The sequence below is a fragment of the Columba livia genome, chromosome 18 (genome assembly GCF_036013475.1).
Source record: "Columba livia isolate bColLiv1 breed racing homer chromosome 18, bColLiv1.pat.W.v2, whole genome shotgun sequence".
NCBI lineage: Eukaryota > Metazoa > Chordata > Aves > Columbiformes > Columbidae > Columba > Columba livia.
Window position 1 is genome coordinate 4,907,231 of NC_088619.1, and position 144,179 is coordinate 5,051,409.

Genomic DNA, 144,179 nt, shown 5'->3' on the forward strand with positions numbered 1-144,179 from the left:
TTATCTCTTCCCAACTAGAAAATCTGTATCAAACGTTATTTTCCTGCCACTGGACAGGCCAGTTCTGAAATATTCAACATCTTTCTTTTTTTCTGAGGTATGAGACTTGTATGTCAGCGACAGAGCCCATGCAGCTCTTCGAAGATCTGCAGGAGCCAGTCCTGCTGGGGCGAGAAACAGGAGCAGGTAACCAAAATCAAGCCAGAGTGCTCTTGGTCCCAATCCAGGCTGGATCCCTCTTTCCCGATATGGTCACTGTTCTGTTTGGAGAAAAGTCATTTATAATTTCATGATGTTAATCAAGTGCATGTTGATGGGAAAATAAGGCATTCTGGAGCACACAATGAGCTGGCCAGAGAGGTGACCAGCCAAGATCACCTCCTTTTTGGGAACAACCAGCACCGAGTACACTGAGATGTAGGACTTTGGTTTGGGGCTTCTGCACACTATCGTGTGCCCTCTTCCATACATAGGTATCTATAATGGGGTTTTTTTTGTCCTTATTGGTCTCTTGCAGGGCTCCAAGATGTTCCTCAGTCACAGGTCCATGTCCCTAGCCACTGCAGGGTCCCAGGAAGGGAGAGCCTATGTATTTTTATTTCACTTCTTCCATTCTAACACATCCTAGGTGCTGTCCCCTCTCTCCCTCTTCACCACACGTGTCCTTTGCTGTTGTGGGCTGGTGAAGTACAGCTATTGAGGAGCTGAGGGTTGGACTAATCAACCTTTGAAGGTCCCTTCCAACCCAAATTATTCCATAACTCTATGATGTATAAACCTTGGGCGTCTGTTCGCAGCCTCCTCTCCTCGGGCACCGCTGCAGCTCCATCACTGCACACATCCGCCGGACTCATATTAATGTCACAAGAGTGAGGTAAGAGCCGGGGAAAAGGGCCCATTTGGGATTTTGCCCTGAAAAACGCATGTGTTGGTATTGACCTGCAGAGGCACAGCTTGTGGGGAGGGTTCTGTGGGGTAGGACGGTTGGACCAGTCACCATCCAGGCTGCAAACAGCCAGTTGGTGGGGCTGAGAAAAGGAGTGGGTTTACTGCGGGTGGCATCACTGGGACCCAAACCAGGTCAGCCACGGGCACAAAAAGTGCCCAGGGCCTCATGCAATCCCCAAGTGCCACATACCACGCTCAGCTGTGGCTTTGTGACCCCACCAGCGCCCAGGGACACCCCAGGGACACCCCAGGGACATCGGTGCCTGTTGCAGCATTTCGGGGCCGACTTCTCCCACCAGGGCAGCACCGCTGTACAGATGTAAGAGGAGATCTTGTTTCTCTCAACCTGAAACCATTTCCTTTCCCCCACTGCTCTCCCTCCCCTCACCACCTAATTCCTCCCTGGGGTTTTAATATCTATTTCTCCAAGTGCCACGGGCCAAATTTACTGCTCACATAACTCCACCGACTTCAATGGAGAAGAGCGTTTAGGGTGCTCCAAGGAGGCGTAAGTAGGAGTGATGTGATGGAATCGAGTAAAGGAAAATATAGTCTGACTGTCAAGAAGAGTTTCCTACCAGCGAAATCTATAGACTGTGGAAGTTTCCCATGGGGACAAGCAGAAACCAAGTTGCTGAAGTCATTTTAAAACAGCACAAGAGAATAGGAAATCAGGCCGGTGACTGGCCGAAAGGAAAGGCGAGATGACATAATGCTACTTCTCCTTCTCTAGTTTCTGTGGCTGCGTTGCTTTGTCCATGGAATTATTTTCACACAACTGGGTTTCTCCTTTTTTTTTTGAGCAATGCGACAGCCCTTGCTGCTCCTGAAGAGGTTTGATTCCTCCACTAATTCTGTCCTGGATTACAGCAACAGTCACTGCAGCACCCATTAGTCCTCCTGTTATTCCTGCTGTTTGCAAACATTTTTTGGGGTCTTTTCAAGCTTCTTCCCTATTTACCTGAGTCTTGAGCTGCAGTTCTGTACTGATGGAGCTGTACAAGATGAGCCAGGCTAATTTGGGAAGGACGGCAGGGCCATGGCAGAGGTGTGCCAGGTACAGCAGCAGTCGGACACGGATCTGTAACCGCTTGGCACGCAGGAGAGAGCCCAGGGACGGAAATCTTCCTGTCTTCAGGGATTCTTCAGACAGATTCCCAGTAGATCACTGAGGGAAAAGTCATACAGGCAATTAGCACACGGTGAAATGCGGCTTTCCCTGGTGACTCTTGGATTTGATAACTACAACCCGCCTGTTTGGGGCTCGGTGTATTAAGCCAGGTCTGCACATGCCCAGCTACCGCCCGGTGGCTTTTGCAATCTCTTGCCCGTGGAACTTCCTGATGTATTTAGGAATGACCCAACATTCGCTCACTGTCTCAACATCGGCAACGTAAAGCTCTACTGCCAGCAGCCTCCTACCTCGCACAGTTCCCAGATAATTACAGATTAGAACCGGCTAATTTTTATTTTTGTAAAGCTGTCAGGGATCTATGTTTGTTATTATTGTCTCCTAGGTTGCCAGTTGCATAAATACATATGTAAAACCCCCTTTGATCTCTAAGTATAATGACACAGATTTATCAAATGTTTGCCTTTTTCTGTCTCTTTGAAAAGGCTGATTTATGGAGTGCAGTCCCTACCTCCCTTCCTCTCTTGAAATATGAAGTGTTTGTGAGCAGCCAAGGTAATATTTAATATCCTGCCAAGAATCCTTTGCACTTCCTAACAAATGAACTACAACCTAACCAAATGGCTCACATCTGTTTAGCCTCTTCTCCTTTTTAACTAAACAAATTAGCATTAGAATACCTGGGAGGCACACAAAGTCCCTTTCTAGATGACAGAACACAGACAATTATTAGCAAGGGGAGTAACTGTACTGAAAGGAGCCGGCATGGACCCAGCAGATGTTTTCACATCTCCTGGAGTGTCCATGAATGACCCGCAGCGCCGCGGACACGCTGCCACGGCCTTTAGAAGCGGGCGAGGACTCCATTCACAGTCCCTTCTGAATGAAATTAAAGGCAGCGGCCTTGGCCGGTTAAATGTTTCATTTAAACCGCTTCCAGATAAATTTGGGTGGTTTTTTACCCCCATAAAATAAAGAGCATCGCCCCACTCCTCCCCGTGCACACCAGTTCAGAGGTTGTGTCCTGCTCAGCAGGCACTGGCCAGCTCTGCTTTTATTTCTCTTTTCTCCAGTGGCTTCTCATCCCAAGAGCATCAAACTGCCCGGCCTCGCTGCCCTCTCTCTGTGAAATAAGGTAAAATGGGTTATTTGGGTTTTAAGAGAATCGCCGGGTGCAAATGAACATCCGCAAAGTATATTTTGCATTAATACTTCTACAAGTCTACACACAGGCAATTAAAAATTCACACCCCTCCAAGCACGTGGGGCCTTTCAAGCCCCCCAGTTGCCACTGGAGTCTCAAACACCTTTTAACCTGTGGGTGAGGAGCGGGTTTTGGGCTGAGGTGGGATGGGGTGGGGTGAGATGGGCTCTGTGAGCGCTTGATTAATTGGATTCGCCTCTGGAGGAGGGAGCCAAATGAAACCCACGTTTTATTAGGGCTAACACTTCGCTTTTGTTGTAAATGTTTTGAAAAAGAAAACGCTCTAAAGCCTCGCAGAGATACTGCTATTAATATATCATCCGAACAACAAGTGATTAAAACCAACAACAGCTACTACGAAAAAGTGGCTTTGTAGCCCTGGACCACAGCAGGGAAAATCATTATCAACACAGCAGCGGGGTGCAATTATAAATAAAAACAGCTCTGTAAAGGCTACAAAAGCAGCAATAATCAGCCCGGTCTGCAGTTTGGTAAGGGCTAGAGACATTTTTGGAAGGTGCTATTTATTACCAGAGACAGGGACATCACCGGATTGAGGGGTGCAACTTCAGGATAAGTCAACAGAGGGAGTTCAGTGCCACCGCGGCCGGGCGAGACTCAGCCTGCGCATTCCTGCGATCGCTGCGTGTCCGTCTGTCTGTCCAACCAGCCTGGCCTTCCTGCAGTCCCCACGATAAGTGAAGCACACGAAGGGCTGGCGGTGCTGGAGGAGGCTCCTTAGCTCCAAGATGCAGTCAGACTGTGTCTTTGGTGACGGCTCTAAGGACAGAGCCCAGCGAGGCTGAACCCTGCAGGTACTTTGCACAGTTGTGCTTCTTCCAGCGTGGTGGCTCCTCATCTGGCTCACAGGCAGCTCGTGGATGCCCCCATGGAGCCGTCCTTGCAGAAACCCAGCGAGCTGCTCCCAAACAGAGCCCGGGCTGCAGCGCAAACGCTGTTGCAGGTGCTGGGTGACTCATGGAGACCAGCCCAGAGAGCAGGAACAGAGGACAGACCCCTTCCCACCCCAACATGGAACCATTTGTCATCTATTGGCAAGTCCCAGAGGCAGTGCCCGGGCTGGCTGGGGTCCCTGGGGCTCCCATGGTGGGTGTGTGGACCCGTGCCCCAGGCGGTGCCATGAGCGAGGGGCACACGGACGAGCCACCACAACGGCCGCCGGTAGATGGTTCCACTGTGCTCTTCCCACCACTAATTTCTGAAGTGAGGAGGGTTCATCAGCATCAACCACAACATATCCCCTTGTTCCCATCAAAAACCAAGTGCACATGGCAAGCCAACAGTGTCAGGGGAGAAAAGATCTAAATAATATTCCTCTCTCTGCTGCTGGGCAACTACGTGGCCCCCGGCACCCCGCTTCCCCTCGGCGTGCCTCAGTTTCCCTTCTTGCTGGCCAGGAGCGGTCGGGCGCAGGACCGGCCGAGGGGCAGCGTGTGGGTCACTCAGCCCTTGGGCCGCTCTGCGCTGTGAGGATCGGCCCAAACCTCTGAGTTCCGCCGATAAACTCAGGCTGTTCCTCCCCCGGTTTGGACGCCGTCCAGCAGCTCCCCTGGAAGCACGACGGAAATGCCTTAATCACCTCGTTTGCATCTCCGTTTCAAGTTTAATTTGATACAGTGACTCCTCTCCCCAGCCTTTCTTGGCAGCACAAATCTTGATCTTCCTCATTGCTCAGAAAACAAAAGACGAGTTCCTCTGCCAGCCACCTGTCAGTGAATGAGCATCGATTGCTGAGCTCCCGTCCGCATCGGGCAGCCAGTTCCTGTTGGTCAGGACAAGAATTTCAGTGGCAGTGCCCGTCCTGCCCGCTGGGAGCTCTGACCCCCCGGCACCATGGTCTGGTGTCCCTTCCCACCCGCAGGGACATCCCCTTGGTGCTTTTTGGAGGAGGAAGATGGGCAAGATGTCCCAACTGGTCCCAGTTAGGGACGGTTTGGTCAGTCTGGGAGATCGGAGCCCGTCTGCTTCCAGGCGCTCGCGGCAATTCCACAAAGTGCGTGTGTCTGCTTGAGGAAAAGGTGGTCTGGGTACAGCTGCTGTTTAGATGCATGCATGCAACGTATAGCACACATTCCATGAAAAAAAAGTATCAAAGGAAAGCTGTCGGTACAATAGTGTTAAAAAGTGGTGCAGGGGACAGAAAGGATCTTTTCATGTGTCTTGGACAGCAAAATCAGGGGAAAAAAAACCTCAACCACCAAACCGCCACTGTCTTTGGGGCCTCAAGTGCTTCTGAGACGTGAAAACCTCCCACGGGTACCACACTCTGCCTCGCTCGACGGGCAGGACTGAAGCAGGGCTCCTAGAGAAATGGTAATGCAGTGTGAATTTAGAACAACCTTTCCAGCTCTAGCAGGGATGGCCAGGCATCCTCCTTTCTAAGCACCTCTTTTTAGTCCTCGTGCTCCCCTAAAGCACAAGGACCAGCAGCAGCTCCCCGGTGTGTGCCTGCTGGATTCAGAGCATCCCTGCGGAGCTGCGAGCAGGCGCTCAAACAAGCATTTGGGAACAGTGACCTTGCAGGGACTCCGGGAAACACGCGGTCCCTTCCCAGAACGGATAAATGCACCGACCTGAACCCGCGCGAACCCGCTGCCAAGTCATCAGTTCTCGCTGCAAGGCCCGGAGGTGCCAGAACTGGTTTTAGGAGCGGTAGGAAAAACGTCTCCACATTGTGGGAAAACAGCTTGTTTTGCCAGCCTTGTTCTGTGAAACAGTTGAACTGTGCCTTTTTGAAAGGCTGGAAACTAAACCCCAGCCCGAGGCGCTGACCCAGGCTGGAAAATCTTCAGCGCAAACAGTTAAAGTCTGGAAGCAGAAAAGCAGAGGTGACGGAAAGCGTACGAGGCAGAGCTGTTCCTGCCAGCTCTTCTGAGCACACGTACCTCTGGTGTTGGTCCCAATGGCTTTGGGACACTGCACACACGGTGCTTCGCAGACCTTTTCTTCGGGTCAGGGAGAATTTGATGGCTTTGGGTCTGACAACAGCCTTTTGGACATGGCAGTCCAGACCAAACCAAGCTCTAACAGAGCACAGTCACTCTTGCCTTCAAGAAATACTCCGTGTTCAGTCAACAGAAGGGTTTGGGAGGCACCTCCAAACTTGCTAAACTTTGTTTTGAAGCCCTAAAAGTCTGTAGTATTTTTATTTCAGAGACACTAAAAACCATCCACGGGTATCAGCTGGGAAGTCCCAGTTTGAGGGATCTGTCACAGGGGGGTCCTCACCGACATTTCTGACCTCGCAGCTCCGTTGTCATCTTTGACTCCAAATTAACACCACGCTGTTGGGGAGATGATGAACATTGGAACCGGCCTCTGCCTTGTCTTTGGCAGGACCAAGTGCTGGACACGCATGGCCAGGAGACAAGCCCTGCCCTGCAGGAATGACCATTTCTCCCCATTTCTTCTCCACGACTGGGAGAAGAAACAGCAGCACCAAGAGGCAGAGAACCGACCCGAGGCCACGCTGCCAGCACCATCCTGCATCCCCTGAGCTCTCGCCGGGGCCGGCTCTTTGCCTGGTTAATTCATACCACGACTAGAAATGCCATCGGGAACAGCCTGAAACGGAGCTTCTAGTATTACCACCTCCAGCAGAGCTGCCTGGTAGGAAAACAGTGCTGATATTTCTGTTTTCAAAAGCAGAGTGTTCTGCAGACAGCCTGTATTTCCAAGGGAAGGGGAATATCTAATCACCTCTGGAGAGCAACCAGGACAACATGCTTTCTATCTGTAATGATAATGATTTCTAATAGTATCACTCTGTTTCCATTCCTACTCTCGTGGGATTGTCAGAACTGAAAAGGACGTGTGTGTTTTGTGTAAGTCTTGAAATGCCATGGCCGGGCTGAGTGGGAAACGCTGCTGGAGCCAGGAGAGTGTGAATGTGTTACTCTGCTGGGGCAGATTATATCAGAGATTGATACAGGAAGTGAGAAAAAGAAACCAAACAGTGGGGGAAAAGAGAAGGGAAAGAGCTGTGTGAGCAGGGATTGGGTTTCCGCATTGATGCCGGAGCTGCCCGCCGTGCTGGGACGCTGGCCGTGCCGAGGTACCATGAGTGGGCTCACGTGGGACTTGGGGGCTCCTCGGCAACACAAGAGCTTGGGGTGATGAACAGCTCAGCTCCCCATGCTGTCCTGCGAGACAAGCCTTGGGCTGAGGTTAAGTGATTTGCTGAAGATCAGAGCAAAGACGACACATGAGGTGGAATCTAATAATCAGCCATTGCCCTCTTTACAGAGTGTGCAGAGTAACAGGAATGGGATCGATAAAAACATAGAATCAGAGAATGGTTTGGGTTGGAGGGACCTTCCCAGCTCCCCCAGTGCCCCCCCTGCCATGAGCAGGGACATCTTCACCAGCTCAGGTTGCTCAGAGCCCCGTCCAGCCTGGCCTGGGATGTCTCCAGGGATGGTTCATCCACCACCTCTCTGGCCAACCTGGGCCAGGCTCTCACCACCCTCAGGGCCAACAATTTCTTCTCACGTCCAGCCTGAATCTCCCTCCTTTAGTTTAAAACCATCACCACTTGTCCTATCACAACAGGCACTGCTAAAAAGTCTGTCCCCATCTTTCTTATCGGCCCCTTTTAAGCACTGAAAGGCTGCACTAAGGTCTCCCGGGGCTTCTCTTCTCCAGCTGAACCCCCCAGCTCTCTCAGCCTGTCCTCCCAGCAGAGCTGTTCCAGCCTCGGATCATTTCTGTGGCTTCTCTGGACCCGCTCCAACAAACATGAGCTGTTTAATTGTCCAACAAAGCATAATATCATCGTCTCTATTTTACAGATGGAGATCTGGAAAGAATGAAGGTCCCTTGAGCCTTAGGGCTACTGTCTCATCCACAAAACCACACAAAAGGTTTAAAGTCCAAATAGACTAAACCCAGGTTCATCCTCCTGAGTCACTAGCCCTGTTCCCTCATTGAGGTTCAGTACAAGCTTCTGGAGGTCCCACCTGGATGGGACCCCGTCAGCTACCAGCAGACCCAGCGGTAGGAGGGACACAGCACGTTGCTGCCATTTTTGTCACTACCACATATATAGCACATATTCTCCAGAGGGTCAGTTCATGGGGAGGTGTTGAATAACCAGGATATCGGGATTACAAACAACCTCTATTTAAATTCTCCAAATGGGACAAGGAAAAAAACCAACATCCCAATTCTATGCAGGAATCGCTGTTTCAGACTCAGGGGGCCGTGCAAAGCCTGGGTCACAGGGACCACAACCACCACTGGATGAGGGCAGACACCTCCGTATTGTTTTCATTTCCATAGTGGCACCAGAAATATTGAAAAGGACACCTGAGAGCACTGACTGGACTATCTGTTTGCAGCCAAGATTCCATTCTGGCAACGTTTGTATTATCAAAGCACACGCAACAGTTAAAATTCCTAAAGGCAGTCAAATGACAGTAGATGACTTCATCCACACCTGACACATGGCTGCTTTGTAGCAAAGCAGAGAACACCTTCTAGGTGAAAAAAGCTCTTTTTTTAAAAAACAAAATAAATATAAGGTATTTCTTACCTTTAAATCCCAGATCCACTCATTGTAAAACCATGCTCTGCCTCTAGGCCAGACGGACTGGGTGTGGAGATGCTGCTGCAACTCGGTGACCTGCATTTTGCAGACACTCAGTGATGATTATAAAGCTCCTGTCTAGCCCTAAACCCCGCGAATGTTACACATTTTGACCCAAGAAGTGAAGATGACTGCTCTTCAAAACACAACCACAGGCATGTCCTTGGGACCTTTAATCAAGCCGGACTTTGCCAGGACAGCAGCCCGTACTTGCAGGACATTCTGCAGCCTGGATCTATAATGACTTGGGAGAAAACCACAACTCTCCTGCTTCAGCACCATTTTCTGCCTGTGGGAGCAAAGCCCACGGTTTTTGTGAGCCCTCTGCCCTTTTCAGGTTCCTCTCCCAGCTAAAGGTTGACCAAATTCTTTGGTTTTGCACAAACCCTTTCCACTCCCATGTACCTTAGTTTCAGTGTGCTTTTTGCACAATAAACTGGTATTTCACAAGCTGTCCTTGCTCTTGCAGTGATCACGAAAAATATTGTTGCTATGAGAATTGCAACAAAACTATCAAATACCTTTGCAATTAACTGAACCGTACCAGAGTTTCAACTACAGGGGAATTGTTTAAAACAGATTTTGAGCATTCACCTCTTTTATTTTTTGTACAGTACGTACTTTATTGCAGAGAAGACTGGATGCATTTTTAAAACAAACTCAGGAGTTGCACAGTTTCCAGACGTTTCTACAAAGCGTTGCCCACAGTAACTCGAGCACAACGGAGACCGTCAGACAAACAGTAAGAGGGAACTCAATCCTATCATCTGCATCACTTGAGAGAGTCAGAAAATCTTGCACCCGATTATTTAAGAGCCATGTAAAACAGGTGGCTCTGCTCCTGCGAGCACCTCCGCCAGCAGTTAACCGTGTCACTCCTGATTTACGCCAGTGTAACCGAGACCAGAAGTCGGGCTTGTATCATGAAAGCGGGCAGTGCGGATTGTATGTCAGCGTGATACGCACGCGGTGGCAGATTTGTGACATTTCCTGAAGGGTTTTATTCGGGATCAGAGCAGTGTCTCCCATTTCAGGTGTTATTGGATCTTGGGATCGATGCACAACTGTGCTGCCCGGTCCCTCTCCACATGGGAAAGAAATCTCGGCGTGAGAATGCATCGAGTTGTAACAGGTATTAACTACCACACTAAACCACAGCACAGACTTAGTCTGCCGCGGGTGCTGCTGTGTCTGGATGTTGGGAAGGATCCAGCGGGTCACAGCCCCAGGTAGGCTGACGGTGACACAGCCCCACACTGGGACCCCGAGCACATTAAACTGTGGCTAGAAATGTTCTTCAGCGCATCAGCTGACAAAGACAATACATTTTCCTAGTGAGAACATCCACAATAATTGCTTTTGAGAGACACTGGCTGCATCAGCAACTTGAACATTATTATATTAGATACAAAACCTCAATTTTTTTCCTGAAAAATGTGTTTGCTTACCAGTTACATACCCCAAAAGTGAAGCCTTCCCTCTGAGCAACCACTGTGCAATATTAAATACAGTTCAAACTCCTGATGGAAGCCCAGAGCTCCCCCGAGGACACTGAGACTGAATGGGCTGGCACAAGACACACTAGCACAGAAAAGCCTTAAAACTACCAGACTCTGAGCCTGGTTCTCACCTCCTGCACCTTTTCAAAGCTTCACCAACATAAACAGTAATGGCATTTTTTACCAGCTGAAGATATGACACACAAGGGTCAAACTCTAATGATGTAAAACCCCCGAGGAGTCAGAAATTCCCCGTGATGGATGTTCAGCAGAACGGCTCAGAGTGTGTTCAAGGTATACGCAACAAAAGAGCTGTTCATCTGGACATCATTTAAATGCTGATGTGTAATGTGCTGAAAGACAGTTTGCTTTCCTCCTTTAGCATTGTGCCAGCTGTATGAAAGCTAAAAATCTACTGGGGTGAATGGGAAGCTTAGGAAAAGTAACCGATTGAAAAAAGCCTCAGAAACTGAAGATTTCTGTGTAATATCAGAGCGGGGATGGCATGGATCGGGCCAAGAGTTCACCCGACCCACCATGTGCCTCACAGCTTAATTGGGAAAGGATACTTGGGGAGCAGGGGTGATAAATCATTCATTTGTCGCTTCCTGACGGCTTCGCCAAGGCTGCCAGTGCTGGCGGTCAGTACGTGTGCGCTTGTGACTTGCTAAATGAAAACCTACCCACGAAGTGAGAGACCACGACTCAGGGAGGCTTTGGAAGGCCACCCCAAAGTGATGTGCTTCTGACACAGGCTAAATCCGTGATGAGTGAGCAAGCCTGAAGCCCGTGAATGCTTTAAACTCTCACGTCTAGTCCCTTGCAGAAGAAAATAGAAAATTATCGCATGAAGTGGTCGCTAGGCACAAATGATTCTTCTTCAAGCAGATCCTCACAGGTTTCCCCCTTGTAATTACTAAAATATACTACCTGATGCGTCACGAGGACAAGTAATTGACATTTAAGGCAATCCAATTTCCACAGCCCTCCCATGATTTCCACCAAGCAGATCACCTTTGTCTTCCTTCTCTAGGAACGACTTCTTGCAGGTGAACATGACGAGCAGCAGCATCGGCAAATGCCACAGGCTGCAGAAGAAAAGCTTCCTGGAGCTGCTGCGATCGGCATCCCTGTAGAACCGAAAGGCGAGGTAGGAGATGTACAGGTTAAGAGGGAGCGAAATGACGGGGAAAGTCCACGTGGTGACGTCGAGAACAGGAGCCGCCGTTGAGAGTCCGATTAAGGCCAAGCAGTGACGCAGAGCCACCCGCCGGCACAGCCCCGGGTGGGTGACGGACATCATGCAGTATCCTCCTCGCGAGTAATCTTCCCGCAGACCCCAGCTCAGGGCGTTGAAGTGGGGGAACTGCCAGGAATACAGGATTCCCCCCAACAGTAACGCACCTGCAGCGGGAGAGAGAGGAGGAAACAGGCATTAGGACATCGCAAGACGTGCTACGTAAAGAACTCTGCAGATCTGGGTTGGATTTGCAAAAGAGCAGCGCTATGAACCTGTCACACTGCACTGTGCAGAAGACAAGGCACGCTCGGTAAGATAAGGCATGTTCTGTAAGATAACACACAGTCTGTAAGATAAGGCCCTGCTCTGTTTTTAACAGCATTTACATGGGGTTGCTCATTGTGGTGCGTCTGGTTTTGGAGCACTTAATTTGAAAAGCATTTCAACAAGTCACTTCCTCCTAATGAATCATCACTAATTGGTTTCTGCCCCAATTCGGTCTCTACCTGAGGGAAGACAGATGAAAATGAAGCAATGTTGGGCAAGAGGCTGTTTTCCTGGGAGCCTCTGGCTCCCACTCCCGGGTTCCAGAAGCAGAGAGCTCTGCTCAGCGACAGCAGAAAAGCAAGATTATAGAATCATAGAATCACAGGATGGTTTGGGTTGAAGAGACATTCCCAGCTCCCCCAGTGCCCCCCGTGCCATGAGCAGGGACATCTTCACAGCTCAGGTTGCTCAGAGCCCCGTCCAGCCTGGCCTGGGATGTCTCCAGGGATGGGGCATTTCCAGGGATGGGGATCAGCTGCTTCTTCCTGAGAACTGGGACCGTACCAGTGCCCTGGTCGCCTGGAGCTTTGTGTTTGTGACAGAAGATGAGAACTTTTCATTCCTTCAAGCCAATCGAAGTAACTTCTAAGTGGCTTGATCAAGTAACTCTGTTCACACCCATTAGTTACTTTTACATTTCAAAAGGAGCTATGGAAGCAGCATATTTCTCACAGCTCTCCTGGGGACATGGCACAGGGCTTATTGAGCCAGAAGCAGCTTATGTGCTGATTTCAGAGAGCTTCGAGGAGGCCCCCATGCTAAACTCCCTTCACTAATTTTGTCTGAAGACCAAAAATCCCCCAAGGCTGTTGCACATGACGAGCATTCCTGGATTTTCCTTTTGTTTCCCCGGCTCCCAAACACTCCACTCTGGCATTAACACTTTCTTTGCATCTCCCTCTTTCCACGAGCTCATTCTCTATGGAAACTACCTCTCCACTGGAGCTGTGAGTCTATAATTTTCTTAAAGACTTGACAGAAACAGCAACACTCATCTGCACACAGGTTAATGTATTTAAATTCTTCTTCCCCAGTGACTGCTCGGGCTCTAACAAAAACAAGTCAGTGTCTCCTTTCATGGCTTCATGGTTCATGTCTTCTCTCCATCTGTTCTGGACGCACGTTCCTTGGGGCTGTGCGTATCTAGTTCTTGTCTGAAACAGCACCCCTTACACCTGCGTTGTCATGCAAATAATATTAATTTAAGGTTGCAAAAGAGCCTTTTTTCCCCCTGCCTTATCAACCAGTGAAGGAACAGCCCATCAGACTCAATGTGGGTTTCCAGTTGCTTATAAGATCTAGTACTGGTATAAAAGACCCATCTTTTTAAAATGAGCAACACTCCATTAGGTGAGTACATGCCTCTAAAAGTTGATTACATTAAGGAGACAGTTGAAAATGGTGCACCCCAAAATTACCATTAATTTCAGAAAATCGTGGCAACAAAAGTAATTTTGGCCTTAACAAAATAGCACTTGATTCAGTTCTGCTGAAACCTAAGGGAGTAGCTATACTGAAATAAATTGAAATAAAACTTAATCAAGGAGCAGTACTCTCTACACCAGCAGAAACAATGGGGAAAATGTTCTTGTAATAAGTCATTCTTTGGCTTTTTCAGCTCTTGTAAAACATATTACCGGAGGCAAGATCCAGAATGTGATAAAGCTGAGATAGCAATATTTTTCAAGGTTCACATCTGACGTGCTTTAGAGACATTAGCTTGTTGTTTTTCAGAACCTGGGGAAAGGTAAGCTACAATTATCCATCATCTCAGGAGGTGTAAGTAGCTGGGGCCGGGATCTACGGCAAAGTATGTCCCCGTGTTCCACGGACCCGTCGGCTTTTCACCCACCAAGTGCTGCGTCCCCATGTCCTGGCTGTAACACGGGCTTTACTTATTCAATTGCTCAAACGCTGCGTGGAGCCAAGCGCAAAACACACCCTAAACCTCAAACACACAAACCCCTTCAACAGCTCTCTAACTATCACACCATTAAAATAAAAAGTCATCTGGAGAAACTTTAAAACACAAACAGTCCAACTAAGCTACTTGAGGCTGGATTCCCATTTACAAAGCTCTGGTTTTTACATGCAAGCCTTTGGAATTTAATTACTTTGATTACATTACAACCATTGAGATAATTGATATTTTACAGAGAAGCTGAACAGTAAAACAATTTAATAGGCCATTATGAGGATTTGAACTGACCGGCTCTTTTTGTAGCTTCCCATGTGCCTTGGACATCCTGTAATTTGCTCTGCCCAGGCTGAGACTGTCGGGTTGTCAGAGATTTTTAGGTGTCCCATAAGTCTGATGACTTGCCAGGCACAGCACCCGGTACCGTACAATTCAGCATCAAACAAGCCCACAGTAGGAACCCTGTCGAGCCCAGAGCAGACATGGTAATACTCATTAATTACCAGATAACTATGTCATAATTAGGTCAGCAGTGTTTTTAAGCAATATTACAGCAAAACTACCTCTGGAGAATCACCTGGCTGAAAATAGTGCAGAGTCTACTCCGCTGCTTCTGCATTAAAAACTTAAGTGTATTTAAGCCATCAGGACCCAGGTCTCCAGTATTCTTTCAGTCTTGTGTGCAAAATAGGTATAAAATGTTTTCTTGTTGAGTTCCTACTGTTTAATCACTTTGCACTACCCTGTTTCCCTGAAAATAAGAGTCTTATATTAATTTTTGCTCCAAAAGATGCTTACTTTCTTACATGTACAGCTGCCTGGACACTATTACATTGACTTTTTTAATGAACTGTAACTAGGGCTTATTTTTGGAGTAGGGTTTATATTTCAAGTATCCTCGAGAGTCCTGAAAAATCATGCTAGGGCTTATTTTCAGTGTAGGGCTTATTTTCGGGGAAACAGGGTAACTTAGATTTAAGCCGTCGAAAGTTACAGGACTGCAAAGAACCAGGTAGGTCCTTTAGCACCCACAGAGTTAAAGATAAATAACAGGTTTTATCATGAATTTTAAGGTTAACCTATTATTTCTTTTGTTAAATTCTTTTAGAAGTATTTAAATAGTAATATATCTTCCTTTTAATAAACAAGAACAAGCTGAGATATTTATTTTATTTTAATATCTTAAGATAAAGCCAAAATGTCAACTGGCATTGAAGAAGGTAGAAAATGGTTCTTCCTTTCTGTAAATATATTTTTATCTAGTGAAACCCTGAAGCTTTATAAATTGTACTTTTCCTAAAACAAACAAGACACTAAATTCCAGAGTCATTTGGAAACTGCTCGGCAAGCCGTTTTAAGGTTCAACACATTTGGGTAAGGCTTGGAAATAATTGTGAGATGATACTTCCAAAAGCAACTAGTGATTTGGGGCTGGCAAACCGCAGGAGTTGAGTCTAATTTTCAGAATTACAAGACCAAGAAGCATTCCCCTCTGAAGTTACACTCTTCACAGTGTCAAGAAGGCCACGTGGTACCTCTAAACTTTGATTAAAATTGTACGCTTTATTACTTTTAGAGTAATTTATGATGGCTATTGCAGGACGGCCCAAATCTCAGGTCGGGGAGCAGTGCTGGTGTCTAAGCCCGTTGAGTCTTTGGTGTCTCTGCTAAGGAGAGCACCCAAGAGCAGGGAAGGGGAGATGGTTTTTAGGGTGTAAGCCCTTGTGCGTGTGAATACTGAGCTCTGGCAAACACAGGAGAGCAGAGTGACCGGCAGCAACAGCTTCTTGTCCTCCCCACCCTGGGATCAGCGACACTGGGACTCCCGAGGGCGAGACCCCAAAAACCCGCGTCCTGTAAAGGATACGGGGTCTGTTCAAGTCTGTACACCACCTTCTCAAGAAGGAGCTGGCACGTTGAGCTGACAGCACCAATGGAAATCACGCCAGTAGCACTGGTCGGAGCAAACCTTTCATTCACATCAAGCAAACCAGGGTTGCAAACGTGTTTTTTCATCCATAAAAGGGCAGAAGTAATGTTTGGATCCTGCTCTCTTGCTGAGGATGCCTCTCTCTTAAGCAGCGATTTGCAATACGCCTCTTCGTCATCAAACAGTTTTATCCATTGTACACTTGGCACATGGAGCTGCGGCGAGGATTTCACCCGCAGCTGAATTATTTCAGCTGTCTGCCTTAGGCAAGACGCAATAGTTTGGGATCACCCTATTGAAACTCTCCAAAAAAATTTCTGAAGGCAAGTTCTTCCAGGGCAGAGACGGCCCTGAGCTCCCAGAGGGCGCAGGCTGGAGCACAGTGTGTTTTGGGGGAGCAGAGTCAGCCGGAGCCCAACCAGCCCGGGCAGGCAGATGAACGTGGGTCTGTCCGCACAAGTCCAGGCAAACATCTCCAGGGTTATCTACAGAGAATGCCATATGGACATTGTGTTCCTGAAAACACACCGGAGACCAAAAACTTACTATTTCTTCGTATTCTTCTCACTGTTCTTTAGACAAGACACAACGTGTTACCTCTTCAGAGTGTTCTGCAAACCTCCAGTATTGCTTTCACAGGACAAACACCTATTTGCTTAATCAATAAAAGGAAATAAATAAAGGAAGGGGGAGCTGATCTGTAGCATCAGTTCAAGAACGGGCTTGTTCCTTCTGTCTTTGCTGTCTTGTTGCATATGTATGACTGGGAAGTGGCCAACCAGGCATTAAAATAAACATGGAATGGTTAAAATATCAGCTCCAAAACAGATGTTGAAATCTTACTGCATTTCCCAAAGCTGGTGTTTACTGCCTTGGCAACCTAAGAATGCTGTTTTGCTTAAAGCACAATTTTAGTAATTCTTCTGCCTTGAATAATATGAAGGCATTTTAAAATCATTTCCAGACTTTGGTAGCTCTCTGACTTACTAGAGGAAAGCACCGGCCTTTTGTCTCTAGGAAGCTGGTCTGAGTTTGGCTGTCAGGAGGGGAAGGCTTTGGTAGTCTAAGCTCAGCCTTTTAATGCATCGCAGTCAGGAAACAACCACACACCGTTTTACTTGATAGCACACAACTGGCTCTCCTCCCTGAAAAGATGTTGAACAAATTACTCCTCTTTAATCCAGACAAGGTAGATTAGAGTGCAGAGACTTGACTTGCTCCAGCTGTATCCACCTGCTTGTGAGCAACCGCGCTGCCTCATAGCGCATTTTTCACCTTTTCTAAAGGAAATTTAATGTAATCAGTCCAAATCTCTTCACTGTGGTCCTGCATGATTTTTACAGGATGTTACGCTTGCGGCAAATGTACTGGATGCATCCCCAAAGCTTTTATTTTCTACCTTTTGTGTTTGTTCACAACAAGTTACACACAGTAGTCTTCCCCGGAGATTTCTAACTAAGCAGCAATTATGGGGGTAAAAAAAGATGTTGGATGTTGAAGTCTTCTCAAAGCCTTGTTGCCTATTGCAGATTCAATGTAATATTGAACACCCAAACAATTATTTGGAGATGATGCTACAAATATACTGGGTGCTTTGGAGAGTCACATTCACAACACAGATGTACAGTCTTGATACATCCAGACTGGTTTATTAAGCTGGCGGTGGCATCTTCTGTTTGCAAATGAGAGTTTGAAGGTGCAATAATTACTATATTTCCTTCAGCTTGTTTTGGTGATGGAAAATGACTATTAGGGAAAATCAATTGGCCTCTGATGACCAGAGTTCAAGATACTGCCCTGATAACAATCACTCCTGAGGAAAAATGTTACCTACTATTTAACTTTTCCCGTTGTTTTGGGGAGTAGAAAAGAGATTAGCTCTACAAAATTTACACCCTCATTTGCGATTATGAAACCTTCCCAAACACAAAGACATTTGGGAATTATTTAGTCAGGAGCCTTAACCAAACTGAGGCAATTCCCCCCTACTTTACCACTGCAGCATTTCCTACGTTAGCACCACAGCAAGACAACAACCGGCACTTCTGCTTCCACTGGAAAACAAAAGCAGATGCTGCCGCTTGTGTCGGATGCTGCGGGAGCGGCAAAGCAGCCTTGAGGAGGAAGAAAGGAAAAGTATCGCTTGGAAAGCCTTGCACAAGGTCTCTGGGCTGCAAACAATGGTCCCGGCTGTCAGCACGGGCACACACGGCCCTGATTGTGAGTCTTCAAGGTTACACGGTCATGTAAACCAAGGGCGAGGAGGAGAAGGCTGCAAAACTCAAAAGCTTCATGGTCATGGGTTTCAATAGCTGTTTCTTTTGAAGGCAGGCACAAAAGGCTCGTGGAACAGGAGCGTCTCGGGGCTGCGATAGACTCCTCTGCCGCAGCACATAAAGGGAAGGGGATGTTGGCCGTGTGTCCGGGCTGTCGGCAGGACAAAAGGACGATCCTCCGTGTCCGCCACGAATGGGAAATGAAGTTGGCAGTGGCGTTTTCACCTCACAGCAGCGTTCCTGGCCACTGCCTGTCGCAGGAAGACACCAGATGTCCTCAGGTACGCTGGCCGTGCGGAGATAAGCTGTGTGCATACGGATACACACAGGCATGCACACTTTTTGTGTGACACAACAGGTTATTACAGCTGAAAGCCTCACAGGGAAACACCTCTCATCATACAGGCAAGGCTGAGAAAAACAACAACGCCATAGATAATTCGTCTTAGCTAAGCCCAGCAAGAAGTGCCATAAAAAATGCGAGCCTGTTGGGTAAGATGAAAATATGGTCTTTCCACAGACCGTTCATTATGTGCAAATATATTTAGGAAGGATTTGCCAAAGGACCAGACTCAGGAGAGGACTGAGAACCTGCGGAACCGCGCAGGGCTCTTCATCGCCGCCCGCCTCTTCCAGCGCTCCCACGTGGCCTGAGAATGGGGGTCCCTGCGGCAGAGCCCCCGTCCTGCTCCTCCGGCGGGTGTTGTGTCACATACACAGACACCGGAGCTTCTCCCATGGGTGTTGTGTCACACACCCGGACACCGGAGCTTCTCCCAAGGGTGTTGTGTCACACACCCGGACACCGGAGCTTCTCCCAAGGGTGTTGTGTCACATACACAGACACCGGAGCTCCTCCCATGGGTGTTGTGTCACACACCTGGACACCGGAGCTTCTCCCATGGGTGTTGTGTCACACACCCGGACACCGGAGCTTCTCCCAAGGGTGTTGTGTCACACACCCGGACACTGGAGCTTCTCCCATGGGTGTTGTGTCACACATGTGGACACCAGAGCTTCTCCCATGGGTGTTGTGTCACACACCTGGACACCGGAGCTTCTCCCAAGGGTGTTGTGTCACACACCTGGACACTGGAGCTTCTCCCATGGGTGTTGTGTCACACATGTGGACATCAGAGCTTCTCCCAAGGGTGTTGTGTCACACACCTGGACACCGGAGCTTCTCCCATGGGTGTTGTGTCACACACCTGGACACCGGAGCTTCTCCCATGGGTGTTGTGTCACACATGTGGACATCAGAGCTTCTCCCATGGGTGTTGTGTCACACACCAGACACCGGAGCTTCTTCCAAGGGTGTTGTGTCACACATCTGGACACCAGAGCTTCTCCCAAGGGTGTTGTGTCACACATCTGGACACCAGAGCTTCTCCCATGGGTGTTGTGTCACACACCGGACAGTGGAGCTTCTCCCATGGGTGCTGTGTCACAGCCAGGAGCCACACAGCCCCATCTCCTCCCTGTGCCCCACCAGCCACGTGTGGGGCACAGAACCGGGTGAGAACACGTAGCCTGTGAATTTGCGGGGTCTGTCCCTCAGGTGTCCCAGCGGTGGAACTGCCGTTTCTTTTTTCTCTTGTGAAGGGTGAAAAGGGGGAAACAAACCAGCCCACTGGCTTTTGTCCTAAATTCAGACCAGCTGCTTACTAGTATTGTTCCTCTGCCTCAGTTTTTACCCCCACAAAGCACACTCCTGGGCCCCCAGCTTCCAATTCTCATATGTCAGTGACATGAATATCTCTGTTTCCTCTGGAACAGACCACAAATTCTGCTGTCTTTCATCTGAGAAGTGAAACCCCCCCAAAACCTGGGTTTATTAGTGTGAGTTTATAGCCGGAGCCTCCTCCGCAGGGGCGGCAGGACGATGGAGTTGCCCGGCTCAGGGTCGCTCCCAGACCTGCTCCCACGTCCAGGGGCTTTGAAAAGCTCTAAGTGCTTAACGGGAAGGGACACAAAGATCTCCGAGCTTATTTTGCACGCAATTAAGCTGTTGCTTTGCTCTCCCTCCTCCCGGCTGACAAGTGCTACATCAGGGAAGGTATAAGAGACTCTGGCCATTGACAGGTTGGGCACAGACCCCCCCTCCCGTATTCTCTTTTTTTTTTCTGTTGTTACTGAAACCATCCATCTGCCAAATGTCGCTAGCTGATAAGAACTGTTTTTAAATCCCCATTTGTAAATAGATGTTGGCTGACATAATTAATGTCTACCATACAACACCATTTGAATTACAAAGTAAAGGCAATTTAAAAAATCAGCCTCCACATGATTACAATTGATACTCAAGTCTATAAATTCCATAGCCCCAGGAATTATTTAAATTTTGGAAAATGAATGAAAATCAGTACAAGATGTCTCTCAGGAAAGTGAGACCAGAAGTGGAGCATCTGAGATAAACTAAATAGCCTCTTGAGATAAACATTCTTTGGTGCAGTAATACCTATGGCTCCAGGCCACCACGGGTCTGTAATGTCTGCTGTACTGTCAGGGCTGTTATCTGCTCTGCCACTGCCACCTACTCAGAATAAATCCCCTTAACTGATAAGCACATTATGTTGAGGACCCCCGCTTGTCACTTCCATCTCACTGGGTGGTTTATCCGATGGCATGGAATTGCTCTGCTCTCAGACGCCGACACCGCTGGGATGGAGCACAGGAAGGTCAGCGGACGATGCGCAAAAGGTATAAAGCAAAATACAGGCTACAGCTCTTGGAAACATTTACCCCAAATTCAGTTTTTTGGTGAAGTAAAAATAACAAGTTTAAATGGGCAACAAACGTTTCTAACGAGCAAACTGCAGTGTTAGTCTGGGAAGGAAGACCAGCAACACAAGAGTAATTTAAAGCATGCACATGTTGAACCTCTCACACATCAAAATAAATAGCTCTGTTATATTTTATATATATATATATATATTAATATTGCATATATTATGATATATATATAAGCTCACAGCATTGTGGCACAGCCAGGGGCAATCCGGTTCCTGGACCCAGCACAGACCAAGACGCTGCTGAGCTTCACCTTTTTCCCGGTTTTTCGCTATTAAAAGCTTTAAGTGAATTCCATTATTTTCCTGCTAGTCCTTCCTTTGTAAAATCAGGAGAAATAATTCGAGGGCGTCTAGATTTACAAGAGAAACAAATCTCTTTGGAAATAAATAGTACCACAAAGGAGCAATGAAACTGGCTTTCAAGGAAGCAAACGTGTTACTGCAAATCACAGCTTGGCACTTGAGTTCTGCATAAATACACCAGATATGTGGTAGTGATATCCATGTGATAAATTACATTTATCACGCACCTTTGACCATCTCACCTGCACTCGACTCCCCCTGTGAGGAAATGTTAACATTCCTGATCTTTCAGCAGTTTCAAACAGCTGCCATTAAAAAAACCCCACAAAACCCCCACACCCACAACAAAGAATTCCACATCTTCCCAGAGATAACCTTATCTTTCCCTTTTGAAATGTGAGGTTTTCCCTAAATTACGTTGGAACAAAATCTAGCGTTGGGGGCAGGATGTTTAATCAGGTTTAAGTGCATACAATTAAAGTTACCTATTGGGGCAGAAGTGGAAGCAAGCGTCACTGGGAATCACCGTCAGATCTGCAAAAGTTGTGTAGTGTAAGAAATACCAGCAAGCATTTGCATCGCTGGAAATATAAGGTTTTTTATCAGGAAATATATGGTATTTGTTTCTTGTGCAAGAAACTGTCAGTCTTTGAAATAAGAAAGTTATAAGCAAAATGAATAAAAATTACAACGAGGTTGCTCCAGTCTGAGATGCTTTGTTATCATCTCTGGAATCAGAAATTAGGAATCATCTCCAACTCTCTCAGACGACCAAGAGCATCTCGCAGCACCAGCTACGAACTGCCCCAGGGATGTTCCTGAATCCCAACGGGACAGGAGACCCGGGCTGGGCTGTCCCAGGTACCGCACGGGACGGGGTCACACCTGGGTACCCCCTCACATGGTAACGAAAGGTTTACACTTAAATATTGTTTTCCCCACAACCAGCAACACGTGCAACTATGTGGCTGCTGTGTGAAGATCACGAGGAGAGAAATCCCCAGGAAAACGCAAACTCAAAAAACCACCAGTTAAGCGGTGAGAACCTTCCTTCTCATTAGTTTTCTACCTCCCTTCCTTCTCATTCCTCTTTGTTATTGAGTGGAACGATCTTTTTTGATTTTTATTTTTTTTAAACAAGGTGCAAATGCATTTTCACACCTCTACCAAAAAGTAGGTTAAGTCTCCAAGCTAATTACACATCATTAATGAGTTCCACGAGTGTGGTTAGGCTGGCTGGAGAAGGGATGCAGGTCAGCACGTTGCGCAGGTACGGACATGGATGCACGTCTGTGCTCCATAGGGGTCTGATGCTGCCAGGTGCTCAACTCTCTTCTCGTTTGCAACAGTAGAATGTTTAGCACTGAAAATCACAGTTTACAATGCGATCTTTTTCTTCTATTTGTGCCTTTTCTTTCTAAAGGTGGTGGGTTTTATTTGTTTGTTTGGGTTTGGGTTTTTGTGTTTATTTTGTTTTGTGGTTTTTTGTTTGTGTGGTTAGTTGGTTGGGGTTTATTTTGAGTATTGAAACACACTAAAATATTACCTTCAGGTCATCATTTTCAGAGCTCTGCCCAGGTGTGCTTCATTACAAAGACCAGTATCGGCTCAGTAACATGTATTTCTCTATTAAACAAGTTGCTTGGTCTCACTGTGAGGTGACTGTAGAAGTTTGAACCTCCCAGCCCAACCAGACACTACAACAGATTATCCCTTCACAGCAGAGTTGGTAGAAGGACACATAACCACATCTCAGCTGCAAATTAGAGAGGAAGAATTGACTTGGGACCCCAGTGGTGCTGCCTGTCCTGCCTGGCATACAGGGCCAGCTTAGCCCTGTCTCAAACAGCAAGACGGAATTTGAGGAATTAAAGATAATCACAGAATATTTTGGGTTGGAAGGGATCTTCAAAGGTCATCAGCAGGGACATCTTCAACCTCAAAATGATCTTCAATAATGAAAACTGGTGCCAGATTACTGGGTTTTAGCTGCAGCAGTTTAATGGATATTTTAAAAAGCAGGGGTGGAAATGTGAACCATGACAACTATTACAACAAGGGCTCTTGGAGCTCTTCACTCCAGCTCCTCCAGGCTGGACTTTGCAGGTGGAGGATGGGCACACGAGTCACGTTCCACCATCAACTCTAAAAAGAGATGCCAAAACCAACGCAGAAATCCCTAAACAAGATCTAGGCAACTGCAGCCAGAATGGTAGTCCTTAAAAATAAGTATTTTCTGGTTTTAATTCATTTTCATATCTTTAAAGAACTTCTGTTGATGTCCATTACACACTCCTTAACATGAGACACTATACATACATATACATATCATTTATAGGTCTAAATATTAAGAAAACTTTCAGAGATGTAAATGTTTGTATAGAAGTACTACAGATTATTAAAAAACCACCACAGAACCCTTCATCCTATCTCTGGAGTAGATCTGTATCAGAACACACGTACACAAACCAGTTCACACTGACTTCTATAGGAAGCGCACAGCAGAAAGGAAGAACAGCATCCTATGGATTTTGCAGATTCTGATATTTTCTGGTTAAAAGCCCTGTTGTTGAAAGTATTATTCAAACCTTAAATATGCCACAGTGTGATGTGAGTGTGCGCTAAAAAGATTCTTAACAGACCTGTTAGCTGAACTTCATTAGTTTCTTCAGAATATAACTACGTGGAGCCACTTTGATTCTGAAGTTTCCAGCTGGCAGGAAAAACAAGGCCTGATTGTGTCAGTTTAGCTGCTGAAGACATCAGTGTTTTACGAGGGATGCAAAAACGTTCACAGTCACTAAAATAGAAATCCTTGTTTGCTTTTTAAGGAGGGAGGGAAGGAACATTTATAACTTAGAGTTTGGAAATGGGCAATTAAGAAATACACCAATAAATTAATCTTCCTAGGATATTTTCTGGCTTGTGGAAAGACAGTAATAAACACATCTGGGAATTTTCCAGCTGAAAGAGCCTGACTTGTAAGTTGGATCTTACCGGGTATGGTTTTAATCCTGAAATTATGTAACGTTTTCTTCTATGTGAACCTCAAATACACTCTTTTCCTCCCAGATTATTTTTTAAGATGGTCTAAACACATATTCACTTGGACATGGCCTTTTATCAGCTCACGTTTGCCCCTGAAATGCCCCTGTAAGGAGAATGATACCATCATGTCTGCTCATTCAGTCCTTATGGTAACAGACTTTGGCATCACAAACAGCAGAATACATCGATTTTCAAAGCAGTATCAGGTCAACAAGCACAAAGAATGAGGTTTACTGCCTTTTGAGCAGGTCTTTTTAGCTATCCCAAAGGCCATGCTGACAGCCGCTCGCCCAGATCACAGGATCCCAGACTGGTTGGGTTGAAGAGACCTCTGCAGATCCCCCAGTGCAACCCCTGCTCACGCAGGGTCACAGAGCAGATCACACAGGTGGGTCCAGGGGGTTTGAATGTCTCAGAGAAGGAGACTCCACACCCGCTCTGGGCAGCCTGGGCCAGGCTCTGGCACCTCCCAGCAAACAAGTTTCTCCTCCTGTTCAGATGGAGCCTCCTGTGTTTCAGTCTGTGCCCGTTGCCCCTCACCCTGGCGTTGGGCACCACTGAACAGAGTCTGGTCCATCCCCTGACATCCACCCTGAGATACTGATCCCATTGATCAAATCCCTCTCAGCTTTTCCAGCTGAGCAGCCCCAGCACTCTCAGCCTCTCCTCATCAGAAAGATGCTCCAGACCCCTCAGCATCTCTGTAGCTGGACTCCCTCCGATAATTCACAGAATCACAGAATGTCAGGGATTGGAAGGGACCTGGAAAGCTCATCCAGTGCAATCCCCCCATGGAGCAGGAACACCCAGATGAGGTTACACAGGAAGGTGTCCAGGTGGGTTGGAATGTCTGCAGAGAAGGAGACTCCACAACCCCCCTGGGCAGCCTGGGCCAGGCTCTGCCACCCTCACTGAGAAGAAGTTTCTTCTCAAATTTAAGTGGAACCTTTTATGTTCCAGTTTGTACCCCTTACCCCTTGTTCTATCATTGGTTGTCACTGAGAAGAGCCTGGCTCCGTCCTCCTGACACTCATTCTTTATGTATCTGTAACTGGGGAGCCCAGAACTGGACACACAACTCCAGATGTAGCCTCACCGGAGCAGAGTAGATGTAAATGTTTTATACTCACCAGCATCCAGACTGCCAGTCGCCGCAGTCCAGCCCATGACGGGGGGAATGGCCCCGACGACAGCTCCCACCCACGTGTTGGCGATGCTCATTCTCTTCATGGGCGTGTAACAACACGTGTACAGGAAAATGTTGAAGGCCCCCAGGGCGCCGGTGAGCGGGTTCACCCCCAGCGTCAGCAGCGCGATGCCTGGGACTCCGCAGGAGGCGGCAAAGCAGACGGCAAGCAGGGGGCTGAGAAAGAGCAGGAGACAAGCTGAGAAAAGAGTCTGTCTTAAAGAACAACTACAGCCCCTCTCCTTCTGCCCCCTCCCAAAAATTAAGATGGAATTTTTGTTATTTCTTCACTCGCCCAGCCCAAATTTTCCCATCTGACTCCCCATCTTGAGGCAAGCCTTTCTAAAAAGTTAAGACAATCTTGCCACAGATTTGCAACAACAGGTGATTCTTATTCTTGTGATCACTGTGTTCACCAAATAAATTCAACCCCTGCAGGTAAATAGCCCCTACGGAGAAGTGGTGCTCCCAGCAAATCTTTCATTTCAATCTCGGTCAATTTTGACCTCTGGAAAAAGCATTCAGGGTTTAGAGCGAATGAGAATGGTTGTAGCTCATCAGGTTTTTAACTGATTGCAATTATCCAAGGGATCTTTTAGACTGAAATGCAACAGGGTTAGACACAAAATTAGGAAGCATTTAAGAGAAAAAGAGTACATTCGATCATTTTGAAATTATGTCAACATGATATATTTTGGCTTTACTGAAAAAAAGCTGAATTTTCTCCATTTTCTTTTAGCTTATGCACTGTGCTAAACAAGGGCAGCACACCAAAGCAATTACACAGAATCACAGAATCCCAGCATGTCAGGGGTTGGAAGGGCCCTGGAAAGCTCATCCAGTGCAATCCCCCCATGGAGCAGGAACACCCAGATGAGGTTACACAGGAAGGTGTCCAGGCGGGTTGGAATGTCTGCAGAGAAGGAGACTCCACAACCCCCCTGGGCAGCCTGGGCCAGGCTCTGCCACCCTCACTGAGAAGTTTCCTCTCAAATTTAAGTGGAACCTCTTGTGTTCCAGTTTGAACCCATTACCCCTTGTCCTATCATTGGTTGTCACCGAGAAGAGCCTGGCTCCATCCTCCTGACACTCACCCTTTAGATATCTGTAAACATTCATGAGGTCACCCCTCAGTGTCCTCTTGTCCAGCTCCAGAGCCCCAGCTCCCTCAGCCTTTCCTCACACGGGAGATGCTCCACTCCCTTAAAATTAAAACTTATTATCTTCTAAGTGTGACTGGAATTAAGTGAGGATATTTTAGGCTTGGCCAAAAGCAGCAAACAACAAAGATGGAAATTATTTTGTTTTCCTTCTACTGCACAGCAGCTAAGAGCTCAGGGAAGGATGGAAATTCCCATTAAAACCTGTAAGAAAGTGGCTGATGCTGTGTCAACTTCTAATAAGTTCCACAATAAACATCCAAATATGACAAACAAGGTTTTTTTGTTCGGCTACCAAAACCACACCAAGATGCAACCCTAAGGAAGGTTTATTTGTGATCCTTGCACCAGCTCAGTGATTGCTGCTGGTAGAAATCTCCTCACACGTGTTTGTTGGAGGGTATTTTGTAGGATGGAAAGAGAGAACTAAATCCACTAGGAAATAATGTGGTGTGGGAGGGAAGGGAGAAAAATGCCATTAACTGAGTTGCACTTAATAACCCGTGTGGCTAAATACACACTTTGAGTCACCCATATAAGAGCAGCAAATACGTGTGTTTGCACCGAATGTCTCGGCATGAAGTTTAGCTTTACACGTCTTGTCTAATCGAAAACTATGCGGCCTTTGTATTCTGTGATCACTCTGCCCTCTGGCCAAATCCTTAACCCTAAAATATGTGTTGCAAGCACTGCTCCAACACTCGTAAGAAAAATGTGCTGCTGGGGAAGAATTTTATGAGAGTTTTATCAGCGCAAAATCCTACCATTCAAATCTTGATTTTTAAGACCTTTGTTGGACCAACTGGAGATCCTAAATAACTGGAAGAACTAAAACGAGCGAAACTCACACTAAAGATCTGCCTTCAATTTAAATTAAATTAACTAAGTCATTTTATCCAGCTTTTCAAAACTATCAACAGATTTTAGGTTACGGAGCGTGCACAGAGCACATTTACACTCTGGCATTACTGGTCTTGCCGTTACTAATACATCAGGGATAGAGGTCGGGTACGTCATTGCCATCCACTGCCAACGAGATATATAACATTGGAGCCTGTTTTCAGGAGCCGTACTGCGAAAGGAGCCATACGGTGCTGAGCCCTCTGGTTTTGCAGCTACAAGTGCTCTCTTGCAAAAGGCAGCAAAACACAATCTGTACCGTGAACGGTCTCAACGCCGACCACAAATGCCGCCGTGCTATGCAGACGTTGCCCCTCTGCACTGAAAGCCTGACTGGGTTTGGTTCAGCAAATCTATCTTGACTGATTCCTGAATAAAATACAGTCAGACGGTAAACACCAGATTGATACAATACAAATTTTCAAGGCGACAAAAGACCAGCGTGACCCTCCAAGGCCGGGCTACCCACGTTCGCTCCTGCGGGGCTCACAGACGTAAATGAGGACACAGTCTGACCTAATGCAATGAGCACTTTTCTCACTAATCAAGAGTGAAGACTCATCTGCACGTCTCCAATTCAAACGAACGCTACACACCATGAGCTGGTCAGACACCGGCTCTTCGTGCCTCTGACGGGGTGGGAAGCGCAAAGCCCCGCGGTGCTTCACATCGGAAAATCACCTTTAAAAAATGAGGCTTTAACAAAAAGGAAGAGTGATGTTATGTGGCCGAGACCTTCAAAGAATTTGTTCTGTTCCCAGTAGATGAAAACACATTTTTGTTTCTCAGTTTCTTCCTTTTTGCCTCTTTATAATGAAGTTCCTGAAGGCAGATTGATTAGTGTCTATAACAGTCCTAACAATTGCAGGGGAGGGTATCAAGTCAACGATGGCTGCTCTTCATGAGCAGTTGAACTAGATAACTTTGAAACATCCTGAAAGTATCGCATTTTCTACTTCTCTCCAGTGTTTCCTAAACAATCAAGGAATGGTAAAATTCTTCTAGAAGAGTAATTGTCTGACTTACAAGTGCCTGCCCCTAAAACTTCAGCTGAGATCAGACGCTCAAACTGTGATCCGATGATTCAGTTTCGTTATTTCTGCCCCTTAAAATGCTATTTGGCATTACAAAGACACTGCAATAAAAGATCAGGACCTTGCTCGCTTGGTGAGACATGAGGTAGAAGAGAATTCAACTCATTCTCACGTAAATGTGTCATGTTTACAAGGTCTAGGAGAAGTATAAGAAACTCCTCATTGGGAATATCTGAGGAAAAAGTAGAGATTTCAGTCCCCAGTGCAGTTTTTTCTGCTTCAGTCACTCCCAGGATTTTAAGAAGAAAAGACTGATTGTAGGTTTAAATCACAGCAGCTTTAGGTCTACTCTTATTTCTACTACTTTATGGTTTTCTAGGGACCATTATGCATCTCCTTGCCCACATGAGGTCTGGCAAAACTCCGGTGTGTGCTGCGAGGCTCATTATTTGATGCCTTCTCCTTTGCACAACTGCCTGTATCTCACCAAGGAGATCAGGATCCACTCTGGAGCAGGAGAAAGGCTGGGATGCCGAGTTGTCTCTGGATTTGCCCCATCACCAGATGTCCACGCGGTTCCTCCCACTACAGCTTCGTGCCATCCCAGGAGCATCAGTCCTGGGTAACCCAATGCTGGGGAATTCTCACATGGCGGTCAGAAGCGGTTACGGGGTCTCCACTGGTTTCCTCCATCCTTAAACCATCCCATGCAGGCTGATGACAGATGCTGGTGCAGAAGCCTCATTTCACTCGGGCGTTCACTTACGCTAAGGGAATCGCTCCCATGGGAAACAAAAGGCAAACTTTCATTGGAAAATTGGCCAAGGAGCAAGCTCAGAAAGCAAACAGATTGAGTAAGAAATGAGGTTTTATGATGGGTTCGTGGGAGGAGTTGGTTTCAGTTACTTGGATGATTAAAATCAGACTTTGGAAAAATATTACTAGTGCCAAATGAGTTCTCTTCTAATTTCAACTGCAAAATACCCAACATGTCACCACATCGGACACCTCCTAAAGGAAACCCCAAAACCAGTAGTTCTGCCTCGTTCTTCTTCTCTCCTTTAAAGAGAACGCACATGCCAAACTCTGCCTAATACTACTGCTAAAAGACATTCACATTCAACTCAAAGCTTTTGAGAGACCTTCAGCTTAAACAGTGAATAACCAAACCTTTCCTCATCCAAAGAAAGTATGTTGACATTTCTCCCATAGAGTTTACCCAAGATGGACTGTCCCCAGTCACACTCCACTGAGAGCATCCAAGAGGGGGAGGAGGAAGAGGAGGAGGACAAGAAACCCCGGTTTCTCCTCATTTAACTCGCAGTTTTTGTGACCCAGAGGTGTGTGCAGAGATGCTGGTGGTCAGGCTGGGATGCTCTGGGTACCACAGGCCAGGCAGCAATGGGGACCAGGGAGCAGGCAGGAGGAATCATCTCCCAAGCTGGTTGCCACTTACAGATGAGCTGGTTATACATATATAATGATCCTACACACACACGCATGAAATATTTGTATTTAATAGGCTCCAGAGTCATAGATAATAGTACTTATTGACTCACAGCATTACTCGGAAAAATCGAGGGAGGAAAACAAATTGAACCATTCGGTCATCTATAAAATTAATGCACTATTTTACCTATTTCACAGCAGCATTAGGAAGCTTAATGTCTATAAAGATCAATAGCATCACTACTGCATGGGCTTTTCTATGCTGTCTTTGGCAAAACATCTTGTGAAGGTGACTGTCAAAGTACAGTTTGACCTCCAATTTAAAAAAAACAGTATGAAAAAAGGTGAAAACGTTTAAAGAAAATGTTGTTTGGAAAAAAACAATCGAGAAGCTAGAAAAAAACTCCCCTTTACAACCTATCAATATTTAGAAATATGGAAAATTCCTGTATCAGCAGCTAACGCTTCGACTTATCTCTGTGAATATATTGATGCTCATATACAAAAACAGACACAAAGCCCATATGAATCCTGAGTAGGCACATTAATGCAATCAGCAATTGTATGCAATTCATGTTCAGATGTTATATAAATACATAAGAAACTTAATTTGTGACCTTGTGTTAATGGCAAATTGGCCACGCAAACCATATTTGCATTAAAGTGTAAGCCTGAATGTAAGTGTCCATTTAAAACCGCTCGTGTATTTTTCAGGTGAAGTGTAAGTGCTTCTATTTGAAAATCAGATTCCAAGCCTAATACAAAAGTAATAAAACAAATTGTCTTCTCCTTGTCTGTCAAAAACCTTTTACAGAAACATCACCCACTTCTAAAAGGGCAAACGAAAAAAAATACACCCAAAACAACAATGGCCTTTTGTTTTGCCGCAGCGTGCACAGAATACCTTAATGGATTGAAACAGCTACATTTCTGTTTGATTGTTTTGTAGTAGATCTTATTGTTATCGACGCAGGGTGATGTCCTAAAATAAGCAGGAGAGGGATGATGAAGAAAAGAGCCCAGAGGGCAGTCCTGGTGCCAAGGGCCGCAGCCGGGCAGAGGCAGGACATGGGCCTGCTCCCGAGCACCTCCAGCCACTGAGCCCTTTCATTAAACTGCAATTTTACATATTTTTTTAATGAGACAAAACTGTTTTTTGGTGCGTTTTCTGTTTTATTCAAGACCCAGGTTGAGTAGAACCACCTCACTCCTTCCCCTCGCTTGTTTGCTGCTGCCCACAGAAACGGTCCTGGGTCACCCCCGATTTCAGCATCTTTCCCGGTGGCAGATAAACGGTGCTGAGACAATAAAGGTGAGATTGACAGCTCAGATTGATCTCAACATTGCTGCGCTGGGCGTAAATTCCATCTGCATAGAGTGTCAAAACAATTTGTCGTAATAAGAAGAGGAACAGCCTGCACCAGCCTCACGCACAGACGGGCTGAAAATAGCGGGAGCTGGGAAGAACGTATTTGGCAGACAAAGAACACAAGTGTGATTCTCATCTTTGCAGCTTCATTTCACCATCACGGGCTGAGATATGAGTCCAGTGTGTGAGCACTGTTCCAAGGCCATAATTAAAATCAGATTTCAGAAGTAAGCATCATAAGTTGCTTATTATTTCTGGAATCCGTAGGTACTAAAAATGTCCCCAGCCAGTACGAGGCAGCCGGAGGAAGCCCCCTCTTCTTCCTAATTTTTTCCAGGTCAGCAGTATGTTATGAAGGGCTTCTGAAGCCACTTACAAACTCAGCCAAAAGAATCAGCCTGAAGTTTTTACGTTTTTCCGACAGCAATGAGAGGTTACACAAACTGAGGGGCAAATCACATCCCTTTGAAGGTTCCTCTGGCCGCAAAAGCCCATAGTCCTTGCAAGAGGGGACAATGTGCAGGGAGATCCCAGCACAAATGCACCCAACCCTGGGCAGAAAACAGGAATTCTGCCCAGCTGTTCATTTACAGCTTTGCTCATCTCCTGGCATCTCCACAATTCCTGCAGCCAGGACAACACTAAGAGTTGCCAAAAACCAGTCCCGGGATAGGAGCTGGTGACTGTCATATGGTACCGAGCTAAGACTTGGTCACCTCCCTTAGCCAGAGTATCAGCCAAGGGATCTGAAAAAAGTAAATTATTTATATTTTTAAAGCTCAGCACCCAAGAACCGCTGAACCCTCTTCAGCAGCTTTTAGAGATCCACCAAGAAAATGAGGACAGGTCATCAACCCCAGGAGTCACCCCAGGCAATCCCATCCCACTTGGCAGAGACACAAGGAGCTGAGGATGTTACACGCTGTAGTAACACATGATTATATAGAAGCTTTCCTGCTCCTGCGACTTGGGTACCGGGGAAGGAAGCCCATCTCCTTCGCGCACACATCTGGATTGCGTTTGCGGAATTTCCAGCTCCGCTTCCCCAGATGGACGGGTGCCCGGAGCCGGCAGCGGGGTCGTCCGCCGGCGCAAGTGCCGTACAGTCAGCTGACTGTGGAAAATGAGCCAAAACACTGCAAAATGCACATTTTGCCCCGAAAGGCAACGGTAGCTTCCCCGAAGTTATTTTTGATGGGAGGTTCAAAAAAAAATACGCAGCTTCTAAGCTCAAAGTAAAGCACAGAACATTCAAAAGCAATCAGGAATCATGGCAGACAACTGAATGATGGCAATCTACCAGCAGTGAAATTAAATTTTAACTTTCCACACAAATCCTTTCAGGCTGCATATTTATATATTTAGTAATAAAAACCATATTCATGCCCATTGTCAGCTGTAAAAGTTCTACAGTAATAACAACAGCACTAATGGAAGCTGAAAGTGGAACAACATTGCCGGGCTCAGTAGCTCCACCGCCGATGACTCTTCTAAAGTAATTCTAATTTTTTTTTGCAAAAGGCATTAAACTCCAGAGAGTCCTATAGACAGGCTGGGGATGTACCTGATAAGAGAAAAAAACCAAACCATCCACACTCAGATTTGAGATTTTAAATCAAAGCCGTTATATGATGATACATTATGACCCCCAATTAGTGTGGTTTTGAGGCAGCGTATCTTTTTTTTAAGGACTCAAAGCACGACTGACAAAATATTTTTATATTCAATTACAGATTGGATTAGTCTCAAGGAGAGAGATTTCTTTCCAAGTAAAAGGAAAAAGTAACTTTAACATTGGCAGAATGACTATATTGTGAGAACTCTTTGTTTCTTCCATATAGGTCTGATCCATCATCACTCAGAAGCTTCAGCAAACACAAGAAATCTGTGCTCTCACTTTTGATACCATCTTCCACAGGTACATTGTGTCTGAACATTATGAAAAGCCCAAGACTGACTGAGTGTTGAGGGTTTAGATTGTGGGGTGACAATGAAACCCTGGTAGATGTATTGTTAACCTCCTTCCCCCTTTTGCCCGTTCCTCTCCCCTCTTCCCACTCAAGACAGGCGATCGGGAGGGAAAGAAGGACAGAGAGAAGAGAGTTGGAAAAATTAAGAATGTTTTACTAATGTTACTAATAAGAATAGAGAAAATAATACAAAATATACAAAACCAATCTTGAAAGTCCCAGCAACTGTAGAGCAGACACCCGAAGTCCTGGACTGGACTCTGCAGCCAACCGGAGCTGGATTCAGTCTCTCACTAGGCCTCAGTTCGCAGGGACGACTAGCAAGGTCCTCTCCTAATGTCGGTCATAAGCAGAAGGGAAAAAAGGGACGAGATCCTCGTGATCTCCCACTTTTATATGAAGTATTCACGTGAATGGAAAGTTATACACAGCTGGTCAGTTCCTTGGTCACCTGTTTCTCATCGCCGCTCTCACGAGATGTCCATGCATCCTTATCAATAACTTTGCATCCCATTGCTGTGTTTACCAAAACATGTATCTGGTTCTCCAGGAAAATGCAGCTAATACGAAGCTTGAGCTGACAGGCAAATTCACTAAAAGAGAAACTTGTTTTTTAACAAAACCAGGACACTGAGGCTCAATCTTGCAAAGTCCCAGAATTACATTAAACTGAACAATATCTATCAATGAGCTAAAATGGTACTATTTGGAGGGAAAAGATGTAGAGAAAGATCTTAATAGATATTCATTTATTCTCCCTCAGTCATGTAACAAAGCCCGTGACTCATGACAAGGGATGAGGGACGATGTATTTTAAAACTGGAACATGAAACTAAATTACACTTTTAATTGGGAATTCAATTTTCCCCATCAACTCCAAATATCAGAATACCTGCTTGTCTATCATTCACCACCACAGACCGACAAGATGTCCTTTCGGAGGTGCAAACAAATGGGGAACTTCATCAAGTTTCTTAATGAATTATTTAACTTTGTCTTCACAGGTTAAGAATTCGTATCTACGTTCTGTCAGTGTCTGGTATCTCACCCCAAAAATGTGTTGCTGTGGCAGATCAGGCTCTACATGTACTACAAGTGCTGAATTTTATATCAAATCCCCTTTAAGTGGGTATAAATACCACATTTTTAAAACTGCCAGAACACACTTGTTGCAATTCTGCCTGTTTATGTTTTTGTAACTGGCTTTTTGTGATTTGGTTTCTGGGAATAACTATGATGAAGATGTTGATAATGTCAGATTGGACAGTACATTTCCCCGAAAGTCAAAAAAACCAAACAAAACAGTGTGGGAAATAGAAGGAAAGTTCTAAAACCAACTTGTAACAAAAAAATCTGAGCCGAGGAGGTTTGAAACTTGTAGGTGCTCCCAAAAAGCCTCATGAGCTGGGTTAACGTGCATTTAAGCACAATTAAATCAGGAGCACAACACCACAGCATTGTGTCTCTAGAGGAAGAGTTTACAGACCTGAACCTCAAATAAACCTCTTTAAAACGCAAATCTCTGCGAAAGGAATCGCCCCTAATACCTCTGCTTTGTCCAGAGGGCTCAGCCAGGCCCATCGGCACCAACCTGGATGTGGTTTTGAGTGACACCTGGACCATTAGGGGCAGGATTCAGTAAGCGATGCCTAAATCTCCCAAGGAATGTCATCCAGTGTGAACTCGGCATATGTGGAGCTCAGTGATGGATAAATACGTAGAGCTGCCTGGGTCTCATCATGGAGTTGCCTTCTTGAATTTTGGCACTAAATAGCCAACCCAGCTCTGGCTTTGCTATCTAATATACTTGTTTAGAAGTGTACTTAGTGTAAATAAATACAGATCAGGATAAAATGTCCCGTGTCTGTGTCAATTCACTTCTCTCCCAATGAAGAAACAACCCATGCACAGAGCCCAAGCCGTCCTGTCATGGCTGTGTAAAGCTATTGTATAAAAGCACAACCAACACTGTATTTTAACCAAATTGGAGGCAACTAGATCCCCTTGCTCCTCAGGAATCCGAGCTGCAGATGTTCTGTCTCCCCTGCCAGAGTAAGAGACTTTAAAACTATCATAAACAAACACGGCTAATTTAAAGGAATCATTTCATCTTGAGAGGGACACATCTCTCTCTTTTATGCTTGCGTAAATCAAAATCGGCTCGATCGATTTTGCGGGAAGTCTCCACAAAGATGCAATGGATGTGCTAAGACAAGGCAAGAGGAATTTCAACTCAACCGAGGAAAGAGAAATCAGGAGTCTCACCTTCAGCACGGAGCTTTCTCCTAAACATATCCTGCTCTCATTTTTACCAGTCTAACCCCACACAGAATCCCAGAATGTCAGGGATTGGAAGGGACCTGGAAAGCTCATCCAGTGCAATCCCCCCATGGAGCAGGAACACCCAGATGAGGTTACACAGGAAGGTGTCCAGGCGGGTTGGAATGTCTGCAGAGAAGGAGACTCCACAACCCCCTTGGGCAGCCTGGGCCAGGCTCTGCCACCCTCACTGAGAAGTTTCTTCTCATATTTAAGTGGAACTTCCTACGTTCCAGTTTGTACCCATTGCCCCTTGTCTTATCATTGGTTGTCACCGAGAAGAGCCTGGCTCCATCCTCCTGACACTCACCCTTTCCATATTGATTCCCATGAATGAGGTCACCCCTCAGTCTCCTCTTGTCCAGCTCCAGAGCCCCAGCTCCCTCAGCCTTTCCTCACACGGGAGATGCTCCACTCCCTTCAGCATCTTGGTGGCTGCGCTGGACTCTCTCCAGCAGTTCCCTGTCCTGCTGGAACTGAGGGGCCACAACTGGACACAATATTCCAGGTGTGGTCTCAAATGATGCCAGGATCTATTATTCCATTGTTCACGGGGTCAAGAGTTTCCCCAGATGATCAAGACCCAAGCAACCACAGGTTTGGGATGAGACAGCTCAGCAAACCCTGGGGAGATTTGTAGTGCACAAATACCACATTCAGATACAAACAAAGCTTTTTATGCTGCTCTTTCTTATTAAGCAGAAGCTCCAATTGGGCCTCATCGCTTCACTTGAAGTACAAAATTAAAAATGAAAAGGACTCGTACTTATAAAACGTTTACGTTCTTATTGCACTTGCTGTACACGCCAGAATGCGAATCATAACAACCCTGCTGAGCTCGCACGCTCCTTGTTATACGGCTTTGTTAGGTAGGAGTGAAAGGGTGAATAACAATATTCACAGTTCCCTGCAGTCAGGAAAATGTAAGTATTTTTTTAAAGTCCTTACAAGACAAACCTACAGTAAATTTGAAAAATGTCCATCATATTATTTAAACTAAATCCTCCTCTTTAACCTAACAAAGCTAACCTTACAACATGGCAGCTAAATGGTCCATTCATTTCATTTCAAAATCTCAGTTCTCTCTTTAAGAACCAGAGACCAGGTGACAAACAGGATGGATAATATGGTCTCTCAAGAAGCATTTTTCTGTGATTTAGAATGATTACATCTACCATGTGCTTCTGCTGAGCCCTCAGCCAGCATTTGGAAAGCAGTGAGTAAAGAAATCTCAGGCCAGTTCTTGATTTCATTAAGACGGAGAAAACTGAAGTTCTAGAGTATTTATCAACCTGTTCTTCAAAACCAGAAAAGATAGTGCAGCCATTCTCCATACAGGATCACTGACTCTAAATACATTCCTAGGAGTACAAAAAAATGAAGGAAATAAGTTATTCACAGACAGCAGGACAAGAAGGTGCTTTTGTAAGGGGCTTTTTGCAATTTGGTTTCTGGTAATAACTATGACAAAGATGTTGATAATCTCAGATTGGACACTTCCCCAAAAGTCAAAACAAAAACCAGTGTGGGAAATAGTGGGAAGAGAATCAGGCTCTGGACACCATTAGGTGGAAGAACAATAGCGAAAAAACCAAGCAAAAGAAACCTTCATATACCATCAAAGTGCATGAACACATAATTATTGTCACACATGGGCAATATGAGTCACTGTGGCTCACGCTCCTTCCAGTGTGATTTATAACATAATATTGGTTGTGATTCTACATCCCTCGCAAAAAAAAAAAAAAAAAACAAAAACAAAACAAAAAGAGCCCAAAGCAAAAATAACACCCCCCCCCAAAATATATCAAAGAGGTTTTCCACATATTTCAACCTCAGGAATGCTTTTCTAGTCCTAAAGAGCAGAGAGCAAGCATCTGGGTTAGCACGGCTAATTAAAGAGTATGAAAAACCTCTTCTACAGCTGACTTGCGAAGCTGATAACACGTAAGTTATAACTTGTAGAAGACATGATAAACTCTGTCCTTTACAGAAAGAAATGCACTTCCAACATGACTTACTGTAAACAGATCTCAGGGTAGAGCAGCTTCTAATCAGAGGCAGCTCCGTAATGGACTTGTTGAGCGGTGACACTTCCTACAACCCTTGGCACATGGTGAATAATGATGCCGTTGTGGTTAAACCAGATAAGGCTCCATACTAATACAGGGAATGAAGTGTGGGGATTTTGACCACATTAAGCCAAAATTTACAAACATGGAGCTGAAATGTTTGACAGACACAGGAAGAAGAGCCACCAGGAGAACATTGCGCTAAGCTGGGGAAAAGATCTCGGCCTGAGAGCTTCAGTTTTACTAGTAAGGGAAAAAACTCACCTTAACATCAATGTAAGGGGGAAAAAAAATCACTTTATGTCACCTTTGAAGAAAATGACACATCACGAGTCAGTTAAATTAGAAAAGCGTCAATGGTTCCAGCTCATGTCCAAGGGGCCCGTGGATAGCGGCCACAAGGCTGGAGGATTAACGCACAATAGCTCTGCCCCCCGGCGAGGAGCTGACACCACAGCATCAGACAACTCCATTAGGAGCCTTATTGCTCGTCCGCCGCGGCCCCCGCGAGCAGATGGAGCAGCTATTTACCCAAATGCACCGTGACTCCTGGTTTATACATGAGCATCTGGGATTCTCCTGACGTGGGGCAACACGCAACGTCTTCCAGTCTACCAACTGTCCCAATTAAAGATTTGGATAAATAAGTTGGCGGTGAAGGTGCCTCGGCCGAACTGTAAAGCAGCAAGAGGTGTGAGGGGTCAAGTGTTTCTGCAGGATTTATATTTACCAAGCAAAGGAATCTCCCCGTTGAGCTGCGGCAGAATTAGGTGCAGGCAGGAGGAGGGAGCTGAAGGCAGTGGCTGGATAACCAGCAATTGCCTCGTTTCAACTGAAGCAAATTTGAATGTAATGTTAGAGATATTAAAACAACCCTCTTTATTGCCCTTAGAAACAAAATATACATGTAGTTAGAGCTATATAATTTCCTGCTAATATACATTTTGATCTGAGGATAATGTGTAGTATCACCATTTTTCTGTGCATTCTACAAAAGGACTCTAATACCTTAGAACCATTTAATCAACATCCTATGCAGGCAGTGAATAGATAATTGAAATATAAGTACTGTCATCCATATCCCCTTTGGGAAAGTGACACAGTAAGCATTATATCATTCCATTAGTCCATCCTTTGATGTGGGTTTTATTCTCATTAAACTACGTTTTAGCCTCAAGGTTTCTTCCCCAGCCCCCACCTCCCCATGACGTGGCCATGCCAGAAAAATACATTAAAAATACCCTGCTGTTCCAAAGGCAAGAACTACAGTTTTACAAGCAATTGGACATGTCAAAAATATAAAGCTGCCTTTTTAATTTCTTGTTTACCCAATACAATCCATGACAGCTTCTGGAAAACACAGGGTGGAATAAAACAAGAAGCAGCCAGGAGGGTGGTGGTGGGGAAGGAATGCATGTACTTGTTTTCAAATAATAAAGCCTGAATACAAGCAGGATAAAAAAAAATGCTTGAAAAGGCTGCCGTGGTGGTGTCTGCTTTGAATTGTGCCCTGTTTAAACAAGAGGAAAGCCTCCCACTGAAAAAAGCAACATTTTTATCATTCAGAAAGATCTCAGGGCAGTCCCTTGAAAATGAGGTATTTTCTAAACAAAATATTGGAATGTTTCCCCGCAGGGAATGAGCATCTGAGCTCTTAAAAATGATTATTCTTGAAGAACTGTAGGTTTATGGAGTTTTTGTTTTATTTGTTTTAACTTAAGTCGAATGAAACCTGTCTGAAATGACCACCCAAGGGAGCGGAGCAGCCAGTTAAGCAGAGGCTGATCTTTCAATGGGAAACGAAGTTGGACTGAAACCCTTGGGGAGGTTTTAAACCACCGGCTTAAACCCGGGCTGGCTAAACGCTTAATGCACGTTTCAGGATAAGCCGGGGACATGGATTTCCTCTCACTTACATCAATGTAGCTCCACCAACATCAGTAGAAACTTGGCTGATTTACATTACTGTTAGAAAGCAAAGAATCAAGCTAATTACACTGAGCTATCAACAGTGATTACAGGAGGATTGTTTTTTAAATGCACGCATGTTTTTTCATCATGGACTGTTTTTGTTATACTTGTAGGTCTACTACAGGCAATGAAGTGGAAAACTCAGCTTTACATAGAACTTAGTTGCAATTTGGTTTGAATAAACATGAAAGTTTGACACGTTTCAATTTTCTATTGGTTTATCAACATCCAGCTTACATATATGCAAATATAACTACAATTCATGAATACAAACCATCAATGAGAAACGTTACTAGTTCCGGAGCTCTTTTTGGCCCAGTTCTTCAAGAGCTGGGCTTATAGTTTAAACCGCCCAAAGTCAACACTCTACTCAGAAATGTCAACAAGTAGGAAAAGCGTCACTGTCTCCACTAATTGCAAAACCCATGAACAGCAGCTGTGAGAAGCAGGAAGCTCATGCAGAACACAGCTCCCTGTGCACTGCAAAGTGAGGAGGGTAATGGGATTCTAACTAATATTCACCCAACAACATGAAGATGTATCTCTGTTGAAGCACCCAAGGCATTATCTATGCTGTGCTGCCTTCTGCCAAATTAGTAGACTTGCTTTTCTGAAGTGCACAAGGAAAAGCAAGTTTGAGAGCACAAAAATTCTGCTTAAGGAGAATATAATTGAATTCCATAGCATCTTATTCCTACATTGAAGATTTTTGGGACAAGCTTGGAGCCCGAGCCCCAGCCCCAGGCAGACCCCGTAGTCCCTGCTAAGACCAAAGTCAAGGGACTTGGTACAGAAAATAGTTTCAAATTGCAAAATCCCACAGGAGCAGAAGCGAAAGGTGTCTACATGGTCATGAATTAGTTATTTAGAACACGCTGTTTGATTGCTTGTTTTTTTTTAAGATGAAAAACTATTCCTGTACAACTATTAAGTTTTTTATGAGTGCTTAGCACAGCAGATCCAGCAGTACTGCAAGTTCATAAAAACAGCCGCTTTTTAACAGGAGTGTGTGCAGCTCTGGGTAGAAGGGCAATCAAAGCTGTCACTTTGTACAATATAATGGAGCAGGACACTTGTCATCCTCACGGCTAAGCTCACTCAGCTACTGCAGCTAATATTAGAGATTTATTTAAATTAATCTGCAGGAAAATTAAATCCATTACCTTAAAAAGCAAGGGAATAAATCATACCCAACAGGAAACCAGGAAAAGCTGCTGCCGCTTCAGTCGGATCTAAGATTGTGTGAGCACATGAATTTTTTCCTTGTCAATGACATAAAACCAATTCAGAGCAGAGAAAATCATATCAGCTGTTGTTACAATGCAAAACACAAATATGCTCAATGTATTTAACACGGCCGCCAAAGTATGAAGAACATCTCAAGCTGTTTGTATTTCCAAACAAGACTTGAGGGGTCAGAGGAGGGAGGGGGACGTGTGGGCAAGGCTGGAATGATGGATGGCGTTTAGTGGCATGCTGTGTTTGGGTCTACTCTTGTTATTTTTGCAACAGGATGTCTCTGATTACTCTCTGAATAGCGAATAAGGATGGTTACGTCTCACTGCTCAAAGGGAACATTTTTTTCCAGCCTTACAAATTAAATTGGACATCGTAAAGCAAGCAGTCAATGAACTATCAGGTGCTGTTTGTCACAAATCTAGCAACGGTGACAGAAGATTCCCGGGGGGCATCAGCAATGGGTTTGGGGTTGGTAAACAAGGTGTAGATACTCTCGTCCTAGTCTTGTCCTATGTACAGCAGACCCCAGCGCTGCAGAGTCCTTCTGTGTCATTGCATGTACAGGTTCATCCAGGCCAAATGATATAAAATATATATAGCAGAGGCACACTAAGCTGCTAGATAACCTTTTCAGCCTTAAAGTTAATGCCAGATGGAGAGGACTTCCCAAAGAATGGAGGACAATTCCTTTTCCAAATGCCATCCTTCCTGAGGTGTTTGGGGAACTGGCTCCTGGCTCACAGGGTGCTGCTTGGGGCGATGGTCGGGCCAAACCAGCCCAACTTCAACATGTCCTGAGTGTCACCAGTGGGACAACGATGTCCCCTGTCCACAGCCAGACCTCAGAGGATGTGGTGACGTTCACATGTGCAGCCCCAGCCCCAGAACATTCCCGTGAAAGCTACTGAGGTCCGTCACCGATGCCAAAGGCATCTGCAAGCCCTTGGCGACTTGTAGAAAAAGCTCAGACGTGGGGACCTGGGAACCACAGGAACATGTATGCAGGAAAATGAAAGCACACAAGTTTTGCCAAGATAGTGGGTTCTTTTTTGAAGTAAAGACTTCAGGTGGAAAGGAGGGGGAAAAAAGTTGGAAGCGAGGTCAGTTAGAACTGACGGTTGATCTTAAACCTAACTAAACTCAGGGCTGAAACTGCAAATGGAGGCCACAAAGTGAAACACACGGGAATAATTTCTCTACGCCAGCATAAGATTTCCTAATGAGCCAACTCCAGGAATTAGTTCGTCTAGAATTGAGACACCAGCTCACCCAGGGTCTGGATGACTCAGTAAGACCAAGGAACCTCTCACTGGGAGTTTCCAGTTTGATTCTGGCCCAAGTTCAAAGCATCTAAGAATTGTCTTCGTGATGCCCCTATAGAAAATGTCACTGGTCCCAGTGGGCAGAAGTTCACATCAAAGCCACCACTGAAAGCCTTTCCCAGGAGGTACAGGGACCCAACCTGATGGAGAGTTAACAGCCTTCACACTCTTCAAAACGGATGTCAAGCTCAGGACTGGACCGTACAAAAACCACTACGATTCTGCTACCTATACTGACCAGTTCTGTAACAAGGACTATGCGAAATAAAAAGAAAGAAAGAAACAAAGAAGGGAAATAGCACAGATGACGTAACACAGAATTAAAAAGCACCAAACATTTCATGATACGAAGCAGCTAAGGAGAAGAAAATGTCAAAACTCAAATGTGAGACAAATTCTGGGCAAGAACTCTGTACATAACCCAAGCTCCCTGGATTCCTTCCCAGAACCAAGACACCAGTCTCTTACATCCAATTTATCTGTCTCTGTCTCGTCTGGTTTTGACTAGTTTTAGCATAAGCATTTAAGGGTTTTATTTAATCAGCCGGGAAGGAAAGAGTACAAAGAACACCAGGGAATATGTGGCAAAATACAACAAGGTTAGACGACTTGCAGTGGATTATTCTGCTCTGCACGCCGCAGGAGAAATAACCCCAGTCGAGCTCTGCGCACTCAATGGTCTGCAGGGAACGAGACCGGCATTATTCAAGGTAAGTGACGCTTTAAAGAACTTTAAATTAGCTGTTGACAGTCAGGTAGATAGATTGATGAGTGATTACACAAAGTCCCCAACATTACCACTTTGTGGTGAAAGCAAATATGAAGGGGGGGAAGTAAGAAAATCCATTAAATATGGTTTTGCCAATCTGTGGTGCATTCGGATGACGGTCAAGTTCGCTTAAGGACACTGGAAACTTATAAAAGGAATTCTTTTCTCTAAATCAAAAGTTGACAGAAAGTTTCCCAGCTATAATTTGGACTCCAGAGAGATTGCAAGTCATGCTAGTAGACTATGTTAAACAAAAATTAATATGAAATCCCCCCATCATCTTTCTTCCTACCAAGTGTTCCTTCTTCCAGGGCTAAAGGACCATGTGCAAGCTCCCTGAACTGCACAATTCGCTGTACGACAACAGCTGCCCTCACTGCAGTGCTCCCTAAAACCTGTTTTTAAACAAAATTAACCCAACTCAGGAATCCGTAATTAGCACCATCATCAAGAACAAATCAGAACAAGTTTATTGAAGCGCTCTAACTATTTACAATGAGAGTTAATTTACCCCCAAGGTTCGCTCTACTATTTTGTCTCAATTTTCTTGTAATTTCAGCCATCACTTTTTTTTTCAATCCTCCAAAGGTGATGGATAAAACACAGAAATAAATAGGACCAACTGAACCACAGAAGCCTAAGGGAAAACATAATTTTGTTATAAATAATCCTTGGCACAAATCATGGAAATGCAATACCAAAATTGTTTGTTGAATCATTTATGAATTGGGCCTTCACTTTTAGTTCAAAAATAACTTCGAGTTTTTTGTTGATGCTCCTTTTCACTTTGCTTTTGTAGCTGGAAAACAGCCTTTGAGAAACCAGACTGATACATAACGCAGAAAACACACTGAATGAAGCTTTTTTTTTTCCAAGGGAATCCCTATGCTAATACTGGGTTTATTTTGGGGGTTGGAGGGGATTTACTTATGTATAATGATAAGCTAAATTATAACAAATTTTAACATTCTTTTCATAAGATGCCACCATTCTGAGCTTTCACCCCAGTTTTATACTAAACACGTAGAAAAGGCAAAGACATGATGCCTTAAAAAAAGGACTAAAATTTGGGTTGTAGGTACCTCTGCCGGGAGATCAAATGAACACAGAATCACAGAATCCCAGAATGTCAGGGATCGGAAGGGACCTGGAAAGCTCATGCAGTGCAATCCCCCCATGGAGCAGGAACACCCAGATGAGGTTACACAGGAAGGTGTCCAGGCGGGTTGGAATGTCTGCACAGAAGGAGACTCCACAACCTCCCTGGGCAGCCTGGGCCAGGCTCTGCCACCCTCACCAGGAAGAAGTTTCTTCTCAAATTTAAGTGGAACTTCCTACGTTCCAGTTTGTACCCATTGCCCCTTGTCCTATCATTGGTTGTCACCGAGAAGAGCCTGGCTCCATCCTCCTGACACTCACCCTTTAGATATCTGTAACCATTAAGGAGGTCACCCCTCAGTCTCCTCTTGTCCAGCTCCAGAGCCCCAGCTCCCTCAGCCTTTCCTCACACGGGAGATGCTCCACTCCCTTCAGCATCTTGGTGGCTGCGCTGGACTCTCTCCAGCAGTTCCCTGTCCTGCTGGAACTGAGGGGCCACAACTGGACACAATATTCCAGGAGTGGTCTCCCCAGGGCAGAGCAGAGGGGCAGGAGAACCTCTCTCGATAAGTGATCTAAGAGACACATCTGACCACTAAAACAATATACACTTTTGTGTTTGTTCTTAGGTCTGAAATTTTGAAGATCTGATGTTACAAACGAATGCAAAAGTTCAGTGGAACAGAAGCAGGTGCTACCATGTTGTGCACGTATTCATCACACATACATGAGGGGAAATTCTCCTGTCTTGAGAAATTCAGTATTTTAGAGGACAGCTGATCACCCAAACTCCTCACATGAAAGTTCTAAACACGAAGAAGTATCGAAGAACACAGAGGTGGCATTTCTTTCTTAAGTCTTTTTGTCTGAAATTGTTATTTTTTGACATCTGACGAGCGGGAGAAGCTTGGAGACAGATAAAAGCAACGTGAAGGCTCGTTTCTCATCAGCCGGAGCAGGTGTGCGCAGCCTTACCTGATCTGTCCTCGCACCAGTGGCCTGTTTTTTGTCCTGTTCATATTTGAGTCAAACGGAACCTCAAAGAACTGTAATGAAGAGAAGAAAAAAATAGAAGAATCAAATGAAAGGATGTCGGAAAGCATGCCATGCGTGGAATGTGCTGTCTGCATCTGTAGGTGCTTTAATCTCTATTTTTGAAGGTTGAGGAATACAACAAAAATGGCAAACTCCTTTTGCTGAGCTTTGATAGTGTGTGTTAACGCTTTTGGTATCCGCTTTGAAAAATAAATCACCTGGAGGAGAAAGATGGTTTACACGGGTCCTCAAAAGTTAATCATTTGAAGTGGAGTTTAATTCCAAGTTCTGTTCTTAACAGGTTCGATACAGCGTTTATACAAAATTATCTGTACGCATACATGCAGCTCTGCCCCCTGTTTTATATTAATACAAACAACCCTTGCAAATGTTGGGCTTCTGCTATTTAAAAGACAAACACGCATTTTTTTTCCCCAAGATGGTCTAACTTCTGAAAATCTATAACCCACCCCAAAATCAATCGACTCTTGTAAAATGCTCCTGACACTGCATTGAGCATCTAGTTGGAGCAGCAGGGAATGAACACACCATGTGGTGTTATTTAATGTCACAACCCAATTTGAATTTAAACACCACCTATAGGAAAATTCAGGCAGTGCTATCTTCACAGAATCCCAGAATGTCAGGGGTTGGAAGGGACCTGGAAAGCTCACCCAGTGCAATCCCCCCATAGAGCAGGAACACCCAGATGAGGTTACACAGGAAGGTGTCCAGGCGGGTTGGAATGTCTGCACAGAAGGAGACTCCACAACCTCCCTGGGCAGCCTGGGCCAGGCTCTGCCACCCTCACCAGGAAGAAGTTTCTTCTCAAATTTAAGAGAAACCTTTTGTGTTCCAGTTTGAACCCATTGCCCCTTGTCCTATCATTGGTTGTCACCGAGAAGAGCCTGGCTCCATCCTCCTGACACTCACCCTTTAGATATCTGTAAACATTCATGAGGTCACCCCTCAGTCTCCTCTTGTCCAGCTCCAGAGCCCCAGCTCCCTCAGCCTTTCCTCACACGGGAGATGCTCCACTCCCTTCAGCATCTTTGTTGCCCTGCGCTGGATTCTCTCCAGCAGTTCCCTGTCCCGCTGGAACTGAGGGGCCACAACTGGACACAATATTCCAGGTGTGGTCTCACCAGGGCAGAGCAGAGGGGCAGGAGAACCTCTCTGACCTACTGACCACCCCCTTCTAACCCACCCCAGGTACCATTGGCCTTCCTGGCCACAAGGGCCCAGTGCTGGCTCATGCTCATCCTGCTGTCCCCAGGACCCCCAGGTCCCTTTCCCCTACAATGCTCTCTAATAGGTGATTCTCCAGCTTATACCGGAACCTGGGCTTGTTCTCTTCATGCTCAGAATTCCTGCAGGTTTTTCTGTGATCCGTTTTAAAAAGAATATTACTGAACAAGCTGAATGCACTTTTCCATACAGCAAATTGTAAAGCCTATTAGCTTTACGTGTGCAAAATAATACTAAATAGAATAAGCATATATTTATTTATAAAAAGAGAAGTATGCTTTCATAGAAAAAATATTTTCTACTGACGTTATGTCTGAGGTTTTGGGGTAGGATCCCAATTATGGTGAATATGTAGGAAAAGCACCATAACAAATCATAATTTCAACCAACCAGCCTGCCAGTCAGTTCAGTGGAGTCAAACTGCAGACAGATTTAAGGTGACCATATGATAAATAACCGTATGATAAAATCTACGTTATTCCAGCAAGCTGATGTAACCTTTTACACAACAGAAGGCAAAATGAACAAACATCTTTATTTTGGCAGTGGCACATCACTGGTCTTGCTGCTTCACGGGGCTGCGTTCCCAGGGGGACGCAGGGACCCTGCAGTGCAGGCCGGGGGAAAGATGCTTAAATTACAGGCATACGGAGATTACAGGATGCACTTTCTCATCTATTACCTTGAATTAATGACTCTATAACAGTTTGTGAGCCTTTGCTGTTGCTCCTATGTCTTGCAAGTGTGTCGGGGATCTGATGCCCATGGACACCCCAAACCTGCGCACGCCGCTGCCAGCCAGCTCCTGTGAAAACCCTCAAAAAGCATCTGCCTTGGCACCCTCCACTGACTGGCCAACACAAATTAATGGCTAATTATTGTTGTTAACTCAGCTGAAGCCTGTGCTGTGTATTGGAGTCGTCAGTCTGTCCAGGAAGGATCCAAAAATGACCATGGTTCTGCAGGGGAGGAATCCTGCATTTGTCTTTTTTGCGCTAAAGGTTGCAGATTAAATGCTCAAAAGCAAAGAAATATGAAAGCACAGGAATTGAAATCATCAATGCAGCTCTTAATTACTTGTTCACATGCAGTTCACTAAAATTTCTCGCCTCCGTCCATGCGGCGGAGCTGGCTGGGGGTTTGCCCTCAGTAAACTTCCATCCGGAGCAATGGGATGGAGCTCCCGACCCATTCCCAATTCCTTCCGATTCTCAAAGCCTTCCAACTTTATTATGGATATTCCTGAAGCAAACATGGGCTGCTCAGCCAAGATCCTTCACAAAAACCCTCCATAGGAAACCGCAACGAGCACCTTCGGAGAAGGGAAAGCACCTCGTCTGGATCCAAAGGCAGTGATTGCTCCTGACAGCTCAGCATTTTGCTAATGGTTTGTTTCACTGTTACATTTCAGAGACAATTACGATAAATGAAGAAAAAATGTGGTTTGACATCAGACTGGTAGAGCAATACAAGGGAAATACTCTGTACAGCGAAAAGTCTGTTCTCCTGAAAATATTTTGGGTTATACTCAGCTTTTGCTTTGTTTTTTAAGGACACAATTTGCCCTTTATTTCTCTTTGCAAAGTCTGGTTGCTCTGAGCTTCCTTCCAGCTTAAACTGGTGCACGCAAAGACATTCTGGCTCATTTGAGGGTATTTAAGCTGACAGCTAAAGGTATTCCACATGCAACGGGTGAAATCAAAATAAATGTGTCTCACACATAAAGTGCCTGAAATGAAGAACAGTTGGACACTCAGCACGGTGGAAAAAATCAATTGAGTTATCAGCATAACTTGACAATACCATAATCAGTGTAGGAAATTTCTCCATAGATTTAATGTGTAGTTAAGCCCTGAATAGAACATCTATTCTGAACAAGAAACTTGTGAGTTAAGTGGTCAAAAACGTCAGTCTCTGCTGCACACAGACACGGCTGCTCCCGAAATTAAGATTACTGCATGACTCAAGTCTGAATTTCTTCGCTTTTTTAAATCTGACAATCTGAATAATCTGTTACTGCCAACTGTACGCACGAAACTACATATCTGATTGAACCACAGCTCAGAAAAATCCTTTTATTTGCTATGCCTCGGATTCTTTCGCTGAGCTGGTCGCTATTACATGTCAGCAAGATGCCATTTATCAAACTTTTCCCATTTTACTCCCAGATGTTCAGCAAAATTCTCTCTCCACTTGAAATGATTTTCCCCTGATATTCTAGGAAAAAAAAAAAGTGCATCTCAAATATCATTCCATAGGAACGAAAGCGTAAACTCAAACATATTATCTCATGCCAGGTCAGCACAGTCCAGCCTGTTTTAGCAAACAGTAAATTCAGTAAGATGAAACCTGGATAAATAAATAGTTTAGAAGCACTCAAGAGGCTTTTTCCTCAAGAAGTCTGAACGCATCAGCTCAGCTGGACAAGGCAGAATATTTTCTGCCCCAGGTATTTGGGAAGCCAGTCATCAAAAGGACAGACAGAGGGTTAAATCCACAGCGTCTAAGAATCCCTGAGTGCCCAAACTTGGCAATGGATTTCGAGGCCTTAACGCAAATTTTAATCAGTATGCATGAACATTTAAAACACGATGATGGAATAAAATAAATCAGGCCAGCTAGTACTTTGTGGTTTATTTCTCTGGCAGGCTCATCAGACTCTTTGTGTAGATCTCATCTAGTTAATACACAGTAATTATATCCCAGACATCTAACAATTCTTAGATTAGCTGTCACATTACTGCTTATAGCTGTTTACACTCGCATTTTTTTTTCCCTTCAGCTTCTTCATATTGGTTTCCACTTTAAGTGGAACATTAAAGATTGTTTAATTTCTCCAAGCTACCTCTTGGCAAGAGCAGTCAATGCAGAGGGCAGCGCATCATTCAGACCTCCCAGGGGACACATAGACTAATAATTGTATTTGGACTAAGCCAAGATTCCCAAAGCATCACCTCGCAGATGCAGGAGGCATCACCGCTATGCTGGTGCGATGACGTGATACAGAAGGGGCGAGAGGGTGTCCTGAGCCTTTACAAGACGTTGTCTTGTTCTTTCTGTACCAACAGTTAAACACCAACACCACCTATTAAGTTTTCAAAGACAATGATCAGACTATTTGCAGCTAATGAAGCCAGCGGAGAGGATGGAAAGCCCTTCGCCATCCGTGCTCATTCCTGCAGGAGAAATTTTAACTACTGAATTATGACAATTCGCTACCTTTACTCCCGTTCACACGAAAACATAAATAGAGCGCATGAAGAGGAACAACACATCGTGTAGCTTATCGAATGGATCACACACGCTGAGGCCAGGAACCGGCTCTCACACACAGCTCTGGATTGAGCGGAGCCAGCACCAGCCTGGCCCCCGTCTACATGGTGGGAACAGCAGCGGCTCATGCAGGCAACTGGTCGGCCACGTATGGACATTTAACTCTAATGCTAAGCACATATTTACATCAGAAGCGATAATGCTGTAAGTCTAGAGATGGAGCAGAATGCTGCTATTAAAAGACAATTTAATTCAAGGCAACTTGGGGGGTCTTCCCATCACAAAGCCACCCCTGCATCTGAGCAGGCTTCCACGTGCTTTTTGGCAGCAGAATTGACCTCTGGATGTATTTCTCTCCAAAGACTCCCTGAAGGGCAGCCCAGGTGAATCTATGGCACTAATGAGTGAATGAGAAGACGAGGCTGTTGCCAGAGAGCAATCACCTCCCCTGGCACACAAGTGCTGCTCCTCTCCAAAATCCTCCATGTCTTTCACCATGCTGGGGAGGTGGGGACGAGCTACAGGGATGGGTGCGAGTGGTGGCCAGAGCTTCCCCCCAGCTAAAACCTCTTGCTACAGACCCAAGGAAATATTTTTAACACAGTGCAAATAACAACCTGTACAACTGGACTCCCCACCTGAGCACTGAGTGTCCACAGCCTGGGGTGAAACTGAGCTCTTTGGAGCAAGTCTTGCAAATATTGGTCTTGTTGAATCAGATGCTTCTGGGGTTCTCCAATTTACCCTGCGCTACAGTAAGCTCTGATGCTCTTCGGTTTTCTTTGGTATTGCCAAAGAGGAAGCCACTTAAGCAGAAATATCATTGAAAGAGACACGTTGGGAGCTATAAAGGTGCATGAATCAGGGAGAAGCAGGTGGATCAAAACCAGGTGGAGAGCGCAGAGCGGAGTGCGGATACACGGATGAGAACCTGAGGGTTTCTGTGAAGGTGACATGCAGAAAATCATTCCTCACGGCCTCTAAATTTCTCAGGTTTGAGCATTAGCCTTTCACTTAAAGTCTCCCAATTTTCTCATGCATTAAAAGGAAAGTTGCTGTAATAAGCACTGGAAACCCATCAGACCACGAAGAGTCAAGATCCTTCCTTAGTGAGTGCTCTTCCCCTTCACATTACCTAATTATTTCTACTCTTCACGTTTTCAGTGATTTATCTTGCATTGTGATAAAGTAATATATAATTACATAAAAGACGAAGAAAAACATAACATATAATTTATGGTAAATAAGATCAAAGCCAAGATTATTATTTGAGGTTTTCTTCTGGTTTCCTTTCAATCACTTTTATATGAAAACAACAAAGAATAATTAAAGTATATTACAAAGGCCTTTTTATTCAATTGTACACAGATGTGACTAAAAAAGGGCAGGATTTTCAAAAGCACTCATGTACTGATCTAACACTATTCTCACCGAAGTGAACGGCAGTTTGACTTCAATGAGAGCAGCGAGAGACCAACACTGAGTGATTCTGAAAATCCCACCCTAATTGTACAAACAAGGGAAGGCTTTAGAGATTGCTGGCTTGGAGATTGTATATTTGAGAATCATAAAGGGCACACAGCACCTGTTTGTCTTCAAGATATGAAAATAAAGCAAGGCAAATATTTTAAGGATTAGAAATGCCTTTTTGATATGTATTTTTTTAAGGCAGTATCTGAAAACCCTCTGGCTCTGCAGTTCCCAGTCTAGCTATAGATCTGCTTTAATATCGTCCATTTGAAAAGGGATTCTAATTAGAAACGAGATTGATGCAAGCCTGAACAATGTTACTGACACAGAGAAGGGCAGCTAAACCCCAAAGTGTCATGTCCCAGCGCCCCCAAGAAAGGTCTCCTAGGTAAAGCAGCTGCCACGGTTTAATTTATTATTTTTTAAAAAATCTTCCACAAAAGACACATTCTTCCTTTTAGGCAGTGTTTAGAAGCCCATTGCTGTGTACAGGGAGGAGAACAGGAGGTAACTGCAAAGAAAACGTTGATACCTGCCACTTCAGAAACACGTTTTCACAATGGAGAACGCAAAGACTCACAGACTTCAATTAGCACTGATTTGTCCCCTCAGATTAATGACCTGCCCACTTTTAGGTGCTCAAGAGATGACATGTCGCTATTTCCTTGACCACTTACAAGCTGTTGACTTTTCTGCGCATCCTCAGAGACATCCGCTACCCCCAAAACTGGTATTTTTGTTTCTACCAGCCGCTCCATTGCACCAAAGCGCACTTGGCACAGCCGGCACACCGCTCTGTGCTTGTTCACAGCTCACCCAAATCCTCTGAGTGGGTCTGACGGACAAAAACGAGCCGACATTAAACTCCTGCAGCTTGACGGCCTCTTCGTAAGCACTTCAGCCAAACGCCGTCCTCTGGCGATACCAGAAGTACCACGACAAGGAGCCTGAAGGGTGGGTGACCATGTTAACACTCAGCAGTGTCAAAGTGACATGGTCCAAATACCTTTTGACTGCTGCTCCGTTGGTGTGTCCTGTTGTGATGACGAGGGTTGGGACAGAGGGGAGGGCAATGGATGGACCCTGAACACGTCACCTGTCCCTGCTATGGCACCCACTTGCATGACAGCAGCGAGAGTGGAAGGAACGACCCTCAGGCATGTGTCCGAGCAAGTGATTAATGAGGTAGGAAAAGATGATTAAAATGCAGTCTTCAGTTTTACTAATAATTCCAATAAAATAATGGGGTATTTGCACCAAATTACTTTACTACTATATACAAAAAATTTCGTGTCTTCATTTTTGAATCAAATTTGGTAGCACCAGTGCATAATAAACAAAGCTTGTTTCATCTCATAGTTTTCAATGCACCTGATGTCCAAGACTTGAAATGGGAGAAAAGATGTGAATGTCCTGCTCTGGGAAACAGGTTGGGTGGGCACTGATAAGCCCTGCTCTTCCCACTACAATCAGATTTTGCCAAGAAGATACTGTAACAGAAATTAAACACTACTATAAATAAAACCAGGCCATTGCAAGCTCTTGGATTTTTACCACTGACATTGTTATCCACCCTAAACAGCATATTCCCGGGGCCTCACAGAGGCCAACCACAGCTTCAGGGAGACACAAGCTGGATACCGCAGGCAAGCTTTCTCCTTATGTGATCCACCTTGGAGAAATAGCTTTCACGGGAAGAAATACTGGTTACTGGCAAGCTGCCAAAGACTTCTAATAACATTAAATATTTACCACCAAGTCCTTTTTATTTAGCCCACAATTAATGCATCCACAAACAAAGCTCCTTACCCCAAGGCTTCCTCCAGCTCCACTCCCAGAAGGGCACTTGCCCATCAACGCGTTTGGGTTCCTTGAACCAAAGGGAGCAATTTCCAAAGCACAGGATGGGCTGCATCAAATGCATCTTCTTTTCTTTTAGACATGGACTTGGTCACCATTGGGCTCTTCCTTTTCAATTTAAAAAGTGCTAAAATATCTGGTTTGGGTGTTTAGGTAAACACTTCGTGCCCTTCGCTTGTGATGACCCAACTGGACCCATAGAATGACCTGGTCTGGCCAACAATATAACTGATTTCCCTCTGGATTTCTTTATTTTTCGATCTGTGTCACTGGATCTGGGACATGAAAACAGGGGAGGGAAAGGGTGAAGCTGTGCTGGAGCTCCTGCCGCTGAGCTGGTGCATCATGAACCCCAAGACAGAAGCAGCAATACAACCGCGTGTCTCCCATTTCGGGGTTAAACTGTTCCCCCCACCCTGGCACATGGAGATAAGATAATGAAGGAACATTCACCTAAGTGCATTGTGCTGCCCTGGAATAATAAGGGAAAACTTAATCTACCTGCGCGAATAATAAGGGGAAACTTAATCCACCCGTGTGCACCTCAACAACTGGACTCTGATTGCCCCAAATCCATCACCCACCCACACAGGATTTTTGCAAGTTTTTAATGATGAATTATAAATCGGTGTCAGATGCAGAGGTACATACCTTCTGCTCTTCAGGAACTATTTTATTTCTGTATATTTTAGGAACTATTAGAGTTGTAGAAAAATACCACCTTTATGCCTACCCAAATACACTCTGCATCACTTCTCAAAGCCACTTTCTCAAAGAGATTCCTTTGCATTAAGTCATATTTGTCACGATGCCAGCATGCCGTGACTGCAACGTATAATTTAAAAACCAAACAAAACTCCAAATAACAATCTCTTAGCTGAAGATAGGAATTGTGCAAGGTCACTATCTGGTTTAAGTTACTATATGTCCTAAAATACACAAGGCCAGGTCCTCTGGACAGAGTGCAGCTGCTTTGAGCGACACAGCAGATAAAATCTGATACTGAAGATGGCTTAGACAAATTCCTGTGGTGGAATAAAGTTGTTACTCAGGAACTCTTGTGGAAGTATTTCTGCTGCCCAGCGCAAGCGCCAAAGTCACGCAGGAGATCCAGAATCAACCAGGAGATGCGTGTCTCCTCCAGACGGTAAGTGAGAGCAAACAGAGGCAGGAGCTCCTCTAATCGAGATGCAAACCCTTTATTTCTTGCTGTAACTACGGAGGGATCCTGAGATCCTGGGGGAGCTGTAAAAGGGGCAAATACAAGAAAAGCCCCCAGAATATCAGTATCAGCTGCTTCTCAGTCCTCTGGGACTACTCGAGAGCACTAAAATCCAGCAGCTTCGCTGCTGCTCCGTTCTTGCCCAGGAGATCAGAGCAAGGGAGTGGAAAGGTGAGATTTAAATCACTTCCTCACATCCCCTGGCTCCAACCAGGATTCAGGTCATTTTAATCAGCTTTTTACAATTTGTCACTCCAATGATAAGAATACTAATCCACCGCAATGTGCTTCCTGCCAGGCACCTGAATATTAATTCATAAACTGGTCTATTATATCACATGTGGAGGCATTTGCTTTAACTCTTTATGGCTGACAGCTTCTATTAGCAATGCTTTTTTTTCTTACAAGAGAGACTAAAGTAAAACCCTACATGAAGCAGCAGGCTTGCCTGCTTTTTGGCTATGGAAAGGTTATTTATGTAGCTGCATACACATAAATTACTTATTCAAAGTATCTTTTAGTTTTGGAAATAAATTAAATTTTTTTACTTGAAGTTATTGGCACCTCTAAAAATAATTTGCTTTGGTCCATCTGTATTTGGCAAAAGAAAAATCTACGGCTCCTTCTGGCCAAAATACACAAAACCACAACAAAACACCAAACCAACCAACCAACACAACAATTAATGAAATCTGGGAATACTGTAATATAGCCAACAAAAAAGCCTAAATATGAACAAGGGTGCAAAGTGGCATCAGCGTTTACTCACAGGCCTCAGAAACACGTTACCCAAAGGTCACAGAACTGATCTGCTGGACTTACCCACAGTTCAAACCTCTTAATAGTAATAAAATCATTCCTCAAGAGTTGTTCCTTTTATGTATTTTAACAGTTGATATCAAGAGTTTCAAGTCACATTTTACAGATGGCACATTTAGGGAACCTACTGGCTCTACAGGAGAGAGTTTACAAGTATCCCCCTTACAATACAATTTAAACCCAACTTTTCCCCCGTTGTTCAGATGTCTGAAAAGAGCAAGAAACCTCTGCAGGGATTTCATGATTTACATTTTGCTGGCAACAGAACAGCCTCAGTGCTTCACTCCACCATGTGCTCTCAGTGCCAAAAGGAGTCTGGTTTCTAATATTATGAAGAGATTTAAATGTTAAGATATAGCATCAAAGGCACCTAGATGAGTGCAATATTGTAACTTTATTTGTATGATAATTTAAAAAAATCTTGACAATAAAGCAAATTAAGAGAAATCACTCTCCTCTCTCCCATCTGTATAGAACCTAACAGCAAATTATGAATATACTACTAATATTTTCTTTTTCTTATTAATTTTACAGACCACAAAGGAAAGTCACATCTCTGCTGGGGAATAGAATAGTTACAAAATCTCCCAAAAGTCTACAGGTAAATCAAAGTCGCAGGCCTGTGACCAGTGGGTCTCAGCCCCGGCTGCACTGGGGAGGTTTATTAAAGACAAGCAAGAAAATCAAGCTGGATACACAAGGGGCAGGGTCACATCTGGGACTTTTCAAGATATTCCTCCTTTGTAGAACTATCACAGCTCTGCTGATGCAAAGACATGGAAGAGATGCTCAAAAACTGCATGAAATTTCTAGCCAAGTTATCAGGATTTTACCTATAGTGAGTTAGTTTTGGTAAGGTCTTTCTGTTCATAAAAACGCTTTTATGCAGAATCCCAGAATGTCAGGGATTGGAAGGGACCTGGAAAGCTCATCCAGTGCAATCCCCCCATGGAGCAGGAACACCCAGATGAGGTTACACAGGAAGGTGTCCAGGCGGGTTGGAATGTCTGCAGAGAAGGAGACTCCACAACCCCCCTGGGCAGCCTGGGCCAGGCTCTGCCACCCTCACTGAGAAGAAGTTTCTTCTCAACTTTAAGTGGAACCTCCTGTGTTCCAGTCTGTACCCATTACCCCTTGTCCTATCACTGGTTGTCACCGAGAAGAGCCTGGCTCCATCCTCCTGACACTCACCCTTTAGATATCTGTAAACATTCATGAGGTCACCCCTCAGTCTCCTCTTGTCCAGCTCCAGAGCCCCAGCTCCCTCAGCCTTTCCTCACACGGGAGATGCTCCACTCCCTTCAGCATCTTTGTTGCCCTGCGCTGGACTCTCTCCAGCAGTTCCCTGTCCTGCTGGAACTGAGGGGCCACAACTGGACACAATATTCCAGATGTGGTCTCACCAGGGCAGAGCAGAGGGGCAGGAGAACCTCTCTGACCTACTGACCATCCCTGTTCTAATCCACCCCAGGTACCATTGGCCTTCCTGGCCACAAGGGCCCAGTGCTGGCTCATGGTCATCCTGCTGTCCCCAGGTCCTTTTCCCCTACACAGAATCACAGAACTTTGAGATCTGTTAAATACAGTAGCAAGATACAACACAACAGATATTTAAGGTATATTTAATCACTTAGCACCAGCTTTGCAGGTAAAATCCAGTAGCTATTTTTTTCTTTTTTAAAAGCATAAAGCACAAACTGGGACCATTAACCGAGGATGGACGTCATTCTGCTCTCCTGCTACAGGCTGGATGACAAAACTACACACTGAAAAGTTTTTACGAAGACATCTCAATCCAATAATTAGATCTTCACCTTTCCTTCCCCTTCTTTAGGAATGAAAGTGAAGCAAGAGTCTCCCGATGACCCATTAGAAAGCTCAAACACCCCAACCTGTTGCAGGGGCGTCACATCATCCATCTTTCTAAAGCTGTCAAGAAATGTTTGTCATTCCAATCCCGCTTGCATCTCTCAAATGCTGAGATAACACGCCCATCAATCTCAGCCAGAGTTAAAAGAAGAGTTGAAAAATAAATAGTTCTGAGTCATGTTACTAACAGGGATTCCACACACTATTAATTTTAGCTTGGAAACCAATTAAGACACCAAATCAGCATTACCTCCCCCCCTTTTTAAGTTGTAATGACCTATTCGCTTGCTTAGATTTATTTATTTTGTGACAGCGATCCTTTCAAATGCTTTCGAAGATTAAACAAGAAGAATTTCAGTGCTGGCTTCTGGCAACGAGACAATTTTTGCCAAAAGGAGACCAGATATGGACAAAACTGCACGATTCTCTCTATTTTAGAAGGCCATTCTTAACATAAAAGAACAATAACAAGAAACATAATGACATATGAGTGAAACTTGTCCTAATCACTGCATGGGCAGAAGTAGGCTGGAATAAATCAGGGCTTTCCACTCCAAACCTGGGGAAACTCCGTTCCTTCAACCCAATTGCGGCTTCTTGCTCCCAAGTTCCACCAGAGCAGTAAAGGAGCGGGAAAAACTGCACAATCCTCCTAAAAAAGGTTATTAAAGCACAAACTAAGCACCCACCGAAAGGGTTCGAGTCTCCTGCTATAGATTTTACCCCAACCCAGCAGCGAACTTGCAGAAGCTTTTTAATATTGACACGGAAATGCCGCTCTTGTCAAGTTTGTCTTCCAGGTGCCTCAAATGTCACCTTTGTTTGCTGAGGGCTGGGCCAATATGAAGTTTTCTGAGTATCTATGGGGAGAAAAAAAATAACCAAGCCTGCACCTCGGTGGCCTGATTTCCCCTGGGTGCCGGTCCCCATCCAGAGCTTTCTGGGGACTATTTCCAACTCTTTTCTGTGCCAGCACAGGAAGCTTTGATTAAATAGACCTGACTCAAGCTGGCAAGTCAGGACTAGTGCTCTCACAGGGAGAAAAGACAAAAAAAATCATCTGGATTCAATAGGAGAGTTGACTGAGGGTCTTTGTGTGTTATTGACATTGTATTCATTTTCCATGGAACTAAACTAATCACAGAAAGTCTTTCTGTGATAATGAAAGGGCATTATAGTATCTAGTCTTAGGACAAATCTTTATTTAGGAAAGTAAGGATATATATACATAAGAAGATCAAGGTGCCACTGATCAAAGCAGGTTTTCATTGCCAGCAAGCACAAGATAAAAGAAAGAATTTAGAGAGCAGTGTAGGGGAAAGGGACCTGGGGGTCCTGGGGACAGCAGGATGACCATGAGCCAGCACTGGGCCCTTGTGGCCAGGAAGGCCAATGGTACCTGGGGTGGGTTAGAAGGGGGTGGTCAGTAGGTCAGAGAGGTTCTCCTGCCCCTCTGCTCTGCCCTGGGGAGACCACACCTGGAATATTGTGTCCAGTTGTGGCCCCTCAGTTCCAGCAGGACAGGGAACTGCTGGAGAGAGTCCAGCGCAGGGCAACAAAGATGCTGAAGGGAGTGGAGCATCTCCCGTGTGAGGAAAGGCTGAGGGAGCTGGGGCTCTGGAGCTGGACAAGAGGAGACTGAGGGGGGACCTCATTAATGTTTACAGCTATATAAAGGGAGAGTGTCAGGAGGATGGAGCCAGGCTCTTCTCGGTGACAGCCAATGATAGGACAAGGGGTAATGGGTACAGACTGGAACACAAAAGGTTCCACTTAAATTTGAGAAGAAATTCTTCTCAGTGAGGGTGGCAGAGCCTGGCCCAGGCTGCCCAGGGAGGTTGTGGAGTCTCCTTCTGTGCAGACATTCCAACCCGCCTGGACACCTTCCTGTGTAACCTCATCTGGGTGTTCCTGCTCCATGGGGGGATTGCACTGGATGAGCTTTCCAGGTCCCTTCCAACCCCTGGCCTTCTGTGATTCTGTGAATTTAACTTGCTTGTCCCAGAGCCAGATCAGTATACGATGCCACCCATCCCCTCTATGTAGCTACCTATCTATGGACAAACACAAAAAATTAAAAAATAAAAGCTGTTAGGTGCTCCCAAGAAAGGATTGTAAATTAAATCAGTTGCTCTCATGGAAACTCTTGAAATAAAAAAATCCTTACAAACTGGAATTAAAATGAACCCTGTTGTATTTCTATGACCAAAAAAATATCTGTTGAAATATCTACTTTTGGGCCAGACTTCAAATTTTCAGTGAGGAAAGCGTGTGTCGATACCTGAGAAACACTAATTCTGCAGTTCCAAAATCAAGCTTGCAGCAAAAAGTTTGCATTCCAAAGCAAAAGTGCCCATAAAGGTCACCCTGAGAAAGAAAAATCTGCTTTAAAATTCACATCCTTCGAAAATTCAAATGAATTTCCCTAGGTAGGCAAGTCTTAAACGTATACCTCTGTTTAATTACACTGCAGTTCCTGTGTAGACAAGTCCCAAGATGCTCTTACACGATAATATTTAAATACAAAGTGGTGAAATGAATTGCAACATTTAGCAATGCTCCTTATAAACTGAGATTTATAGAGGAAGCATGAAATAAAACTAAAAAAGCACATGGTTATGGTGTCTGCACATTGTACTGAGAAATAAAGACAGATATAAAAATAGTCATTGAAAATTCTGACTAGTTGGGCACAAGCATCTTACCAAACCACTTCTGCAGAGGTAATGCTCAGACCACCTATTATTTAATCCACATCACAGAAGTATTAAAATTAGAAAGAAATCTAATTATATTTTATAAGCCATTTAAACACAGATCACATCATGAAAATAATTCACAGAATTGTGCTATTTAGTAAATAGGGTTTTCTACTGAGCTCCACACTTTAGCACTTGTTTAAACTGAGCGGTGAAAAGTTCGGGTATAACTCCCAGTTTCGCTACGTAAAATAAAACGGGAAAAAAGGCAGTTTTGGAGAACAGTCTGTTCACAGCTGCAGAAATTACACAAGCGTAAAGTGTCTCAATTTGTGCGCCCAAAAATAATAAATCAAAATATTTAAAATAAAAAGAAGAAAATAAGTGTAAACAGGCAAAAGAAACTTTGAACACAAGTGCCTTGTTCCAGCGAAACGCAGCTGGGCATCCAACTCCTTTACGCACCTTGGCAATCTCTATCTAAACAAACACTCATACTGACAAAGGTTGAAAAGATATTTTCGACACTGAAATGTACACAAAACAGGTTAGGAGGATTGCTCATAGGGTTTATAAGCATTTCATTTACTCCCAAGCGCATGCACTGACTATAGAAATGTTGATATTTTGGCAGTTGACTCCCAATCTGCCCGGGTTTGCTCCACTGGGTTTCCCCAGTGCTATTTTCCCCAAGTTTCCACATTTCCAGATGCTTTTCTCCCCCAGTCTTGATGGAGAACAGTTGTGCCTATTAGCAGACAAGCTGCTGACAACTAAGCCGAGCTTCTAAAAGCTGGCAGAGATAATCTGGCACTGAGACCTGATAAGTTAAGAGAGCAGAGACACGGTGGCCTGAAAACACCGAAACACCAGGCAACAAAGGGCAACAAAGATGCTGAAGGGAAGGGAGCACCTCCCTTACGAAGAAAGGCTGAGGGAGCTGGGGCTCTTTAGTTTGGAGAAGAGGAGACTGAGGGGTGACCTCATTCATGTTTACAGATATCTAAAGGGTGAGTGTCAGGAGGATGGAGCCAGGCTCTTCTCGGTGGCAAACAATGATAGGACAAGGGGTAATGGGTTCAAACTGGAACACAAGAGGTTCCACTTAAATTTGAGAAAAAACTTCTTCTCAGTGAGGGTGACAGACACTGGAACAGGCTGCCCAGGGGGGTTATGGAGTCTCCTTCTCTGGAGACATTCAAGACCCACCTGGACATCTTCCTGTGCGACCTCACCTAGGCGTTCCTGCTCCAGCAGGGGGATTGGACTAGATGATCTTTTGAGGTCCCTTCCAATCCCAAACATACTGTGATACTGTGAAGTGAGTCGAGCCCTGAGCTCGATGCTTCTCCAGGATGCTTCTCATTTCATCCCCATTTCATCCCCAGGATGCTTCTCATTTCGCTCCAGAGAACTTCAGCCAAACCAAGGAAAAAACTCATCTTAGTCAACCATCCTGTTGCCCAGCACCACTCAGTTTTTAGCAGACCCAGCTTTCTATTAAAAACAGGAAAGAAAATGTTGCTCCATGAAAATACAGCCTCTTAAATAAATTATATTTACAAATAGATTTAATAGAGGTATACTTTAAAAGGGTTGTTTCTCCTGCTTAACAATGAACACAAAACCCCCTCTTTTATTTGCTGTAACCTCTTTCCTTTCCTTCCCATAAATAAAAGGTGACGTATAAGCTCTTTTATTTTATGAAAGACATTATTTTGGGGGAGGAAGAAAGGCAAATGCATCTGGGAGTGCAGGAGATGTTTATTCACACCTCTCTGAATGCTGGAGACAGGAATCCCAGTTGTCACCACACAGTGGTACCCAAGGGATCAGCACCACCAGTCAAAGCAGGTCTGGAGCAGCCAGGGGAGCAACACGGCTCCACCGCAGCCCCCCGGGTTCCAGCCTTGGGTTTTGCACGTCACACACAGCACACAGCCAAGTATTCAAACAAATGCCCCTTGTCTTGGGTTGTCTTCACATCCAGGGAAGAAAACAGAATCACAGAATCATTTTGGTTGGAAAAGACCCTCAAGATCATCAAGTCCACCCATAACCCACCCCTGGCACTAAACTGTGTCCCTGAGAACCTCATCTCCGTCTGTCCAACCCTCCAGGGATGGTGACTCCCGTACTGCCCTGAGCAGCCCGTTCCAATGCCCCACAGCCCTTTGAGGAAGCAATTGTTCCCCAGGTCCAACCTCAACCTCCCCTGGCGCAACTTGAGGCCGTTTCCTCAAACCCACTGCATGACCACAGTTTATATTTTCTTAAATCTCATGGGCATCTATTTGCAAGATAACACTAGAGAAGATAGAAGGCTGCAGCTTTATCTCAGTATGGATTTGCTGGGGCAGGGTGGTACAACTGGTGCTGGAAACTGGGAGCTCGTCGTGTTCTGGTCCCAGCAAGGACAAGTTCAGGCAACCCCGTGTTTAATCTATCCCAGCGTTAATGTCATCGCGACTCCCCGGCGGATGAGCCATACCGCTGCTTCCCAGGGCTGTGCCCGACCAGACAGGCATTCTCCTCAGACAGTGATTTTTCTTTAGACAGCACTGGAATCCTTCCAGGGCAGATAAAATCTGAATTTTTCCATGCAAAGAACTAAAATATTCATCAAAAAATATAAGACCTCATTTATGTTCTTATACTCCTCCTCAGACATTCCGTTTTGGCCACTGTTGAGAGACAGAATTTCTTTGTTTTGACCCCGAATGGCTCTCCCAATGCATCTTATAGGTGAAGGGGGTTCCCTCCCTCTCCTGCTGCTGCCCTCCCACCCACTCCTTAATTAAAGATGCTAAGGTCTAACAGAAACCATGTCACAGATTAAAACTGGACTGTGATGGATGAAAAATACGTATGTGGGTAAGCTTGATAAAACAGAACACTGGCAATTATTTTCGTGTTTATTTAGAATCTTTAAATTGTTTTAAAATAGGCAGCAAGGAGGATTATTGCAATTAAACAATAAAGAAGAAGAGAGAAGCGCAAGGAAACGTTTTCTTCAGTGCTGAGGAAACGCCCGGGACCAGGGATCTCTAACTAACTAAAGAAGTACTTTTACAAAATGACACGACAAATGGAAATGCTGTTTAACCAGAATTATCCCAGTCCAAAGAACCAACCAAGCCAGGACCAGCACCCGTGTTTTGACTGGGAGCTGCCCCCGCGGTCAGGTTCACCCAAATACCTTTTCCATGAACTAATCAAATAGGCATTTATCGGTTGGAAGAGGAACACACCAACCTAAGGGGCTTTATGTGGGAGTTTTTCCCTTCATAAAGTGTCCTGAAACTTTTAGTCCAGAAGGTCTTAGATTATCAGGCTACAGCCAGACTAGTACAAAGCATCCTTGATGTCTAGACCAAATGAAAAGATTAGCAGGTCTGCTCCAGTGCTGATTACACCAAGCTCATACTATTTTTCCAGCGGATGCTTTCATAATTAAATATCAAGTAACAGGAGGCACTTTAACATTTATCACCCTCACCTATGAATATAATAAAAAAGTTTCTTTTGCACTGAGAACTATAAAGTATTAAAAAGCATTCTATGGCTGTAACAGCAACTTGTCAAGCTGTAAAGAGAAATATAGATTTTAGCAGAGGGTCTCTTGGGAATGCCGGATATTGGCAAAGCAGAACAGCAACCACATTAAGCCTGTAACTAATATGGACAGAGTGGAATGAGTAATAAAAGCCAACAAAAAACAACTTTCATTCCGATTAGCAATCACAGAATAATAGGCTTCTATCGCCATTTAAAATGAGGTGGCACCATCAGTCCCTCAGGTGTCCCCAGGCAGCAGCCACTGTGCCCGCAGGGACGGATTTTACTCAGAGTTTGCCATAGTCTGAGGTTCCTCGGATATATTAATAGTAGTGATGTTGATCTGGAAGAAGCACAAACCCCGTAACACGACCCTGAGCACAATGAGAAAGGGCCCCAAAGGCAGGTTCCCCAACCTCTCCATTTTTATCAGGTTAAGTGTCTTGGTCCAGGCAGGTCTATCAGCTCTTGGAGATGAAATGTAGGTGGTTTGAACAGTGATTGTTCTGCATAACGCAAATATATATCACATCTTAAATGCAGACAGGACCACTCACAGGAAAAAGTCCCAAAATACAAGATTTCCAAATGGAATGAGTATTTATTAGAGAAACAAACAAAGAATGGATCTATAAAACAACAGCCATACTTTCTTGGTAATTTCATCATAACACAAGACAACAGGCCAGGCATTTATGGGGATTTTTTGTTTTAAACAGGTGGGTGCAAACCTTGAGCAAGTTACTCACCCCCTTACTGAACAAAGTCCCCCCTTGCTGAATAAAAGCTGATGGGGCTGCGCTGCCTCCAATACACTGGCAACCACATCACGGGGAAGGGTTTACCTTTTCATAAACTGCTAAAAAGTTTATGATAGCTAGAAACCTTCACCTAATTCCCATCTTAAGTATACACATAGCTAATTTACGCCCATTAGTTCTGTTACCAACGCTGCTCTGCAGCCTAAGTGGGTCCTTCTCCTCCCTGGTACCAACCCCTCAATACATTTATAGAGCAATCACATCCATATCAGGTTTTGTCCTGCCAGGCCACATAAGCCAAGCTCTTTCAGGACCTTTTAAGCCTGGCTCTTCGCTCAATCCCACATCCCAGCAAGTCCTTTTCAGCACCTGTTCCCGCTTGAATTAACTTTTCTTGCATACGGGAGACCAGACCAGTGTGCAGTTTTCCAGATGACTCTCTGCTAATGGCATTAATAGTTCCCTTGCTTGAGAGAGTCAAGATTGCATTTGCCATTTGACTTTTGCACAGTCATACCCTAAAAAAAAGATATATTGTTTTCTTTTTCAGTTCTTTCTGCCTGAGAAGCCTTCAGGCTTGATCCAAGAGTAGATAATACTCTGAATTAGAAAGCAAAGACCTGGCTCTTAACCTAGGTCAGGTATTAGTAGCCCACAGAATGATCCTGAAGAAGTCACTTCACATTCCTTTTCTTTCATTCCCACACTTGCCTATTTAAATCCAGAACTCATTGAGAACAAGAATCATCTCTTAATCTAATTAAACCAGTTCCTCACAAGGATCCCGCCCGTGGCTGGAAAAATCTTCACATCTCCCAGCTTGGAAAGTTCCATGAAACAGTTTAACCCTCAACTATTTTACTGGTTTGTCATCATTTGGGAAGACATACATATAAATGTATACGCACACAAGTACATGTGAGATGGGGTGGTATTCATAAATAAAAGGAGAGCTGCTAATGGCTTACTGAATCACAGCAAAAGCTTCCAGGAACTCGCAAATTTTCCTATTATTTTAGTGAATGTTCCCATAAACATCCATTACTGAGCAATCTTTGGGGAGACTGCAGAGGGTGTGAAATTCATTGAAAATAAGAAGAAGAGCTGGATTCAGAGAGACAGTAATTCACTGGACAATTTGCAACATCTGCTGTAAAACCAGCAGGGACGGGGACAGCGCCGGTTAGAATTACTCTGGGCTGCCAGCATGCCGCCCCCATCATAACACTGAAATTGCGAACAGAAGATGAATCTTTTTCAGAAGTCTGGATAAATTATACAAACTGCCAGGCCGGGTTAGGAATCCTCACAAGGAATTATGAAACAATTGGAAACAAAACCTCTTATCTCAGGGTAGCTCAGCAGAGGAGACCAATTCTTCCAGACTTGTCATAGGGCACATGAGATCCAAGCATCATCAATATACTATGGAGCTTATCAGAAACAAACTATACACTACCAACCAATACCCGGACAGGAATTTAATGTCTCTCGGCAGAGCACGTTGCTACCGCCCCTCATACAAGTTTCAACTTATGCACACAAAAATATAAACCAAAATTCAGACAAGTGCAAACCAAGATGCAGATGAGGGCAACCCAAACTAGCTCCCCACCAAATGTAGCCATGAATAATTCTAATTAAAAACAGAATAGTGTAAGGTGTAGAGTTGTATTAAACAGAATCAATTCTGAATTTATAAAGTTCTAAGGACTAATAACTCTTTTTGTTCCCATTTCAAGTAGGTGGCAATAGCTGTGCCAGAGCTGTGGTGCCACCCAAGCACCTGAGGACGAACCCTCCTGAGGATCAGAGCTGGGAAACCCTCCCTGTTCACAGAACTGGGCAGAAGCACTTTAAAATGGCACATAAAAGCAGAAAGCATGTAAAATATCTCTTATTACAGGAACAAAAATCTATCCTGTGTGATACTCATGCAATGTGAAACTGCTTCAATCGTAAGAGCAGGTTCAATCGAATACTCAGCTCGGATGCACCGGAGGAGCCGAAAAATCCCTGTGTGGGAGCAGGGAAAGGCAGAAAGCTGTTCCACAGGGGCTCCGGCACCAAAACGCCAGGTACTTTCTGTTCTCAGCCTGACCTGAACACACACAAAGTGTCTTTGTAGTGGCAAAGTAAAACTCCTCAGACCTGCAGTAATGCTGAGAAAGACGCCTAAGACAAAATATCAATGCGGAAAGTTTTACTCGAGCTAAGGAAATCACAGAATTCCAGAATGTCAGGGGTTGGAAGGGACCTCGAAAGCTCATCCAGTGCAATCCCCCCATGGAGCAGGAACACCCAGATGAGGTTACACAGGAAGGTGTCCAGGCGGGTTGGAATGTCTGCAGAGAAGGAGACTCCACAACCTCCCTGGGCAGCCTGGGCCAGGCTCTGCCACCCTCACCAGGAAGAAGTTTCTTCTCAAATTTAAGTGGAACCTCTTGTGTTCCAGTTTGAACCCATTATCCCTTGTCCTATCACTAGTTGTCACCGAGAAGAGCCTGGCTCCATCCTCCTGACACTCACCCTTTAGATATCTGTAAACATGAATGAGGTCACCCCTCAGTCTCCTCTTCTCCAAGTTCCAGAGCCCCAGCTCCCTCAGCCTTTCCTCACACAGGAGATGCTCCACTCCCTTCAGCATCTTTGTTGCCCCACGCTGGACTCTCTCCAGCAGTTCCTTGTCCTGCTGGAACTGAGGGTTGATCCTGGTCCTTCTCACTTATCCCTACACAAACCCCACATTTCACAGTCATGCTGCTGCGCTGCCGCAACATGGTGCCTTTGGGAAAGGCCTTTTTTATTTTCAGATACACTTTGGATTCAAGTTCTCTGCCTCAACGACACATTTGCCTGAATTATTACCAAAAAAAAGTTATCCAGCTCCTTGTCTTTATGGCTCATCTTGTCCTGGGTATTTGTAAGCAAACCAGCCATGCTCATTCACAGCGATTAATTTAAATGTCCGCAGGATAGAAAAGCCTGGCAAGAAAACAAAATAACTGCAGTAAAGTCAGCAGACAGACCGATAGGTATCGCCGACGGGATAACCCAAAAGCTTAGCCAACCTATTTATGGTGAAAGGTTAATAGTTAATTACACCCAGGATGATAGTTCAGTGGTTGGAGCATCAGCTCTGAAATACCTGGACTTGTTGGGAAGTCAGTGGCTGAATTCCAGCGGGTCCAGTTTAAGCCCTTCATCCCAGTGAGGCAGACATGCAGGACTCCAGGAGGGTCACTGAGTCCTCTGGGAAACTATTTAAACCGTAAACCTTATCTCTGACTGTTATGGGGCCACGAAAAAATGTTTTCCTGTAAATTGTGCAGCACATAAGCCCCGTCCCTCGGGGGTGAGGTGACAATATCGGTGCATGAGGACACAGGACAACTCACACCCTGTTAATTCACAGGACCCCACCACACTGCTCCCCTTCCTACGGGTTGTATTAGTGTTTTAGACAATATATATCTTAACAGCAAAACACAGCGGGCAACTTCTCCTGCCTATTCGTTATACCAATCAAAACCCAAAGGGATTTTTTAAACTGGATCTTCCTGTCTGGTGCATCGCCGTCATTTATGTTACTGCAACGCAGAACTTAATCCTTGTTCTCAAGGCATATAATAGCATGACAACCATTCCACTGTGAATATTGGCAATGCTTTAAGGAAATTATTTTTATTCCTCATTATATGGAAGATTACCTGAGAGGTTGTTATTCTTATTAACAGCAATTAGCATCAGACAGCAATTTATAATTTCCAAACTCAGATACAAACATCAGCAAAATATTTGCCAACAGAAAGCCATGTGTTATTCCCATTGCGTGGGAAACAGATTATAGAATTCCAAGTGATTTGTGTCTTTACAACTGAATTGGGAAGCTTATACAAGAGTTATCATGCGAATAGTGCACCGGGGATACTTTCAGTAGGCTACAAATTATTCTGAGACTCTGACTCATTCTCAAACAAAATCTTCATAGTCTGGACTCTCTTACAGGCAGATTTTATAGTAAAGCAAGAAAAGCTTAAGAAACCACTCAGAAGAAAACACTAATAAAATTTTATAAAGAAAAATCACTTGTAAAACCATCGTTATTAAGAATTATATTTGGACTCCGGGCTGAGAACTCAGCTGATGTAAGTCTATCCTAATGCCATTTAATTGAGTTATATAGACGTAAACCACAAAAGAATTCACTCATGAGCCTACCAGGAAAACAATCTCTGCAAATGCTGGTCACTATAAATACATAATAAACATGTAAGGATGAGCCACACACACAGGGTTTTGAATAGAGTATTATATGCTCATAAACAACTTTAAAATGCATATATAATGCTCGGAGTAAAGGATGTATCTTTATATTATGGGAAATCAAACTTGTCTGTGAGAGTTGCATTTCTAACCTCTCCGTGTGGCTGAGATGAGAGGACAGGATTGTTCAGGCTTTGGGTGGAAGAAAACAGTGATGCCCCAAAGCTCTGCCAAGAGCTCAGCTGGGGTGCAGGTGCACCCCAAAATACAACCGGCCGAGCAGACCCATGGGGGCTCATCCTCTCTGCTTGGCATCTCCAGGGAAGTTTGGGACCTCTGGGGAAATTTAGGACCTCCAGTATCACCAGCGCTGGACCCACCAAGGAGCTCTCATGGGGTCTGGATCCATCCCATGCGCCCATAATGATGCCAGATGGCAGCACCCGCTTCATCTCCACCTTCTCCTGGGCTTTTTCTCTTAGGCCAGAAACCAATAGATGACTGGGGAGGTGGGGAAGGGGTTATTTTGACATTAATCTCCCATAATACTCCCAATAAGTGACAGCTTAAATGATACTTTTCAGGCAGAAACAAAACACCTGACATTTTGTCTCCTTGAATCACAAGCGAAGAGTTGAATTTTGCAGTACAGAAGAATTACAAACCTAACAATTGAAGAATAACAACAAAAAAGCATGTACCAAAGGATTTCTCAGCAGAAGAATGATATACTAGACAAAAATAAAAGGGTATACCATATGTTGAGTAATAAAATTGGCAAACCTAGTAAGGTTCAAATACTGCTATTATCCACATCTGGGCAAAACGGGGGGAAAAAAAAATCATTAAGCAATCTGAGAACCCCCAAACAAAGAAACTGTAAAATTCTGAACTGTAAAGCAAAGGAAACACACTTAATCCCTCAGGAGTTTAAGTATGTATTTCAACTGGGTTATAGCATCCCTCACAAGGCTGTGGAAGCAGAGAAAGCTCAGGACACAATATAGGCACTGTGCGCCGGCCGGCCCCGAGCCAACTGGCCGCAGCACCCAGCGGCCCTGGCACCTGTTGGGTTTATCAGCGGCAAATGCTTTTACCTCCTTGGGGCACCCAGGGAAGGAAAATACTCTCCAAAGCGGCCGTTTTCCAGCAAAAGTGCACGACTGAGGGCTGCGAGTACTTTAAACTGGGGTTTTCCAGCTGCAAAACGAGCCTCCCTCAATGCTGAAGTCGCCGGGACTTTTGTGCGTTGCAAAGAAATGTGCAGAAATACATAAGCGAGCAGCAATCCTGTCCTCAGGAAACTCTGTTGCATCTATAACCACAGATGTAACCTCTTTCCCAGCCTCCCCTGAGGCTAATTTATTTATGAATGTTCCTATTAAAAATAGGACTACTTGCATAGTAGCTCACGTTGCAGGGTGAATAGGGGAGGCAGGATAAATGCGATTTAATGAAGAAACGTCTGTGATGAGACATCTCTTTTTGTGGGTACGTGTAGTCTGGGCTCACCCCACGAGGCTGAAAACATCACCCCGATTCCAGCCCCTTGCACAAACGCCACATAGGTTGGGTATTTTGGGGTGCCTTTTTTTGGTTTTGCTTTTTTCAAATACAATTAAAAGCCTTGTGGCTATATTACTTTAGAAGCAAATTGCACATAGGTAGCCAGCTACTATTGCCTTGGATTACAACGTAAAAATTAATATATATTTCCCTAATACTACATGAACACAGATTGTCTTTTCAAAACTTTATTTTTTGGCAGAGGCATCTATAAGCTAATATCAAGATCCTTGACAACATGGGAAGGCTTTTTATTGCCATCACTTGTTCTTAAAAGGGAGGAGGAGATGGTTTTGCCTTACCAGGGTAGCAAACGGCACAGAAATTGGACCAAGATGCGGCGCAGAGAGTGGGGGGAAATCTTACAGCTCATTTGAAATTGTGCTTGAGAAAAGGGAGTTTTGGGGATCGGGGGAAGATGGGAGAATAGAGAGGGAGTGTGACTGTCCAATGGGACTGGGGAAACCATCCAGAACATAAGAGACAGCATGAGATAAATAATGAAAAAGCAAAACTTGAGAGCGTGATGTAAAGGGACACAGGAATGCGGCTTCGAACAATAGGCGGGTGCGAGGGGAGGAGGTGAAACAGAGATGTCTTTGAATGCCGAAGGCACAGAAGTGAAAATCTCAGCCGTGCTTTTCATCCCTGAGAACGCTGACTTCTGTTCAGGGCTTCTGGAAAAGCACGTGGTGGATTTGGAAAAGTCTCCAGCCTTGGAGAAAAGACCAGGATGGGAGATCTTCATTGAGGGGATGACCTGGCAAGATCCTGACAGCTTTCGGCAGCTGGACCCGGCGTCTCAACCACCCGCCCGCCGCTCGCCCTCGCTCCCCTGCCTGTCATTCCCAGCCCATATCAAATGAAAGAGAGATGGGACAGCGTTGGCAGCCTGTGTGACAGACGGGCAGGAGTGGGACCACAGGAGGAGCTGCTGAAAGCTCTGAAATTGCTGATGTGGCCCACAGCATGAAGGACGCTTGCCATGCATAATGGAAAGGATGCTGAGTCTTTTCCCACTTGGTGCCTGCTTCTCAAAAAAGGGACCAATAAAAAATAAAAATCCTTGTGAAATTCTGTGACATTGTATCAGAACAAAAAAGGCTGTGGCATCGCTGTGGTACCTGCCTGGATGCAAGGGATGTGGCTGGTCCTGCTGCAACCTGGACCGACCATGTCCCGGGGTCAAAGGCTGAGCTTTTCAGTGCTTGAAAATAAGGTGTATGTACTACTTCTTCAATGCCATGTCTAAGAATTAAAATACAAAGACTGCAGAAAACAACCGACAGAACTACCAGCAGCAGAAAACAGTTCACTGCTGGAAAATCAATACCCAAAACAACTGTACAAATCCATGAGTTTTCAAGCTATGGATTTCAAGACTCATTCAGGATCTGAGCAACGTCAGTACAGCAATAAGAAGTTTTTTCTGGTAATCATAGTGGTTTGAAAAAGAAAGGAAAGGGGAAGAAAGGGAGAGAGGAGGAGAGGAAGAGGAGGAGGAGAGGAGAGGGAGAGAGGAGGAGAGGGATAATTCAGCTTTCCACCTCTCTTCCCACCAGGCCTCCACGAGCCGCCGCAGCCCTTTCCCTGCCCTTCCCAAATTAAAGCGAATCAAGATCTGAAAAATACAGGCACCAGTTTCCAAATCCGAGATTCCAGATGTTTGCTTCAAACAATATTTCAAATCGGACTGGTAATCGGCAAAGCTGCTTTCACACACGCGTATCTCGTGGCCGGTTACACACGGCTGTAGAGCTGGTTATTTACTGGTGTGTGATGGAGACAGTAAAAAGCAACAGGGTAAAGGTTCAGTAGGATTTCAGAAAATCTCGTTGTACACCACGGTGGTTTGGACAAGGAACAGAAACTGCGAAAAATTGATTTTCTTCAGTTTCCCCAAGTGTGGAAACCAGGATTTTTTAAACCAAATTAAGCCCCAAAATGTAATTAAATCCATAAAAGCTACGAGGAAATTGAGTCCGTACCACATACTAACGCTTAAATTTATAAGCGGTGGAAAAAAATCCACAGGAAAAAACACATTAAGTTCTATATATTAGTGTAACAAAATAAGGAAGGGAATTCTTTAATAAGTTCTGCTTTTTATGCCATCCAATTACCAAAACCAATATTTAGGACGCCAGTGTTTCACATCCAGTTTTGGTTGGATCGGTGTCACAATGTGGAAGGATGGAGAGCTGCTCGTGGAACAGAAGAATCAAAATTAATGAGGATTATGTGCGCTACCACTCCTAAATTTGACAATCTAACAAAAAGAACAGTAACCCAGTATCAGACAAATATATGAGATTCCGGATTCTAATAACAATGTTTCTTAATGATGCAGAAGGGAAAAACTGACTGAATTCACTATTACTTTTTGTGAAAGCTCGTGCCTTTATGAAAACATATAATATGATGTTGTTTCTTATTAGCAACAAAGTATCATCTATATTCTGAAATGAAGTTCTACGCAGAGTATTACATGCAGTCGTGCATGCAAAGTGATCTCACTTTAAGGATAATACATTTTTGTGTTCAACTATTTAACTTATATTCGAAGCTGTTTTAAGGGAAGTCTCAGCAATTGTTTTCAGCTGAAACAAAGATTTCTTTTGCATTTATTTGCCTGAAATGCTTCATCTGAGATGCTCAAGCCCGCAGAATTTTATTGATCTCAGGAGGTTTGTCAAGCGATGCCACTTCATCCCCAGAGGTCACCTCAGAGTTGAACATCAAAGTTTATATTACTTTTCTTCACATTTTTTTACATTTCTTTTTCTTTCTCATGTTGGAAGACTTGATGAAATGCACAGAGCACGTGATCTTAAGCAACATGAATCTTCAGAGGATTCATAAAATATTTGATGATTGTGTCCGGAAGCGAAGGAATGTAAGGGATTCCAGTGCTGTACATATTTCTAGCATATTAGCTGCAGAAATGGTGTCTATAGAGAAAAGCACTGATTTGATTCAAGCGCTGAAGATGACTTAGTGCAAAGCTCTGTGGTACATCACTAAAGACAATAATAAAACAAAACTATTCTTGCGCTCACCCGATTCCTAATTTTCAACTGCAGCGGAGAAAGCCTCACAAATTTCCAATATTGCATGCGATATACTGAAAAAATCTCATATATAAGGACTATTTCCTTGTGGTTTATTTTTAATTATATCAAGTTTTTTTTAAGGATAGTGCAGCCAGCTTTCTCCTATACGCCCTTTGCAAAAGAGCAAGGCACAGGAAACAAAGATGTTTGGATAAAGAGGGAGCACGATCTCTAAATCAAATCCCCACCAGCGTTCCCCCAAACGAGAAGCACGTGAAAACCGAGCGAGAATCTGGGCAGTCGAGAAACCCTGTTTGCAGAGCAGATGAGAACAAACGGATGTCATCTGATGGCTTCAGGAAAAGGAAAGTGTAGGAGGAGGAAACAATATTAGTTACCCTGCAAGTCCCATTCGCAATCGGAGCAGGAGCGACTGTGAAAGGAAATAGTGCAGCTCCGCCGGCCCCCAAAGGGTTATAAATCTTTTGGCCCTTGGGAACAGGTAAAAAAAAATAATAATAAAAAAAAGTATTTCAATCATTAAATAATAAAGAACAGTGCTGAAAGCTTGCTGGTGATAGCATGTGCAATCAGGTGTTGGCCAGACAGACGGAAAGTGATTTCCAGCAATGGTTTTGGTGGGGAAAGAGACTTCTCTTTGCAAATACAAAAAAAAAAGAGCTGGATCTAATTTAGTAGTATTAAAAATCAACATGTAGATTTGGATAAATTCTCTAATCTTGCAATGAATTTTATCATTTGGGAGTTCTTGGCCAACTCTTTGTGGTTTCTTGAATAGTTTTATGAGGCGAGGGAAAAGGATGAATGAAATTTTTCATTTGTACAAAGTGCAATAATTTTAAACCTTGGTTTCAAACTAAAAAGCAATTAGGTTAAACATGAAATACTCCAAAGGAAAAAACCGATCATTGCAATAAATAATATCTGAAAACCACAGCAGCTTTAATGTTAAGAAACCCTTTCTTTTAGTCAATTGGGAAACAGCAGCAGACTGCCAATGGAGTGGTGTGGAACAAAAAGATATCAATAATGTATGATATTTTATAAATGAATTCAAAGCTAAGAGGAGTCGATTAAAATATCACTTCAAAAGTAACTTAAAAGATCACGATGGACTCCTTTGGAGGGGGATTTATGCCCTACAACACTCCTACAAAACCTACACAACAACCCCCCCTCCGCTCCTGCTCCACGTTGCGCCGTCCCCGTAGAACCTCCCGCATATAATCATTACAGTGAAATCAAAATACACAGCTATAATAAATTATTTATAACATAGCAGAACATGCGAAACGTTAAGTGGCAGATGTTAACAGGAACACTAGATTTTCACATATTTTTGAGAAACGCTGCGAGTTGCTGACAGAGAAGGTACAGACCCAAATTATCCTGTTTAGCTAATTGAATTCCCAGAGCTCTTTCTGAATGGAAAAGGGTTGGTTTAGTTAAAGAATCTTTAAGTAAAGAAATTTTTCCTTTAATGCACCGATAATGAATTAGAACTTAGATCAAATTATTTACAACTCTAATTCAATTACACTGCAATATAGGATTTCAGATATCGATTCATCTCATCTAAAGCTACATAGCAGATAATTCGGCTGCAGGCAACAAAAACTCTCGTCCCGATCTCAAAGGGCTTTGTACATTGGAAGGACCTGAGTTCTAAAATTCAACTTTGCCCCCAGTTTTTAACCACTATTTGAAAGGAACAGCTGTGGTGATCGCTTTTTCCCCCCAGTAAAATAATTTTACTTGTAATCTGATAATTTTTCTGGGTTGAATTGCATTGATGTTTCAAGATTTGTTAACACAAGGCCAGATTACGAATTTTGAAAATATCCCCGATAGAGGCAAATATGTTTGCACAGCCCCACATCCATGTTTTCTTTCTGGAATTTCTTAAGCCATATGTCGATAGAAAAGGGAGAAGTAAAAAGCAGATGAAGGGGAAAGTATTGCTGAAGTTACACCACTGGCTTTTTTGCCCTAAGATACAGAGACTATGATACTAAAGTTTCATGTTAGTGAAAACTAATTGAAATCATTTCACACTAGCCAGACTGGGGAGGTGGCTTAAGCCATTTTTTTCATTATCTAGTTTTGGGTGTGAAACATGAGAATATAATTTTGGGCTTTCTAGGTGTTCACAAAATGTCAGAATAAACTACGGGTAGTAAAACCTCACTCAGAATAAATAGTCACTGCGTTAAGATGATGTAAAACCCCCGAGTTCCTGCAGTCGTGCAGACCCACCAGGTTGTTTATCCCTCTGCTCACCAGTGGCCATCAAATTAAAGCAGGAAATGACGTAAAGGATAAACTGTTGTCATCATCCCAACATACGCCGCCTTCTGCATGTCACGGCCAACCTGACATTTATTAGAGTATTTTTTTCCCAATAAGCATTTGCCAACGGAAATCACATCTATAAGAACATGTGTGTGAGAGTGTGACACACGTAATTTAACTTCTAGATAAAAACCACCAAAAATGGATGGAATCTACCAGTGGCTTAGAGATATCAAACACAGGGAGGCTCCATCCCACACTCACGTATGGGAGTTGTTTTCTGTAGGATTTCCCTCTGCTGTTATCTGGCTGACAAGCCCCCAGCATTTAAAAGACAGAGTCTTAAAACACTACGTATCATACCAAAAAAATGAATTTTATATGTATGAAATTGCCGCATTTCCATAAAATCTCTAGTTAGATTTATTTCACTTTAAATAAAGCTTACTTGCAAAATGTTAATGCAGCCTCTCCCTGTACCAATTAGCACCATTACTGAAGGGGTGACCCCTCACCTTTGCAGGCGGTGATTAAGGGGAAGAAATCATATTGATTTTTCTGTTAACTTGATTTCCTCCAGCATCTCACCGTGTAGAATTGCGGTACTCACCCTCTTTACTGCAGAAGGAACTTCGCCTCGTGCAGGAATACTGTTTGTACAATGCAAAGCTGTGCTGCCATTTATTATTCATAGCAATTCAGAAATGTATTTATTCCATTCATCTAGCTGCAATTTATTAAGCAAAATGGGCACATCACTGCCAGCAGTGCCCAGATGTGCGGGTTTAGGTGCAGGCAGGACCTTACCTGCCCTCCCCAATAACATCACAGCCGCATTTTGGAAAGCTAAATAGTAAGTGTTAGTAAGTGTAAGCTTATTATTAAAACAGACGAAAAAGGAGGATTAAGTCATACCAATGCAGTGCCCAACACACAGCAGGCGTTTCACTAACAATCGCTTGTGCTCCATCCGCAGATATTTAGAGTCCAAACACCGGATAACACTATTAAGGACTGATTTTTGGTTTTTCTAATATCTCCCATCCCAATTGAGATGAGTTTTTCTACTACTCATGTGGTGGATTTAAGCAAAAACATGGTGTTTTCACCTCTCCATAGGCAATGGCAGCTACGGCTGAACAAAGGAACTCGCATATCGCCGCCCGCTTCCCAAAAAATGAAGTTGAATCGGCAAAAATGAACACAGAACGTGAAAAGTAATCACTGCATTTTTGTCTAACGAGGTCACCAGAAAGCAACCAAAGTTACTTTAATAACTAGATTTACACCAACAATTATAGCTGGTTTTTATTTTTTTCCTAAACAAATCCTATTATCTCTTTTCTCGAAGAAAAGCAACAGAAAGCAAAGAAAGAAAAATAGGAAAAATTGTGTCAGATTAATAAAAGTTTTAAGTAGAATTGAGAGAACTGATAATAGAGGGAAAGCTTTGCCTTATACTAATTCACATTTATTCAAAAAACTATCAAAAACATAGTGCATTACTATATGCACATAGTGAACCTCTGCTCACGGGGACATATTTATCCTCCTGGGTCCCTTTCCCAAACTCCTGGGTCCCCTCTCCCGAACTCCTGGGTCCCCTCTCCCGAACTCCTGGGAGCTCTGTCAAGTTTCACTTTTCCTACTGAATCTAGATCCTCACTAAGCCAAATATTTTCGAAAGTTATCTCTAGCTTGCCTATATAAATACATTACTATCTGTAAAAAAACCTAATGTTCTTACGAGGGCAAAGATGCTGAATAAACACCAGCTTGGTTTTTATTTATATTAATGTTTTAAATAGCTTTTAAAACATTCTAGGAGAGATTATTTGTATTTATGGCTTAGATTTTTGTGTGTCACGTTTTTAAACAAAGGGGAGAGGGGAGAGAAGCTCTGCTGAGCACATTAGTAGTCAGGCGGACATCAGAAAGGTGTATAATTTCAGAAATGGAGAGACCAAATAATAAAAATAACATCCTATTTACTTATGTTACCGGCTGCTCTTCCTACTATTAAAGCTGAAATTCCATGTTGTGGAGGCGGTTTTTCAGAGCAACACAACAGCGCTGAGAAACCTTCCCCAAAGCTCCACAGCAGCGCGGCAGCTCCGAGAATAAGGAATTAGAAAATGTGACATTTGACAGGCAGCGGATAACAAGGTGTAAAAACTGCAAAGTTCCTGTAGGTAGAAAGAAAGCAAAGCAATGTAGTGGAAGAAAAAATTCCTGACAGCTCTGACACATGGGACCTATTTTTCTCCTCGATGCACATGTAGTTCTCCTGTGAGTATAATGAGAGTTGTGCGCATACAGGGAGGAGGAAAGGTTACTCCACACAGCAAACTGCCCAGCCATTCCCCTTTAAAAATACTGTGTCAAAGAAGGTATAAAGATGTTTTTTGGTAACTTTTGGAGGTGACTAAAGTGTTTGCCAAAGGCTTTAGGTCGCTCCAAATTAGAAGTAAGAAGAGGTAAATGTTTATAACGTCTCCATGAATGTCTAATGCCTAAAATCAATCACTTGTCTACTCCAAAGATAAGTCCGGAGATTCCAGTCCCCCAAGTAACAGCTACATCCATCCAAGAGAAAGCAAGGATAAGAGGATTGATTACAAAAACGGAGATTTCAGTGATTAAAAAATATTGTGGAATAGCTGCATTACTCAACCGCCTCCATTTAACGTCACCCATGCAGTACTGTGGAAACAGTGATAATAAAACCCCTTGTTAACCCAGACCAATAACAGGAGCTTCCAAGCAGAATAACTGAAGCACAAGAGCAGATGAGCTGTGATTAAAATACTCGTACCTAAAATTGCGCGGAGGTTGCAGTGACACGCGTTGTTTAGCCGTGAAGCCACTTGGGCTGGCAAACCAGGGAGCTGCCGCCGCAGCGCCGGCGTGCAATTTCTTTCTGGTTTGCCCAAGCAGCAGTTACGGGGTTAAACTTTCAGATGCTAGTTGCTGGTGAACGTGTTTCTCTGGATTTTAGACACGCTTTTCCTCTTTAAATAATAAAAAAGCCCCTCTTCTCTTGTGCGGCTCAAGGCAGGTCCCTCAGCACAACAGCGTTCACACCCCAGGAATGCACAATGACTTCTCCAGCCACCAAACTGTCACCAAGAACATACTTTCCACTGCTTGAATTGCGAGCTATTATTTTCAGTGCTGCTCTCCAGAGCATTAAGTTTGACTTTTTTTTGTTTTAAACCCATCCCTACGTAGGGCACAAAACCAGCCTGAATTCCTCCCGGGTGCAGTGGTGTGCCTGCTCTGGAGGTGGGATCATCTGTGTTGGGCAGGATACAGGAGATGCTCCCCAAGGCACCTGAAGCCCAGGAGGATTTTCATCCCCAATTTTCAATGGACCACAGGCTGAGCATTTCACACTGGTGGACGTATCGAAGATAGGCTTCCAAAGTTAAGCCAGCAAGCTAAAAACTTAGCTCAGAGCAGTCCTGTTTAAGTAATCTCAACACACCTGCCTGATCTCCTGTGCAGTTATTTAACACAGGAGAACTGTTCAAAGCAGAAGGACACCTGATGTTGAAATCTTAATTCTTATAAACTTTTAACATGAGACTGGATAGAATACTACACCACTCAGCCAATGGCTACAGAAGAACAAAGTCCCTTCTCCAAATACACATTCATATGGAATACAGCTGAGGTTGATTAAATGTGATTTCTGTTTACTTTAAAGACGTTAGAACCCAAAGTCTTCACGCAGCATTCAAAGCCATGGGATGTATTTCTACATTAATTAAAAATGTAAGTGTCACCGTCTGTAAAGAAGTACCTTATATTCACATGGTTTTTAAGTTAATTCTTGGGAACATTTGTCAGCTCAAAGGAAATTCCATCCTTAGTGAAGAGTCTTTCCCAAATGACAGAAAAGAACATCACCAAAGGAAAAACAATACCCTGTGATGAGGAACACAATCTAGATAATTGCCACCTTGCCAAGAACGTGTGAACTTCGTTTTTAAAGTTCTTTAAAATTCGAAGCAAATTCATTCTTCAAGTAATTATTAAAATGTGAACTAAATAAACTTCAGCATTCCCTACACACCGTCTCTGCAGAGTTTTCCTGTAAACAGCTTGATTTTCTCACTGGAAACTATGCCAAAGTAGACAGAGCGGGTCCATTTCTGGAGCTTACCTTCCAAGCTGCAGCCCTTCAAAAAGCTGCTATAGAGAGATGAACTGCTCACAGCATCCTGGCCCTGCAGGGGGGAGGAAATTATTCCCCAATACACCTGGTTACCCTGGACTGGAAACCTGGTCTCATATAGCACATATATGGACTTGTAACAATATTTACACAAGTATTTACATATGCACACACACACACCTCCAGCTTAAAATCTCTTTTACACCATTTTCAGAATTCCTCCTCTCCTCATCTGTGATTAAACAACTCAATTCCTAAATATTTGTATATTAATTTGTATATTTAATAAACTGAACTGATATGAGAAAAGAGCTTAATAAGGATATAAACTAGGTGTTTTTTCTTTAATCCTACACCATGGCTGTTGTAAAGAAATATGAATGAGTACCGGCTTCTCATCTAAAATTCCATACTGCTCCTGTGAACATACAGCAGAAGTAAAACCGTATCACCCTATATGATAAATACTTAGGTGCATCTTTTATGTATTGCAATACTATCTCTCATGAAAGAAAACGAACTTTGTAAATGAGTCAGAGCACAGATGAAGGAACTTTCTCTTCTGAACTTGACAATTAACATTGTTAATTTGAACCCACGCACTTCATTCTGTACCTAGTTACCTATTATTTAAGGTTTTGCTGTTAATTTGCCCCCCCGTAGCAGACTGAAAAACACATGCTAATATTGTTCAAATTAACCATTCAAAAAATAATAAATAGAAATAGAAATCCCGTCTAAATAGCTGGCTTGCACGAAAAGCACAGACTACTATGTAATACATAATATCCTGTATAATATAACAGTCAAAACTGTTACATTACTGGAAAAGGAGGAAATGTTACCATATGTGAGGATGAGCACTTCCATAAATTAAAAATACAAAAATAAAGTCTTGCAAGCAATATATTCCAGCAACCTCTAAATATAACTTTGCGAGTGTCACGCAGTAATGCCGTTAACTGGAATTAAAAGTCGACACCAGCCAAGAGCAAAGATAATTCCCCGCAGCAGCGCGACCTGCTCACGTTTCATCCCTGGGCTGCGCCTCCCAGTCCTCCCAGTCCAGCGGCGATGCTGGGAGCTGCCGCACGCAGGCGACGGCCCCTCCGAACCAACAGACTTGGGATTCTCATCCTCCGGTGCTCACTCAGAGATTGAAATCATTTTAAATCTTACTAACAAAGTTTTAAAGAGCCCTTCAGGTGAGTTTTGTGACCATGTTGTTCTGCTCAGGTAACTCCTACGTCTCTTTGCCGGGGCAATCAATCAGCCACATGTTCTGGCAGCCCGAGGGTTTCCAGCAGCACGGGATGGAATTGAAGCAGTGAAAGCGGCTCTCCCTGGAACAGCAGCTGCTCATTTCAAAAATGCCATCTTGAAATGTACCTCTAGTTTTAAAAATGTATTGAAACAAAGAAATTAAATACATAGCAGATCATTTCTGGTAGTGCGCATAGGGAGTGTTTGTGGTTTATTGCCGTTGTGGGTCTGTTTGGGGTTTTGGCTTTTTTTAGTTTTGGTTTCTTAATGCAAACACGGGTCCCATTGCCATGAGCACTGACTTTTCCCATTGTGGATTTGGATCCAGGGCAGTTCTCTGGGTTCAAAAGCACCAGCTTGGGTCCAGCTTCCTCAAGCACAACCCAAACACCCCCCAGCTCCAAAGGTGCAAAAGCCCCTGGCAGGACAAACCCGCTCCCTCTTGTGCAGATATTTGCTAGACCTACATTATAGGGAATACAAGCAAAAAACCTCTAGCACCTTACAAATTTTACTTAACCAAGATTTCCAAACAATTCAAGAAATCATTTCTCACCCCACAACCCAGACTGTGATTCTAAGTTCTTTTGACAGAATCCTTCCCAAGTTCTCCACAGCAGCAAAGGGGGGAAGCCTGTCGGTTTTACATCCAGAAACTGCAAAATCTGGGCTCCGCGCTTTCTGTCTTTGCGGTTTGCTGCTGTAATTTAGAAACCACACACAGCGCTGGAGTCTCAGACCACTATTAGAAACGCGACTTTGGAGTAAATTAAGAACACTCGTGGGAAGGGGAACCGAACTTTCATGTGGCTTCCTGGAGGCTGCTCTGGCACTGGAGAAAAATCAGACCCCGCACAGTAGTGGATCGGTAATAAAGCAACTTCTAAAATGATATAAAATAAAGTGAAACTTCAGGCCACGGTCAAGAACCCGGTGACGTGGACAGAAAACATGTGTAGAATGAAGTCATGGGCCCGTGTCATTCTGAAGTGTAACATGAATTATTCAGTGTGGGCATAAATCTACAAACAGAGCGATGCAGACGTCCACATTAGCGGGAATTAAAAGTGTGAGAGCTTTAGAGCGGGTCTTTCATTTGCATCTTTATTATTATTATTATTTACTGCATTAAAAAACCTTGTTTTCTTTAGAGGAGCCCACACTCACTAAAATAACTGGATCATTATTCAAGCAGCAAATGCAGAGTGTATGCGTGAAGCACACAGTAAATTTGTGAGATAAAGCAGAACTGCTCAGGTTTTCAGAACAAGAAAGCGCTTCATGTTTACTAGCCATAAAGATACACCACAAAATACCTTTTTTGTAATTAAAAGGGCTTTTTCTGGCAATTACCACACGGTTTTTTCAAGTTTTCCGTCTTCTTGGACAGACAGTAATTTAATTCACGTTTTAATTATGTTACAGAGAGATTATTATTCCGTAAGAGATAAATAGCAGTAAGTCAGTTAGAGGTTATTTCAAGCATTACAACGTTACTGAGACTCCCCGCTACTACAGTTCCTTTCTTTTCCAGCATTTCTCTGTCCCCTACTAATGTCAGAAAGAGCTACACAATCAAATGGAAAATGCAGCTACACGCTTCTCAACGGGAAACCCAAATTGGCTACACACCAAGCACATCAGTATTCAGAGATTTACCAAAAAGAAAAGGAAATAAAATCAAATTAAGTCGACTGTCTCCGAGCACTTTTGATTACTCCAATTAGAAAATCAAAGCCGTTCCCATGTTAGCAGTGAAGCCAACAGGCGGGTGAATTAAATATGCTTTCAATGTGAGATGTTCCCTTCTGAGGTTCGCTGCCCTCCTGTTTGCTGGTAGCATGTAACAATATTCATATTTAGCTCTGTGGGATAAATCCTACTCCTGTCAAAGACAGCGTAAAACGTACCATTGGACTTTGCCTAAAGAAAATGAAAATACAATGAACTAACATGCTACACCACACAAGACTGGAGCATAGTGCTGCATAAGGTAGAATAAACTTTAAACATCAGGAAATCAATACTTTTCTAAGAATTTTTACATGCTATAATCATATATAGTGTATCTTTTTAATTAAAATCTTATTTTGCTCATCAAAGCAGTTGGTTTTCTTTTTAAATCCCTCTCCCAATCACTCCAAAGAGCATCTGAAATCTCAGACATGCTGCTTTGCAAAACATTTAAGAGTGTACCTTTGCAGGCAAATTCACATTGTCCCGAAGATATGATCGTATTTGTTGGCAGAAAGCTGCTCAGGGCATGGAGGCGATTGGTTCAGACTTAAAAAAAGGACAAAGAATCCCCTGAGATTACCAGGAAAAAATGCGAGCGCTAAGGCCACGTTGTTCGATGCGATACACCCCCAACAACCAAACACAGATGTCCCATTAAAAGGCCAATTAAAGGAGCATTAACCTTTAACCAAAAATATAACAGTAGTTTAAATTAGTCGGAAAGTCAGAGCAGAATGTTATTTCAAACTCCTTCGCCTATGCAGACGTCTTTAAAGTGTTATCCATTCATTTTTGTTTTATGAGGGCAACGCTACCCATAAAAGTAACATTTCTGAGGTTAACACATGGCTAACTTGGAGAAACAATGTTTTCACAAGAATGTAAAATAAAATAAATCAAAAAGCCAGACTACACCGCCTATCTGCAATATATATTTTACACATTTTCAAAGCTAAGGTGGCAATACAAGTTTAAACCAGGATTCCCTTTTGATTGGAGGAGATTTATCAGTGAAGTACGAATATGTTTATTTAATATAGTTTACCGCACATTCCAAACACTCATTCCTGTAAGAATAAAATCCAGTTTCAAAAAGCTAATTCAAAAAGCAGCTATAAATGCTTAAATATGGGAGTTATAGTGAAGTTTCACGGTGAAATAGGCGTTTAAGAGTTTACTGCACTAGGTGATCGAAAGGCACATAACATCTAAAATGAGGATGGAATTGTAAGATGCACTCAGGTTGATAGAAATAAGGAATGGAGTCGTGAGAGATGCAAAAATACAGAGTAGGGAAAACCAAAATTAAAAGAAACAATCCAGCAATGAATCAACAGAAGCGCCTCTTATTAACTGCAGCGCCCCACTAGAGGCATTTTGCTAATTGACACCGAATTAGCATTTGCTATGGCGGGGACAACACTTGAATGGAGGCCGGGGCTCGGCTCGGGGTGGAACCAACACGATTTGGGGAGCGGAGGGCCTGTCGACGGCCCCGAGCCCCGAGCACCCCCCGCACCCCCAAAACAATGCGGGAATTATGCACCCGCCGGCGGTTCGGAGACTGTGCTTAATATGATTAGTGCTGCTGTCTACCCAACTTAAGTGCTGCTGTGGATTTTCGAAGCCGAGAGCGGAGCGGGTGTCTTCTGCTCCCCAGAACATTCGGTTTGAAGGCTTCTCAGAGGGCAGAGAATAAAGATGGAATCTTTTCACAAGGGGCATAAAAGAAATGCCACACAGCCCCGACTAGCACAGCTCTGCCTTGTTTTCTGGGGGGGGGGGGGGGGGGTTGGCTTTTGTTTTCTCTTTTTTTTTTGCTTTACTGTTACCAGCAACAACAAAAACTATTTTCCTGTAATGCGATTTTATTTTAAATCAGAAATATTTTACGGTTACGGGTCTGTTAGACTGTGCCCAGCTCCTAAATGTGCCATCTTCTATCTTTTCTCTAGCTCCCCAAGTTAGTTCTTTTAAAAACAGTTTAACAACAGTAGTTAATATTTGGTTTTTAAACTGTATTAGCAGAAGAAAGAGTAAATCATTAATGACTCAAAGATATTTACTTTAAGTAAAAGATTTAAAAAACGTATAAAATATACCTTGAAAACTATTTTGACAGTATTGGGGGATTAAATGGTGTACTCAGTACCATGCCTATTTTAAATATCTGTCAAAGGAAATTTATATTTGTGTGCATTTGCTTGCAATCAATTGCCGAAGAGGCTCTAAAGATGAAGCTAAACGCTAATGAAGGTTAGCTTTCAAGAAAACAAATGCTAGGAGTGTCTCAGGAGTAAATTCATTGTGTGATTTTTAAGCTGTGCTCTGCAGGAACCAAGGCCACTAGCACAGCTGATGAACTTGAAATTAAGCTTCAAAGGGAAAACTTGACGTTCTAAACTGTTTTAATACAATGAAAAAGAAAAGACAGCTTCAAAAGTTAGTTTTATTAATTGTAGACAGGATCCTTGAGCAGATCCTTGGCCGGTGCCGTCTTACAAGATAAATCTGCGGCGCTGAGCTCGGCGCTGACAAGATACCCCGTGCGGACGTGGATTAGGGTTTGGGGACCACCCAGAATGATAAGCTCATCAAATAACCTTCCTGCAGCAGCATCAGCTAACGGGGCACATCCACACCAAATACAGAAATACTTCCCCACAATCTAAACTAGAAATCCACGTACTACAAGAAGACGAACCGAAAACACTTACTGCTCAGCAGACGGTATCAGTGTGGTTTGATGCTCACGCTACTCCGGGCCACCAGCAAATCTGTTTCTGTCCAAGTTCAAGTCGTCTTTGATAAAATTAATATTCCAGAGAAAGGAACTTGCCATTAACATGCATAAAAACATTCTCACGCCTCAGATGGCAGTGAAGTTGCTTTCTAGTTGCTACACATCTCCAAATATTTTCGCATCAGCCATGGCAGGAAAACCCCGTACGGTGAGAATGTTTCCATCTCTCCAAGATATTTTTGCTTTGTTTTCACTGCATCTGTTTTAAAATATCACAGAAAACTCAGCGTTGAAAGCTATCAACCAGACGAGCACCCTATTCTCACCGCATTCAAGCCTTGGTTATGTTTTTAACGCGGGCTGATGCCAAAGTATCTTTAACGGCTCTTCAACCCCATAAACACACGATGCTATTTCTGCGCTCTTCGGGGCGAGCTCCCGACCCTGCCATCTCCCAAACAGACCCATATGTAAAAGCAGGAAAGTCGAAAGAGTCCATCACACACTCACACCACCTGCAGCTGTTACTTTGGAGCAAAAAGACTAACATTTCAGCAACTGAGTCTTGTCCGCATCCCGCTGCCGGGTCCTGCAGGACGCTGAGCCGCAAAAGCACCCAGCACGGCCGATGGGACAGCACAAGTAGCCCCAGACCCATATGGTTTGACTTAACATTAACTGATTAAAGGTATTTTGACTAGTTCTACAGTTAAATCACATGCACCTGTTACACACATTAGTAGCACCTACATCCTCCTGCAAACACAAGGATGTAAAACTCAAGAAGATTACGTTTCACGTGCTTAGCACTGGAACAGAGTAGATTTATTTATCAATTTCACAGCTTCCTTGAAATAAACCATTTACATTAGAATAATTCCACCTAATATGCCATAAAAATAACATTTAAATACTCTAATTTATACCTTTTTATATAAATTATACTATTATGATCTGTGCAAAAATAATTTCTCAGCGTCCAGTTTGTCTTATGTATTCTCAGGTTTTCCAGAGCCAAACCATATGAATCACGAGAGAAAATGTTTCTGCCCTTCTAATAGGTGTAATTTCGGTAATTAACCATAGCAAATAAAGCCAGTCTATCTAACGTATAAACTTTTGGGATGCGTCAGTTATTTTTGCTCTGGCAGCTGGTCACTGGTGTAGACTAGAAAAAGGCTGGTCCTTTGGTTCACACATTAGCCTGACACTGATTCAGCTTCAGTTTTGGGCCCATATTGGGAAAATAGATAAAAGGCTACTGTGAACATAAAGAGGGTAAACAATGTATTGGGGGCACATCAGTATAGAAGGCAGGTAGCTGTGATGCTTGAAATCACCACGCCGACCTCTTCTGAACTGCCCTCTGAACACACTGCAGCTGAACATCTTCTGAGTTCATGACGGTGGTTTAAAGATCAATAAATATTTCCATGTGTCAAAACCAACACTGCAGTAATTTGAGCAGCAAAAGCATGGAGCACTCAGTGGGATAAGGCTGCTCCGAGTCACCTGTGTGTTCTGCAGCAGAGCTGGGCTCAGCATCCCTGTTGGCTTTGCTTAAGTTCAGCACAAACTGCACACGGTTAACCTATGAAAATCAGACCATGCATGGACATCCCTACACCAAGAAGGTTTGGGTTTTGAATGTGTAACTCATATTTAACTTTAAAATATAAGGTTCCTAATGTAAAAAACTACAGCTTTGCACAACCTTCCTAAATGCCTTTGCAATAAACACGAAATTCAAGGCCCCCCAAATGGGGTTCCCAACCTGCTTAGCTGGGACTCACATGAGCAAAACCAACAGGCAGGGCTGAAAACAGGTTTTCATGAGATCATCTTTCTGGCAGGGACTGAAGGGTCTCACTGGACTCCAAGCACCACCTGTATCAGGCTGACAGGCACTGTCACCAATCCTGTCCCAGATGACACATCTATGACATCCCTTTCAAAAGATGCTACTTCTTTTCCTTAGCACGAACAGGAGGCCATGGTGGTTGCAATGACCCTCCCTCTATAGCAACAGCTCGACACTTCAAAACAGGATAACTCCAACTTCAGAAAGATGGTTAACGTCCTTCACAATAATAACATCTTGAGATCTTGTTTCACCCAAGAACAGGTCGTGCTCAGATGGATGGACCACTTGGTTTTCCTAGCAAGCTGTTCAGACCTTTAAGGGGGGAGCCTGATAGTGAAGAGACATGTCAAGAGGAAGTGGCCTCAAGTTGTGCTATGGGAGGTTTGCACTGGATAGTAGGAAAAAAGTCTTCACGGAAAGGGCTGTCGGGCATTGGAACAGGCTGCCCAGGGCAGTGCTGGAGTCACCATCCCTGGAGGGGTCGAACAGATGCAGAGATGAGGTTCTCAGGAACATGGGTTAGTGCTGGAGTTGGGTTAGGTTATGGTTGGACTCGATGATCCTGGGGGTCTCTTCCAACTGAAACAATTCTATGATTCTACGAAGAATTGCAGAAGTACCTTAAAATACCAGGTGAGCAGACGTCCAATGAGAGGCAAAGGTGAGTATGTAAGGATAAATGTAAATGTCATGTTACCCATGGAAGAGAAGCCAATTAGCCCCTGAGCTATTTCCCCCCAGAAGGATCCACAGGGTAGGAACAGATAGGTCTATGAAAAAGTCAGCCCCTATTCATTAATTATTTTAAAAAGGAAAGAAAAACAAAAGCTAGAGGCACCGTACCAGAGATAGCTGATTGCTGTGATTGATTACTGTCCCAAGAGGTCTCGTGTAATTTTAATTATGTTAAGGACTTGATTAATCAAATTTGCTGTTCTCAGTTCTACCCACTAACAGACAGTATGTGAATACACAGGCATGTGCCTGTTGAGGGAGGGATGCTGCCCTGCACATATATTGCGACCATCTAAATCCCTCCTATACCCCTCTCTATACCCTCAGGGGACACAGTTTGGGTCCCTCTTTCCCAAAGAGAAGCTCGCAAACATAGCAAAGAAGAGACAGAGACTTTCCCAGGTAGAGAACAACTTCCATACAGGAGTGTTAAGACAGAGCAGCTTCCTTCAGCCTGGAAAAGGGTGAGGCAGAATATGAAAGATACCTATAAAATGATAAGTGGCATGGAAAACTCGCAGGGAGATGACTGGTCATTGTCTCTCCCAATGCTAAAAAGGGAAGTTGGCAAATGAAATTATCAGGTTCACAACACAGAAAGAGTTTGCCTTGCAATATTTAAACACATGCCTTTGCCATAGCATGCTGTATCTTCCACATGTTTTCACGGTTTCAGCTGAAAATGGACATATTCCTGGAGGAAAGTCTTCACAGCTCCAAAGACATCACCATTGTTTCAAGGAGTCCCTGACAAAAATCTTGCTGGAGGGTTTTCTGGAGACTCATCCCTCCATGCCTGAGCTCATCTTAACCTTAAGCATCTACTACCATATAATTTTGTTACTGATTTTCACATACCAAGACAAAATGCCCCTTTCTTCCTCCAGACCAAAAACGTATGGTGGGGAGAGACAGGTGCAGGCTCAAGGGACAATGAAAAGGAGAAAGAAAAACTCAACAGTGCATAAAGGGAAGAGCTGGGGGCTCCAGGAGCGCCCACCGTCATTGTGGAGGACGAGAAGCAGGTCCCAGCTCCTGGAACATCTCATGTTGGACACCAGCCTCCCAGCGCTGCTGATTGCCAGCATGGCCACAGCAAGATCAACGATGAGGTCCCGCAACCCGATGGGTCTGAGACTGGAAGGACATGGATGAAGAGCCGCAAAGATGCTGAAGGGAGTGGAGCATCTCCCGTGTGAGGAAAGGCTGAGGGAGCTGGGGCTCTGGAGCTGGACAAGAGGAGACTGAGGGGTGACGCCATTCATGTTTATCAATATATAAAGGGTGAGTATCAGGAGGATGGAGCCAGGCTCTTCTCGGTGACAGCCAATGGTAGGAAAAGGGGTAATGGGTACAAACCAGAATACAGGAGGTTCCACTTAAATATGAGAAGAAACTTCTTCTCAGTGAGGGTGGCAGAGCCTGGCCCAGGCTGCCCAGGGAGGTTGTGGAGTCTCCTTCTGTGCAGACATTCCAACCCGCCTGGACACCTTCCTGTGTAACCTCATCTGGGTGTTCCTGCTCCATGGGGGGATTGCACTGGATGAGCTTTCCAGGGCCCTTCCAATCCCTGACATTCTGGGATTCTGTGAATCCTGCCCTAGAGAGAATCCTTGCCTGAGCCAGCCCTTTGGCCTGACCCGGAATGGTCTGTCTTATGTGAGAATCTAAGAAAATAAAGCATGCTTATGACATAAAACAAGCAGGAAGGCTTTTTTCGCTTGCTTACAGAAGCGCTGTTTATGCTCAGCGCTGAACGAGCACTGAGAAGTTGCGCTTTCCCACATTTTTCTTAGGGGACGTTGAGCAAACCAGCCCCAGTGCTCCCCGTGTCCCATCTGTGATGACGACACATCCTCAGCTTTGGGGATGCTCTGCGGAACCTGCACTAGTGACACCTCGAGCCAGAAAAACAGACTTATGGACATGGACTGGAACACTCCGCATCCTGCTGAACAACTGATCTGTGTGCCGGCCCTCAGATGTAAAAATGTATTCATAAATAAGTCAGAATCCATCACAATTACGCTACTTTCAGTATTCAAGATCGTAATCAAAATCAAAGAGATGATTTACTCTGAAGATTTCAAGTGACATCTGCTGAAATAAAAATATAGTTTGGAAAAAGATTGTAAAAAGATGACTATGTTATTACCAATAACTTTTACATCTGTCATTAATTTTCACTTGGTTTTATCTGCTCTCCTAGTCTGCATCCAATTTCACATTGACTTGTGTTTTATTACAATCCCAATGCGGATCCCATCAACCAAAAAGACTAATAATTGCCTATGAAATGCCTACGAAATGCAGCAAAATAGCAAGGATATTGTTTCCCTTTGCTTAGCAAAGAATAGGGTCTTTAAGCAACTGGCAAAAAGGAGCATCGACAGTCTTTAACCTGTTTCTTTCCAGAACGTAAAGAGGCTACAAATACATCTGTACAAACCACAATTTTCGCCCAAAACCTGGAAAGGGTTAATTAAGTTACACTTCTTGAACTGGTTAGTGAATGACGTTGAAATGGCACAGAAACATTTTCTGGCACAGCGCAGCCCAGACAAACTTCCCCCGGTGATCATAATTTAAGGTTAGTTTTTTAAAGAGCCTTTTAAAGTTCGGCGCTACAGAAAACTGCCGAGCCCTGTAACAGAATCTCTCTTGCTTTCCTCCCCTGAAAATACGCCGAACTCCAAAGTATACATTTAACACCCAAGGGTCCTACCTGTCTTTAAGGAATTTTTATAAAGTAGATGGCTACCTCAGGCTATTTAAGTACTTTGTAGTAAGACATCAATGGCATGTATGGAGATATTCCTTTGATCATTACACCACTGCAAAAAAAATAAGAGAACAACCCCTAAATCTTCACCGTATAAATTTACGCTTGGAACTCAGCAACATAAGAATCATCATAGTACAAAACCACAAATAGCATTCAATTTAGTCCCTGTGTTCTCACTCGTGTGATAGCCTTTGATATTCCTGAGGATGAAAAATGAATACAATTTACTACAAAGATGATTTGTGAACAAAGCCTCTTTTAATTTTGGTTTCCTATTGAAGAACGAGAAATCAAAAGCTAAAGGGGGAAATCAATCGCTAGGCCAATTATTAACCAAAACTGACGATAAACGAATGAAATAGAGATTTTTCTCCGTTGCCATTTCTAGCAACACATCTCAAAACTTTTTTTACTCTGCTGTTTTTCAGTTCAGAATTCAAATTATGATTAATACGAGGTGGAATTTGAACTGGTTTCATTTACATTGCCTGCACTGAAGATACAGAACCATCTTCCTTTAGCTGTATAATGAAAAGCCTCAAAAAAATAGTTACAGAAGTTTTATTTTAAGGGCTGCTCTTGAAGAGTGAGAGGTTGTGAACATCTGTGAAAAACAAGTGCAGAAAGACGACTAAGATATGTAGATAAATCATTAGTTATATTAAGATATGAAACAGGCACCCAAGGAATGGCATAAAATGTAAATGAACTTTGGGATCTGGTCTCTTAATTTGACAGCTGTTTGACAACTGCAAAATGGAAAACTGACCTCAGACAACTGTGTATAAATGAGACTATTAAGCAGAAGAATTTCACATGGAATGATACAATATACACGGCAGTAACTCCTCGCATGGGAATAGATAAATGCAGACTGGAATTTTTATTGTCTTTGAAGGTGGTGATGTTAAAAAGACTTGAATTTCACAAAGAGGAGCTGTACGCTACATTATCACAATTAATGCAGTTTTCTGAAATACAACGACTGTCGCCTGTAGAAATGCTCTGACACAGAACTCCCCAGCATTTAAAAACACGGACCCGACCAAGTCGGAGGCACAGAAGAAAACATCTCCCGGGTTGGGGCAAAAAATCTGAAGCCAGCAAAACTATTAATATACACCAACTAGGTCATGGGATAACTTATTGGAGGGGTTTCTTTGGAAGTTACGGGTAGTCACAATTACACGTGGAAATATATAGATCACCAAAGCAGCAGCAGAACAGCCACTGGTCTGTGAGAGAGTGGCTTAAGGAAATATTCTGCAATTCTGGCCCCTATGGAGGGCCCGTCCTGGAAAGAGCAGCAGCAAGGGGGAAACCTCGACCGTGACTGCCTGAAGCGTGGTTTAAATCTGATACAGTAACAGAGAGTTCAATGGAAAAGAGGGAGAAAGCCTACTTCTAGACGTAACCAATCATTTCTACTCATAGTTCTGCTCCAGATCCCACTGAAAAGGGCAGATCGTCCAAGAGCATCCCCAAGCTCTACTTCTTCACATTCTCCAGCAATGCAAAGAGCAATTTGTGATAAGTACGTTTAATTCCAAAGCAGTTAAGCACTTGGCTGTGCCTTTTATTTCTCTCTTTGGGATAAACACTTAAAATCAGCCTTCCCTACCTTTGGTTTTAACCACAAAAAAACCCCAGAGAGGTTGTGCAACCTGCAACAGAAAAGACAAAAAAACACCCAAGATCTTGCAGTGAAATCCAGACTTAAAAAGGCGACAGCTCTCCAAGCACCAAAGGTTCACAGCAACAGCAGCAGAAGCGAAGCAGCTTTTGGGGGTCTAGTGAGATGAAAAGGGTGGATTTTTGGATAGAAAAGCAACTTGCTGTGCAGCTCCATCAATTTTCAGTAGCAGTTTGTTGGGGCAGTATTTTGCTGGTTTTGTTTGTTTGTTTGGTTTTATTTGTTTGTTTTCAATCTGGTGTTCAGTTCTACCTCTCCATGCCATTCAATTTGTTAGTAACGAAAATGAAACTGCAAAATCAACAAAGCAAATCCCAGAGATGTAAAAGACAACATAAGCACCATCACCAAAACCTTTATCATCCAAACCTAAACCTTTATCATCCAAACCTCGCACTGCGTGAAGAACAGACTCTTTTTGTTTGTTTTTAACCCACCTTTTGCTAAAAGCTCCAGTTCTGATCTTTAGGAGACAGTAAACAACCATTTCCTAAACATCTTCTCCCTGCCAGTTGTGCTTTTACAGACCTTCATCACATTCTGCCTCTCTGTCACCTGCAATTTGGAAACTAATTACAGCTTTGTATTAATACCACTGATTTATTCCTACAGGATCCTGGCACAAGAACAGCTTCTAGAGTCCAAGATGACTGGTCTCTAGATATGATCAGAGCTGTGGAACCACATCTGGATGACAACTTGAAGAAGGGTCCTGCACTTTGGCCACAACAGCCCCCTGCAGCACTCCAGGCTGGGCACAGAGTGGCTGGAGAGCAGTCGGGCAGAAAGGGACCTGGACAGGAAGCTCAACATGAGCCAACAGTGTGCCCAGGTGGCCAAGAAGGCCAATGGTATCCTGTCCTGTATCCAAACTAGCGTGGCCAGCAGGACAAGGGCAGTGATCCTTCCCCTGTACTCTGCATTGGGGAGGCCACACCTGGAGTATTGTGTTCAGTTCTGGGCCCCTCAGCTCAGGAAAGAGATTGAAGTGCTGGAGCGGGTCCAGAGAAGAGCAACAAGACTGGGGAAGGGACTTGAACACAAGCCCTATGGGGAGAGGCTGAGGGAGCTGGGCTTGTTTAGTCTGGAGAAGAGGAGGCTTAGAGCTGAGCTCAGCACTCTCTAGAACTACCTGAAGGGCAGTTCTAGCCAGGTGGGGATTGGGCTCTTCTCCCAGGCAGTCAGCAATAGGACAAGGGGGCATGGGCTTCAACTCTGCCAGGGGAAATTGAGGCTGGAGATTAGAAAGCAATTCTTTGCAGAGAGAGTGGTCAGGTATTGGAATGGCTGCCCAGGGAGGTGCTGGACTCACCAGCCTTGGAGGTTTTGAAACTGAGACTGGACATGGCACTTAGTGCCATGATCTAGTAAATGGACTGGAGTTGGACCAAGGGTTGGACTTGATGATCTCTGAGGTCTTTTCCAACCCAGTCGATTCTGTGATTCTGTGAAAGTCTGCGCTTTATAAGTTACCCATTTTCTCTGATTCTAGCAGCACTTCCAATAAAAATACTTTAACTCCCCCTACAAAACCTACCCTGCTCATAAGCTTCTGCATCACCTCTTGGCCCCACTTCAAAAGAAACTTTAGAAACATCCAGATCAGGAGAGAGTTAAAGTCAACCGGCCTCTCACACAGGAGGCACGAATGATTTCCACCAGGAGCAGTCCTTGCCCTGAAGACTTTAATCAAGGATGAAGAATGTGAACCCAACACACAGATCCCAGTTCAGCATTTCCCCACTGAAGCTCTGCCAGGTGATATTCTGGATTTATCCCTTGCAGACACTGTCCTGCTACTTATCCACAAATCAAGGGGAACTTTCCTTGGAGTGAGAAGAACCAGCCGGGATGAATTCGGGTCTGTCTCTGTCCCGCTGTCGGGATGGTGCCAAAAATGAGAAATGCTTCAGGAACGGAGCTGGAACCAGCACAGGCAGCGAGTTAAACACAGCCGAGTCCTCCGCTTCCCTGCAGCTTTGTTTTCCATTTCCAGTCAGTTTCTTCCCTGTCCAAAGCCATTTCAGATAAACATTTTTATAAAGCATGCCCTTCAAAGATAATATTTTGCTTTTATTGCCCTTTAATAAACATAAGGCATCCTAAATCTTAATGCATCTTGTAAAAGATTATTATTTTTAAGAGTATCTAATTTCTGAACATAAAAATGAGTTTGAAGCTAAATTATTCAGCCTGCTTTCAAATGCCATCACCTTTATGATTCTAAGTTAAAACGGATTGTCATGTCTCTGTTAGGAGCATCAACATAAATCTTGATTGTAATAAGAAACAAGTCTTAAAAGGAGGATTATAGGGACAGATTTTCATCTTCTGCAAGTCTGGTTTACTTCAAAAATTTACATAATCTATACAGATCCAGACAGAGTTCGCCTTTAGTGACCTGAGAATACCAAACCTCAGAGATCTGCAAACACGTCTGGTTTAAAGTCAAAGCTCGTATTATTAAGCTGCCGCAGCTCTTACATTTCCACACACATGTCCCATTTTATTTCTTGTCCTAGTTTAATGACAGTTCAAACATCCCTCGTGCTTTTTCATCTGGATGATGCACCTCATGATTTTGGTGTTGAAAACCAACCTCCTCCTTCAGTTTCCATACAGATCTCGTAAAAACCCCAAGAAATGGATTAGTGCCCAGAGCTGTGGTTTACTCCTTCATTAAACAGCTTACTCTTAGAATCCTCTTAAAAAGTCACTTAGTAGTAAATGGCTATTTGACACTACAAATAAAAATTTTTAAAAGAATTTACTACAGTTTTCTATTCATGCCAATGTTATGATCCCACTGGGGATACTGCTGAATTTTTGGTGCAATTTGGATGGCCATTTCCAACAGAACCCAAGGAACCGTGGAACAATATACACATATATATATACACACACTCTACACCTTCCCAAGGAATGTGTCAGATGCCCATCTACTTAAAGCATGAGAAATTTTAGAACAAAAAAAACCAACCGTCAGCAATTGTGGGTAAAAAAGATCTTCTAGGACAACTGACAAGTGCCCCAAGAGCTGGAAACATCGATATTTAACACACCACGTTTGCTCATCCTACCATCAATTAGGCAGATCACACGCTGTAAAGCTCTTGCATAGCGTCAGCATCGAGCAACACACCTTGCTAATGCCTAGAGCAAAATCCGACCCAATCTGTAAGCAGAAATACAGGGGAAAATTAAAACGCATTTTATGAATAAGAATTTTTATCAGCATAAATCAACTCTGAATGGCTTTCTTGTTCCTTCTAGGATACGCGTGTTGATCTTTAATAAACTCCAGGCTGACACTAGTATGTAGCCTTACCAACAAACATGAGCTTTGAGAAACCTTAATACTTCCTCCTGCACTTCCAAGGTTCAGTGAAGTCACGTCCAGAAAGAAGATGGATGGTCCTTGAGTTTTCACGTGCTGAATTCAGCTTGTTTCCATTCAAAGCTACATCTCTCATGACAATAACCACCCTTTTTGATTTCTACAGACTAATCACTCGCTTTTCACTCTCCCCTCTACGCTCCCCTAAAAAACTCAAGTATGCGACTCGGGGAAGTGTTTTGCTATTTAAAGGCAAACCAAATATTTTCACACTCTGTAACTTCCCAGATTGCAAACTCTGCAGGACATCGTTACCTTCTTACACTGGAAAAAATATCAGTAGACTCTCAAGACACTATTGCAATATGGATATTAAATAATAACATTATGAAGGGAAGGATCCTCCCTGACTCATATCTGCTGTGATCCACAGACTTTAAAGTCCTGTTATAGTGAATTTAAAAATGTGGTGTTTAAATGCCCTAGCGTAGACGCAAGAGCAGATGAATGCTATTAGATACGATGTGGAGTTTTCAAAACTGGACGCAAATGCACGTTATTGGTGCATCACTTTGCTCAGAAAGCACTGTATCATGTTCTCAATGACCTGCTGCCCTGACTGTCCTACAAGTGATGCTACAGAGTTTGAGGGGGAAAAAAAAAAAACCAAGAAAATAATTATGTTACCGTGATCACACAGAATCCCAGAATGTCAGGGATTGGAAGGGACCTCGAAAGCTCATCCAGTGCAATCCCCCCATGGAGCAGGAACACCCAGATGAGGTTACACAGGAAGGTGTCCAGGCGGGTTGGAATGTCTGCACAGAAGGAGACTCCACAACCTCCCTGGGCAGCCTGGGCCAGGCTCTGCCACCCTCACTGAGAAGAAGTTTCTTCTCAAATTTAAGTGGGACTCCTTGTGTTCCAGTTTGAACCCATTGCCCCTTGTCCTGTCACTGGTTGTCACCGAGAAGAGCCTGGCTCCATCCTCCTGACACTCACCCTTTAGATATCTGTAAACATTAATGAGGTCACCCCTCAGTCTCCTCTTGTCCAGCTCCAGAGCCCCAGCTCCCTCCGCCTTTCCTCACACGGGAGATGCTCCACTCCCTTCAGCATCTTGGTGGCTGCGCTGGACTCTCTCCAGCAGTTCCCTGTCCTGCTGGAACTGAGGGGCCACAACTGGACACAATATTCCAGATGTGGTCTCCCCAGGGCAGAGCAGAGGGGCAGGAGAACCTCTCTGACCTACTGACCACCCCCTTCTAACCCACCCCAGGTACCATTGGCTTCCTGGCCACAAGGGCCCAGTGCTGGCTCATGGTCACCCTGCTGTCCCCAGGACCCCCAGGTCCCTTTCCCCTACGCTGCTCTCTAACAGGTCATTCCCCAACTTAGACTGGAACCTGGGGTTGTTCCTGCCCCAGATTCAAGACTCTACACTTGCCCTTGTTATATTTCACTAAATTTTTCCCTGCCCAACTCTCCAGCAAGCTACCAGGACAGTTAAATTCTGTACAAACATAACAAAAAAGGATTAACACGATCAAGGAAAGAAGAATTGAAATAATGAAGCACTTCACTTCATACTACACTGTCAGACTTTCATGTATAAGTTATCGCGTGTGCTTCAGAGACATTCACTATATATACATGTGTTCACATCAGGCACCTATGGAAACCTGAAATACAGTTACTCTGAGCATCCCCACATAAAAAGTCTCTAGAAAAAAAGAATTTAACTATCACTAAAATAGCGCATCTCTTCAGCCTCACAGGCACAGCAGCGACTGCACAACTGCAGATCAGATCAGCAGAATCAACTTTGCACGAGGCTTTACTATAAAATCTTGTAGCTTTGGAAAAAAAATAAGTCAAAAGCCACATAAGGTGAATTATCATCGTGCAGCCCACTAAAACAAGAACGTTACAAGTGCTCGCTCCAGCCCTACTTGCCTTTGCCAATGCTGGTCGCTAGTGAGACCCACTCCTCATGGTCACAGCCACTTATAGTCAGATCAGAGTAAAACTTTGTATTACCAGCAACAACAGGCATTGAAAATTAAAGAAAGGAGACTTATACTTCATTTTACTGCATGTAAATCCTATCCAACATTATAATGACAATGCAGAATCTGAACTCATGGCATTTACATAGTATTTTTTAACCATGGAAATATGAAGAGAACAATCCTAAAGTAATTCAAAAGGAAATGGACTATTGGAATGCTCTGGGTTTGTGTCTCCATGAGCTATTCCCTAAAGAAACGGTAGCGGTGGGCTGTTCCAGGAACCAGGAAATCATTTTCCTTAACCCTTGTAAGTCATATTTCACCACATATTTATTATTTTCCATATAGCACACAAGGTACTGGATTGTCATGTTTGAAACTGCAGGAGTCTAACTCAAGGCAATATACAAGATGACTATAACACCATTTAAATTACAAAAAGAAAACGACATTTCACTAATTATCTAATTTAATACTTGCATTGCTGAAGAAATTCTCAGTGATTTGGAAAATGTCAAAACATGTATTTAAAGACTGACAAAAAAAAAAATTGACTAGTTATTTTCACTTCTCTAAGCTTAGAAAGGCAATACCCCTATGGATCAAACGGCCAGATAAATCTTATTAAGTACTAGGTTTTCCCTTTTGTCTAGTGCTCTCTCCACATTCCATCATTTCAGCCCTTTGAAATTCCTTTGTTTTGCCTGTGATCAGGGTTTCCAGGGGAAATCTGGCATTGGATCTAAAGGGAACCCCACACCACTGAGCTATTCCCAACAATTAATCATTTGGTAAATTATTTCTCTCTTTTCCCCCCACCTCGCTTACCCCCAGTGTTTCCAGAGAACCTTTTAGCGTGAGGCTAATGAGTCAAAACTTCCTGTAGCATCAAAATGCAGAGTCTTGAGGATTGATGGATGCGCAGAAGTTAAGCAGCTTCTGCAGTTACCACCCCAAAGTTCCCGTCTGTCAGACTGATATTTCAGAAGAATAACAGGGGTTTTCTCTGTGTTCGCTCTCAGACAGCATCTATCACCAAAGCCTATGCGGATCAAAGCTGAGGAGAAAGAAAACACAGAACCATGGGGCTGTTCCTGTTGCACCATCCTGGCAGCATGGAGGGGGCTGCGGTCCCCAAAACCACATCATGTCAATAAAATCCCCTTTACCATCCTGCCCACTTTCTGGTGTTCATTCCGGACATAAGCTGCTCACCAACAAATGCAAGTAGGGAGAGAAAGTGTGCACCAAATGCAGATTGCCCTGTTAACCAAATAACAAACAATGGGACATACTTACTTTGTGCATCCACAGACAAAAATTCTTTATCAAATCAGGAAGCATCATGTCCCATAAAGGAAGGTGATAACATCAAATATAACTTTAATCCACTCTTTACAGGTTTTTTTGTTGGATTTTTAATATATGTGAAATGTAACAGAAGAGAAACAATCAAATCATAACATTTTGATTTAAATTCCTCTAAAATCTGAAGTTTTATGCTAATAATTCATGCCACGAAGGGAGGCAAAGTGGTAAAAAAGGATGTTAGGATGCCAGTTAGTTTATTTTCACTTTCTTTGTTGAATATCGCACTTTGGTGACTGGCGTCTAAGTGTCCCCTCGGCTATGGGAAGCCACCCACTTTCTTTCAAAGTCTCCTCGTGTACCACACTCACACAATACCCATATGAGCAAAGAGAATTTCTTCCAACAATGGTATGCATTAATTTATAATATTTTTCCAAGATCCTTTATCAAGTTTCAGTTGTAGGTCAAATAATTTATGCTTTGCAAGGATAATCTCTGCGCTTAAAATTTATTGGTCCTTCAGAGGCTGGTTCTCATTAGTGCTCATCATCTTCCCCGCTCCTGAAATACATCTTCCCAAGCTGAGCCATTCCTACTCGATATGGAGGATTCCTACACGCTAACTCGATCTAACTGTCGCAATTATGAATCATCTGACAGAGCCATAATTTATGATCCTCAACGACCACTAATGAAGGTTGCCTAGCAGTTAAAATATCAAAGCCACATATATCAGCACACTTTAGAGCACGAGATAGACTTCCAGCGTTGCGCTTCTCTTATATTTATTATATACTGTAAATTACAGCCCAGGCTGCCTCCGATACTGACAGTCCCGTGCTCCAGAGTCAAACAGCAGGTTTTAATAAGCGCTCCTGACAATCTTTTGATCGCTGGGGGGGCAGATGAAAGGCAGGGCCGGCTGCTGCAGGCGATCTGCCCCGTCAAAACAGCCGGGACTTCAGAGCCAGACAGAGACGCATCAGGTGCTAATCCCCGGGGAACACTGCGGAGCGCAGGCGGACAGACGCGATCCCCGTTTCCAGCAAAAAAGAGTGAGCGCCTGCCATGAAATATTCTGATTTGGAAACCCAAAATCTTAAAAAGTCATTTTAGGCTCTTCCTAAATGACTTTAATCATTCAACTATCTGATTTTTCAAATACGCTGCACAGAGCAAATCTCATCAGTGTTTAAACAAGTTCTGCCATTCCTTGCAGAGAGAGTGGTCAGGCATTGGAATGGCTGCCCAGGGAGGTGCTGGACTCACCAGCCCTGGAGGTTTTTAAACTGAGATTGGACATGGCACTTAGTGCCATGATCTAGTCAATGGACTGGAGTTGGACCAAGGGTTGGACTTGATGATCTCTGAGGTCTTTTCCAACCCAGTCGATTCTGTGACAAGATAACACCAAAAAAGTCTTGGTTTGCAGGAATATAAAAAGAACTATTGCTGTTCTCACTTTACTGTTAAATGTCTTCACAGGGAAATAAAGATAAAATGATCTGATGGTCTGCCAGACTCCAGCCATTTCTTCAATAATCCAAGCATCTCTCACTAACCACATTAGTTTAACCCTTGTTTTAGTTTCTTCTGTTGCTTCAATCCTTCTAACAAGATTTCTCTAGAGATTTGCTCAGAAACCACATCAGCAACCTGACAGGAACACAACTAGTAATATCACATCACTTTACGTTACTTTCCACAGCCACAGAAAGCAAACAGTTCACTGGGCATCTAATAGCCCAACATGAACAATTCTTATAAATATTTATAAAACTTGCAGAAACACAAGAAGATCCAAGTTAAAAAATATTTGTGCTCACAGGATCGGTGGGACCCAACCACATACAAACCTCCTGGGTTCCTCCTCACTCTCCAAAGGTGTTTGATGGGGCAGGAGGCACCAGGGGAAAGAAGGGTTGTGTCAACACTTAAAAACTATTTCTGATGCTGTGCTTCATTCACGTAAAATCAGGATCGTTATTGCTTGACAAACCTGAATCAAAATGTGGAGCTGCTAAGAAGGCTCGGCTCTGCTGTGGAAGCTGGTGGCACATCTGCCAACACCCTCCTCCTCCTCCTCCTCACAATGCAGGTGTTCAGGATAACTAATTCCTCATGTTAGTGTTTTGTTTGGTTTTGTTTTTTTCCCCCTCCTTGAAAAATGAATGACAATTTTTACTGGTCCAGCAAGCTAAAACAATTACAGCCAATATATCTTAAGAGAGGAACAAAGTGTTGGGCTTCTGAAAAATCAGCGCCGCACATTCTTTCCCAGCAGTGACTTCAAAACTCAAAAGCCCTCAAACTTACTTTTTCCTACTCCTTTCATCCAGCTACGTGACCTTACACACCAAGCAGTTCAGAAAACTCCAACAAACATGAACTCGTGATGACTGAGCACAGCAACACAAGCCCATTAACATGACTCCAATTGATGACGTTGTTGTTTGGCCATTATGGTGTGAACCGTTTATCTGAACTGGATCAACTTGACCAGTTTTATTTCCTGGAGTCCACGTACTGCTGTTTAACCCATATTTGCAAAAAACAACTAAAAATGTCAACTTGAGACTACGTACAGAGAACCACAGTCTCATCTGCAGGCAACAGAGGCACAAAGATGACTTCAAAACGCTACTGTATTTGTGAGCTTCAGCTGACCTTTCTTTAGAAAACCGGCCAATATTTGCTGATCTCAGTAGGCTTATTAATTTTTTTCAGCATTTTTTAAGTTGTTTTGTGAGTACTGGTCAATCAAATCATTACAGAAGTGCAAAATACCATAAAAGTAGCTGCCAGCTATTCTTCTGGCAGCGCAGAAAGAGTAAATGGATTAAAACCTGGAGGAAAGGCAGCTCTGGTTTGACTTTAGCCCAGCACCCACCACTGAGGAATCCAAATGACTATCACAGAAATCACACGCAGGGTCCCTGGCTGGCAGCTGAACTCACGTTCTGAATTTTGCTCCTTTATTTTAACACCAAACCCATCCTTCCCACCCACTGCAGCTTCACTTCCGAGGGGGCATCGCTGTCAAGAGAACCTGACACCAAGAGCAAATCGCAGCCATCAGATCAGACCTGAAGGGATGGGGATGTTTAACTTACATTTGTCCTCTCATTCTGGATAACATATTTACTCTATATTCACTACTTATTTTCACCTAACTTCAACTAAGATATTCAGTCCAGTCTGCTTCCTTTTCAAGGTACCATCAGTCAAATCCAACCACATCGTTTTCTCTCTCGGTTACTAAATTCAAACCATTTTAAACATCCTGCTTTCATCTTCAGAGCTCTGTCCCACTTCTTAACCGTGCTGCAGATACAGAAGAATGTACTTGACATATAAAACGTGCATGTGATGCCTTTAACATTTTAATGCCGTGTATTGTGTTGTAAACATCTCTTCATGTTTTATCTCCTTCCCCATAAATCAGAGGCTACTATCTTAGAAGTCTCAAAAATGACATGTGTTCTCTCTAACATAAATGTAAGACTACTCCTTGAAACCTGACTCAGCTTTAAAAATAATCAAAACACCAAAGACGAAAAAGCAAAAGATTATCAACCAACGTAATATCATTTTCTCCCATTCCATTTTTATGACAGCATGAGTACAGGATCAGAAAAAATAAGTCATAAAATTGATCTTCACCAATCAGAAAACCAATGTTTCATTTATTCTTTTTTGTCATTTGTAAGGAACAGCACTAAGGTAAAATACCCTCTTGTGTATTCGTGCCAATATCCAATACTGAAAGAGTCGGGAAAGTGGACAGTATGAAAAAGTTATATGCAAGGAATAATTACTTGCTTTATTCAAGATTAATATGCAGTGCTTACAAGATGAAACCCCAGAAAATATTTCCATTTCCTCACCATAACTGCAATTAGTAAGACTGATACCTTAGAGTGGGATTTTCCTGAGTTTTTGGCTAGTTTAGTAATGTTAAAGTAGAAGTATGTTTCAGCCCACTCCTTGGTAAATGCTTCTAACTAAAACCACTGTAAAACATTTATTCGTTTGAGAAGATATAACACCAATAAAGAACACCTGTCCAAAATAATTTTAAGTTACTTCAATGACGGGAAAGAAGAAAGAGCACCGTAAGAAAAAGAGAGGGGGAAAAAAAGAGGCAAGCAGTTTTAGCAGGTGGCACTGAGAAGTGGTGACATGTTGTAGTACAATACTGAAGGGCTGGAGGACATAACGCGGTGTTGGGTGATGTGGAAGAGAACCAGGGACCACTGGATTAACGTGCCACGAAAATGCTAAATGAGGTGCGAGGTACGAGCCTGAAGTCGTGTGATCCGAAGGGGTGAGGCGAAGGCACAACTGCCGGGAGAGGACAAGAGAAATCAAACACTTGCTTTTCTTTGGCACCTTGCGGCAGGAGTTGAGTCCTTTACAGCCCCCGGACCCAACGCACTCGACAGGAAAACCCAAGGACCCTGTGGGATTTATCCAGACCCCCAGACTTCATAACATTTTCCACCAGCCTGAGAGATTCTGTTTCTTTCAAACTACTGTCTAACATCCATTATCCCAAGATCCTTCTCTTGACATTTGCTACACAAATGTTTCTAGAATGACCTTGCTGCAGAACAGGCGCTACGGCTCCTCCTCACGCAAGCCCACGCACAAGTACTTTTTGGTCTGTATTTTGGTCTGTATTTTACAGAATATTTTCACATGCAACCTTATCATTTGGCAAAAAAAAATATATATTAACAGTTACTCAGTTTCACAGAATTGTCATAAAAATACATTATTTCTACTTGCATCAGAAAGCACAGCTAGAAATTAGAACTTATGGGTTGAGAATGAAATTTGTTTGTAAACACATGCCTTTGGTTGATAAATATCCAGATTGTTCCTCTACAAATAATGGAAAACTACAGCGTTGCCAACTCCCATCATTTCTTTATTATTGCTTTCTTGTTAAGGATGGTGAAAGTGGAGCAAGAACCTCCACTCTTGTAAATTTTTGGAACATTCCAGCTCTTGTGGTTGGGAAGAAAATGTTTAAAGTATGACATGCAGCAATCAGAAATCAAGAGGGCAAGTGGCAATTAAAAGATTATTTTAGACCAACTTCCTGAAGAAACAAAATGGGACTTATTAGTCTCTCTGTGTTAATATAGTCCTTGCTCCCTCTGCCATAGTTAATTGAACTTAATTATCTAATTCAACATAATTCAAGGGGGTCAAACTGGCCTCAGCTCCTACCAGATTGTTAAAATGAAACGGTCAAGAGAAGGGAAGAAAAAAAGAATCCAAAACACAGCATTCAAACAGTTAAAAGTTTGTATCAATACGTCCACAAACAATAAGGAACCTCTGTGATATTTTCACAGGACCAGGCCCTTCACATCCTGTCCTAAATCACCAGGAAGAATCTTACACAATCGACACTTTACCTTCCCACGACATATTTGAGGATTTTAAATCGCGAGCACAGATTTATCAGGGAAATGAGGGGTGGGAAAGACGTGTTGCTCTTAAAGATGTACAGATTTATAGCACTATGGGAAGCGGAAAGACGGTTATCATGTAAAAAGGTCCTTAAGGGACAGCAAGGAGCAACAAGGGAAACATGAGTCATGAGCTGCCAGAGAAGAAGATGTGTATGGGGAGCAATGGACAGAGCAAAGTCGCAATAAAGGAAGTTCCAAGTCAAATATGCTCCATCCCAAAGGCCGAGATGGATACCCAAGCTTACAGTATTTATTGAAAATTAAATTCCCAGCCAATTCAGACACAGCACCGGGAAAGGGACGTTCTGCGACTGAAAGGATCCATTGAGAAACAAGGTCATAGACCACGGCTCTTTTCTTCTGCTTCATTACCAGCTCTGCTTCTTTCTTTTCCTTAATAAGAACAGTCACCTTGAAGGTCTCTCCACACAGTCTACAAGCGACTCAACACCAGCGAGTGTGCAAATGTAGAACATTCAGCTGAGATTGTGAAGAACAGTTTTGCACTTTGTGAGGCCAGAGCGGGCGTCTCTATTGAAGGGCACATTAACAGTTGTTCCTATGGTGCAATGAGTATAAAGTGAATTATGAGCCCAAACACGAAGTCATCGCACTCCTAACTTTCCCATCACAGCACGCCTTAAAAGCATCAAACTCCAAATTACGGTGCGTGATTTCTGGTGCTCCCAAGTATTTCAAGATTTTAAAAAGTGACTTCCAAGAGTTTAAAAAGTAACTACATTTGAGACAAAATCTAACATGGAGCAATACGTGGAAGCTGAAGAAAAACAGCTATTTGTGCATGAATATCACCTCTAAGAAGATCTAGCAAAGTCTCAAGGAAGACAAGTGGCATAGGAGTCTCTAAACAAGAAAAATATAATTCTCCTCGTAGTCCAGCAGTATCCACGTCAAAAGATTGATAAGTCACAAAATGAGTTTTTAATGTTAAAATACCCTGGAGTAAAGGAAAAAAAGGAGGGAAAAATGTGTACCTGCAAACTGTACCAAAACCAAGAAAGCTTCACCTTAGTTATGGCAGCTTTTCTACCCCGACTTTGTGAAAAATATGTACATGAGAACCAAATCTATACTTCAGAAAACACTGTGACTTACTTAAAATTATTTTTCAAGGCTACTTAAGTGTTTTTCAACTTCAGTAGGCTACATAAATATTTCCAAGCAACTAAAAATCAGACAGCATCCTTCCTGTTTCGCAGAGAAAACAGACATGACATTAGCTGCCTACCCCAATTTTAAGCTCCAGGATGTAGATCACAGGGGCCTCCATGCTCTGTGACATTAATGGGGTCCCAAAACTCAGCCCCCCTGTCTCTCAGGTCATTCCTGGAATACTAAAGTGCTACCAAAGCTGGCAGCACTACTGCCACTTCTTTTTTTCAGGCCACACTTACAGCTTAATGTGACTGTGGCTACTACGCTTTGTAAATTGGTTCAACACCACAGGATTGTTGCCTGTTCACTACCCTGTTTCCCCAAAAATAAGACAGGGTCTTATAGTAATTGTGCTCCAAAAGATGCCCTTTTTTACATGTATAGCTGCCTGGACACTATTTAAACTTACTTTCTTTTTTTTATAAATTGTAACTAGGGCTTCTTTTTTGAGTAGGGCTTATATTTCGAGCATCCTCAAAAATCCTGAAAAACCACACTAGGGCTTATTTTGGGGGAAACAGGGTAGTTAGGCTCCCCTTTGGGACATAGGAAGAGCCTAACAGCAAGTTTGCTTCACAGCTGGATCTCAGGAGAGTTAAGAGATTGGCATCAAGCCCCATGGGCACATTCACAGGTGCAAGGAAGCTCAAGATCAGCACACGGAGCATCTGCAGCACCGAACAGCTACCACACAAGGGAGACTTTCAGTATTCCAGGATTCAGGATTCCAGCCTGAACAGAAGCACACACACCCCAGCAAAGCCCCGCTCCAGATGTTTAGAAAGGTGCTGTGTGCCATTCCTTAGACAGATCCAACAAGGTCATACAATAACGCAACCGAGGAACCAGGCTCATAAGGCTGAAGCCCCCGTGGCTATTCTTATACTCCTATTACACAGTTCTTCCTATGTCATTTTCAGTGACCCATGTTTGGTATTATCAAGATAAACATTATTATTGGGGGGCTTAAAACCCCATCAGCTCAATTCTGAATAAACATGCTGTGCCTAGCAACTATACTTTAATTTGCAGACTTTAATTCCTTTCGTGGTATCAGTTTTAACGGCTCAGAGCTCGGGCAGCAGCTGAAGGCACAGCATTCCCAGCCACCCATTGACGCTCCTTGGCAGCATTTCAGAAGCCAGGACAGCACCAGTTTGCGGTGCAGACAAGGAGACGGACTGACCTGGTTGATGGAGTTGGCAGCACAGGACGCCAGGCCGGTTCCAAGGGAGGCGAGCAGGAAACAGGTCAGGTCAAATGGGACCGGGGCCATGGCAAAGCCGGCAGATGTGGTGCTCACAACCAGAGCTGTAATACAAGCGAGAGCACAGTTCAATGCATCAGTAAGAAACCATCTCCTTTCTATATTCCACTAGAATTAAGGCTTCTAAACCCTATAAGAACCCTTGTGCAGATTAATTTCTTGCTACTTTTATGGATCAAATCACCTCCGTGAACTGTGTACAATTAATAATAACAGTCTACATAAGAAGTCAAAGATGAGGAGAACTGTCAGGCTTAAAATCAGAACCCCAGAAGCATCAGCACATTAGTAGAAGAGTTGAGAATACAACGTTATCACATTGATCCCATTTGACATGCCCACCTCAGGCAGAAGGTACAATCACATCACCACACGGACCCAGCAGCCCTTAAAAGCCTCAAAATTGGAGTGAATTAATAAAGATCCATTTCCATCTTGTCATCCAAAATTATAACTTCAGTACAGTACTGCAAATCACATCCTTAAAATCAAAGTTACTTAAGTCTCAATCCTAATACTGTCATTACCCAAATAATAGGTCTTACGGCAAGAAATAGTATGACATGAAAAATTTCTTATAAGTCAGCACACTTACTAAATATTTTCCTCACAACCTTGCACCTTACAATCTGAAATGAATAGTTATTAAACAGAAAGTATTTACATTATGTTCTGCATGTAATTATGTGTTCCAGACCTCAGCTAGCTCAAACCAAAGCATCAAAATGTTCTTATCTTCCTGATTCCTGCAAAGCCTCCTGTTTGAAGTTAAATGACAAATAAATAACCTTTGCTGACTGAAAATGCCTGGATTATCTACTAACCAGCATTACTTGAGATGAAAATCTAACCATTATGGCAGAGACCTGCCAACAAGGACGCACATGCAAAGTGCTAATTTTAAGAACTGTGCCTGTATAAGAACCTTAGGATTTAATCCTAAAGAGACATTGAAGAAAACTTGCTGCTCACCAAAACTTTTCTCCAAGTATTAAAACCTATTGGCAGCTGAATATTGTTATAATACTATTATAAACTTTAATTATTCAGCCCTGTTATGGATTCACAGGAGGCTGTTGCACAGGCTGGCTGTGGGTGCCTGACACTGAGGTCTGGCTTTGAAGGCAGCCGGATCTCACTGTGGCTCCTTCTGAGAATCACAGACTGGTGATTCTTCACCTTCCCAGCTCCCCCAGTGCCCCCCCTGCCATGAGCAGGGACATCTTCACCAGCTCATGTTGCTCAGAGCCCCGTCCAGCCTGGCCTGGGATGTCTCCAGGGATGGTTCATCCACCACCTCTCTGGCCAACCTGGGCCAGGCTCTCACCACCCTCAGGGCCAACAGTTTCTTCCTCATGTCCAGCCTGAATCTCCCTTCTTTAGTTTAAAACCATCACCCCTTGTTCTATCACAACAGGACCTGCTAAAATCTCTGTCCCCATCTTTCTTATTGGCCCCTTTTAAGTCCTGAAAGGCCGCACTAAGGTCTCCCCAGGGCTTCTCTTTTCCAGCTGAACCCCCAAACTCTCTCAGCCTGTCCTCCCAGCAGAGCTGTTCCAGCCTCAGATCATTTCTGTGGCTCCTCTGGCCCCTCTCCAGCAGGTCCATGTGTGTCCTGTGCTGAGGGCTCCAGAGCTTCTGATGCAGCCCAAGATACAATTGTCTTCTGGGCTGCAAGACGCACATTGCCAGCTCATGTCCCACCTTTCACCAACCAGCACCTCCTCCACAGGGCCGTTCTCCAGCCCTTCATCCCCAGCCTGTTGCGACACCAGGAGCTGCCCTGACCCAGGTGCAGGACCTTGCACTTCAGCGACTTCTGAAATACAGGAAAGCTGCAACTAAGCCTCATCCTTCTGAGAAGCTGTGAAAATAACCACAGGTTCCGTAACTCCACATGGATGTGCAGGCGCTCGGCATTTCTGAAAGGCTGGATCCCATTTATTATATAAACACAACATCATCTTGGTTCCAAAACTGCTGGATCCTTCTTAGTAGACAGCACAAGAAAATGTGAAATGAAATGTTTTGCAACTGATAGAGCTAAAATATACACTGAAAAGGTGACAGTGAAACAGCGGCGTTCACTTTTCTAAGAGTGATTACATTCATTTTTTTGCATTATAAATCACACATCCACTTCTAGACAAGAATTTAATTAAAACTTATCTTAGAGAGCACTTTACACCAATTTATTATGGGAAAACACCAACTCATTTACTGAAGAAAGGTGGAGCAGATTGGCAAACAGTCAGTGTAACATTATCACTACACTGACCTCCAAGAAATTCTAATACTGTACAGCTCCAGCACTAATTAAAGTCCCCATTGATTTCTCAGGATTAATTTCAGCCAGCCATTTCAGTGTGACTTATCAGGATCTCATTAAAAAAGGTGATGGTACATCCCCTCACTTATCCCACTAGAACAGGTATTTGCAGTTGTTTGCGCATTCCCTGCTCATCTCAGCTCCCAGAAATTCAAATGCAACAAGTTAAGAGTAAATAAGAAAACGTCCCCTTTAGATTGGGAAGTTTATTTTCTTTTACCATGGAAGCTATGGTTTACTCTTCTACTTTCCTCGTTGAGGAAAAGTATATTTAATGGAGATCACATCAAGGGAATGAGGTCATTGACTGTTTGTTTTTTAATCTCTGTTAGCTTAGTGCTTTAGGAGCCAAATTAACTTCACCTTATTGCATAATAGATGGAATTGATCCTTTCAAGATTTGTTGATGAGAGCTGGCATTATGTATGCTCTTCAAAAAGAAGCCAGGATTAAACTTATGATCTCAACCTAAAATTAATTTTCAGTCTTTTAAACATCTTTAGCTTTAACAAAAATTAACAGGGGACATTTTTCTCCAATTTCAATGTAAACAAAAAAGAAAACGCTAGTGGATTGGTGACAATGAAACACAAGAAACACAGGATAAAGGAAAGGTAGACAAATGTTTGAAACCTATGGACACAAGTACAACTTTCTAAAGGAGATCCACATTACAGGTGCCTGGGGTGAGGACTCAACTCTTCCAGCACAGCAGAGATAGAGAGATGCTACAGACGCAGCCCCTTCCTTACCAAGCCTGCAAGTTGGGTTAAAAATACTACAGCTGTTTTGAAATCAGCAGGTACATTTACATCCGATCCATGCTTACACATCCACGTCTCTGATAGATGCTACACATCGAGCTGGTCATCCTTGCCAAAAGACCTACCTGCAAGATGCCCTTTACTACAAAAGCCACAGTAAGCAGCAGCACTACGGGCTGGGCACAGAGTGGCTGGAGAGCAGTCGGGCAGAAAGGGACCTGGACAGGAAGCTCAAAATGAGCCAACAGTGTGCCCAGGTGGCCAAGAAGGCCAATGGTATCCTGTCCTGTATCCAAACTAGCGTGGCCAGCAGGACAAGGGCAGTGATCCTTCCCCTGTACTCTGCATTGGGGAGGCCACACCTGGAGTATTGTGTTCAGTTCTGGGCCCCTCAGGTCAGGAAAGAGATTGAAGTGCTGGAGCGGGTCCAGAGAAGAGCAACAAGACTGGGGAAGGGACTTGAACACAAGAGCTATGGGGAGAGGCTGAGGGAGCTGGGCTTGTTTAGTCTGGAGAAGAGGAGGCTTAGAGGTGAGCTCAGCACTCTCTAGAACTACCTGAAGGGCAGTTCTAGCCAGGTGGGGATTGGTCTCTTCTCCCAGGCAGTCAGCAATAGGACAAGGGGCCATGGGCTTCAACTCTGCCAGGGGAAATGTAGGCTGGATATTAGAAAGCAATTCTTTGCAGAGAGAGTGGTCAGGCATTGGAATGGCTGCCCAGGGAGGTGCTGGACTCACCGTCCCTGGAGGTTTTTCAACTGAGATTGGACATGGCACTTAGTGCCATGATCTAGTCAATGGACTGGAGTTGGACCAAGGGTTGGACTTGATGATCTCTGAGGTCTTTTCCAACCCAGCCGATTCCGTGATTCTGTAATATCTCTCGAGGATTTGTGAACATCTAATGAGAACACTCAGCATTTTTCATATCATGCCTGCACCACACTCCCCCCAGTTAAAAAGTGAAGCTGAATCTTCCTGCGATTTTGCACATAGCTCATCATATTTTCCATCTGTGATCACTAGGGAAAACATCAATGTAAACTTGAAGTTAAATTAAAAATGAGACAACCTGAAATTCTTAATGTGTTAGCATTAAGTTGTTAGAATTTCCTCCCACTACCATACTTTCACATCTCTCCTATTTTCAGTTACACATAAACTTCAAGATAAAGCTGAAAATAATGACATTTATGGTTCTGAAAACTTTATCAGACAGATGCACGAGCTTTCCAAGCGCCTGGATGGTAAGATCCAGCTGTTCAGACAGCAGCCAGAGACCACCACAAAGAAGGCAAAGGATGGAAACTGGGTTATGCGACAAGTAATTAAAAGCTGCTTAATTGTTTTCTATGGCAAAAGAATATAAAGAAAAATCTTTTCCTGTTGGTAAGGCAGAGCATCTAATGGCACAGTCATCAGAGCTGCAGTTTACATGAAGCAGGAGGGCATGGTAATCGCTAAACTCATTTCCTTTCAAAGGTGAACCACAGTTCAGAATACAAACAAACAGTCTCTTACTCCAGCGGGAAGAGAAGAGGGCATAAGGAAGTCCCATTTTAGCATAATGCAAAGTTTGTTTTTTTGTTATTTCATGCTCTACAAAGTATAAATAAAGAGCCTGCCAAAAAGAAACACACAGGATATGAGATCTATCAGAACTTCATGGGTGAAAGAAGTTGAGTTGTGTGTCAGTTGTAACTTAAAAACTGACCTCGGAGAATTTATTTTTCTTTAAGAAAAAATAAAATCAAAGAACTCCACCAGTATATTCTTCATACAATATATAATTTGTCTAAATGATTACACAAGTTGGAAAAAAGCTCATCCTGGTTCCTTGTTCCACACACTACACCAAGTACTTCTGTTCCTGTCTCCTATGACCAATAAAGACCAACAACAGAACTCCCCTCCTACAAACCCCCTCCATCCAGCTTTCTCTTTTATACTTTCTACTTCCAATAAAATCTCCCCACCCCAGAGCATCTGCCACACCAAATACATCACGATCACAACAAAAAGTAGCACTAAGGGTTTTTTGTTTCTATATCTCTTCACCTTCTCAACAGGTACAAAGTTGACTACACCTGCCTTGGGTTGAGAACAGCACAGCTCAAAACACAGACTCATACAAAACAACAGACAAATGGGAAAGGAATGAAATTCCGTAACCTTGGCCTTCTGCAGGTTTCAAGGAACAGCCTATTTTAAAATCCCAGTGGTACTTTCTTGCCTGTCAATATTGCCTTTCGCATTTAAAAGAGTCTGCTAGAAGCTGTTGAAAAGTTTGGCAGCAACACTGAGGCCACACAACAGAAGTACCAGAAAATAACTGTTCCATCTTGGTGCAGTTCTTGAGGAGTACCAGTATTACCCACATATGGTACTAACACCGAGCTTACCCCTAAGGAATATCAGCAAAACAGCTCATTCTCTCCCTCTCCTTTTTAAAGCAGCCACTTAATCATTGCATTGTAACTTTTAATTTCTGGATCTACTGAGAGTTTTAAAATTTAACTTTACTTCAATAACTCACCGGCTTTCGAGTTCACACTTAAGAGCCACTACAATAAAATCACCTGACTGAAAATATGCCACAGGAGCCAGTTGTTCTTATAGCACTTCAGTTATCCATGGTGAGCCCAACAAAACCAAAATATTGCTAAGACTGAACAGCATGGGGGAGAAAAAGGCAAGAGCTGTATTACACGGAAAGAAGAGGCATTAGTGAAGTCGTACATGCCACAAAGCTCCTGCAAATTTGAAGTACAATAATCCTGATAACTGCTGAACGTGGGAATCATCACACCAAAACCCACTCAGTGCCTGTAACGTGCTAAAGAACTGAGATCAAACAGGATGCACAGAAATGAAAAAATGACCAGTAGTACCTGTAAGCTTGATTTTGGACAAGCGTGCCAAAATTCCTGGCAAATCATCCAGCCGTAGCTTCATTTCTTTCCACTGTCTGTCTTCTTTGGATTCTGCTCTTACTGGTGTGACTGAGTCTTCAGTTTCTGCAGCTGAGGCCACTTCTCTCAACTCATTTCTGCTCGATGACTCAGACAAAGGCTGATGAGCAGGTGAAATTGGGCTAATCTTGTGTATAACCTTTTTTTCTTGATCCAATTGCTGAAGCTCACGAAAAGGAGATGCAACTGAGTCGGACTTAGGTTTGGCTCGTTGGCTGAGGTCTTTGTTGTATTGTGTTACATACTAAATGGAATGAGAAATGTTAAGACAAATAGTTAAGAAGATGTTTCTGTCTATTTTGGGTTATTAACGACATCAATAGTATTTCTATATTATTGTTGTTGTTAGCAGAATTACTTCCTGTGATGACAAGACCGAGTTAGTATGAATTTCAAACACTTATTTCACACATAAACAAGTTTCTGAATTTGGACAAAATATCACAAAGGCAGCTTTCCATCTCACAACTGCATCAATAAGGTTTACTAAAGCTTGAGGAATCGCTTCTGCATAAAACTATTTCCTCCATTGTAGTTTTAAGAGCAAACTCTACTTTATTCATATTCAAAACTAGCAGATAATATCATCTGATCAATTCACCTTTAAACAGAGGTACACACAAGCCCATAACAACTCCAGCCTCCAAATATAAGCACTAAACTTGTTGTATCTTTAAGATACAAAATAAAAAAGAGAAAAATGCCAGCAATTACAATCTACCTCCTATGATATAAAATCACCTCCCACATGAAATTATTACTGTTGATCCCAAACTATTTATCTAGACATAACAATTTTCAAGAAGTATTCGAATTAACATTTATTGAACAGAAAGTTAGGAAACAGTTGTTTCCTCTCTTTTAGAACTATTACAGAATGAAACACAGAATAAGAGCATTTAGCTTCTATCTTTCTGTTTTCTCTCCCAACATATTCTATACACTTCAAGCAAGGGACAGGCTGAAAAAGAATGAGTTTTCAACTACTCATGGTTTGAAGTACACATTAATATGAGGAGGAATGATCTGAAACTCTGAATGAGTGATGTAAATACACATCAACTGGAAAAACAAGAAACTGAGAAGTGCTGGAGATCCCCAGAAGGGTGGAAAAGACCCATCTCTTGCGTCATACAGGACTGCAATTCCAAAAATACCAGCTGGTGTACACGCTTCTTGAAGTCAAAGCAGCCACTTGCTATATGACTTAGTCTTATCCATATTTCATGTACACAGCCCCAAAATACAACAAGTAGGAACTACTCAAGAAAAAGAAAAGTACATGTTTTACTACCATTCTCTTTCAAGGGTGTGAAACATAATTACAGCTCTTTTTATACCTAAAACTAACCAAAAGGAACCCATTATGTTAACGAGCTCAGGAGTTTTGAATCAAATTAACTGATTGACTCTTCAGTCAGAACACACTACATCCACAAGTGAGTTCTATCTGTCACTTGTATGACTGCCAACCAAGACCTGACCTTCTTGATAGCGTTTTTATAAGTAATAACCTTAGAAATCATTCCATTTCATGTTTCTCAGCAGAAGATAAGTTCTCCACTTCAGATGCACAGAAAGACCCCATCAGGTCAAGGACACATTGTGGCACACGGCATTGTCCTTCCTATAGGTCTCCTCCAAACTCCAGTGTTTTAGACACCAAATGTTCAACCTTGACACAATGTAGAAAAGGAGACGCCTGGAATTGCCTGAGTTTGGCTAATAAGAAAAATACTATTTTAAATAACCTAATCTCTGTTTCGACTCATCATGGGACAAACCAAATTAAAGAATGAGAAACATGAGTTAAATACACTCTGTGACTTACCATTCGTTTGAGAAAGTTAAAGTATTGAAATGTAATCAATCTGTTATTGGCGGCACGGCACAGGTGCACAAACTGGCATGGGACCTGCCGGATTCCAGTGTTCTTCAGGTGCCAGACAAATAATCCTATTTAAAGGAAAAATGAGAATGTTATATTCCAGTTCCTTGTCCGCCATGGAGTTTGCTTCCGTTTCAGATCACAATGTTTGCTGCCAGCTGTGACAGAGACCCCCCCAAAATGGGAACCACGCCTGCGTGGCTCCAGGTGAAAGAACTCAAAGTGCAGCCTTGCCCTCACGGTTTGGTGTTTTTCTTCCAAAACTCTCAGCTCCCCAGAGATTCATTTTGCATTTCTTCTTCCCTGAGTAACTCTACATGCCATAAATAAAGTTATCTTGGTAAAATGGCACAAGCAGCACTGAAAGGAAACAGCTGACATAGAACCACGGAATGGTTTGGGTTGAAGGGACATTCCCAGCTCCCCCAGTGCCCCCCCTGCCATGAGCAGGGACATCTTCACCAGCTCAGGTTGCTCAGAGCCCCGTCCAGCCTGGCCTGGGATGTCTCCAGGGATGGTTCAGCCACCACCTCTCTGGCCAACCTGGGCCAGGCTCTCACCACCCTCAGGGCCAACAATTTTTTCCTCATGTCCAGCCTGAGTCTCCCTCCTTTAGTTTAAAACCATCACCTCTCGTCCCATCGCCACAGGCCCTACTGAAGTCTGTCCCCACCTTAGTGGCCCCTTTTAAGTAAAGAAAGCGCAGGACTGAAATCAAACACACCAAGAGAACACCCCTGCATGACACGACTCCTGTAGGCCTGTAGAGAGAGATGCATACAGAAATAGACACGCTCTTTAGATCACTATGCAGAGCAGCCCCAGGGGCTCCTCGTCGCCCCGGCCCTGCCCGCCCCACACATCCCCGGGCGCGGCCCCTCTCCGCCCCGGCCCGCGGTACCTGCCATGGCCCGGGGCGGGCGGCAGCGGCGGGCGGCGCTCATGGCCCCGCTGCTCCCGCCGCCCTCTCCTCTCTCCTCTCCCCTCACCGCCTGGGCGCCGCCATCTTGCCCGCCATGACCTCTAAACGCCTTCCGGGTGGCGGGGCGGGGGAACGCGGGTGTCCGGGGCGGTTCCACCGGAGCGGGTCCGTGTGTCCCGCACCCCCGGGGGGATGGGGCCCTGTCAGGCTGCGGGAGGCGCCGCTGGCCGCACTGTCCCGGGCCGGGCCGGGCCGGGCCGAGCCGAGCTATCCCCTCCGGCTCCCCGCGGTGTGGAACGGGAGGAATCGCTGCGCGGCCCCGGGCGGTGGTTGGTTCTGCAGAGCGAGTCCAGGAGCGGCTTCGCACCGAGTGTCACCTGCGAGGCGATAAATAATCCCCGTGGGGGAGAAGCGCGGGGTGGATTTTGGAGCTTGGGTGTAACACCAGATGGAGGCGTTTGGGGGGTTGGCGGGGCTAGGCTGGAGACTCCGGACACCTTGTCCGTGAAGAAGCGGCCCCAAAATCTGCCTGGAGCATCCTCAGCTACCGGTTCCTGGTGCTGGTGCAACCCCCTCGTAGAACCACAGAATGGTTTGGGTTGGAGGGACCTTCCCAGCTCCCCCAGTGCCCCCCCTGCCATGAGCAGGGACATCTTCACCAGCTCAGGTTGCTCAGAGCCCCGTCCAGCCTGGCCTGGGATGTCTCCAGGGATGGTTCATCCACCACCTCTCTGGCCAACCTGGGCCAGGCTCTCACCACCCTCAGCGCCAACAATTCCTTCCTCATGTCCAGCCTGAATCTCCCTCCTTTGGTTTAAAACCATCACCCTTTGTTCTATCACAACAGGCCCTGCTAAAATCTCTGTCCCCATCTTTCTTATTGGCCCCTTTTAAGTCCTGAAAGGCTACAATAAGGTCTCCCTGCAGCTTCTCTTCTCCAGCTGAACCCCCCAGCTCTCTCAGCCTGTCCACCCAGCAGAGCTGTTCCAGCCTCGGGTCATTCCTGTGGCTCCTCTGGCCCCTCTCCAGCAGGTCCATGTGTGTCCTGTGCTGAGGGCAATCTCATCCACATCCCTGGGCACATTTTCCATTAACAGTTGGAGACTTGATGTGGTGACCGTGACGGGGATGAAGAAAGTGCAGTGGAGGTCGTGGGGAGATGGCGCAATACTTGTAAAGCAACTGCGAAATGTCCAATAAAAAATAAATTCATCCTCGAGGACATGGAGTCTCACTCCCAAAATCACCTGAGCTTTAAAGAGCAAAAGGCTGGGTAAAAAAAAAATAAATCTGTGTTTAGTTCCTAAAGTAATTTCTGAAAATGAAAGTTTGATTTCTGTACTCCTCGGTGAAGTTACGTGTTGCGGGAGGTCAGAGTGAAGTGGTGACCCAGCTGTCATCTCATCTCATCTCCCACTCATACATGGCTGGATGTCATTGCTAAACTGACTCAACTTGCCAACCTGAAGAGAAAAAAATGCTTATTTTTCTGGTTTAACTGTTTGAACTCACCTTGTGCAGGGGCTGACAGGCTGAAAGCTGTTGCAGGACATGGAGGAAAGGGCCTTGGCTGGAGCCGGAGCAGAAAGGGAAGGGAATGGTTAGGACTGCTCGAGCTATAAAAGCGTAATTGCACCCCCAGGCACCTTTAAAATGTTTTCTCTTAAGAGTTTTAAGTTCAGGAGATTTAGGCTATAAGTCACTTAAATGCTTTTGGAAATCATTCTCAATATTTTAACATGGAAATCTTCCTCAGAACCATCTTCCTCCCAGGCTTTCATTTCTTTATAGTGCTTAAATTCATGCAAAAGTCATCTTAAATCATTATTAGGAAGATAAAATGAAAACACTCGCTCTAATTCACCAAGAATATCCTACTTCAAAGCATTTATTTCCACTCTCTTTCTATTTGGGGAGCTAGGGAGAAATTAGGACTTCACATTTCTTACAATTAATATCCTGTTTCACTCCGAGTTCTCATCACTCAGCATATATCACTTTGCAGTTCCTGTTTGCATCTTGTTTTTTTGTAACTTCCACAGGTTTGGCCTCAGTTTAAATTTACACCTGCAGAAATAAAATAAACATCCCATAGCAAGCACACACAATGGTTACATAGAGGGCTGGAATGGTTGGTTGGTCTTAGCGCAGTTCGGGTCAGGGGACAAGGCTGAGGTAGCCGAGTGTTCTGTGTCAGGGCTGAGATTTAAGGTTTAATGATTTTCATTGCCTTTCACTTGGGCAATAAATTGCGCCCTTGGAGAGAGGGGGTAAAACACTACTTTTCTAATTAAGGAGAATGTTATCCACAGGCCTTAAGACAGAGCAATACCTCCTTGTGAAACAATAATGATGATTTAGGGCACACAGAATGCAACGTGTCTGTTTGGCTTAAACCACTAAAGCTACTCCTAAAGAAAAAAGAAAACTCACAGGAATTTTAATGGACACAAGCATCCAAATGTCGGAGTTGTATCTCGGCTTAAAATGGCTCCACAAGCTTTGGATCTTGATACCAAAGGTTTGGGTCTGCAAAGTGCGGATTCTGCAGAAGCTGGCTCCACAAAATACCAGAGGCTTTGGAAAACACCTGGGGAAAGGTTACGGAAAAGGGGATATGGCCGTGCTGGGGAGCACTCAGCACCTTCCTGCTCAGGTTGCCAGTCTAGCTCAAAAAACCACCAGTGTCACAGGACCACAGCGAGGGATGCAGGAGAAGGTTCCTCTCCTGGCCCAGGGCTCCAGGGTCAAGCACCATTGTGGGGCACAGTCATTCCTGAAGAATCTCAGCTCTCTTGCTAATTGCTAAGATGGGCAATTGCTCGGTATCTGTTGCTACTTCCCCGCAGTTATAAAGTAAACACTGCACCTACAGGTCCATTTTCGGGGTGATGCAAGGGGCATTTAACCACACAACTCCCATTAATGTTAATTATAGAGCACATATTAACAGCATTATACGATCTTTTTTCCTATTAGCACTATCATAAATCTGATTGGTGGGGCTTAATTAGATCTCAGCAGCAGAATGCAATAGTTTGATACATGAAAGGGCAAATTTGTGGAGAGACAGAAAACTATTATTATACTTTAATCTCAAAATCTCTCATTCTCTTACTCATAACACCAACAAGGCTTCTTGTAAGATTGATTTGTTGTCAGAAAATGATTTAAAGACCGACTGTAAAAATATTATATTTTCCTTGCTTCATAGAATGTGGCATTGATGTTAGAGCTCCACAGAGACTTGATGTACTTTCAGATAGGGAACTCTAAAAGCCAAGTGCAAAATAAATAAGATGGCATCCTGCTGTTATTGTGGTAACCTTTACAGATCTTTCCAGAACTGTGACTGGTGTGTGGTTTAGTAATACACCATGGGGGAAGCTAGAGCTTAGTGCAATTCTGCAGCTGAAACCCAACTGTGTTTGTTTTTGGGGGGCTCAGTTTAAGTAGGTAACAGGAGAAATGGTGTCCAAAGTGAAGGGCATTAGGACATATCAGCAACACAGGAATAACAGATAAGAAGAACTAAGACAGTATTAAAGGCTAAGCCAAAGTGTAGTGATAGAAAGTTGGGAGGTGGCTTAAGGCATCTAGAGTGAGCAAAAGATCTCTGGGTGCCCCTACAGTTACACTCCTGCTGAGATCTGGAGGCAGGGCTTGTCCCAGCTTTGGTGTTTGAGAAACTCCCAGTGATCCCGATGACCCACTGAACAGTTCCTCAAGCTGCTTGTGCTGGTGTGGGTTTGGGGTTTTCTGTGATTTTCTACAAATCAGCATTTGTGATGCACAAGCTTTCTATCAATACAAGGTTGAAACATAAATGTATTTTGATCTTAAATAAAGAAACCTGACAAACTGGAGCAAAATCAACTGGTACCGAGAGCCTGAAACACACCAATTCCGCACTATTAAAGACTTACCCTCAGCAAATAACCCCAAATGGAAAAGAGTAGGCAAAAAAAAAAAAATCCAAATCAAAAGCCCCAAGCCCTTCCCACCATCCCAATTCCAGTGTTTCGGAGTAATTAAAACTTCCAAGAAAAGTCAAATAGTAGCCTTGGTCAATCAGGGCTCGGTAGCCTTTCTGAAGTGGTGCACCAGACTGATTTCTTTCCCAAAGTAGGGGTCAAATATACCATAGGAAATCAGCAGAAGCTCAGAACTGCTGCCTCTTCACAGCTGTCCAAGGTGGCCTTATGCTGACCCTGTGGAATGCCATTTTTTGTCAAGCCCTGTGTTTCTTGCTCACCACCTGCAATGGACTATGAGTTATTACCACTTACTTCCCGTCAGAATTTCCAGCCTTTCCTTAGGTAGAGCTTTGCCGAGCGTCTGGTGTAAAATCAGCTGTGATCAGATTTGGAGTTGACATCAAATGTGGTGTAAACATGTGGGTGATGGGATGTAAGCAGCAAGATCCCTGGGGATGAACCCTACTGAAGGCAGCATGAGAGGAATCACCCCTAAAAAATGGCAAGAGCTGCCTTAAGGCAGCAGCAACAAGCCACACGGATGCCCGAAGGAGCTGCGTAACCCACTGAAATCCCTATCACATCAGCCATCCCTTTTTAACTCACCCTGACGTTGCTGTTCATGACAAGCAGTGATACCTCTTATCCCTTAAAGTTCTCAGGCAGAGTCAACAATAGATATTTCCAGCAGCCCTTTGCCCAGAAACCGATGTTCTGAAGAAAAGGACCTGTGCCCTGTGCTCTTTCAGGTGAGAATCGCTGCCTGAATATCTCCAGACCCCACTTATTTTTTTTATTTCTGTACCTCCTTTCAGAGGTCTTTCTTTTCCTAGAAAAATCTATGTGAAATTCCCAAGCTGCCTAGGACTCAGAACATCTAATAAAAATAAGATTTATTAAGAGCAGAGGGAGGAAATCAGATTAAAACTGAAGAAACAGCTTGCATAACTGATCTCTTATACTCAGCAACTGCTCAGGAAGTGCTGGGTACACACAAATTAACTGTTTTGTGGAAGCACTTTCCAGCCCGATAGCCAGAATGGGCGGTGGCAGTCGGCAGTGTCTCCTCCGCAGATATGGCCATTAAAGCCCACCAGTGCTTGTGCTTCTCAGCACCAGATGCCAAGTTGTGTTTTACTAATCCACAACTCACTTTCCCTACTAATTTGGGGGACAAATCTCCCCAGCAGCAACAGAGGGACCCCAGACAAGATTCTGCAAGCTCCACAGCCCAGTATCCCCCACCACAACAGTATCTCTGTTTGTGCCACCACCAGCTCTCAGGGTGTGCTATACATGCATGCTATGAGACCTTCACTCTTGTCTTCTCACGCTGAGGCCATGATTTGTTTTCCCCAGCAGCCCGTCACCCTCTCCAGCTCCCTGCTTTGGTTTGGTTCAAACCCCACCACACAGCACCATGTTGGCAGGACTTTTCTCACTCGTTCTTCTCCCTTGGCAGCGTTTTTGCCCAGGTGGGCAGTGCTCAGCCCCAGCAGTTCCCATGTGGCAGGCAGGGCAGCACCTACCTGCTCCATCCCTCTCCCCCATCCCTCTACAGGGGCGACTGAGTCTGGTGACACCCCATGTGCCAAGCTCCAGGAAACGGCTCTGGCTTCCTCCTCATTTCAAACCATGCCCAGACAGTCCTCACTCAGTCGCTGTTGGCTCCAACTCCTGGAAGCAATTCCTACTCTTTACTATCCTCATTTGGATGCTTTTGCCCCATTCCTTGAATGTAGATTTTGGACCGAGTAGCTCCCCCAGCCCCCATTAACCTTCACCAGCCATCTCCCTGCTGCTCCCTTGCTGAGCCCAAGCACAACACTGCTCTTTCACTTCTGCTTCCACTGACATCACTTCTCCACTTTGCTTGTGGTTTCTTTCATAGAAGACCTCTCACAAATCTTCATAGCTTCTTCTGGGTATTTTTCCTACTCTTTCTCCAAAATTAAATGAAGAGGGAGCGGCTGGATTTTGTCCCCTGCATCTCAGTGCAGACCCTATCCCCTGCTGCTTCTTCGATGCAGATTTTGTCCTTGTTTGTTGCCACCACAACCAGGTGTGCAGGGATGTGTGGGCTTGGAGGTTGGGAGTGGAGATGGCCACCACAAGAAGATTAATGACCCACATTTTGAGAAATGATCCGCAACATGACAGTGGCTGTGAACCCTGTTCCTACACCCATGGAGCCTGCATGATCTGCTCCTCCTCCTCGCCCAACAGAGGAAGAGCATGGTTGTCCTAGTGTACCTTTGCCAGTGCTCTAAGCCTTCCCACCAATGTGGGTTCTGCAGACATCTGCCCCAGGTCACGGAAGGACAGTTTGCACTGTCTGAATTACTGCCCCACCCAGCATGTGAGAAAACAGCACAACCATGACCAGGTATTTTAGAAATTATGCTTTATAATTATATGTCATTTGCACATTCTGAACTTTCAGATAATTCAGCTGAACTTCAGAGAACTGGTTGCTCATCTGTACGCTTCATCTTGAAACTTAAACCCTAAACCATCTCTTACTGAAATCAATCAATAAGTGCTTCTATTGACTTAAATGGAAGTTGAATCAGATCCACCGCTAACGCTCACACATCCCTAATTAACTGTCTGCTGCATCGTTGAGGTGAAACCAGCTCAGTGAAACCTGTGACCGAAACCCACACTGGCAGCCTTGTGCCTGCTCACTCTTGGGTTTGTGCGAGACGTGTCCTCTCCTGTGGCAGCCGTAGCTCCGGCACCTGGAACATCAGCACAGCTTGCTCAGAACCTCGCCTGGGTCGTCTCACAGACTTCACAGCTTCCCAGCACATTTCCCACTCTATGTTGCTTCCTCCTGCCCAGTACTATTTCGAGCCCTTATGTAAGAAGTACCACAAGCACCTTAACACGAGGTTCTTTGGACAGTTATTATGCAGCAGAATTTCTTGGATTCAGCAAAAGTCCCTTCTGCTGTCCTAGCAGCACCAAACACACAAGTGCAAGGGTAACAACACTCCTGAGCTTTGCAATTATGCACAGTGATGCTATTCTATAATTGATCAAGGGATTTCATGAATTATTCTTTTTATAGTTCTGATAACACCCAAAGTCACATTAGGGAGAGCCTTAATGCCCACTTCCCATGCTGAAAAGACATTGTTTTATTTTGTGACCTGGTGGATGTGGGAGTAGCCTTGCTGATCTGCCTGATGGCCATGGCATCTGACTGGCAGGACTTCCATCTGCTCCTCTGCCTGCCTCATCCTCACCTCCAAAAAAGGTCTGAACGCAGTGATAGCAAATTCTGGTATCAATAATGTACTCCTTGGCAACTTCTCAACTGCGTGAGGCTGAACAGCCTGCAGAAGGAGAGGACCGTGGCACTGGTGAGACGGGGCATGCTGGGGACAAGAGTTGCTGAGGCTTTATCCCCACTGCTCTGTCCGTGCACTTACTGCCTTGTCCTGCAGCACGTGGCAGGCGGCCAAGCTAGTCCTACCTCCTGGGACTGCCATCTTCTCACATCACACCAGTTAAGTGAAATTTGGTCTTGTTATTACTTGGTATGATCCCTGAGGAAAATCCGTAGCACTGCAAGAAGTGGTCCTGGTGACTCAGAATCTGGCACTTTTCCTTCTGAGTCAGTGCTGAGCCCGTGCCCAAGCACGGTGTGGGAACACGGCGCGGTGGGAGGCTTTGCCTTTCAGGTGAGGAACATCACTGAGGTTGTAACCACTCACCATCTTATTCCCCTTACTCCTTCCCATCCTTGCTGGTTAGCTGCTGCCTGGTTGAGCTCTGGATCCCCCGAGAAGCAGCACTTCCTCGCAATAATTTCTTCACACCTACCTCACCGGCATGCACAGCCCTCCCTGGCTGGGATTTGGGGGGCTGTCTGGTTTCCCTCCTCCTGGGTGTTCAGCTAGACAAGTCTTTCGTGGGAGAAGAGTGAGAAACTCCAATATTCCCCCTCACTGTGAAGGGAGGAGTGTTTTTTATTTTTCTAATTTGTGCAATTTAGTTTCTGAGGAAAAAGTGTCACATAAGAGAAACACGCCACAGTTGGCAGCAGGAGGTGCAGGAGAGAGCCCTCAACCCTACCACTCTTAGTAGTAATCTATGTCCTTCCCCAGCGTCTTGCAGCCAGGGATGCTAGGTGGCCAAAGTAAATGAATGCCGTGCTTGTGTTTCCAGTCAATCTTTCCATCACAAAATACACCCAAGACACAGCAGGTCTCTTTTTTAGAGAAATACCGTATGTGTCCTGTTGACTGCAAACTCTACAAGCTGTTTATGGCCTGCAGGCTGCAGATCCAAGGCCCTAAGCAAGCTGATACCAGGAGAAGGCTGTCATGGTCAGGACAATTAATCTGCCTGCAGACTGGTCCCACCAGCTCCTCAGGAAGGGAAGAGCCCGTGGTCGTAATGACAGATGGGGGAAGGCTGCAGGTTGAGAAGCCTGGTCCAGGGAGCAGAGTGATGCTGGACACCTCCACCATTGGCTTTGAGCCTCCATGGAAGAACGGAGATGTTGGCAGACTGTGCAGAAACCCCTCAGCAGGGGAGGATGCTTGTGTGCCAGAGAAGTTGTATTACTCAAAGGGTCCCTGTTTGGGTTCCTGGCTGCTGCAGTGGCTCCTTGTCCCTCCAAAACGAGCATTGCAGTGCTATTGATTTCATCTGGAGCAATGTTCAGGCCATTGCGTACATCACCCTGAAAGACAAACAGGTCCAGTGCCACCTCCTCAACTTAAACAAAGGAAACTGAGGATGTCTTGATTATAGAAAAGCAGAATACACCTTCTCCTTCTTTATGGACATTTAGGGCAGTCAGAGTTGTTACAAATCATGCAGCCAAGCAGTCATTTTTTTAAGCTCTCACATCTCAGACCAACTAACCATGTTCATATTAGCCTCAGAGGTTGACAACCATAGCAAAGAACTTGCAGAAAGGATAACATTTATGAACATATCAAAGTGATTCATAATAGGCTATTAAAAATAGCAAGAGATGAAAGAGGCAGCCTACAGATAAGCCATTTTGAGATCCTCAGTAATTCAGAACACTGTTTTAAAAGTCAAGTTTTAGCTATCACAGATCTGTCCCTGCTGCTCTGCAGATAACAAGGTGGGCTGTTCTGATCAGGGTGAGAGCTCTCTTCCACCTAGGGCTCTTTATTTCACTCTGGCAGCTATCACATAGATATTGAAAAAAGCTTCATGTAACTCACACCCACCTTCTGTCTCTGCTTGCCGAAGCGCCAAGCCTGAGCACACAGCAAATTCAGCCTTATTTTCCGTGGGCTGGCACCACTCAGTGCTGCCATACTCTAAGGGTTAATTTTGGCGAACAAGGGTGGCTGGTCAAGTAAAGCGTGCGCACCCCCTGGGCAGTTTTCATAGTCTGTCAGGCACTTGTTAACACACTAACCCATTCATTTCTTGATGAATTTGTGGCATGTTGGACGTGAGCCAGAGGCTGAGCTGGGAACAATATTTATTTATATCTCCACACAATAATTCATGTCTGCCCAAATCACGGACTTTCCCTAATCCGCAGTATTTCAAAACATTTGCAGTTCTCTCAGACGATTAGCATTGGCTTTGCTTGGCCCGACCGAGTGGAAAGAAATGTAAGACAGTGAATGCAGCTGAATGCTTTGATTCACTGATAGAGCCTGACGTTTCTTCCCTGGTTGTTCTATTACTCCATAATTTAAAGATTCTTCTGAGGTGTAAAGAGCTGTGTTTTGTGCCGTGACAAGCAATATGGGATGCCCGGTCCCTGTTCTGTGGAAGGGGTTGGCCAATAACCATCTGAACAAGGGGATAATAGTTTTTTAATCTACTGGAATGAAGTAAGAGCCCACAAAAGTTGCTTCTTGAGAGCTGTTTTCTCAAAGTGAATCTCTGTCCACAATCTGGAAGGCAACCTGCATCATCAGCTTGATGGATCACAAAGTTTTCATAGCATTGCTTTTCAGCCACTGTGCTAAGCTACATGAAACATAAACCACAGCGTTTGTGTTGAGAATAACCACACAGAAGTATAGGAAGCTACTGAGGATAGCTCAAAAATATCCTCCATACCTTCGAAATGTAACAGGAAAAACAAAAAAGATGGTAAAAAAGCCAAGATTCAGAGGTTTCTTGGATATGTTTGCAAAGTAATTGGAGAAAAACAGAGTTTGGATGCAAACAGGTTTAGTGTCCATTGAAGCTAGGCTGAGACAAACCTGCTGAAACCAGAACTGAGTTTGGGTATGACCACAATATGATGTTGTACCTGGATGGTGCAGAGAGATTGGTGACTATATAATAAGAAAAACAACCTGCACATGCCACTCAGGGGTCTCAGAAGATCATTGTCACTAACCCTGTCACATAGAGGGGGAAAATGAGCTCAGGTTCACCCAAAATACCATGAAAAACCTTCTGTGCTCTGTCCATTAGATAATTTCCCTAAATGTGTAACTACCTTGGTTTTAAGAATAATCAGTGTTGCCCTGTCTGGACCTCTGAGAAACAGACACGGAGGGGATGGCCCCACTTCACAGGGTGTCATCACCCAGCTAAGAGCTGGAGCAACAAAGAGAAAGGTTTTTATAAAGGAAAAAGTATTTTCCACTTCTCTGTAGCAAATATAGAGAATAAGTAAAATCAGCCTGGCCTGTATAATTTATTAACCAGTCCTACATTGGTTTGTCAAGGCACTGTTTGTTTTCAAAACAGGCCAACATGACTTATTTATAGGTGGTGGTAGCCCAGGTCTTTTTGGTCACATACTCACCTTCAGGAGACCTTTGTAATTTTCCATGCAGTCCCAACAGTTTGTCTTTGGTATTTTCAAACCAATTCTTTCTTATTTCTGCAAAAATAAGTGAAGTTTAAGCCTGATTTTGTTACATGGGGAAACATGAAGGAGTTGCATCATTAACAGCAACTTTATCTGACCTGAATTTGGCTACTGCATAGTTTAAATCCCTTAGGGGAACTTCATTACTACAACATTAAGGAAGCTTTCTGAGTTTTTAAAATCCTCGTAAATGTTCTTTTCAGAACTACACTATAAATTCAGCTTTTTATCATAAACTTTCCGTTCCTAAATAAAAAACCCCTTTCAACTTATTTCACTCTATTTCATGACAGTGTTTTAAAATACAATTTAGTAGTGATGAAATGCACTGCAAATCCAAGTTGGGTGTCTATGGGCTGTATCTGGGAGGGAATGTTCTTATTTCGGCCAGGGTTTTTATTCTCACTACACGTTACGTGAATTAAGCTCACTATGTGTGCTAGCCAAGATCGAGATCGCATGGAACTAGGTACTCTATAAATACAGCATAAGATGCAGCCTGGGCCATAGACCAAGGAGATAAAACCAAGGGAAGAGGGAAGTGCTGTTATCACCACTTAACAGACGGGGAGCAAGGACATGGAGAAGGGAGTGTTCACACTCATTAACTTCAGAAACCAAATGCACGAGCATGAGCTCGAAGTACAGATTCCTCCCTCGTTAGCGTTGTCTCCAGGGGCTGTTCACATCGGTCATCTCACCCCACAAGCCTCCCCAAACCTCCCAACGGTTAACCATCATCATGGTGGGCTCCATAAAGAGCCAGTGATGAACCGGTAATAAATAATAATTTATCTCATGAAGACCCTTGTATCAACTATGTCTGTTAGTGCAGAGACGGATTCAGAGTACGAGGGCCAGCGTAAAACATGCTTCATGCACAAACATGTCCGTGAGCCCTGGAGAGATGGGGTTTGTTGAGTCAAGGAGCTGTGAATTAGCCAGACCAGCTCAGGAGGTGACTTTAGTCTGAAATATCTGTGTCTCCAAGAAAGTGAAACAATCCCTATTCCAATTAAAGGCAGGCCAGCCCATCGCCTCCGTAATGAGGGAATAGTTTTCGTTTTGGGGGAAACAGGAGACCCAGCAGGGCGCCTAAAGGACTTTGAGGAGAAACAAAGTGTAAGAGCAAATGTACCCCAATGTGAAAGAGGGTCTCAGAGGGAAACCTTCTGCAAGTGCATGTCTGCAAGCAGCAGACATCCTGCACAAGTGTGGGTGCAGAGCACCCTCAAAAAGAACATCAAGACAGGACAACAAATCAGCTGGGTAGGGAGGATAAACTTTTCTTGGACTATAAGGAGTTTAAACACAGCTTTCTCTACATTTCTTCACCTCTGTCCTTTACACACATTCGTGATTGTTTCCCTGTTCTAGGTATTACAAATGAAGGCCAGTTAGCCAAGCATGCCAAGTTCCGTACAATATTCAATATGTGTAGCAGGAACGGCTTGTTTCCATATGCAAAAACCTCTGAGGACACCTCTATCTGTACTTTTCTACTCTGCAGAGCCCATGGGTGTAAGTTTGCTCATTTGCAATGTCTCTTTGTGGCTCCGATCTGGGTGCCCGTCCTTGTGGCAGCTGGGCTCTGTGGCCATCAGTCTGTCCTCCCTCCTCCTGCCAGCCCTGCCTGGGATGTGGCGGGACAGGTGTGTGGAGATGAGGTTCTCAGGGACATGGGTTAGTGCCAGGGTTGGATTAACGGTTGGACTAGATCTTGAGGGTCTCTTCCAGCCAAAATGATTCTGTGATTCTGTGACACACAGGTGTCCGTGGGTGACACATGCAACCATCCATCAGCACAGGTGTCTGCTCTCAGCTCTGGGAGGACACAGATCACGCTTTTTGACCTAATCACACCTGGTCTCTGCTTTGGAGACTCTCACCCTGGCTGCCACTCAGCTCTTGTGCTTCATTCAGCGGCTCAGAGGCTTCTTCTCCTAAGGAGATTACCCGGCCATCTGCCAGAAGCAGTGCCGGGCCATGGTGCTCCCAGTGCCATGGCTGATCTCCGAGCGGGGGATGAGAACGAGAATGAGGATCGCGAGGTGCCACAGCTCACCGGACTCTCGCAACGGGAACTCCTAATTAATTGTCCGTGCAGTACCTCTTTCTCTTATTTTTCTTGTTAATGACTGGTTTTTAAAAAGGGAGTTCAGCAGCTCAACCATTTCAGAGTCACCATTAATTTAATTCTTCCTCCTTATTTATTGATAGAGCTGCTTTCTCCTTTGCCTTTTGTGTCCCCATGATGTATTTCTAAAAGCCTTCCCGATGCCTTCGGGAGCAGTCACTCATTCGGCTGCCCTTGCCGTCTCCCTGAAAGCCTCCCCTCCCTAGCAAGACACACTCGCTTCTGTGTCCCCTCCTCCTTCCTACTGGGAAACTTTTGTGCTGTTTCTGACTTGCCCACCATCTCCCTTTTCTGCCTTGTTTGCTGCTCCTTGGTCGCTGCATTTTCCTCTTTCCCTGTGAAAACATCCTTAAGGATGGGAGTGGATCAGCAAGAAGCCCCTTCCCCTTGCAGGGATTTGGGCTCCCTGGCAGCAGCTGTGGATCTGCCCTGCTTTCTCCTGAACCGTCACTCACCCTTTCGTTTGACAAGATTGTCCTTCCTAGCACACCATGTTCACCAGACTCCCCGAACTACCTTGTCTGAAATCCAATACCTTCTCCTACGCCTGTATTACAGTGTTGTAACAGTTGCATTTGTTTAGTATTCATTAGCATGACTGTAATTTAGTTGTGTCCTTATGGACCCAGTGGTGGCCCAGTTCTGCTGTGGATGGCGCAGACACAGCAAGCGGCGGTCCCTGTCCCAAAGCATTGACACTACAGATGAGCCAGGAGGGAAATACCTTTTTCCCATTATACCAGGGGAAGTGAAGCAAGAAGAGATTTGTGGGGGAGTTCAAAATCACCTCTGACGGCTGAGCTCCCACACAGAGCCTAGTTCACGGCGTTGCTTTTGTTAATCCCCCTTAAGTGAGTTGTTGGGGTCGCAGAGGGACCAGCAGAGCTCCACGGCACAGCGAGAGCCGCCTCCGCTCCACCGCCAGCCCCAGCACATCCAGCCCTTCCTTTCTGCTTCATGAATTTCAGAAGTGCCAGGAAGGTTTTAGTTTGCTTAAGTTTTAGATTTCTCTTTGGGATCCACTCCCCAACCTGCTGAATTATTTTTTCCCTTTCTAATCAAATTGCCTTTCAGCGCGATGACCTTCAATTAGGCCAAGGTGTCCCCTGGCTTGCTCAGAAATCCCAGTAGCAAACGGATAGTTGCTGAACTCCTCTTTGCTGCACAAAGATAAGCTGTAAGCCAAAGCTGGAGAATATTAATACCTGCTCCAGAAGGAACAGAAGGTTCTTGCTTAGCAGAGTAAAACTGGGTTCAAACATGTGGGTGTGTGACCAGATGGACTGGGTGTGTTAGGAGCACACACTTGCTATAGAAACTTAAATATTTTCTTTAAGGAGCAGCAAATATTCATTTAAAAAAAGTAATGTCATTGGGTTTTTGAATATAAACAGGAACAAAGAATGGTAAATAGTAGTTCAGTACCTCCCAGCTGTGGGAAGTGCCTCGGCAGCGGTCGGTCTTACACAGCACATCTCCACATGAATGCCTGCAGCCCAGGGCCAGGCTTGGGAGACAGTGTGCTGTTGGTGACATTTGATTTCTTCCATGTCTTTGGGAAAGAGATTTCTTTATGGTGTTGTTTTGATGGGGAGATAGATGAGGGGTCCCAACTGCTGGGTGGCAGAGAAGGGCTGGTCCCTGCTGTCCCCGCTCTAGGATGGGCTGGCACAATACAGCTTCCACTTCTATAGGAGGTGATAGGAAAGCTTCCATTTCATCCTTTCATCCATGTGAAAGAAATATAAATTCAGAAACTTCAGAAAGTGCTGGGAAAGATAACTGGTGCTCACCGGCATCTCCAAGCACTCACAGCCCATCGATGTGGCAATGGGATCACATGGTTCTCTGGCTTCCTTGTGTACCAGGAGGATTCGTTTCTCTTTGGATGAATATGAGCGACTAACGGGTATAAAACGCCATGGAATTTGGGCTGGGTCTGATCTCCATTGTGTAAATTAGAAGACACTTTCACTGAACTCAATGGAGCTTTGCTGGGGAAAGGACACTAATGCAGAGTCTATAATGGTCCTTTGCCCGGAGATGAGAAGGTATATGAACGACTGTCCTGCAAACAGCTCCTGCAGTGCCTTATTGTTGCTGCATCCATTTATACCCATGTAAGGAAGATAAAGTAAAATGGCACCATCTCCGAGCGGTAACCTGATATGTTCTCTCTGCACAAGAGTCAGTGTCACAAAAAAGATTCAGGCAATGTAGATGAAGCCACTTATCGATGGGTTATTGCATCATCAAGGCTGAGTTGGAGCTATAATATCGGAGTTCATGGCGATGCACATCGGAAATGTGTGATATTCGGACTGTCTGAGTTCTTTTGATGCCCTTTTGTTGCTCAACTTGCAAATCAGGCTGTGGGTTTGGACGCCTGACTTTAGATACTGATTTTTAAAAAGGCTGGCCTGAATTTCTACCAGAGGCAGATAAAAAAAGAAATAGTCTGTCCTGGAAAATAGCCATTCAGAAACAATTTCCCCTAAAATTCTCACTGTGGGTGATGAAAATCCACAGCAAAGGGGGGAAAAGAAGAAACAAGATGAATTAATGCTCTTTTAAAAAAACTTTTTACAACTGATTTCTAATGAGGCATGGCCAATGTTGTTGACACGCAATTGGATCAGCTTCAACTCCTGGGACGACTGTTTGATGAATGGGCAAATTCCAGGGTTGGAGACAGACGCTGCCTTCCTCTCCCACAACTCAGCACTTCTCCCACAGACTACTTAAACCTCCACCAGAAACGACCCGACTCTATATTAGTCGTTTAATTAAAAGTTTCCATGAGCAGATCGCCTTTGCTCTCACCAGCCTCTGAATGGGGAAATTAAAAGCACAGCGACAGCGAAAGGCTTTGAGCTGGTTTTATGGGCAGAGCTGCTTACCCACTCCACGGGCATTTACAACACGCTGGCTGTGCCATATCTGGCCTGGAAGACTAAGGCCAACCAAGAAGCCGTGCCTACATAAAGCAGCTCTCTGTAAGCCCAGCTGCAAATATATATATTTATTTTTATCCTAAGATGTTGCAACAAATGTAGAAACAAGAGTGGTATTACTAGCAGGAGCTGCTCTTTTTATTAAAGTAATCTGTAGTTGCAGATCAAATGTCGTGTGTGCTTTTTGGGGAAAGTTCTGAAGGTCTGACCCATTTCTTTGCCTGTTTCAGGACAGACCTAAACTTTTTTTCCAGCATTGGAACCTGATGTCCCGTGTGCCCGTACAGCTACGGGCAATCACAGCTCAGGCTCTTAGGTCTCAAAACGCAGCTCTTGGCTGCAGGTAACCAACGCCTGAGTTTAGAGCTTGTTCTTCTGAGCCAACCCAACAAAAACGTGTGGCTGTGCAATGTGTTCAGTGCCCTCCAGGGAAGAAGAAAAAACAAAAAAAGCTAGTTTTAGGCACTGTAACAAAAGTAAATGAAATGCAAATCTAGCTTCAAAGGAGTGTGGGAAACAGAGAGTTGGTTTACCAACATCTCCAGGGCTTAGGCTGCTCCCAGGGGATGTGGGCAGCTCCAGCTCAGGTTTCCCGTGTGCCGCGGGGATCTGCACTGTGTAACTCCCCTCTTAGGACAATCCCTGACTAGCAGGCTGGGGGGTCCGTCGCATCCTTTTGGTCATTGTCTCAGCTACTAGATAAATATTATACTTTGCAATGAGTGGAACTGGTCCCACCGATGGGATGGATGGAGCTTGCCTGAGCATGCACTAATGGTTGTCTTGTTGGAGCCTTTTTATGGGAGAAGAGGGTTCAAATCATAATCAGGCAGTCGTGGGAACTGAACTTGATCTCTCATGTTCCTGATCTGCTGCAGGGAAATGGGAGATTCCTTGTCCTTCACACAGGTTTTAGGGCACAGGATATTCCTTTTCTAAGCAGAAGTGTTTGAATTCTGGGAACACGCTCGAAGCCAAAACTTCTGTAGGCTGGTTTTTGTTTTTTTTTTTTCCCTGAATTACCAGAGAACTAAAGAAAGATCAGTTGTTCAATGTTCTCCACCTGGCCCAGAATTTCCCATCTGTGTGGGCAGAGGAGGGTCGTGATTTGGGGCTGAGGTTTGGTGATACACAGCAGAGCTGCACCATCAGTGGTTTGTCACTGCAGGCTGGATGGGGAGCTGAGCCCTGGGCGACCATGCAGGGCTGCTCAGCACTGCAGGGACAACAGAACCTGCCTCCTCAAGTGAGGGATCAAGCCATCTCCTGGGCGAGGAGGTCACTTACCCCTCCTCTCCATACCCCCTGCTAGAGGAACGTCTTCCCTTCCTTTACATCCCCTGCCCCAAAGCACGGGGCTTTCCAGTTCTGTGGCTGAAAACTGTTCCAGGACCCCATCACAGGCAGCAGCGAGGAAAACTCTTGAATTAAAACACTTCTGTCTCTTTGCAGCAAGCTCAGCAACCTCGGGTGAGCACCATTCCCACAGGTGCTCTGTTCTTACACCACAGCCTGGGGAGAGCGGGGACAACAGGTGACCTGTGGAGGGAGAGGTGGCTGAGCTGGAGCCAGTCGTGCCTGCAGGGAGGAAGGATGCTTAGATGCCTTCAGCCACATCCTGCTCTCAGCAGTTTCCCTGCTCTAGGCCTGTCTTTGCATGTCGGGACTTTTTAGAGCCATAATTACCGTATTTCTTTCAAGAATGTCGCCAGCATTCCCCAAGGGGCAGGGATCCACCTTATGAAGATCTTATGCTGTAGCAGAAATAGTAGAACTGGCATGAAATGATGGTGCTGACTCTGTGGGAAACCAGGAAGGTGCTGGAAAGAAACCGGAGGTTTGCTTTGTCTTCCCCCTTTGAACACTGGGGACAAACAAGAGTGTGCAGAGTTTTAAATCACAGAAACATAGAATCATTTTGGTTGGAAGACACCCTCAAGGTCATTGAGTCCAACAATAACCCAACCCTGGCACTAACCCATGTCCCTAAAAACCTCATCTCCATCTGTCCAACCCCTCCAGGGATGGTGACTCCACCACTGCCCTGGGCAGCCCGTTCCAATGCTCAACAGCCCTTTGGGGAAGAAATTGTTCCCCAGATCCAACCTCAACCTCCCCTGGTGCAACTTGAGGCCATTTCCTCTCATCCCGTCGCTTGTTCCTGGGGAGCAGAGCCCGATCCCCCCTTGCTCCAAGCTCCTTTCAGGCAGTTCAGAGATCAGAAGGTCTCCCCTCAGCTCCTGTTCTCCAGCTGAACCCCCCAGGTCCCTCAGCCGCTCCCATCGCACTTGCAGCTTTGTCCTCACCCAGACCAAGTGAAACCAATACACAGATATTCAGACAAGACCCCCAGGATCTCCTAGGGTACCATTTTGGGTGCTGACTCAGGCTGAGAGTGGCCACCAAGTGCTGCCTGGTGGTGGCCAGTCTCTCTTCAAAGACACTTGTGCCCGTAGTGGCTGTGTCCTGGCACAAGGTGACACCCCGGGAGGGACAGGGCTCAGGGGGATCACTGGTACTGAGCGTAGAGGAAAATCAAGCAGCTTGTTTCAGCCCATAAGTGGAGATTTAAGATTCTCAGAGGCAGCCTGCTTTGAAACTCTTGGCTATAGTCTGTAGTGCTATCAACCATGCACCTTTTATGAGCGTTTTATTCATTTCAAAAAGTCATCTGGGTGGAAAAAAATTATATATATATAAACATGATATAAGGAGTGAGCATGTTACAAATGGGAGTTGGGTCAAAATAAAACCTACTGCAGTGCTTAATGACCATTCTAAATAGATTCACACAAAGCTTTGCTATTTCATAAAACATTAAAGGATTTAAATGACTTTAAATACATCTGTAGAAACACAGGCCATATTTTATTAAAGGTGTCAGGTCTGTCTAATCCCTCCTTTGTAAGATGATCATTTTGCAGTAGCAAAGGCACAGAGATCATTAAGTCCACCTCCAGTGCTAGTGAAGACAGCCTTTGCCAGGGACCAAACTCTCTCCTCATTAATATTTTAACATTGGAGGTGATGCTGAGAAACTGTCCTTTGTCACAGACACTGGAGAGATTAGTAGTAAATCTTTTCAAAGAGAACTACTGCATCCTTAGTATCCAAGGATAAGAAGTGAAAATTGAACTAGTTTCGGTGTGAGCTGCAGAGCAAAAATAGCCGTCCAGTGGGACACAGCCACCAAATACGTACCCATCACTGGGACGTGGGAAGAGCAGGGCTGGGAGCCTATAAATGTAGATTTGGGGGTTCTTGTGACTTTGCAGCCTCCAATGCCAGACGGGATGCTGGGCTAGACAGATCCCAGTCTGACCCAACATAGTAACATGTACACTTTTGGAAAACAGCAGGGTAAAGCCCTGAAGACAAGCAGCGTACAGAGGAGCCCTAGGACAGATCGGGAACAGTCGCCTTCTGTTAGGGATAAATCTGACCTGGTGCCCGCAAAAAATAAACAGCAAAACCTTCAGCTTTAACATCAGATGCAGAAGCGAGTTGTAGAGTGAGAACATCCAAATGTGGAGGGTATTTCAGAGGTGAAATGGTAAAATCAGCCCAGCAGGCCCCAGGAGCTGCAAGGGAACGGGCTCTTGGCGTCAGTGGGATGTAACGGGGCATCAGTGGGATGTAACAGGGCGTCAGCAACAGCACGAGGGATGGGGAGAGTTTTGCACCCAGCTGTCTGCATGCCTGTCTTACAGGGACTGATGACAATTGTGCCACCACGGGAATGACACATCAAGTGTGGCGGGTGCCGTTCAGCAGGGCATAGAACCGCTGCTGCAGGACTTGGAGGAGAATGTTCTACGGCCTTATTTTCCCAGCCTGGTGGGCCAGCCTGTCAGATGGATCGTTTTATACTGCCATGAAGCGAATGGTATTGGCATTTGGCCACCAATTCAGTAGCAGCCTTGAACTCTGCTTTCTCTTCCACTTCAGGTGAAGCAGATTTATTCTCAACTTGCCACAGATTTGCAATTCAGTATTTATTTGTAGGATGCTTGGTTCCTTGGGCAGCAATGGTGGAAGCATCAGAGGTTTGTTTTGGATCCTGCATTGATTGCAAAGGAAGGGTTGGTTGCGTCAGATCCCTTCTGGTCACATTTGCTATGTGGCATACACAAGAAATGTCTGTTAGGAGTCAATGAAAATACCCCTGAGGTTGTATTAACATAACTAATAGCTGTGTTAATAAATGCCATATAATAAAATAAGAAGGGACATTTAGAGCCGGGTCTGCAGCTATGTGAAAAATGCATTTGATTAATTAAATCCATTTCTGACTGAATGGGACTTTTATAATCAACTGATAATCCATCTGTGTCCTATTCTTGCTGGGCAAGTATTTGCAGCTCAGCTTTTCAGGATATATTTCACAAGATCAGCTGTCTGGTTGGCCTTTTTCATAGACGGCTTGGCAGGAGATGCTGGAGGTCACTTGCTGCCTTTTGTCCCCCTTTAGAGATCAGAACAACAAACCGAATTCACCCGGCAGCTGGTGCAAGGTGTGCACACAGATGCTCACTCCACCCATGATACTAAATAATTCGAGCATCAGAAGAAAGGCGCTATGCCAGAGAAAGTAGATATCGTTTTCTTTTCGTTATGAAGAAATGGTACTTCCAGAGCCACCCACATAGCGCATTTTTTGCTGCCATTTACCCAATCTGACACTTTCTGATGGAAACACAGGAAACTCTGGAGCAATTCCCCTGGGCCCTTTGCATCTCTCTGACAAACCCAGTGCAGTTCCTGTAATGAAGACGAGTAGGTTAACTAGAGACAACCTGATCATTCCCGCCACGGGCTTTTGGAGTTCTCGCTAACAAAAGGGCCTAAAAGCACACTTAGCATCATCCACACCACCATTTTTTTCTGTTCTCATACCACAATGTCAAATGCGTAAATGTGTCCCAAAGCTGAATTTCGCACACACAGACAGACTCTGTTTCCCTGCCTGTGCCTTTTCAATGATCAGGCTAAATGTGTCACAGCGTGTTTCCAATCTGACAGCTACAATTTCACCCACTGACCTGAAGACAAACAGAGTTTTCTTTAGCATCAAATTATACTTACTGGGATTTCCAAGGTGGGATAGGGGCGAGACTAACAGCAAATGGACAGAAGGGTTTGGATTTAGGAAGAAAACCAACTTGTTAATCAAATCTAACACAGGTAATCCATTAGAAGTAGGTTTATGTGCCTGTTACCAGATTCCGGTTTGAATGATATCAAAACATTTGGGATTCTGCAGTGATCCCTTTTCAAGAGGTTGAGTTGAATTGTGTAACGTGTCCAGCGATATAAGAATTATCCAGACCATTGTCCCGTAGGCAGCGGACAGTGCGTGGAGGAGCTTGTTTGGTGCTCGTGTTAAGTTTCCATGTGTTGGCCAGATGCAGTAGTGGAGCAGCAGTGAATCGGTGCTGCTGTGATCTGCTAATTGTTTTGACACCATGGGAGTTGAAAAGTGCTGGTGAACACTTGGCTCGACTGAAATGTGTGTTTTAGTTAAATGACCCCAGGGATGATCAGAGTCAATTTTACTGCTTATGTCTGCTGCCCTGGTGCTCGAGGTGGTTCTGGTCAGCGCTATAGAAAACAAGTGAGTATTTAGTTAGTTCTTTCTGCATAACACATGAAGAATGGGAGAACTTGTTCAAAGCCAGAGGCTCCAGCTAAAGCAGCCACTTGAACATATGCCCTAATCAGGACAGCACTTGAGCGTGTACATGCTTATCTGTAAGCACGTGCTTGAGTTTCACAAGTCTGCCTGGGTTTCACACTCAGGTTTAAGCGTCAGCACATACTGAAGTGCTTTGCCAAGACGTTTTCCAGAACTACCACCTAAGTGAGAAAAATGAGCGTGTCACGTTTGACCACATTTATTATATTGCTGCTGCTTTTGCAATAGTGAGGAAATCCTGACAAACTTCGTTTCCCTTCAGGTCTGATGAATTATTTTCCACTTATCCCCCTGCTCTCTCCTCAGACACCCAAGGAAGCAGAAGACTTTTGCTGTAGAAGACAACCTCCATTCTTTGCTCATTCAGATGTGGGTTGAGGGACAGAAGAATGTTGGCCCTCGGAAAGAATTAGTTTCAGACTCATCCATTAAAATCAGTGTGTTGATTCTTCCACAGTTGACTTGTAATGACTCCCAGGAGTTTCTCTCCCAGAAGTGAGGTCAAACATATTGACTTTTCTTTCTTTCCTCGCAGCTTTTCAACACTGGACGAATGATTGTTTTGATAATTAAACTTTGAGAAATCCAAGGCACAGTGATCATAAGGAAGGACTCCATCTCTAGGAGCAAGTACCCCCCTTCTTGATGAACTTACAGCCTGTTGGCAAGTGTCCTTCACAGGCCGAAAAGTTGTTAATTAGGGATATTTTCAGTCTTACGGCAAAAATGGTGAATTCATTATAAATATACAAATGTATTACAAATATAAACTTAAAAAAATAAATGTTTTTTCATTATTATTTCTAGCAGTGAACATAATTAATCATTGCAAGAATTTGTCAAAGTTCTGGTAGATTATTTTCATCACTGGAAGTTTTGAGGTCATCCACATGCCAGCAGCAGTGATGCTAATCGGAAGTTTTAACACATGCTAACATTGTTCTTAGGTGTATCTGTCATTAGTATTTACTGATTTACTTCAGCTTTCTCTTTGCAGAAGGTTAAAGAGCCAAAGAATTTTATTCCCTCCTATCTCCATCTTGCTCTCCCTCACACACACGCTCTGTATTTGGGCTTCTAGTCCCTAATGTCATCAGGAACTGGTGAAAGCCTGACGGTATTGCCTGAGACGAAGAAGAATTGAAACACAGAGCTGCAGGAGGGGATGACTCAGTGGCTGGTTTACCAGTACTTTCAATAAACATGTGTTTACAGACACCCCTTTCAACCCTACCAGCTGCTGTGGGTTTTCTTGGCGTGGTGGAGGGTGACGCTAAATGAAAGAGTCTCAGATGCACAGGAAGAGAGTCAAGATCACTTCTGATGCAGGGACAGATTAAAAGAAAGTACCCCCATTGTCCGAGCAGGATATCCTTTACAGGGAGAGCAAACTGCTATAAATGAATGAGGACACCGTGTTCTGAATGAATCACACCTCTGTTTTCACTTGGCTGCCTCTCTGCTCCAGCCCCACAGAAACATTTTTTCCTTAAAGACCTCTTGACATTGTCACTAGCTCTGCACATTGCTCATGTTTTGTACACAGGAAAAGTCACTTTTGGAGGAGCAGGTAGGTGAAAGAAGATAGACTTTTTTACACCGAGGAACAGCTTCTAATAAATCTGCCGGGGCGCGTTCATTTGTCTTGCAAGCTCGTCTCAAGCCCCCAGTATCTTTGCTCATCAAGGTCACATCTGTTAAACGTGCACAGGGAGGCTGAACCAACCGCTGGGGGAACATTGATTTGTGATCCTGTATTGCAACAGCCTGAGCAATTAATATGATCAAAACATCCCATTCCATCTCATTATTATAGACCTCGTGATATTTATTTATGTTACTTAGGACTTAAGGATGAAAGGGGCAGCAGTGGCTCTAGGGTACAGCTGCAGGTGAGAGGAACCTCTATTGTCTCAGCTGCATACATGCCCAAAAATGAACAGTTCAGATAGCCCATGGCAGGGCCTGATGGATATTTCAGTCAAGTCTTGAGGTCTCTGTTTTCAGTTTCCAGCTAAAACGTAGGCAATACAGGTCAGAGCTTCAGAAACAGCTTCTCTTTTATGGACCAAGGAGACAGAAACACACCGCCATGAAGCCAGTGTATGCTTGGGATCCTGATCACCTTCTCTCTGACTTCATTTTCCCAATATTTTCAAACCAGAGGAAGTGTTACCCCAGCAAAAGATCTTGCTTTTTTTTCTCAGCCCCTTCACTCTCCTGCAGAACCACAAGGAAGCCATCCTCTTGGATACCAGCATGGATCAGCATCTGTGTTTTCCAGTAGTTCCCAGTGAAAAATGCTCTTCACAAAGTAATTCTAATAAACTTAACCCTTTGGTATTCCTGTTCCAAGTATCATCCTGATCCTGTGAATGATCCAGCACCTCCTTTCATCCTTAAGGCTGGTCTGGCCAGCTTTTTCTTCAAGCTAAGCAGTATGAGTGAAATATGGAAGCAGACGGAGAGGAAGCGTAGTTAGCATTCATTCATTGCTTATGGTGTACAGGCTGTCAGAACTAATGAAATTTTATGACAGACAGGCAGCGATCAGCTTCTTGCTGTTATTTATCTTTCCCCCTCCTGGCTCTACATCCCAGGTAATCCTTCATTCGTCTTTAAAAATGCCAAGATGACTAGGCGCAGAACCCACCTACCCAGAAAACTAGCAAATTGTGTCAATGCGTAGAGATAATTAATAATCACCTGGCTCGAGTGATGAGTGACTGCCAGGCAAAACATTCTCCCTCTCGCTCATTGATTTCCCCCACTCCACTTCCTCTCTCCCGCTGAGCTTCCAAAAACTTCAAGAACATCCATTATTGGGTGTTTTCCCCCCCTCCTTCTGCCATCTCTCCTCAAACTACACCAGATGTTTGCAGAGACATTCCCCAAGCTGAAGGCATTCATGGATGGTGCGGTGGGCACCGACGGCCTCGCACGGCCCCCGATTCGCATCATTTATCCTGAAAGGTGCCAGCTAGGCTTGACAGATTCATTTGCAAGAGCTTTGTAGTAGGTGATGCAAGTTGATGCAAAACATATGAATGAAGTGAGCTTCATTCACCACCTGTTAATGGCAGGAGACAGTGGGGGGGCGAGGAAATGTAATTCTGTGCCTTCACAGAAACGGCTTTATTTACGTGAAATAGCGACAGTTGCCCATGCTTGGGGTGCTCAGTAGGAAAGTAACAGAAAGAGAAGTGGAGGCACTTGAAAAGAAGCACTTTTTTCTCCAAATGGAAGGATGCAACTTTATGTTATGTGCAGGAGAATTAGCTTTGCTCCAGCTTTGTCACGTAAAGGTGGGATCATGCAGCGTGTTCAGTGCTCTATCCCATTTCTCCGCATCAGTCAACAAATAGTTGGCGATGTATCAAACTAATGCTGATTATCTATATTTTAGGGAAGAATTTTACAATCTTTAGGCTTCAGAGGTGAAACGAATGAGACATTCAACTTTCCCTTGAGCTGTGAGTCCAGGCTCTCTGCAGGTTTGAGTGAGGAGTTCTGCTTCCATGGAATCTTAGAATAGTTTGGTTTGGAAGGAACCTCTTGTAATATTTCATTTATATCTAGCCAGAAATGCCAGGACTAGAGAGCCAGATTCTTTATGTTCCTCCAAATAGGAATTTCAGCCACTGATGTTGGGCCACACATTCAAAATCTGTCTTATTTAGGTATGAACAGTGAAGGAAGTTATGATAGGACAACAGAAATGTACTTCTATTTGGAGCTTCTGTATGTTTTTGTGATTGCTCTGGTTTTTCTGTAAAAGGGATTAGGATGCTGTGAACGTTCACACGGGTGAAAGAAAATAACCCAAGCAGCTGCCTCCACTTAACCACTCAGCTTCTCAGAGGATTTTGGGAAGGGGAAGAATATGGGATTTTAGAATCCAAGCCAGCCTGCTTTGGGGTAGTGATGAAAGAAAAGCAAAAAAATCCCTCTACTAAAGAAAGGTACTAACCTCACCTCAATAGATCATACACAGATAGGAAAAGTTATAAAGAAATAGCCACAGTAAAATGAAATACTGAAAAACCAACTCCGCTTTTGCCTTTGATGGGGTGATTCCTGAAAAGCAGACTCTGTGATCCTAATAGACCAGTGAAATGTGAGAGGTTAGAATAAAATTTTGAGCCAGAGGGATAAATCCAGGTCTTCACATAGTGTCTCCTCTGGACTGAAGTTGTCTGTAAGTCAGTCAGGCCAGCTGTACAAGGTGTGCTATAGGAACACCTCCTTATAGCACAGGGCTGTACGTTCCCTCTCCACGCATTTTTGTCTCCTTCTTCAATACCTCCAGTGTCTGCTGCCTTTTTCTGGTTTTCCTGTGGTTTTTGGATCAGGGCAATAACCTGCTGACAGGATGCAAATCAAGAATTTTGCTGGCGTGAGTCTTATCTTTAAGGGGCATTTTCAATTAACTTTAACTTAGAAACAAAATAACAGACTTAATTGAGAATCTTGGCTCTGTTTAAGCTCTCCCCACTGCTGATGTGTGGTTAATGGAGATGTGCTGCACTCTCTATGGGCAACCAAAGGGTTGAATCCCCAAAACCAAACACTAACCGGGCTACAGAGTGATGCCAGCACCTCTGTAATAGTTTAAATGAGATTTCTTTTATGGCCTCTGTATCTTCAGATACCATTGCATTTTTTTGCTCTTTCCCACAGTGCTGCCAAAGAGGGTGTCTCCAGGCACCCCGGCTTGGCTCCCCATGGTGCAGTGATTGGGGAACCCCATTACCAGTCCCCCCATCCCATCACTCCCCACCAAGCACTGGGCTAGGGCAGAAAGTCCCCAGCCCTGGAGTTATGGAGCCCAAGCAGCTCCTTTGTGTGAAATTTTGCTTCTTGGGAACTGCAGTGGCCAAGTTGGGTGACTGGAGAAGTGAAAATCCCCAGAAAAAGGACACGTTTATCCCTTCCTCCCTTCAGATCTCCGGATGATGGATCTCATGGCTGTGGTCCCACGATTATTATATTCTCTTAGGGACAAGCTGCTTTTCTAAATCGGGTCCTGTTGCAGGGTGAATCATGCCATGAACTCCAGGCAGGATCAAGGAGATGTGAGTGCCTGTCCTTGCTGCAGTACTGGGTGATTTATGGTCTGTGATTCTATATGATTTGGGGGAGCCTGGTCAGCTGGGCAGGCTGTGATACAACTGAATCGGGACAGGGGGAGCCAATAACTTCTTGAAAGCCAAACACCATTGCTTGTTTGCTTCATTGTCAGCATGCTGGTGGGGTTTGTGTCTTTTCCTCTCCAGCTCAGCCCAGACACAACTGCTTGGTCACCTGGGGGATTTGCAGCTGGTTGAAAGTCTGTGCTCTGCTCCCCACTCGGCTACAAGGGGCTGCTCTGATACCTCCTGAGCCAAAGCAGCACCTCAGATGGGGAATGTTTCCAAACCTCTTTAGCAGGTTGAAGAAAGCAGGAGTTCCCTTTGGAGCTGACCTGCTTTGAGGTCTCACTGCTGTTCCTCTCTGCTCAGTAAAAGAAAATGAAAAATCTGGGAAAGCTTTTGAGAATAGGAGATTTCTGCCTTTTCCTCCAGTAGACAAAATGACACAACCAGAGCTCAGACGTCTCCCTGCTCCTGGGACTGAGTTGCTGCCTCCCATCCCAGTTTATAGGGGAAGATGTGATAGTGGTACATTTCCCAGATCCCAGAGACACTGCAGAGGAGAAAGCCACACTGAATAGCAGAAACGGGGCTTTCCTTCTCCATCACCCGTGTGTTCTTCATGGCAGCGTGAGGAATGGATGGGGCTGGCACATGGGGCTTTCCTCAGGGATGGTACAGAGGATGCCCAAGTTCAGGACATCTCACAGCTGCCCCGACCTGAGCAGGTGTTATCCTTTCAGACAGGAATGATGGAATCTCTGAGGAAACTGGTACTGGCCCCCACCTGAGGATCTAATTTAATGAGCAGCCTCCAATTGACTATAATGGGTCTGGACTCTATCACAAGCAAGAAATCTGGATCTGGATCTAATACAAATGTCTTTGGTGCTTTTTATTTTGATGTCTGTTTCAGGGATAGACAACTGGATGCAGAAAGTCAGTTTGCCCTATGTTTAAGAGCAGTTTGATTACCTCTTTCCAGCAAAAACACTCAACCAAGCCCTTTAACCCACGTGCAGTCCCAGCCCCATCACACCCCGCTGCTTCTGCTTCCATCAGCTCATCCCTAAAATCACGGATCCCAGTAAAGAAACCTGCCAAGAGACCAGATGCCTACCCTGCCACCAACATCCCCTGCCCTCCCCTGACTCTGCATCACCCACAGCACCCCATTATACCCACAGCCCTCCTCTCACATCACTGTCCTGGACAGAGCTAATCCCAGGAGTGTGCAAGGACTGGCAAAGACATCCAGCCCGAAGGATGGATTCAGGGAGGAAGGACTTTGTGACTCATCCTAATTGGCCACGTGGACTAAACAGCAGATCCTGGCTGTGTGCGCTTACAAGGTTTAATTTCCTAATTGAAATTTCATGGAAAAGCTGCACCTTTCTGATTAGTCGCCCCAGCATGAACGCTCTCTCATAACACAGACATCTGCCCTCCGGACTAACCTTTCTAGAAGCTGCATCAACAAAGTAATGCTAATAAAAATATCCATCTGTGCTTAAAGATAAACAAAGCATTAATACACCAAACTGCGGCTTAGATTATATTAGAGTCAGCTTTAATGATATTACACATCTGTTAGGATGTATTTCCCACCCGGGCCATCTCGCTCTTGCTTTTTTAAATATCTTCATACAAAAAAAGAATGTGAGAGCGTTTCCCTGGGAGCCCTTCGTGTGCGTCACACTTGCAACCGGCCCTGCTCCTTTCCCTGAGACGCCCTGCTGGGACAGGGCTCGGGGATTAGGGTCTGTAACCTAAACATTATTGTACTTTAAAGTAAATGTTCCCCAGCTCTCGCTGCTTGGGTTTCAGAGACTCTTCAAAGAACTGTTTTCTTCCCTCCCTTGGCAGCAGGAGAATAAATATTTCAGAA

At 44.3% G+C, this 144,179-nt stretch overlaps 1 protein-coding gene and 1 long non-coding RNA gene across 4 annotated transcripts; one reads left to right on the plus strand and one right to left on the minus strand.

Moving 5' to 3' along the window:
• Positions 1 to 9,489: 9,489 nt before the first annotated feature.
• Positions 9,490 to 115,784, minus strand: LOC102094955 (protoheme IX farnesyltransferase, mitochondrial). Of its 3 annotated transcripts, none has more exons than XM_065034594.1 (7): positions 115,538 to 115,784; positions 114,580 to 114,704; positions 112,668 to 112,992; positions 106,604 to 106,728; positions 45,059 to 45,129; positions 25,356 to 25,588; positions 9,490 to 11,795 (listed from the first exon to the last, which is right to left on the minus strand). In XM_065034594.1, exons 1-7 carry the CDS (start codon positions 115,578 to 115,580, stop codon positions 11,353 to 11,355), a joined length of 1,365 nt encoding a protein of 454 aa, XP_064890666.1. In that variant the 5' UTR covers positions 115,581 to 115,784; the 3' UTR covers positions 9,490 to 11,352. The 3 variants fall into 3 exon arrangements, with proteins under 3 accessions (XP_064890666.1, XP_064890667.1, XP_021144320.2); XM_065034595.1 differs by having other exon boundaries at positions 115,542 to 115,688; XM_021288645.2 differs by lacking the exon at positions 115,538 to 115,784 and adding an exon at positions 115,361 to 115,394.
• Positions 42,720 to 45,386, plus strand: LOC135575758 (uncharacterized). Its single transcript, XR_010467006.1, has 2 exons — positions 42,720 to 42,926; positions 44,713 to 45,386. It is a non-coding gene; the product is annotated as an uncharacterized LOC135575758 (long non-coding RNA).
• Positions 115,785 to 144,179: the final 28,395 nt, after the last annotated feature.

What these genes read in the sequence shown, in the direction of transcription:
- LOC102094955 (XM_065034594.1), bottom strand. Translation starts at nt 115,580, where the DNA reads ATGAGCGCCGCCCGCCGCTGCCGCCCGCCCCGGGCCATGGCAG. An exon ending in CTGGTGCGAGGACAGATCAG is followed by an intron (nt 25,589 to 45,058) that starts GTAAGGCTGCGC and finishes GCTCTTTCTCAG; the next exon opens with CCCCCTGCTTGCCGTCTGCT. An exon ending in GACTGGCAGTCTGGATGCTG is followed by an intron (nt 11,796 to 25,355) that starts GTGAGTATAAAA and finishes CTCCCGCTGCAG; the next exon opens with GTGCGTTACTGTTGGGGGGA.